The sequence below is a fragment of the Lactuca sativa genome, chromosome 2 (genome assembly GCF_002870075.4).
Source record: "Lactuca sativa cultivar Salinas chromosome 2, Lsat_Salinas_v11, whole genome shotgun sequence".
In the NCBI taxonomy this organism is placed as follows: domain Eukaryota; kingdom Viridiplantae; phylum Streptophyta; class Magnoliopsida; order Asterales; family Asteraceae; genus Lactuca; species Lactuca sativa.
This window is the reverse complement of record NC_056624.2, coordinates 219515345-219659523: the sequence shown is the minus strand read 5'-3', so window position 1 is coordinate 219659523 and position 144179 is coordinate 219515345. Positions and strand designations below refer to the sequence as shown.

The 144179-nt window shown below is 35.7% G+C and overlaps 8 protein-coding genes and 3 long non-coding RNA genes across 12 annotated transcripts; all 11 read right to left on the bottom strand.

The window, feature by feature from the left end:
* Window positions 1-12068: 12068 nt before the first annotated feature.
* On the bottom strand, window positions 12069-13446 carry LOC111901346 (receptor-like protein 33). The gene is made up of 2 exons (XM_052769072.1): window positions 12994-13446; window positions 12069-12926 (listed from the first exon to the last, which is right to left on the bottom strand). Exons 1-2 carry the CDS (start codon window positions 13444-13446, stop codon window positions 12165-12167), a joined length of 1215 nt encoding a protein of 404 aa, XP_052625032.1. The 3' UTR covers window positions 12069-12164.
* Window positions 13447-20395: 6949 nt separating this feature from the next.
* LOC111901283 (uncharacterized) lies at window positions 20396-21183 on the bottom strand. Its single transcript, XR_002853469.3, has 2 exons — window positions 20837-21183; window positions 20396-20615 (listed from the first exon to the last, which is right to left on the bottom strand). It is a non-coding gene; the product is annotated as an uncharacterized LOC111901283 (long non-coding RNA).
* A 2449-nt stretch (window positions 21184-23632) lies between these two features.
* Window positions 23633-28490, bottom strand: LOC111901284 (receptor-like protein Cf-9 homolog). The gene is made up of 2 exons (XM_023897137.3): window positions 23910-28490; window positions 23633-23824 (listed from the first exon to the last, which is right to left on the bottom strand). Exon 1 carries the CDS (start codon window positions 26785-26787, stop codon window positions 23926-23928), a length of 2862 nt encoding a protein of 953 aa, XP_023752905.1. The 5' UTR covers window positions 26788-28490; the 3' UTR covers window positions 23633-23824; window positions 23910-23925.
* Window positions 28491-53565: 25075 nt separating this feature from the next.
* LOC128132120 (uncharacterized) lies at window positions 53566-56218 on the bottom strand. The gene is made up of 6 exons (XR_008230047.1): window positions 56101-56218; window positions 55923-55998; window positions 54750-55641; window positions 54011-54389; window positions 53885-53932; window positions 53566-53707 (listed from the first exon to the last, which is right to left on the bottom strand). It is a non-coding gene; the product is annotated as an uncharacterized LOC128132120 (long non-coding RNA).
* A 7628-nt stretch (window positions 56219-63846) lies between these two features.
* Window positions 63847-67384, bottom strand: LOC111901285 (receptor-like protein 7). Its single transcript, XM_023897139.3, has 2 exons — window positions 64376-67384; window positions 63847-64231 (listed from the first exon to the last, which is right to left on the bottom strand). The coding sequence occupies exons 1-2, from the start codon at window positions 67276-67278 to the stop codon at window positions 64117-64119; spliced, it is 3018 nt and encodes a 1005-aa protein (XP_023752907.1). The 5' UTR covers window positions 67279-67384; the 3' UTR covers window positions 63847-64116.
* A 1355-nt stretch (window positions 67385-68739) lies between these two features.
* Window positions 68740-70429, bottom strand: LOC111901286 (uncharacterized). 2 transcript variants are annotated; one of them, XR_002853470.3, is made up of 3 exons: window positions 69746-70429; window positions 69339-69660; window positions 68740-69199 (listed from the first exon to the last, which is right to left on the bottom strand). It is a non-coding gene; the product is annotated as an uncharacterized LOC111901286 (long non-coding RNA). The 2 variants fall into 2 exon arrangements; XR_006188582.2 differs by having other exon boundaries at window positions 68741-69132.
* A 17049-nt stretch (window positions 70430-87478) lies between these two features.
* On the bottom strand, window positions 87479-90097 carry LOC111901349 (receptor-like protein Cf-9 homolog). Its single transcript, XM_023897206.2, has one exon. It carries the CDS (start codon window positions 90095-90097, stop codon window positions 87479-87481), a length of 2619 nt encoding a protein of 872 aa, XP_023752974.1.
* A 4057-nt stretch (window positions 90098-94154) lies between these two features.
* LOC111901350 (receptor-like protein 9DC3) lies at window positions 94155-96853 on the bottom strand. Its single transcript, XM_023897207.2, has 3 exons — window positions 96385-96853; window positions 95473-96226; window positions 94155-95199 (listed from the first exon to the last, which is right to left on the bottom strand). Exons 1-3 carry the CDS (start codon window positions 96851-96853, stop codon window positions 94155-94157), a joined length of 2268 nt encoding a protein of 755 aa, XP_023752975.2.
* A 1969-nt stretch (window positions 96854-98822) lies between these two features.
* LOC111901288 (receptor-like protein Cf-9 homolog) lies at window positions 98823-101606 on the bottom strand. Its single transcript, XM_023897141.3, has one exon. The coding sequence runs from the start codon at window positions 101604-101606 to the stop codon at window positions 98823-98825; it is 2784 nt and encodes a 927-aa protein (XP_023752909.3).
* Window positions 101607-116886: 15280 nt separating this feature from the next.
* On the bottom strand, window positions 116887-118477 carry LOC122196650 (receptor-like protein Cf-9). The gene is made up of 2 exons (XM_042899795.1): window positions 118063-118477; window positions 116887-117653 (listed from the first exon to the last, which is right to left on the bottom strand). Exons 1-2 carry the CDS (start codon window positions 118475-118477, stop codon window positions 116887-116889), a joined length of 1182 nt encoding a protein of 393 aa, XP_042755729.1.
* Window positions 118478-142311: 23834 nt separating this feature from the next.
* On the bottom strand, window positions 142312-142779 carry LOC111901351 (DELLA protein GAI1-like). Its single transcript, XM_023897208.1, has one exon. The coding sequence runs from the start codon at window positions 142777-142779 to the stop codon at window positions 142312-142314; it is 468 nt and encodes a 155-aa protein (XP_023752976.1).
* Window positions 142780-144179: the final 1400 nt, after the last annotated feature.

The window sequence follows — 144179 nt, the reverse complement described above, 5'->3', positions numbered from 1 at the left end:
ACAAAACGAAGTTTATTATATTTCTAGTTGTCTATAAAAGCTTACAAAATCCTTTTATCTATGTGAGTTAAAATTGACAGATATTGCCAAATTTCAAAAATTAAAATCGACAATATTTTTCCCTAATTAAACTCTTAACTAAAGAAGGGAAAAACATATATTATGCAAACTGATATTCTATCATACAAACAAAATACAAATTATGGAAAGTTGATATTCTATAATAAAAACATAATGAAACAAAATAAGGAAAATGGTTAAAATTGGGGAAAGTTGAAACTTAGGGTCTAAATGGGTGTTTTTCGCGACTGATGGACAATCCACCTTCTGACAATATAAAACGCACCTCCAAACTCTTAATGGATCAAAAGTTACGTCCATTTTAAGTTATAATGAAACAAAATAAGGAAAATGGTTGAAACTGGGGAAAGTTGAAACTTAGGGTCTAAAACGGGTGTTTTTTGCGACCGTTGGACAATCCGCCTTCTGACAATATAAAATGGACCTCCAAACTCTTAATGGATCAAAAGTTACGTTCATTTTAAGTTATGCCACTTTTGTACCCTTTTTTATTTCCTCCATTTTCCCATATAGGCTTATCGCCAAATCTTTTATGTGCTCCGCATCATCTCCTTGCGAGTAAGCGGGAAATTATCCCTCCCCTCCCCCCCCCCCCCCCCTCCCACCCCCCACACACACGCGCGCATATGAAATTATATATATTAGAAACAATTAGGAATTAATCTTAGCTTTTGATTTTTAATTTTTTTTTTATCAACGACTAAAAACAAACGGTGGCATACATGGCAAATAATGGAAAAAAAGAACCCACTTTCATAGCCACCTAAGATTTGATTCTCTTTTTTCTCAATAAGTTCCAAGACCGCCGCCACCATTGACAACCGCATCACCGTTGTGTCCTCCCTCTCATGTGTCACGTGTCTCTTTCTCTTTAGTGAAAGACTACCAGATCTGCATCATATCAATTCCATAACTATGTCTTTCCTCTCCCACCGCCACATCTACGTAAAATTTGTTCCACCATTGTCATGTCCTCCCTTCTCCTGGATCTGCTTCGCCATACTCTTTCTCTTTAATTAGTCGCATAGTTTAGACTATGAATCTCTCAATGAATATGCAATGTTTAAACTATGAATAATGTAAATTAAACTGTGAATGAGTGTATAAATTGATGTATTAAACTATGAATAGTGTTAATTACAATGTATTTTTATTTTATTTTATATATTATGAGTTGTGCATGTATTGTGAATGGTATCTTAAATTTCATGAATGTTGAGTATTAAACTGTGAATGAGTGTATGGATACAAGTATTAAACTGTGAAAAATAAGGATTTTCCCCTTACTAAAAAGGCAAAAAAGGATTTTAATACTTTTAATAGCAACATACTTATATTTTTAGCAATAATAGCAATATGTATATAACACATTATATCAACATACTAACATTTTCTTTAAATATAATAGCAATGCACTTATAGTTATTAACCCATAATAGCAACATGTACATGTAGATGTCTTTACAAATAATAGTGATACATAACAACTAAACTACAATGCATGTGTTTAGGGGTGCAAGCAAGCTGAAATGAAACTAATTGCCACCGACACAATGCGGTGGGCAGAGATTAGTTTCCTTTTGGGGATTAGATTAGGACCCAAATTCCATGTTAGCTCCTTCTCAATTAAATTCTTTAGTAGACTTCACTAAGATCTCTGATTTGATGCCTAGACTTCACTTAAATTCTTTGGTTTATTCCTTTTTTATTATTTTTGTCCTAATTCATGTGTATTTGTGTAAATGTTATAAATGGACATTTTGAATTGGCTCATATGATTTGGGTTTTAAAAAAATTATATAAACACATACATCCATATAATACATCTCCTTGCGATAGCTTTGGCTGCATCTAAAATCTCTCTCTCTCTCTCTCTCTCTCTCTCTCTCTCTTTTGTAGTATTGAAGAAAGAAGTTCCTATTTTTGTTATGTTCTTTTGGAGTTGGAAACTTCATAAAAATATAGTAAAAAAATGGAACTAAATCAAGGCCTGCTCTCAAGCCCTAAAAATTGGAGCTTATACATATGCAAAAGTATTCACTCAAATTATGGGTCATAACATAAATTCCCATGGATCAGAATCAATATAATACCATAATTTGACTATGTCCATCTGAACTATCTTCAATCAAGTGACAGCTACTTTTAGTAATCTTCCATATATTACTTCATAACAGAGGCCGGCAGATGTATTTCTATATGGAATTTTTCCACCTGTTTTGTAGTTATTTAAACTTATTTACTATATAATTGTTTTGTCAATAAAAATAAAAGTACTTTTAAAATTCGTCACTCGATCTACCCTTTGTTAAAATTTTCATTTTTCCATCCTTTTTGTGGATAACCATTGAATAAACCCTTACACCACTAGTCCACAAATGAACCCTCGTTTATTGGAATGTTCGGGAAGGAGCTTTTGGGAGATTTTTTTAGAGCTTTTAAGAAAAAAAATCAAATTAAAAAAAATTGTCTGATAAAACAGACTTTTAGTTTTACTTTTGAGTAACTTTTAAGAGTTATCAGTTATATGAGGTATTAACAAAAGCCTCACCATCGGCGAAACAATCCTTCACCATCTATCATTGTGTTTTCTGGTGTACATTAAATAAAAAAGTTCCGTTATATGTACAATATTGCATGATTATCGTGATAGTGTGCTTTAGGCTATGTTTAATACACAACAACTATCTTATAACTACATTTTCAGAAAACTACTTAGACTAGTGTTTCAACACGTTTATGAAGATTTTTTAAAATTCTTCCAAAATATGCTATTTATAGACAAACTCTATTTAAGATAATTGTATTTTCAACTGATTAATTTGTTTATGAAATGTAAGCCATCGTTTGTAAACATGTGTTTATACATAAATCCACAATCAAATGTATATATAGCCTTGGTACTTCACCAATAAAAAAACATCATTATCAATATCCATCAAATTTTATTTTCAATAACTATATCTCTATATAATCAAAATCTTATAATACTCCATGCATGCTTTGGGACTGATTGACGTAGGCCGTTCATATATATCATATGTTTACCATTTTTTCATAATCAATACTTAAAGTCAAAATGAAGAAACTATTTTTACTTAATGTATAATTTGCCCCACTTTAAAAATATGAATTTATTAATGTGTTCTTTGAGATTTTCATAGCTACAATAGTAACTTTTATTTAAGACAACATGACATATGCTATCACGAATCCAAGTAGGGTGCCACATCCATATCCCATCATCACTATTTTCATTGTACATCCGCTCTTCTCATCTGCATCAGCTTCAGGTGGTGGAGAAATTGGATGTTTGCAGCGCTCGGGCAGCGGAAGCCCACACAGTCCTAAATTCCCTCCAAAAGAGTTCCCTTGGAATGTGTTGAATTGTTTTCCTTGAGGCACAAGATGATTTTGTGACATGTTTAAGACTTCAAGATTAGTGATTTCTGCAAGACTTTGAGGGATTTCTCCTATGAGTTGATTCCAAGAGAGGTCCAACGATTCAATCTCCCAGAGACTCCCTAGAGCATGTGGGATTTGACCATTTAGATTGTTGTGGGATAAGTTGAGTACTATAAGCGAGTTAAGAGTGCCAACAATGTCTGGAATCTCTCCTACAAATTTGTTATTGGATAGATCGATTATCGTGTAGTCAACCAAAAGTTATAGAAATGGAAGTTGCTGACCTTTCATCACAATAATGACAGATTAATACACTCCAATGAGCTTATAATATTCAGGTTTCGACCCCGTCCTTACACTGCTCCTGGCATTGGAATCTTGAAAAGGGAGATGGCCTACAAACTGATTATTTGATAAGTCGAGAACTCGTAGAAGTGGAAATGGGAGTTTAATTGTTGAAGATGTTTCAATCGGACCATGAAAATTGTTTGATTTGAGAACAAGAACCTGCAGCCCTGGAAGATCTGATAACCATCCATGGAATGTGCCATACAAATGGTTGTTTCCCAAATCAAGTATAATCAAGTCTCTGCATTTGGACAAAGAAGTGGGCACCTCCCCTTCAAATTGATTTTCGTCAAAATAAACCACCTTAACAGTTCATAACACCCCCCCATGTATTTGGAATGGTACCATGAAAAAGATAAAAAGATTGGTCCCCAAATATATCACACGAAGAGAAGTGATATTTCCTCAGCATTGTGGAATCACTCCATTAAAGCTATTATTGGACATATCAAGAAATTGCAGACTGCTCATGTTGTAAATGGATGTAGGGAATGGTCCTTGAGTCATGTTGGATTGCAGGAACAGTTCATACAATCCATCCCATTGAAATTGTGGCAATCCTGTTATCGAGTTATTTGAGAGATCCAAAATAGTCGATTGGTTTTCTCCAATCTCCCCTGCCCAATCAGGAATGCTACCCCGTATTTCATTGCTATATATATATATATATATATATATATATATATATATATATATATATATATATATATATATATATATATATATATATATATATATATATATATAAGATTTTTCATAGATCATAACGACTTAGGAAACACATTTAGGTTGCAAAATGATAAATCTAAGTACCAAAAACCTGGGCTCACATAGCTGGTAGAATTGTCGGTGACAACAGATAAGCCACTATGAGAGAGATCGAGTAGTTGAAGATTTGGTAGGCTTGATAACAATGTTTCAAAATTCCATATCAAAATTCCATACACCTTTGAAATTATTTGGTTGAAGGTCAAGAAAAGTAAGGTTGATGAGTTGGATAAATAAGGATGGATTGGAGACTTGATTAATCTCACCATCTAATATATTATCATCAAGGACTAATATTTCTAGTGATCGACAAGCCAAATGGTAGGCTTCCAGTAAACAAGTTAGAACTACGATTTTTTTTTTTTATCAAGGTAATAGTAAAACAACAAAGAAGGCAATTTTCCACTAAGTATGTTACCCTCTAAATGAAGAGTAGTTAGGTGTGTAACGTGTTAGAAATTTGGGTATAGAAAGGCTTGGAAATTCTGAGAATTGTGATTATCACATTCAAATCGAAGTATTTGGGTGGTACTCCCAAATCCTCAATTGGATAAGACTCAGAGAGACAAGAACAAAGAATGTTTGATGATATTTTCGTATGTACCATAAATAAGACCAAAACCAACTTTTAGATATTTGTTTGAAAACTGTCATAAAACTATAAAAACTGTCATAAAAACGGATATACGGATAAGAATCAAACTAATGGTCAATTATCTGAAAAATCAATTTTCTGATGCATTTTTAATATAGTAACATACCCTTGGACCCCGCCAAGGGCTGTTGCCCCTTGGACCCCGCTCCCAGGGGCGCTACCCCCGGACCCCCGTTCGTTCAGGGGCTTCGCCCCTAAATGACAGTGTACTTTGAAACTTGATCAAACTTAAACTAGTGTGTACTCCACACCTTCCTTACTTGTTTAATATTATCAAGATCACTTTTGGTCAACAAAGTAATCCCATTACACTTAAATAACATTGATGATAACAAATCACCAACATAACTTTAACTAAGGATTTGGGAAACGGCCCATACAAACCACAATCAGAGAGACCCAAAGCATTCAAGGATGTGAGATGCCCAATTGAGTCAAATGTTTCTCTAGATAAATTGGTGGATGAGAGACTCAACCACTTGAGAGGGATATTAAGGCTCTTGTTAACTTTGGGCCATGGACTATTGAGGTAGTTATTTTCCGACAAGTCAAGTTATTCCAAATATGGAAGATTGAACATGCTACCGGGTAATTTCCCTTGCAAACTGGTGTTTTTAAGATCGATTTTTTTAGGGAAGAAGAGATATTAAGATAAGTGGGTAAAGCCCAACCTACATCAACACCACACATGACAAGCTCTATTAGATGAGTAGAATTTTGTAATAGATTGTTCAAAATATAAGGTTGAATTTGCAATTTGGCATTCTTAGAGAGATCAAGAGAAACCAATTTAGAAAGAAATGAGATTTTCCAAGGAATATCGCCCTTAATCCCACATGAAGCGATGTTGAGATGTGTGAGACTATTAGAAAAGTCACGTGGAAGTTGGGAATCAGTAAAAACATTGTAAGCAAGGTTGAGTTTTTGGAGATAAGGAAGATTAAAGAGGGAGGTGTTAGGGTGGATGGTACCTTGTAACATATATACCACAACTCAGGTCGATACTGATAACGTCACTGGTGAAATGGTTGCAGGTGATACCATCCCAGATGCAACAGTCAGTACTTGTGCTCCATTTCATCATAATTGGATGAAAATCAGAACCAAGCAGAATACATTCTAACTCAGATTGAGGATCATTATTTGGGAAATTGATGGAGGCAGTGTTGTAAAACTCGCTGAGTTTGCCGATTACTCACCCGAGTACTCGCTACTCGACCCCTTACCGAGGCGAGTTATAGAATCCGAGTACTCCCCGATCGGCCGCTTATTGAAACGAGTAGTGTTGTAAAATTCGGCCAACTCGGTGATTAGTATGTATAATATACTTAATGATTTGTTATTTAACGCACACACTTGTGATTATTACTACATATATATCTACAATTTCCAGGAATTATTCACGAAGTAAGACCATTGTGTGTTTCTTAGTTTTTGTGAACTCACATGTATCTAATTTTGGTATATATTTCAATAAAATTTTGTTTTTAACTTATAATTTTGACATAAATAATTTCCTTTAAAATATTTCTACATGAATTACCAAATCCGAGTACTCCCCGAGCACTCTACTCGCTACTCGGTAGTCGGCCGAATAGGTGCCGAGTAGCGAGTTCTACAACCATGAATGGAGGAAAGGTTTTGTATAAAGAAAAGCAATGCAAGGCTCTGTTGACGAGAGCATTTTTTAGTGGTATTGAAAGAAGAGGTGGAAGCAAAATACATGAAAGAAAAGAAAAGGGGAATGGAAAGGGAGAGAAACAACTTTGAATTACTCATTCTTTTGAATTGATATGAACATTTACACTTGCCACAAAGATGATATATTTCAAATAGATTGAACTCAAAAACATTTTATAATGTTATGCTTGCACCAGACTTGAATGTGAAGGCCTAAAATAATGGTCCCGTGATAGCAATTATTGTTGTCAACGCAATAAACAAAAAATTATGCAATGGAAGAAACTTCTAGAAAAAAGGTTTAACATAGATTGATTTCCTTGTGCCTTATCTGTGATTTTTGTGTTGTATGTTTTCTATGAAACTGCATTATGATAAACTGGTTTTAAACTGCTAAAGAGTAGAAATTAGGAAGAATAAACTTACATATAATGCACCATTACTAAAAAGTAACTAAGACCATGAGTCCAATATTAAATTGATATTTATTAATTTATTATTACTAATAATAAGTTTTTAGAAGTATGAGATCTTATAGAATGTTTGACTGTATTACACATAGTTTAGATTTGTATGTGTGATCCAATCATCCAATAACAAAGAGGAAGCAAAGACCAAGTCTTGGGGGATTAGGTTTAATATTTTTGTTAATACGTGTAAGTTACAAACTTTGAATTGATTAATGAGAATCAAGAATATTGACGAAGTTGACTGAAATTGTAAGCTTAATTTAAGGCCAAACCGGTTTAACGTCATCATCTCCAATTCTCCATTGCCATCAAAAACAAGAATAACTAGTTTCTATATACACAATACAAGTGTGGCCTAACAATAATTTCAAAGCAAGAGTACCTAACTTTGAAGCCATTTTCATCTGTCTTTTATTATTAGATAGAGAACGAATGGATTATGAAAATGTAAAGTTTGATGCAGAGGAACTATATATTCGTTTCTGATTTTCAAATTAATATTGGCAGATACGAAAAGTATCTATGATAGAAAACATATTCTTCTTATGTGGAAGATTGGTATGAGTTTCAGAATACCAAGAAGATCCAAAAAACTTACTTTTTTTTTGAAGTGGCAAACTGTAATAACTTAAAGTTAGAAGTTGTTTATCTCAACTTCTGCAGTATTTCAAACTTTGATGAGAAACAATCAAAGAATCTTTTTTAATAAAGTTGATTGGGATTTCAATTCTTTCTGATATGCCCTTAATTCGATGGGTAATATTTTTTTGTTTCAAAGTTTTCAATCGATTAATTAGATACAAGATCATCAATGAAGTGCCTTTAATGAGGATGTAACAAACTCTAGTGTATCGTTAACTGAAACACCACATAGCATGAACACAAATTGGAAAAGGCTATGAATGAATGGAATGCAGATCAGTACAAAGGAAAAATCAACATAAAACCTACAAACACAGAAGACAATAAAGATCTGATACATCTGACCAAAATACTAATCTCAAACAACAATAATTAGAAATAACAAAACTTGCAAATAACCAATGAGTTGCTAAAATCACGCACATGATGATCAAATCACAAAATGTTTCCTATACCAAATCTTAGAAACTTGTAAAGAACCGATGATAACTAATTAAGATAGTAAGATCCCATTACAACCATCTCAAATTATGACCACAGACTTGCACCTGACATCTCATCTTTTAGGGAGGAGGAAAAACTTCAATGGAAGAGCCATTGAAAGACTCAAGGTTCGTTAAGTCTCCATATTATGATTTTTTTTTTAGTTCTACAACAAATATTAGTATCTTGGGTATCATATATTAAAAATAAGCATAATTAAAAATGTTTATCCATAAATAACTTTGGACTGTGATTGAAACTAAGTTAGTTTAGGTTAACTGAAAGATATAATAGTGCTCTGTTATGTATGTTTGGGCTTCAGCATGACCTACTTTTGGAGGTCTTTATCATGAAAAGAGGGCGTATGTTGCAAATTGCAATGACCTTGTGGGCCAATCAGAATCTGACTTATCAAAATGATTGGGTTGTTTTTGCATATTTGTTTCATTTGTCTAAATTTATTTTATTTTATTTTATTTTTATTATTTTTTTTAATATTGTAAACATCTGAAAAATATTATTGTCTAAATTCTTTCTTTTTAATATTTTAAACATTTGAAAAAATGATTATAATGAATTTAAAATTATAAAAATAATTAGAATACCCATAAATCCATCTTCTTTTCTAAGAATGCATCTCTGAAACACAAATTGGAACCACAAACAACACAAGAGGGAACCACTAGTAACCGCCGCTGCTACCATAGTCTCTTCGTCGTAAGCGGTGATAGCAATTTTATCAGGTATTCCACCACTTGCTCTCTTTTCACCTGTTGGATATCATTATCAATTTCATGGTTGATGCTTGTTTCAAATTTTTACTTCATTGAAATTAGCTCTAAATCTAGGTTGTGTTTAGTTACGGAAAAACAATTTTCATTTTTTGTTTTTTTGTTTCCCTTTTCGATTTTCGTTTTCCGTTTTCATTTTTCACTGAAAAATTTAGAAAACGCGTTTAGTTAAACTTATTCATTTTTCATTTTCAGTTTTAGAAAATTAAAAAACGTGTTTAGATGTGTATTTTTCTATCGGTTTTCATCTTTAGAAAACGGTAGCGGTGATAGGGTGTGGGTGGGGGCGGTGGCGGTAACGGGTCGGCGGCGGTGGTGGTGATGACAGGCGATGGTGATGGCGGCGACAATTATGTCAGTGGTGGTGATGGTGGCGGCAACGGTGGTGGTGGTGCTAGTGACGGGTTAGTGGTGGTGGTGGTGGTGATGGTGATGGTAGGTCGGTGATTGTCGTGGTGGTGTTGGGGGTGGGGGTGTAAGTGTGTGTTTGTGAGGGTAGGTGTAGGTTTGTGTGTGTGTGTGTGCATGTCTGTGAGGGTGAGGGTGGGGGTAGGTGTGAGTTTGTGTGTGTGTGAGTTTGTGTTTTTGTGAGGGTGGGGGTAGGTGTGGGTTTATGTGTGTGTGAGTTTGTGTTTGTGGGGGTGTGGGTGGGTATGTGTGTGAGTGTGTTTGCGTGTGCGTGGGTGCGTTGGTGGGTATGTATGTGTGTGTGTTCGTGGGTGGGTGTGTGTGGGTGGGTATGTATATGTGTGTATGTGTGGGTTGGTGTGTGTATGTGGGTACATATGTGTGTGTGGGTGGGTGAATATGTATGTGTGTGGGTGGGTGGGTGGATATGTATGTGTGTGTGGGGGGGGGGGGGTATGTATTTTTGTGTGTGTGTGTGGAGGGGGGGGGGGGGGGGGGTTGGAGGGTGTTAATGTGGGGTAGGTAGAGGTGGATGAGGTTGGAATGGGTGTGTTTATATTTTAGAAAAATTTTGGAATTAGAAAAATGTGGAAAACAATAATTATCAGTTTTTCAAAAAATTTCAACTTCTTTGTAATTTTAGAAAACGGAAAATTTCATTTTCCGTGAAAATTTTAGAAAAATAGACGAACTAAACGCGTTTTCAAAATTCTCATTTTTATTGGAAATTTTTTCAGAAAACGACATATTTTTCCGCAACTAACCGCACCCTTATTAGCCCCAAATTAACATCGTGTATTTGTAACTACATTATAATCATATATATAAATCGTTTGGAAAATTAAGAAATAAATTGATCAAACGTCGGAATGAGAAGTTCAATTGTTAGATAATCAAAGTTTTATCTAACAATTACATAAATGTAAGAAGATTTTGATCATTGCTTTACTAATTTAAGATGACAATACGTGTAATCTAGTAACTACACATTTATCTTGCTATCTCTTCTGTGTCTTTAAATGAAGAATCAAGTTTGTTAGACAAACATTTGACGATTATCCCCTCTCATATCTCAAGGATGGCCCTTTTGACATATATCTCTGTCAGCATGTATATTAATCTGACTCAAAGCTTATGAAAGGTCATGTTAGCTGTATTAGTAGCTAAACAACCATTCTAAATGATTGTTTTATGACATAATTAAGTTCTTACATCTATTAATAATATTTTATTCTAAATAATCTAGTTAATAAACAAACTACCATTCAAAGGCCTGTTGACGAGAGCATATTTTAGTGGCACTAAAGGAAGAGGAAGAAGCAAAAGAAATGAAGAAAAAGAAAAAGGAAAGGGAAAAAGAGATAAACACGTTTAAATTACTCATCGTCTTTAATTGTTATATAAACATTTACACTTGCTCAAATATATACTCATGGTGCGTAATATGTCAAGTAGTTTGCTTAGGAGTTGCTTTCAGACACCATTCACACTTTGTTCCTCACCCACCTCATGGTCTCAACATCCAATAGTGTGTGGTCGAATTCTTCTTCTAAACGTAAGATATGGGTCGCACAAGTCAACATCAAATATATGTTATGATTGTTTACATTGTTTGATATATCAATGTTAGAGAAGTTTTTTGTGTGTTGTTTGGTCGTCCAATATGCGTTTTCCTTTACGTAATTGATCGATAAGGGTCATTATCCACATTGACATAAAAATACTAATGATATATTTTTGTATTAAAAACTTTTAGTACATCACTAGGAAATATATCTCAGGGAAAATGACTTAAAAGCACAACGAAGTTTCCAAATCATTAAAAAAATCTCAATCATGTTTTATCTGTTCAAAAAAATCTTATGAACGTAACTTTTTGTCAAAAAAGTTCAACAAAGTTCCAAACCGTTCAAAAAATCCCAATTTTATTTTGTTTAAGTTCGTTGGGTTTTTTTTTTTTTTTTTAACAGTCAAAACATGATTGGAGTTTTTTAAACGTTTTGGAAACTTCGTTGGTGTAACAAGTCATTTTTCCGATACGGTAATGAGCCACGTCATTTGTTTCTCTTATTTGACTTTCAGGAAAGTGTAACTTAGGTGGGCTTTTTAGACAAAATGTTAAGTTTGTTGGGTTTTTTTGAACAGACAAAACATGATTGGAGTTTTTTAAACAATTTGGAAACTTAGTTGGGCTTGTAAGTCATTTTCCCATATATCCCAACAGCAAAATCAAACATAAATCCAGACAAGCTTGATATACAACATGATTTAGAAACATACAAAGCAAGAATTGCATAATCCAAAAGTTCCCGGTGCTTCCATAGATTCTCAACCTGTATCAGAGAATTAGATAAAGAAAAAAGAGTTAAGTCATTTAGCACATTTTGGATGAACAAAAGAACATGTAAAATAAAGACCTGTCAGAATCTAAGTTCATTTTCCAATATATACATATCTTCTCCTGTTATGCCTTGTTTTGATCGTATGCTCTCCTGCATCAACAATTGCATTGAACCACTTTGGTCTTCCTGTGGACAGCATGACATAACCCATGACTAATCCAAGTATGGCCCACACCCATACCCCAATATCACCACTCTCCTCATCTCCATCACCATTGACTTGAAGTTGTGGTGCGAGTGGATGCTCACACTTGTTGGGTAATGGAATACCACAAAGTTCTGGATTCCCTCCAAATGAAGAAGCCGTAAATGCAGTGAATTGTGTTCCTGATGGAATATGTCCCCCAAGATGGTTGTGGGAGAGATTTAAGAATGCAAGAAATGTCAAGCCTGCAAGGCTTCGGGGGATCTCTCCTGTGAGTTGATTACAAGAGAGGTCTAAGGATTCAATCTCGGAGATATTCCCTAAAACAGATGGAATTTGGCCTGTGAGGCTGTTGTGGGATAGGTCAAGCACTATGAGAGAAGCAAGACAACCGATGACGCCCAAAATCTCCCCTTCAAAGCGGTTGTTTGATAGATCGACAATTACGTAGTCAACCGAAATTTTTAGAAAGTGTAGGTCCCTGCCTTTCACCATAATAGTGACCGAGTAATACTTTCCACCTGCGGATAAATATGTGGGTGTTGTTCTATTCTTTACCGCGTTCTTCATGGCATTGAAATTTTGCAAATACGTTCGTGGGAGATGGCCTTCAAACTCATTATGAGATAAGTCAGAGGACTCGCATACCTGGAAATGCGCTTTTATAAGTAGCAGGGGTTTCAATGGGACCATGGAACTTGTTTGATTTAAGGACAAGAGCCTGCAGTGCTGGAAGATCACCTAACCAATGAGGGAATGTGCCATTTAATTTGTTGTTTCCAAGATCTAATACCATCAAGGATTGACATTTGGACAAGGAACTTGGGATCTCTCCTTGTAATTGATTTCCATTCAATATAAGCCCTTGTAATTCTCCACACTCCTTGTACACATCTGGAATGATGCCATGAAAACTATTGTTCCCCATATCTACCATCACAAGAGAGGAGATGATATTTCTTAAGCATTTTGGAATCACTCCACTAAATCTATTATTGGATATATCCAACATCTCTAGTTTTCTCAGGTTGCAAAATGATGGAGGGAACTGTCCTTGAATCTGGTTGGACTGCAGATACAAATACCGTAGAGTGGAGCTGATATTTCTCAAGCATTGTGGAGGTATCACTCCACTATATAATGCTATTATTGGATATATCCAATCCATATAGATTTCTCAGGTTGCAAATTGATGGAGGAAACGGTCCTTGAATCTGGTTGGACTGCAGACTCAGATATTCCATTCCATCCCATTGAAACTGTGGCAAGCCTGTTATGGAGTTATGTGAGAGATCCAAGGAGTATAACCCATTTGCTCCTATCTCCCTTGCCCAATCTGGAATATGTCATTGTTTGATAGATCTAAATCAATGAGATTTTGCATGCCTCGTAAGAACTCCGGGAATAAAGCTAGTTTGCAAGCTGCCAAATCTAAGTAACGAAAATTAGGGTTGAGATAGCTGGAAGAACCGTTGTTAGTGACAACAGACAAGCCACTGTTACCGAGATCAAGTGTTTGAAGGCTTGGTAGGCTTGACAACAATCTATCCAAATCCCACAAACCTGTGAAGTTATTGAATGAAAGGCTTAGATAAGTGAGGTTGACGAGTTGTTTAAACGATGGTTGAGTGGAGCCTCCTTTAATCTCCCCATTAAATTGATTCTGCCGGAGGGATAATCTCTTTAATGATTGATGGCTGAAGAACTCTGATGGTAAGCCTCCACTAAACATGTTACCATCAAGAAAAATGTCTTCTAGCAAGGGAAAAGTAAACAAGAAAGATGGCAACATTCCAGTAAGCTTATAATTATATGATAAATCAAAACCGATAATGTCTCTCAGGTTAACTAGAGATTTGGGGAGGGACCCTACCAAACTACAGCGAGAGATATCCAACCACTTGAGAGGGATGTTAAGGCTCATGTTAACGTTTGGCAATGGACCGGTTATTAAGTAATTGAATGACAAGTCAAGTTTTTCCAAATATTGAAGATTGAAGATGTTTCAGGTAACTTCCCTTGCAAGCTAGTGCTACCAAGATCAAGTGATTTTAGAGAAGAAGAGATATTAAGATCAAAAGTGGGAAAAACCCAACCTATATGAACCTGAGGTATCAAGAGCTCTCTCAAACGACTTGAATTTTGCAGCAGATTCTTCAAAACATAAGGTTTCATCTGCAGTCCATCATTTGCAGAGAGATCAAGGGAAACCAATTTACAAAGATGTAATATTTCCCAAGAAATTTCACCAATAAACCCACAATAAGAGATGTTGAGATGTGTGAGACGATTAGAGAAGTCACGTGGAAGTTGGGAAGCAGTAAAATTATTGTATGCAAGGTTGAGCCCTTGTAGATGAGGAAGATCAAAGAGGGTGGTGTTAGGGTGGATGGTACCTTGTAGCATACCACAACTCAAGTCAATGCTTATAACATCACCCGTGAAGTGGTTACAAGTAACACCATTCCACTTGCAACAGTCAGTATTCTTGTTCCAGTTCATCATAATTGGATAATAATAATCAGAACCAAGCCAGTCTTGACAGCTGTAGCTGTAGCTGTATGTATGGTTGATGGAGGAAAGGTTTTGCTTAAAGAGAAGCAAATCAAGGGCCTGTTGAGGAGAGCATTAATTTGTGACTGGCATTGAAAGAAGAAGAAACAAAAGAAATGAAAAAAAATAAAGACAAGGGAAAAGGAGATAAGCATGTTTGAATTACTCATTGTCTTTAGCTGCTACAAACATTTACACATGCTCAAATATATATACTCATGCTAATATTACAAGTAGCTGGTTTAGGAGTTGCTTACTTTATGCTTTCCCCTCCTCATGATCTAGTCGACTTCCAATAGTGTGGTTCAATTCAGCAATTCTTCTTCTAAACGTAACATAAGACATGTGTACAACAGTCGTTTGATTTGTAGGTCCCCGATTTTAAATTTTCTCTTTCCAACTTGTAATTGACTTGATTAAAAGAATCGTTGGATGAAACTCCTTCCATGTTCCAAATAAAGTTAATTGGGATTTGAATCTTCATAGTCCATTATAATACTTCATAACAAAACACTTTTATAATAAGTTTTAGGCTTCCAACATCTTTGAATAGGTGAGATCTTTAGTTATACGTTCATATAAATCAACTCATGACAAACCTGCGTTTATTTCTGAACACAAGAGTTGGGTTATACAAGCTTTTCGATTGGTAGGACTTTGGTTTAAATTTTCTTGTCTAATTATGCAAAATTTCTAACCTGTTATTGTTGCAACGGTGACAAGAATCTTACCATAGTGATACTGGATTTGTTTATTTTCTGAATATGTGTGTTTAATTTTTTTTCCTATGTTTAACTAAACTTCAACAGAGTCCAAAGCAAATAACTAAAGATTAAAAGTTTACTGCAGAGCTCATGTTTTATCCCATATCGAAGACATCAAAATATTGATTCCTAACTGTGAAGTGACAAATATTGACACTGGAAGTTTAAGAAGTTGAATAGAGTTGAAGACAACATTGTTAAACAGAACTCGTATAGACAACAAGTATATGAATATATATATATATATATATATATATATATATATATATATATATATATATATATATATATATATATATATATATATATATATATATATATATGTTAAATAAGATATTTAGTTTGGTTTGGTCAGGGATTATCAAAACTGAAAACCATGTTTGGTTCCAAACTGATTTGACCCAAAACCAAAACTGAATTCAAATTATAAAATTCAATTTCCGTCCAGTTTCATAATCGGCTCGGGTCCAACCCAAAATATTTAACAAGCTCTTATCTATTTTTTGATTCATTGGTGCATGAGAATGGAAGACTTGAGTTGTCTATGTCTTGAAGTTTGATGGGTAGGCCCTTGATTGAATTTTAAGTTCTTGCCACTAGTGCAAAAGTTTCAAACTTCAGTTCTATGCGACATAAACAACACTACTGATGAAGCCTCTTTCAATCAAGTTGGTTCTAGTCCTTCAAAATAATGCATTATAACCAAATACTTGCAAAATATTTTTGGGGTTATCCAAGTCTTTGAACCGGAGATATGGTCTCTAGTGTTTATAGTCGTTATAGCCTTATTTCGACTTTTCAACACAAGATATACATACATAATTATATCTACATAAAGAAACCCTAAAATAAAAATAAAACATTAGGAAACCTCGGGAGGACATCTCACTATTCCCTTAGGTCAAAGCCCTATTGGTACAAACACCTTCTTGATTGACTTTTCAAAACGTTTGGTTCTAATGAAAAATATATACATCCCAATAACTTACCACTTTGTCCATACACAAAAATATTAAGCATTTTGTTAATGGCCATTGTGAAAAAAAGTAAACAATTTCTTGATTTGTAATTATGAATAATTTTACAACTATTATTAGGTATTACTTTGGATCAATGAGTTTGGTCCATATGTTTTTTTTTCTTTTACTTTTCATTAATAAGGAACATTTAGTGTTGAAGAGGGTCCTCGACTTTAATTATTTTGTCACTTTTTAACTTTTTCATTAATAAGGAACATCTAGTGTTTGATATGGTCATGGATTTCAATTATTTCGCTACATTGTGCAAAAATTCCAGTCGACTTGTGTAACAAAAAACTAGGGTGATGATTTTCCCAATGAAGTTGATTGGAATTTAAGTGGGGATTAGGATAATGATGTAATATGTTTTTCAACTTGTGTTCTTATTAAAGATAAAAAGTAAAAGAAAAAAATTTATTTGATAAGACAATAGAAGATAAAATAAAAAAATTGATTTGATACAATAATAGAAGATAGATATAGTAACATCCAAACAAGACATTGGGTCTCCATCAAGTGCAAATTATATTAGGGATATTCGCAAGAAAGCATTTAAATTTGTTGAGTTTTACAGTTTTACCCCATTATTTTTATGTAACCTTTTAATTTTTATATTTTTTTTGGTACCTTTTTCACATGTTAAAGTTAAACTTCAATAAAACCTTTAAGTCTGAAAAGTTTTTACGTTTTTTTTACCTTAAGTACATTTTCACATAATTTTAATAGAACTTTCTATTTTTTACTCATTTTACTTTTTTTTTTCTTGTTCACATTGACGTGACAATATTTGTTGACTTGTGACGCATCTTATAAAAGGAAATGGAAAGAATGGTGAGATGGGCTAATGCCCAGGGCAGCAAAGATTTGGGGCATCATTTGAGTTCAGTTATTAATAATTATTAGTTTGATTTCTATCGAGAGGGTGAAATGGGCGCGAAAAACTCAATAACCTGGAAAAACGAAACGTTAATTGACGCCTAGAAAAACGGCGATATGCTACCGATTAGAGAACTGCAGAATCTATTTCAAATGCTATTATTAATTATCATGTCAATGCTGATCTCTCAGATAAGAACCGATTACCTAGCTCTCTAATCTGATATTCTAATTTCAAAATTTCTCACTTATCAGTGGAGTACATAGCTCTAAGTCCTTTATTGGTCGATTTTTTATTTCTGAATCCTCCAATTTCAATAATTTCAAGATCCGATTTATCTGATTCCTTACTCTACACACGAAATATGTTGTCACGTGGTGCAGATGTTTGGGGTGGTAGTAATCATCTGGTCCGGTGGTTTATCTATGAGTGATACAATCTAATTCATGGTGGTTTACTGGACCCCAGATTCTGGAGTTAATGGATCTAAAGAGAGAAGACCGGAGGGTTTTGCTGATATTTGTGGATCCACATGGTCATAGTTGCAGCTGCTCTAAGGTCTATGGACCCAACAATTCTAAATTCGTATCATTACTCCCTACCGATAACCTAATCATGGTGATCGTTTGAAAACTCTACTGTTGTATGTCTTTTATCCGGAAATTATAGGAGATACCCATTCTTGCATCTAATAAATTTAATGGGGAATAACAGTAAAGATATGAAGATAATGGGTTTATGTGGGCAAGATAATGACTGTGGTTTTGTGGTAAAATGATTAAATCCAAAAGAAATTATGAAAAGTACTTAAAATACAAAGTACATTGTTATTTCTCAAGACCCCAGCCGTTACATGAAACAAGGTTGAAACATGGCTTACATGTGGTTGATGAAACAAGTTGGAAATTTTTACCCCTCCTAGCAATGTACTTATAACTTCTAACCCCTAATAGCATTTAACTTTTTACCCATAAAATCAATGTACTTCAATCTTTTTACCCCTAAAGTGACACACTTTGTTTTTACCTATAATAGCAATGTACATTTTTTTTACATATATAATTTTAGCTTAAAGTGTAATATAAAATCATTAAAATATTAGAACATTTTCCCAAATAAATTAAGCAAAGTTCTATCGACTAACTAAATAATGGAATTTTATAAATTAGCACCATGTAATACTTAATAAAAAAAATTAATGAACATTAAATAGTTTATATTTGAGTAAATTACACGAATTGTCCCTCGTGTGCCAAAATGCACGTTCAGTCCCTATTTTCAAAAATTAACTCGGACCGTCCCTCGTCTGGTTAAAAGTTGCACGGGTTAAAAGTTGCACATTTCATCCATTGTTAGTTTAAATGTACACGCTTAATCCCTCGCGAGACATGAAATGACTACAATGCCCTTTTCAATTTTATTTTTCATTTATTTTTAATATTTTTGATTATTTTTAATTATTGAAAAATATTTTAACTAAAATTGTGGGTTAAAAGTTGCACATTTCATCCATTGTTAGTTTAAATGTACATGCTTAATCCCTCGCGAGACATGAAATGACTACAATGCCCTTTTCAATTTTATTTTTCATTGATTTTTAACATTTTTGATAATTTTTAATTATTGAAAAATATTTTAACTAAAATTGTGGGTGTATCTAACCCTTTTAAATAAAAAATCCCAGCCACCACTCTTTTGGAAAGACATCAAACATCACTACCGCTAGATTGTATGTAAGAAGAAACAGATTCATTGCAATACGCTACAACCACCACCGAAAACACTATAAATATCTCTGGTATCGATCCCCAAACAATACACTGGCAATGAGTTGCCTGACCATAACCCTCCACCATCGATGGACCACAACTCTCTCTCTCTCTCTCTCTCTCTCTCTCCTTATTTTCTGATCTGTTAACTCCTTTTTGATCGCCAATGTGTACTCCATCGTCTCAGATGACGATACCTAAGGTCACCTTTGCCACAAGAACCACTAGACTGGAAGAAACTAATGTACAACCCTAAAAAATTAAAGAGGTCTGGTGGTGGTGAGCTAGGGTGGAGATGTCATTGACCGGTGGTTATCAGATCGATAGAGAAGAAGAAAGGGTGAGAAAGAAGATCGATGGAGGCTATGGTTGCGGTTGCTTCAGGTTTGCCATTTTCATTTCAGGAGTTCCACCATTTTTGATTCATGAGAGCCGGAGGGGATGAAAGTAATTTGCCAACATAGAAATCTACTCTGCCGGATCTATGTAGAGCTAATTGCAAAGGAGATTGGCGATTGGAAAAGAGAACAGGAGAAAGAGGATAAGCATTGTGATCTATGGTATTGGATCTGGTTAGTGATCCTGATGACGAGAAGATCGGTGGTGGTGCTTGGTTTTCGTTCGAGTCATGGAAGCTGGTGGGCGGCATCATGGTTTCGTCGGAGTCATTGAGGCAGGTAGATGGAGATAGGCTTGTGGGTTGTTATCAAGAGTGACTAAGAACATGGAGACAAAGTATAAGAAAATCGGGAAAAGGGAAGGAGGAAGGGTTGGGGTATTTATTTTATTTTCTATTTTTTTCAATTTAAACATGACAAACAAATAATAGAAAAAATAAAAAAGAAATTATTAAGGGCAAAATAGTCATTTTACGGTTGCAGGGACGACCCAAGTAAAAAAAATTATACAGGGATGGTCCGAGTTAATTTTCGAAAATAGGGACTGAACGCACATTTTGGCAGTTGGACGAGAGTCTATTCGTGTAATCTTAGTCTTTATATTTTAAACCAAAATAAAATATCAATAGTCCTTTTGAAAAAGATACTGTTTGTTTGCTTTTGTTTTTGTTTTTTTTTTTTTTTTTGGCAATTAACTGATTAACTTAAAGTTAACCTGTGGATGCTTTTTCCCAAGATTTAAAAGTAAGAAAAAAATAGATCATATGCAAATCTACCACACATAAAAAGTACTTAAAAAGGAAAATTACAATTGCTAGTAAACCTTAGAAGCACCAGGGGTTACAAAATGGCGAATAACAAGGGAACCAACTTAGCCAGGACCTCTAACAAACAGAGACAAGAACTCCAACTCCAGAAAACAGGAAGAAGGATCAGCAGCTCCACCTAGATACACCACTACCAGGATAAAATGGGAACTCAAACATTAGTATTCATAATTTTTGAACTTCTTGATAGCAAATTTTCAATTTATTTAGAATGTAATGAATTTATTTTAAGTTTTTATTCAACGGTTCCATTCAAAAAATAAATCACATTGATTTTGTTTAGAGACTAGGGTTCACAAAAACATAATATAATGACAGGCACTCACAATTGAAGCTAGACACGCATGTTACCTCAACTTTGATACTAGAGAAAGGGAAGGAAATCCTCCAACCATTGAATTTCTCAGGGTTAAGGGAAGGAAATCCTCGTTATCCTTCCGTCGATAGCAATGGCCGACCTGCCATTTCCCATCACAACGAAATCAAAGCACTTTGTCCTTCTTTTTCTTGTAATTCTCTTCCGGGGTTCCTTAAACGGAGTCGTAATTCCCGTTTCTCCCACCGACTTCGTCGTTATTTCTTCGCCAGTACAGAAGGTCACAATCGTTTGACTTCCTTAATCGGAGAAATCGATTTGAAGGCTGGATTGCGTCGTCGATTGGAGATTTTTACTGAAGATGACTTTGGTGAGACCCGGACTTAACCTGATCTATAAGTTTCTTGGACCTAAAACACTTGCCTCGGCCCGAGCCCATTTACAAAATAGCCCAACTCTCTCCACGAAGGTACTCCGGCCACTGATTGCACTGAAAATGGCCATTAGGGCTGTTCACTATTTGGATAAAGCCGAATTATTCAATTGGATAATTTGGATTGGACTATTTGGTTCGGATGTTCGGATTTTTAGATTGGTTTTCAACAAAACCGAATTATTATTTTGGATTTCGGATTGGTTTTGGTTTATAAAATAAGAACTGAATAATCCAAAAAAACCGAATAACAATTTATTATGTTTTTATTTTCAATATATTTATAATTATTTATTAATTTTATAATTTTTTTTAAATAAGTTCAAAAGGTTTTACTTAATAAAAGACATTAATATGTACTTTCTGTCAAAAGTTTTTTTTATCTATTTAATAATAAACTATAATATGCCTTCTTAGTGGTTGTTTATAAATTTTAAATCACAAGTAAATAATTTGTTTATGCTTATTCTGTAAAATTAGATTATATTATAATTCTATATCTTTTTAAAATGTTATGGTTTATGAAAACCGAATTATAAAAACCGATCCAACCGAATTATAATTGGATAGGATCGGATCGGATTTGAATTTATTTTGGACTATTTGGATCCATATTTTGAAAACTGAAATCCATTTGGATTTACTTAATTGGATTGGATCGAACCGATCCATCCAAACAAACACCCTTAATGGCCATTCCTCATAGTCATAGCGTGGCGCTGCCTATTATACGTTTATAACCGGAATTGGCTGAAAAACAATCAATTACAAAATTACTTCTCATTTGGATCCTGATTGTGATACACATAATAAAATACATCACATGTATAATCTTCTAAAATAATAAAATATTAAAATACATCACAAAAGTCGAATCCTAACTGGATACCGCCTCCTCCATTTTCATCTTCATCTACTAAAATAGATAAAGTGTTAGTTGTATCAATAGTTTATTTAAAAAAAAAAAAAAAGTAATGACTTGGGAGTTGTCTTGGCCTTGGAAAAGGGGTTAGGGTAGGCCCTCGTTGGTAGGCCTGGCGGGTCAAAATATGTTAACCCAAACACGACCCATTTAAATATACAGGTCACGGGTTGGCGGGTCACGGGTTGACGGGTTTGGAACATAAACCCATATATGACCCACCAACCCATTTATTTATACGGGTTCACAAGTTGGCGAGTTCGTGGGTCAGATTTGGGTTCGTGGGTCCGAATTTTAGATATTTAAGTCTTAAACATCCAAATGAAAATTAAAAACATTCATAGATACATGTTACAGACTTAGCCTTATAGGTTACAACTTATGACCTTAGACCATCCACCACGAGTTATAATGTCAAAACAGTCAAATGATGTATGAATAAATGGTATATATTATATAATACTTATTAAATATTAATATTTGATACATAAATACATTTAAAAATAAAATAATTTTTTTACTAAGAATATAAACGGGTTGGCGGGTCAACCCGTTTATTTTTTGAGAAACCCATATATGACCCGTTTAATAAACAGGTTGGCGGGTTGGCAGGTTAACGGGTTGGCGGGTTGAAAAACTCAACCTAAACCCATTTATTTCGTGTCGTGTCACGAGTCGTGTCGCGTGTCGTGTCGAGAATTGTCAGCCCTACTCGTTGGATTTAAATTTATGTCTATATGTGCAAAATTTTAATATATCCAACCCTAGATAGCTGTAACAAAAAAAACTAGACAAATACAACTTCTCTCAATAAAGTTAGTGAGGAGTCCCACCTTTTGGGGTAAACAAGAGTAGTCGAATTAAAAGTTGTTTTTTAGTCTTTAAAGGCTTAAGTTCGTAGTCTTATTCTTTGTGGGGGCGTCGGCGGTGGGCATCAACTTGCATACAATTTTGAACTAGTAATAAGACATGGAGAGAAGTAAATTAATTTATGCGTTTTTTTTCTTACTTAAAAAGAAATAGTCAGAATCAGTTTTGGAATCTTTCAGATGCTATAAACAGATTATATGTGTTTTGGAAATACAATAATCAAACAATGAGTTTCTAATGGCAATCCCAAATAACCCTGTATAATGGGTGGCAACATCATGATTAAATGTGCATTCTCAAAAATATTCTAGTATAAAAAGGGAATAGGCACGGGGATATAGTTAACCGTGCTAAACTATTTCTAAGGTTTAATGATACATCAACACAAAATTGAATCCTAAAAACATATCTGAAGCACAACATACTTTTAAACACAACGTAACTCAAAATGTCAAATTTTGAATACAAACAAGCAATCGCAAGATTCAATTAAAGGGTCCACCAAAAAGTTGTGAAACGCTAACCACTAAAAAATGATAATAATAAAAAGATAGTTGCCCATTTTGCAAGATAATTGTGAAATGATTTATTTATTATTATTTTGAATTTTGGCAAATGATTCGGCGGAAGTTTCACCATAATATTTCAACGGTGACTCCAAGTTTGAACTCCTTTACAATGCAAATTCAAACATAAATCCAAAAAAGCTTGATATCCATCATTATTCATGACACATACAAATCAACAACTGCCTAATCCAAAAGTTTTCAGTGATCCTATTAATTCTCTACCTGTAATCTGTAATCAGAGGATTAGATTACAGTAAACAGTGTAAGCCATTTAGCAGATTTTGGATGAACAAAAGAAAATGTAAAATAAATACCTGTTAGAATCTAAGTTCATTTTCCAATATACACATATCTTCTCTTCTTATGCCTTGTTCTGATCATGTGCTCTCCTGCATCAGCAATTGCATTGAACCATTTTGGTCGTCCGGTAGACAACATGACATACCCCATGACTAATCCAAGTAGGGTCCCACACCCATACCCCAATATCACCACTCTCCATGTAAATCCACTCTCCCCATCTCCATCTCCATCTCCATCAATTTCAAGTTGTGTCTCCTGTCGACGCTCACACTTGGTGGGTAACGGGAGACCACAAAGTTCTGGATTCCATCCAAATGAAGAAGCCTCAAATGTACTGAATTGTCTTCCTGATGGAATACGCCCCACAAGATGGTTTTGGGAGAGATTCAAGAATCCAATAAATGTTAAGTGTGCAAGGCTTTGAGGTATCTCTCCTGTGAGTTGGTTCCAAGAGAGGTCTAAGGATTCAATCTCCAAGAGATTCCCTAAAACAGATGGAATTTTTCCTGTGAGGCTGTTGTGGGATAGATCAAGCACTTTGAGTGAAACAAGACAACCGATGATTCCTGGAATTTCCCCTTCAAATCGGTTGTTTGATAGAACAACAATTACATAGTCAACCGAAATTTTTGGAAACTCTAGGTCCCTACCTTTCACCGCAGTAGTGACGGAGTAATACATTCCACCCATAGACAAATATGTTGGTGTTGTGCTATTCTTTACCACGTTCTTCATGGCATTGAAACTTTTCAAATATTTTTGCGGGAGATGGCCTGCAAACCAATTATGCGATAAGTCGAGGACTCTCATACTTGGAAATGTGTTTTCTTTTGAAGAAGGGGTTTCAATGGGACCATGGAACTTGTTTGATTTAAGAACAAGAGCCTGCAGCTTTGGAAGATCACCTAACCAATGAGGGAATGTGCCTTTTATGTTATTGTTTCCGAGATCTAATACCATCAAGGATTGACAATTGGATAAGGAACTTGGGACCTCTCCTTGTAATTGATTTCCATTCAAAATAAGCCCCTCTAATTCTCCACAATCCTCATACACATCTGGAATGATGCCATGGAAACTATTGTTCCCCATATCTATCATCCAAAGAGAGGAGATGATATTTCCCAAACATTGTGGAATCACTCCACTAATGCTATTATCGGATACATCTAGAGAAACTAGATTTCTCATATTGCAAACTGATGTGGGGAACTGTCCTTGAATCTGGTTGGACTGCAGATGCAAAAACTGTAGAAAGGAGTTGATATTTCCCAGACATTGTGGAATCACTCCCCTAAAGCTATTATTGGATATATCCAATAATAATAGACGGCTCATGTTGCAAATTGAAGGAGGGAATGACCCTTGAATCTGGTTGGACTGTAGATTAAGATATTCCATTCCATCCCATTGAAATTGTGGCAAGCCTGTTATGGAGTTATATGAGAGATCCAAGTAGTACAATCCATTTTCTCCTATCTTCCCTGCCCAATCAGGAATGCGACCATGTATGTCATTATTTGACAGATCTAAATATGTAAGATTTTTCATGGTTCGTAAGGACTCCGGGAATAAAGTTAGCTTGCAAAATGCCAAACCTAGTCTACGAAAATTAGGGTTGACATAGCTGGAAGAACCGTTGTTGGTGACAACAGATAAGCCGGTGTTACTAAGATGAAGTTCTTCAAGGTTTGGTAGGCTTGACAACAATGTATCCAAATCCCATAAACCTGTAAAATTATTCCATGAAAGGCTTAGATAAGTGAGGTTGACAAGTTGGATAAATGATGGTTGAGAGGAGCCTCCATTAATCTTGCCGTTAAATTGATTCCTCCCGAGGGATAATCTCTTTAATGATCGATGGTTGAACAGCGTTGATGGTAAGCCTCCACTAAACGTGTTACTACCAAGAATAATGTCTTCTAGAAAGGGAAGCGTAAACAAGAAAGAAGGCAAAATTCCAGTAAGATTGTTATATGATAAATCAAGACTTGTAAGGTGTCTCAGGTTAGCTAGGGATTTGGGGAGGGACCCTACCAAACCGCAGTTAGAGAGATCCAACCGCTTGAGAGGGATGTTAAGGCTCGTGTTAACGTTTGGCAATGGACCAGTGAGGTCGAAATTTGCTGACAAATCAAGTTTTTCCAAATATTGAAGATCGAAGATGTTATCAAGTAATTTCCCTTGCAAATCGGTGTAGCTAAGATCAAGTGATTTTAGAGATGAAGATAAATTAAGAAAAGTGGGTAAAACCCAACCTATATGAATCTGAGGCATCAAGAGCTCGCTCAAATGACTTGAATTTTGTAGCAGATTCTTCAAAACATCAGGTTGCATATGCAGTCCGTAATTCCAAGAGAGGTCAAGGGAAACCAATTTAGGAAGAAGTAAGATTTCCCAAGAATTGCTGCCAGTAAACCCACATTGAGAGATGTTGAGATGTGTGAGACGATTAGAAAAGTCACGTGGAAGTTGGGAATCAGTAAGATCATTGTAAGCAAGGTTGAGTGTTTGGAGATGAGGAAGGCGAAAGAGGGAGGTGTTACGATGGAGGGTACCTTGTAGCATTCCACAACTCAAGTCAATGCTTATAACATCACCTGTGTAGTGATTACAAGTGACACCACTCCACTTGCAACAATCTGTATTCTTATTCCAGTTCATCATAATTGGATAATAATCGGAACCAAGCCAATCTTGGCATGGAGAATAATATGGGGATTTATCGAATGAGAAATTGATGGACGAAAGGTTTTGTTTAAAGAGAAGCAAGTCAAGGGTCTGTCGAAGAGAGCATTTGTGAGTTGTGGCATTAAAAGAAGAGGAAGAAGCAACAGAGATGAGGAAAAAGAGAAAGGAAATCGAGATAAGCACGTTTGAATTACTCATTGTCTTTAATTACCTGCTACAAACATTTACAGATGCTCAAATATATATATTCTTGGTAATATTACAAGTAGTTTGCTTTCAGACACCATTGATATTTTATGCCTCCCCAAGCCTCATGCTCTAGTCAGATGTGTGGTCTAATTCTTCTTCTAAGTGGGTTAGACAAGTCATTTGATTGGTTGGTCCTCAATTTTGAATTTTCTTTCTAATCGTGCAAGATCTTCAACTTGTAGTTGACTTCATGATTAAAAGAATAGTTCCATGAAACTCCTTCCAAATAAGTCTTCATAATCCATTATAATGGTTCATGACAAAACACGTTCAAAAGTTTTGGTCCCATACTTTGTGGATTGTCGTGCTTGCATCCTACTTGAATGTAAAATTTAAATCTTGAGATAAACCATTTAGGCATGCATGTACTTGTGAAATCATCATCACAAACACCTTGTGGAGAAAAACTTTTGGGTCTAATGAACAAGCATATAAATCCCAAATTAACTTACCACTCCGTGGATCCACAAAAATATGAAGAATTTTATTATCGGTCACTATGAAAAAAGCAAAAAGTTCCTTGATATTTAATTTTATGAATCCTTTTGCAACTATCAGGCTAAAGGCTAAAGGGAGTGGTCGGCAAAAAGACATGACATTTATTTGGCATGTCTTACAAACACCTCCACCTCAAAGGTGGCATGGAAAAAAACATTGTCAAATGGCATTGTTGTGTCGAGGTGAGAGAAAGGAGAGAAGAGAGAGTGTTTGTCAGTGTAAATGGCTATTTCTTTTTCTTTTCTTTTTTTTTTTTTTTTTATTTTGATCCATCCCTTGAAAATGGGCATGTCATTTATGTTATGGGACAAAAATGCCATGGCAAACAACTTGTGGCTTCAAAGTTGATGTAACAGTATAACATGACATGCTTCACCTCCTCCAGCCTTGCTAGATATTACTTTGCAGTGATGGTCTTGGTCCACATGTTCCTTTTTTTTCGTAACTTTTTATAACATCGATCTAGTGTTGGATAGGTTAACTACTTTAATTCTTTTGTTACTTCATACAAACTTTCCAACTTTGACTTTTGTAACAAAAGTCAAAAGACAACGATTGATGGTTTTTCCAATGGATGTGATTGTTCTATAAAAAGCTTGTGGTGACTTGTGTAGACTTTTAAACAAAGACTTCTATAAGTCTCCACCGCCCATTCATCTTGCAACCCTTCTACGGTTTGGAGGAACTTGTACTAATCATGTATTATTTGCTTTTTATGATTAAAATAAAATCAAAAGTACTAAAAACTATATTAGGGTTATTCACAAGAAAACCCTCAAGTTTAAATTTTTTCGGTTTTATCCTTTTTGTAATTTTTCCCGGTTTTACCTCAAAATTTTCACAAAACTTTTTAACTTTCACCCTTTTTACCTTTTTTCATCGGTTTCTTGGTTTCCCTAAACTGCAATAAAACCTGTAAGTTTACAAAGTTTTATGTTTTACCCCATAATTTTCATGTAACTTGTTCACTTTACTTATTTTGCCTTCTTTCTATTGACGGGACGACTTTTGTTGACTCCTGAAAAATGCATTGTGGTTACTAATACACCTATGGTGATTCCTAATAAATGAGTGAAAATAAGAACAAGCATCCATATGATGACATAGACATCTTTTACAGATTACACTCCCATATACCTCTTTCAAGGATCATAAAAAATACCAGGTCAGCAAGTGAAAGGGACAAATGCAATCACATGGTTCACCTTGAATTACCTCCATAGAACATTATTATCTCAACCAAACCTAGCTACTAATGCAAGAGAAAGTAGATAAGATTAAAGGCTCATCTAAAAAACATGGAACAAAAAAGTATGATTCCAAGTGTACGTCTTATCAGCAATTGGATGCTTTACCAAAAATCCCACTTCTGTGAGTTAGAAAATATGTGAACTAGCAAGATAGAAACATGTGGATCATAGTGCACAAATACATGTTTGAAAATCTTTTCAGCAAATTTTGTAGTGGATTGTGTTGTGTAAAAAAAATAACAAAAATTCAACAACCAAGCAACATGAACCACAAATTGTATATTAGTTGCCAACAAGAAAATCAAAACAAAGCAATTGAAAGCATGAACAACGAGCTTAAAGAAATATCCCAATCCCAATGACCAGGTGGTGGTGGTGGAAAAGCAAAAAAGAACACAAATCATGCAAACAAAAGACTCAAATGCAGCTTAATTCATTATAACCTTAAAAGTCACTCCTGATCGAACAGGCATTGAATAACAGTTTAATTCATTATAACCTTACCAAAACAAAAGACTGGTGAATGTGTAGGGAGGGGAGATGGCTCATTCTATCCGACCTCCAAATGCAGAATTTTGAGCAAAGAAAGAATGCAACAAAGAGGGAAAGCATAAATTGGTTGTTTGTTATTAACTACAAAATATCAAATTAGGTCTCGATTATGTTAGGCCAAGAACTGAAGCAACATGATAGGAAATGAAAACTGAAGCGCGTGGTAAGATCAAACTAAATTGGACTTTCAAAAGTGATTCAAGGATATTTATATTTTACCATAGGGAAAGAAACATCACAAGTCAAAGTGCACATATAGAAACAACAACATAAGAAATATCATTTCAAGGATTTAATCGCACGCATTTGGAACAAATATTCAACCAGAAATTGATGTTAGTCAAGGGAACTTACCGAAGGCAATCGTTGCAGAGGAGAGGGAAAGGCGAAATAAAAGGACGGGGGAGAGCGATGTAAATCTTTAGAAAAGCGACAGGATCGTCGGATTGACCTATAGTCGCAGCACCAGCGCCGGCGCTCAAGGGCGTGGCAGCAAATGCGAACTTCGATTTACTGCCAGCATGTTTGTTCACCTCGTAGTTTTCCCGCATACTATTGGGGTGGCGGTGGTTGTAGGCAGTGGGACTCCATACCTGTTTGTTGAGTAGGCAAACAAATATTCAACCAAAAGCTACGGATAATTTTTAACAAAAATAGAAAATGGACCTTGGCATGGATTAATACCTGTTAATATATTTATAAATATAGTTGAAGGACTCTTTTTGTCATTTATGTATAATTGTCCAAGTATTTAGTCTTTGTATGGTCTCTCTTCTGTTATGACTTTTGGTTAAAATCAATTCAGATAGTTCTCATGGTATCAAAGCTTAGGGCTCCAAATCGCTAGGGCTTCCGGTGGCTACCAAGTTCGTCTCCTCTCACCATCTCCGGTCGACCGGTCGACTTTTGTGGTGTGTCTCATTACCACTACAACAATAGTCAATTCAATCTCTCATCGTCACCCCTGTAGCAGCTATCTCCCGTAATAACCTCGGAGCAGCCATTATCTCCCCTATTTTCTAAAATCGAACTCACTATTCTCTTCACGAGGTTTCCACAACATTCTTCAAGTTTCTCATTCCTTTCTTGTATTTCCTTCCTAAACAATGACAACTCCTCTTGTCACACCACGCCCAATCTCAATTACATTAGATGGATCTAATTATGTTATATGGGCTCGACATATGACGAGCTATCTTCAATCTCGCAAACTATGGAGGGCTGTTACACGTAGGGGTGTCAAAAAAACCCGAACCCGATTAACCCGACCCGAACCGAACCCGAATAAGGTAATTAGGGTCAGGTTTAATAGGGTGAGAACTCTTAATCGGGTTATTCGGGTTAACCCGACTAACCCGAATTATTATTAGGGTCGGGTTTAGGGTTGATTTTTTCAAAAAAAAATCGGGTTTCGGGTCAACCCGAATAACCTGATTAAGAATTTATTACCAAAACTTTTTTTACTGCCTTGAATGATATGAATTCAAGATCCCATGAGATTTTACAACTAATACATATTTCTTATTTAAACAAACCAGATTGTAAAATTACTATGTATAGAGATGTATAAAATGACATAACTTTCCTTTCTTCTTAGTGCAATAAGGTTGTGTTGTAACAGTTTTACGAATTTTATTCACTGTTTACATTACTAATATGGTAAAAGAAACTCCAAAATTCATGTCCTATACCAACTTTACATTTTAAGTCCCTATACATGTGTATTATATATTAAAATGGCACAACATAAATTCATCTTACATTTCAACTTCAACCCGACTAACCCGATTAACCCGACCCTACAAACCCGAAACCCGATTAACCCGAACCCGACTAACCCGTACCTTATTAGAGTCGGGTTTCGGGTGAATATTTTTTCTAAAAAAACCTGACTAACCCGACCCGTTTAACCCGAAACCCAATCGGGTTACCCGATTAACAGCCCTAGTTACACGTGCTATACCTAGACCAGTTCAAAAAGAAAGGGAAGATCAAGATGCCTTTGACATTAGAGAAGAAAATTGGTTGTGTAAGAATGGAGAAATTGTCACCATGCATTTTGTGTAATACTTCAACAACATAAATCAATCAACAATTTGGGCTTTTTGTCACTGGTAAAGAAATATGGGATTTTCTTAAAGATAGGTATACCACCACTGATATGGCTCATCAGTATCACCTTTTGTCTGGGCTTCTTAGCAAAAGTCAACAACCAGGTCAAACTATCAGTGCATTTCTATCTGAAGTACAAGTTATATGGGATCAACTGACTCTTGCGGGACCCACTTTCAAATGTCAAGAGGATGCTATCATTTCAACTACCCATCAAAAACAACAACATCTCATGATCTTTCTTATGGCGCTACAAGATCATTATGAACCTGTTCGATCTTCTCTCCTACATAGGTCTCCTCTTCCTACTCTTGAAGCTGCGATAGCTGAACTTATCTCAGAAGAAACTAGGTTGGGAGTTCCTGCTTCATCAACTAGTTTATCCACTGATGGAGTTCTTGCTGTACCTTTCCACAAAGGCGTTCGAAACTTCACATCCAACAAACCTCAATTTCCACACAACAGAAAATCATCTCAGTGCTCATATTGTCATGATAATGGTCATCAACTATTGGATTGTCCGAACCGTTCTTGTATTTTTTTGTCAAAAGAAACATCCTAGGCACTTTGCATCTAGCTGTTTTAAGAATCCAGATCGCATCAAAAATATCACTGCTATAGTTTGTGGTCCAGATTCTTCCAATGTGCCTTCGGGGTCCGCAACAGCTCAGAGCCTCAACACTTTTACCTCTGATGATGTAATCGAGCTCACGCAAACATCGCCATATCCTAGATACTGTTTGTACCTTACTTATCTCAGCTCAGTGCCCATAACGTTTTTGGGGTGAGGCCGCCCTTTCAGCAGTCTACACCATCAATCGCCATCCCATTACACTTCTCCAGAATCAGTCTCCGTATGAAGCTTTGTATGGACAACCTCCTAACTACAATCTACTCAAAGTATGGGGTTGTGCTTGCTTTGTCTTGCTACAACCACATGAACACACCAAACTTCAACCTCGATCCCGTCTTTGTTGTTTCCTGGGATACGGCATCGAACACAAAGGCTATCGGTGTTGGGATCCTATCTCCAAACGACTTCGTATATCTCGTCATGTTGTCTTCTGGGAACACAAAATGTTCTCCTCCATTTCAACATCTCAATTGGAATATGATCATTTCCCTCCTTTCTTTACTAATACATCTGTTCAACTATTTCCGGGACAACCATCATCTTCTGTCCCACCTTCGCAGACAATTGTCGATCCTTCGTCTCCATCTATGGACATGTCTTCTACCACACCATCTCATTCCTCACCATTGCATTTTCCCGACTCTTCTTCACCTGTTGATACTTCTCCTTCTATTACACCATCTGATCCTACATCATTGTCTACATGTGATTCTACTCCCGACTCTTCCTCTATGGACTCTCCTAAAATGTCTGTTTTGCCTGATGAACTTACTACCAACAATCGCTAATCCACCCGGGTAAGACATATACCTTCTCATCTTCGTGACTACAAGTGTTATTATACTCTATTCTCTATCCATACACCATCTTCGTATAAAGAAGCATCCTCTGACCCACTTTGGCAAAGAGCTATATTCGACGAATTACAGGCTCTTAATAAGGCTCATACATGGGACATCGTCCCTCTTCCATCAGGAAAGGGCATCATTGGCTCCAAATGGGTGTTCAAAGTCAAACAAACTCGAATGGAACTGTCCATCGGTACAAAGCCAAATTAGTTGCGAAAGGTTTTAATCAAGAATATGGAATTGACTATGAGGAGACTTTTGCACCCGTCACTAGGGTTACTTCGGTTCGTAGCCTTCTTGTTGTTGCTGCTGTACGCTGATGGCCTCTTTATCAGATGGATGTCAAAAATGCTTTTCTCCATGGTGATCTCACCAAGGAAGTTTATATGAAACCCCCTCCAGGTGTTCCTCACCCACATGATCATGTTTGTTGTCTCAAAAAGGCCTTTTATGGTCTTAAACAAGCACCAAGAGCTTGGTTTGAAAATTTCAGCACAATTATTCAGTCTTTGGGTTTCACCGCTAGCAACTATGACTCTGGACTGTTCAATGCTTCATAATTTGAGACTTTTCAAATACCAAAACTTGAGGACAATTTTGTAACTCTTGAAAAACACTTGAGTTCCAAACTTGATGACAAGATTTGTAACTCCATAAAAACTTTTGAGTTCCAAAACTTGATGTCAAGTTTTATAACTCCTAAAAACATTTAGGCCCTCTTTGATATGCATCTGATCGAGTCAGGTCAGACATTTTTGGTTGACTCAGTCAGACGAAAGGTGTTTGATAGACAAAATCTTGGCGTCTAACTCGGAAAGCAAGGTCTGACCTAGAAAGAAGTTGGGAGATAGCTGACCGAGAAAGAAAGCAGGGCTTTCCAATAGTTACCATGGCTTGGATAAAAATTCGCAGCTAATGAAGGTTACGGGAATAAAACTTGGGTCTCCCTTGTAGCAGGGATGGTGTTTACCAGCAAGTTGAAGGGCTTTTTGTGTTTTATCTCTAAAATAATATATTTAATGTCTATTATGCTGAAAGTTTTGTATACATTATTATTATTATTATTATTATTATTATTATTATTATTATTATTATTATTATTATTATTATTATTATTATGATCATCATAATCATCATCATCATCATATTGCATAGAAACATGTAGAGTATCGAGGTAAAATGGTCATTTTACACCAAGCAGCATATTCAGTCAGATTTTCAATCAAACAACATGATTTCTTACTCAGTTAGAATTTCTTACTCAGACAGACCTTTCTCAGTCAACACTTTCTCAGTCAGCAACTATCAAACGGGGCCTTAGATCAAATTTTAAAACCCATAAAATAATCATCATTTTATCTTTTACAAATTTGACTTAATGCAACTCTTATAGTACGATAACTTCAAATCAAATTTTACAAACAATTAGCTTATCATATAAACTAGTAATAATTTCAAGATTTGACAATTTATCTTTTAATTAGATGGGATAATAATTACCATATCAGAATAAAATAGATTTTATGACACAAAACAGTTTAAGGTAATAATCCAAATCCAATTCTGGCCAAAAAAACCTGAAAATCTGCCAACAGACTGTTGAACTCGTCGAGTCGAAAAATGGACTCGTCGAGTTCATGAGTGGACTCGCCGAGTTCACCCTAGCAGAGTACAGTATTTCATTTTTTCCAGCTTTGAATAATTAATCATACATCAAATATAACAGAAAACAACCCATGACTCTGATACCACTGTTGGGTTTTGTATACTACAACATCCTATAGTGCACATACAACCCTAAATGCTTTGGATCTAAGTTTTCTCTAGTTATACATGTAATAAAATTTCCAAAGCATGAAGCTTACAACTAGCATATAATTTGGCATATGAATCATAAAAAGAAGTTAGAAGATTACCTCTTGTTGTAGCTTATTGAATTTTGGCCTTTAAGAACTTATCACCCCAAGTGTGATGCCTCAAACGGTTCACAACACACCATGAACAAAGGAGAACTTGAGAGAGAGGTTACTAGGAATAAAATCGACTATATGAACTCCAAGAACACTAGTGTCACCAATTTTAGGCTAAGGGGTGTCACATATATATATATATATATATATATATATATATATATATATATATATATATATTGTAGGAATCCAAGAGTCATGGGTAAACCCTAATCCATACACTTAGGTTATGATCCATATCTCATGTGGGCTACCTCTTCATGGATACTTACATAAACTTAGCCCATCATGGATCAATAGCCGAAACAATATATATCACTGATTTACATAATCGGTCTTCGTTAATTTAATTAGTCTCTTTTGATCACCAAATTAATTCTTGATCAATACTAGTTAAATAATATGATTTCTCCATTAATATATTATACTTATAATATATTAGTAAATCATAAATAATCTCTTACTCAAATATCCATCCTATCAAATTGTCCTGGTGATATGCAACCCGAAATGGACCATGCTACTCTCGGGTCAAGTACATACCAATTATAGTTATGGGTTTAGACACCTAATCCAACAATCTCTCCAACTGCTCAAGCCTTCATCACTATTTCTCCCTCATTATGGCATCAACGTCTTGATCACCCGGGTCATTATATTTTCAAGTTTTTAGTCAATAATCATTCAATTTCAAGTTCTTCGTCAAAAGAGTCTACTTTATGTCATGCGTGTCAGTTAGGAAAACATGTTAAGTTGCCTTTTGGTTTATCTACTTCTGTTTCACATTTTCTTTTTGAATTGATACATTCGGATGTTTGGAAATCTTCTATTGAAAGTTTGAGTGGAATTAAATATTATGTCATATTCTAAGATGATTTTACTCATTATGTGTGGGTCTATCTAATCCATGAAAAATCTGATGTTTTTGCCAAATTTGTTCACTTTCGTGCCTTTGTCAACAAACAGTTTAACACGGATATCAAAACCTTTCAATGTGATAATGGAGGTGAATATGACAACAAAAAATGTCATTACCTCTTTGCTCACCATGGCATTCAAATTAGATTCTCATGCCCATACACCTCGTAACAAAATGGAAAATCCGAACGCATGCTCCGCACTCTCAACAATACAGTTCGAACCCTCTTATTGCATGCTAGATTTCCACCAACCTATTGGGCAGAAGCATTACACATGGCGGCCCACCTACTTAACATACTACCCTCTACCACCCTAGACAATGATACCCCGTATCACAAATTCTTCAACAAACCACCATCGTATGATCATCTTCGTGTTTTTGGATGCCTCTGTTTTCCTCACCTTAATGCTCCTCATAAACTCCCACGACAATCCACTCCTTGTATTTTCCTTGGTTACCCGACTAATCATAAAGGATATAGGTGCCTAGACCTTGATACAAATAAAATTATAATATCCTGACATGTTGTGTTCGATGAAACGGTGTTCCCCTTTGGCTCCATGACGTCTAACCATGCCCCATCATACTCCTTCCTTGACCATGATAAATCCAACATGAACCATCCGCTCTTTACCACCCCTATACCACATCATGATCCTCCAATGCAAGATGATCCTTCTGCTAAATCGTACGAATCTATCCCAACATCTATCATTTCCCTTACTACACCTACTAACGCAACTCAACAAACCCTTGGCCCAAAGCCCTCTCCAGTCCGTGAACAGAATTCATCCAGCCCACCTAACTTCGGTCCACTACACCACAACCCATCCTAGACATCATCCACAGATTCCTCTTCCCCTAACCGTGTACCTTACACATCCCATGGTCACACGAGGAAAAAAGGGTATCATTTCACTTAGGAGCAACCCTGGCCTCATTCTTCATGGTTTGAGCTTCTCCCCTCTCCTCTATCCTCTTTTAGTGCTTTTGGTGGTGTTTTGATGAAGCTTGGAGATCAAGAAAGTTCTTTTGTTTGCAAATAATGTTTTTTCAAGTTTGAATCCATCTAAGTCACTCCATTTCTAGACTATTGTGAGTATAAAGTTTCTATCTTGCTCTTTAGTTCTTTAGATCTTATCATTTGGGGGTTTTGATACTTTTAGCCCATTTTATGGGTGATCTTGTAGTTGAGTGGACTCGAACTTGTTTTAATCGGTTTGGAATGCTTCTTGGACCCCATTGAATAGGAAAGTTATGGTCTTTGCCTTCCCTTTAATCCATTCAAGTTATCTTGGTCCTTTAGGTCATTTTGGCGTATTAAAGTTTAGATCTTGAAAGTTTGTGGCATCATTATGGATAAAGTTGGAAACATTATCCATGTAATCATCATGTTGATTCAGACATGAAGGTTGGCTATAGAGATTTGGACTTAATGGAGTAAGTTGAGAAAGATGCATTTGTAACATCCCAAAACTCATAGAAAAATTTTCATTTTAAAATAATAAAAAATCTAATGTATTTTTTTTTCATAAAAGGTCATCATTGTCAAGAATGTTTCAAAAGAACATCAGACTATCAACAAATCATAAATGTGAATCTCTAGTGGATGTGATGCAAACATGACGAGCCCTTCTCTTTTGAACTACAAGTACCTGAAAATGTTAAACCACATAACCATAAGCACAAAGCTTAGCGAGTTTCCCAAAAATACCACATATCATATAAATGGGCCCAGTCCAACATCCATAAATAAGCCCAACCCAACATAATCATGGGCCCAACCCAACCTACATGATAATGGGCCCACTCCAACATGTATAATAATGGGCTCAACCCAGTATAAATTATAATGGGCCCATCATAGCATACAAATATGCCCAACCCAACATAAACATGCAAGAGTCACAAAGATAACTAGCACAATCCAATGGGTCGGAATTGGTGCCTTCGACCCATGAGTACAATAAGAAGACTCACCTCAATTTGATGCCAGACAAACTAGTTACACACCGAGCTGCCTAAACTAAAACTCCCCATAATGAATAACACATCATAAACCCTAATTAGAATTAGGTAACAACCCCAAACACAAGTCTTGGTTCTGATTGGCCTACTTGGGTAAAAGACCATTTTACTCTTCCATAACTAGGATCCACACCTAAAGACTTAACATCCAAAACGACCAAAAGTTGGACTTATGGGGTTACGCCATGCGTACCCGTCCTCTACGCACCGCATAGAGTCTTCTAATGGAAAACAGGGCCGAATCAAGCTACGTGTTGCGTAGCTAAGATTACGTCTTGCGTAATCTTGTTGTTTGCCAACTTTCTTATTAAGACCTTAATGCCTTAGGACCAAGCGTTCAACTCTCAGATATGAACCTCATAGACTTCTTAAATGATAAAGTCATAACCTTTATGCCTTTGCCTAGCTACAAGGAGTATAAAACCAAATCCTAATCTCAATCATGTGAAACGTCGCAAAGATATTGTCCAAAATTTTCATTTTTAATTTAAGTAAAAAACAATATTCCAACATCATCCATACATCCCAAGTAAAACTAGTGTATCAAATATCATAAAATTAGAGTGAAATATCAAGCGCATAATCCATGTGGTGTATGCAATGCAGTCATCCCAAACTCTTCCCCTTTGAACCGGAAGTACCTGAAACATACACTGAAAACCGTAAGCACACAACTTAGTGAGTTCCCCAAACAACCCTATATCATATATAGTAAATCACATACTGCCCCCCCCCCCCCCCCCCCCCCCCCCCCGGCATCGAGCCACGTCCGGTTTACAGATCTGTTATTCTCAGGCCTCGCCTGGGCCTCACACAACACACGCATACAATATATATCACATAATCATTGATAACACATATAATGATCATAAACACTAGCATATGTTCCAGTTATCGGGCCTCGCCCGACATTGAGCTCCGCCCGGTATATGTAACGACCTGAAAATTCTTACGTTAATGATACTAGTTTTCGTTACTCGAATATATATTTTCGTAAGGTTATTTCAAATCTAATTTATAAAACCAAATAAAAATGGGATTATTATATAGTTGATTTGTTTAAAAGCTAAAGAGTTTAAGCGGTTATTTTGGCAAACTAAAAGAATGTAAGTCTAACAATTAATAGTTGAGGGTTAGAAATAATTCAAATAAAAGTAAAAAGGTACGGTGTAAACAAGGATGAAATGACGAGGGGTAGATGTTGTAACTTTGCTTATTAACACCTCATAAATCAGGAGGAATTAATCATTTGTACGTTTCCTTTCGATCATTTGTACGTTTCCTTTCGATTGATTACTTTTTGACGGCTTGTATTCCGCTTCTTTATTATAAAAGAAACGATCATATTCATACCTTCTTAGGGCTGCTAAACCTTCGTTGAACAATATAAAAAAATAGAAAAAAACCTTCCATAGGTTCGTTTATGCTCACCACTTTTGTACAAACCTATATCGAGGAAGCGTTCCATTAGAGTATGTTGATCCGTTGCAATCTTCCAGTGAAAGGGTTGGTGATTGTTTTTTTGGGCGACTAGTGACGTTGAAAATGGCGACAAGGAACTTTAATGCGGGTTACAAGCTGGAACCGGAACAGGTAAGCATGAGCTTAAGATTTTGTTGGGCGCTAGTTAATGTACTCGTATGCTTGAGACACCTTGAAGCCGTACTTGTTCAACATGTGAGTTTAATTCGGTTAGGAAACATAAGCTGTAATAATGGTTATCTGTTGTTTAAACTATTTTAAGGATGCTTTTGTTGAGGAGCATGCATGTTCACGAAAATTGGGAGCCAACGGCAAGTAGATGATAGGTGTGTAGGAACATGAGGTAGTTCAAGCAATTTGCTCGAAGATAAAAGTACACCACTTAGATGTGAGGTAATGATTATTAACTTCTTATATATTATAGTAATTATTTTGATGGTGTACGTACAAATTAGATGATATTTATAAAATACGGTGCTTGTGTTATATATGTATAAATTAGATGACGCATGCAATAGTAGTGGAGGTTCATTATATGCTAAATTATATAATTGATAAAAGAATATAATATAATCAGTGGCAATTTAGTGGATGACAATATGAAATCATTATTATATGGAAAAGTGGTTTACGTTCAGGAAGTAAACAGAAAGCATATTCGTGGTTTTAACATACCACCTTTCATCTTACTTTAATTCATATACTGGATTATTAATTTTGAAGATGATTTTTATAGGTCTTAATCTCATTGTGGCATGCAACATATGTAGTGATTAAAAAAAAAAACAAGGTGGTACTATCATAATTTGTGAATGGCACTTATAGTCTCTTTAGCATATCAGTAAGCAACTACTATTAATTAAGAATTAAGGTAGTAACGTAAATTATGTCTAACAATCTAAAAATGAATGATCCTATTCTAATAAATGAATAAGTTTATTCTCCTATTATTCTCCTATTGACAAGTGTCATATTATTAGAATTTCTCATTAATAACTATATGTAACATATCATGCCACTTGTCAAATTATTAATTATCAATTTCAAAATTTAAAATTTTCACTCTAATTAAATTAAATTAATAATTGCTTCTCCATTTTAAATTTCACATTTTAAATTTTTTCATTCTAATTATATTAAATTAATAACATTAAGTTAAAAAATAAAATAAAATCAATACAGATTATAAGGTAATATACCTTCACATATTTGTTTAAATCAACAATTATAATTCTATATAACTAAAAAAATATCTCTTAAGTAATAATTTATTTAAAATAATTGATTAGTAATTTTGATTTTTTAATATAAAAGTTTAATTAATTTTATAACCGTGGTTCTCACGGGTTATAAACTAGCAAGTATTGTGTGCTAAAATGCATCAATGAGAATTTAAGAAATAATAAACAATTAAATAAATCATTTAAGAGTATTTTGGACCTTTTATACTTTTAATTAAGGAAATCATTTAATTGAATCTTAAAATTAAGGAAATAAAATAAGTATATTTGACCTAGCCTCTCTCTTAAATCCTGTTTAATAAAACCTCCAAAATCCTCAAACCCTTTTCACTCCAAGTTCACCAACCGGACCACCAGGTTCATGTCCACTCTACCGCCATGGAATGGAAACATCTCCTACAAGAAGCTCACAACCACAAAACCGCTTCCCCAAATGTTGAAATCCACCTCATCCCTCTTATGTTGCTCGTATTTTTCAATGGCGGAGACCGATGATAGAATTGCAATTGAAAATTCTTCAATGGCGGAAGATGCGAAGCAAAGCAGTCAACGGTTCTTCGTTCCTCTCCCGTCGTCGGCAGCAAAGAAGATCAAGGGCGGAGACCGATGATAGAATTGCAATTGAAAATTCTTCAATGACGGAAGATGTGAAGCAAAGCAGTCAATGGTTCTTCGTTCCTCTCCCCGTCGTGAGAAGCAAAGCAGTCAACCGGATCTAATCTGATCTGATCGATTAAGATCAAGAAAAATGGCGATGGCGAGGGCAAGCTCTGGCCTCGCATACCCAGATCGTTTCTTCGCCGCCGCTACTTACGCCGGCTTTGGTGGCTCCTCCAATTCATCTTCCAAAGGGGTCACCTCCAAAATCTCTAACGACGTCGCCCTTTTGCTTTACGCCTTGTATCAACAGGTATTTCTCCATAATTCTCAATTGCTTAATTTTCCCGAAATCATTTTAATTGATCTAACAATATTTGTCTTCTATTATTAAATTACTTGCTTTGAACTTCATTAGCTATGGGTTTAATTATTATTATTAGAAAAGGTAGGTATTAGATAAGGTTGCTAATTTGATGTGTGTTTTATGTAATTGGGAATTTTATTGTTTCGGATCGAAAAAAATGAAAATTTAAGTGTGCTTTGTGAATTTTTTTTGTTTCTTTTGCTATTGATGTGAAATGATAGATCCATCGTAATAGTACAATTGTGCTTGCGTTACCTACAACCTCCAATGTAATTTATATTGAATATTTGTATATGATAAACCCCTCTTTCAAGAGAAAGAGTTAGAATCTGATTTTGACCTCAAACCTAGTACTTTAAAATCAAAGCTTTGGTGTCAATTATTCACCTGCATCATTATATTTCTTGTATTTGGTTATAAACTTAATGCAATTGCTTTTTTTTTTTTTTGGCGAAACTCAAAATTCTTACCCATGAAGGAGCTTAAAGGTAACCCCACTTGAAAATGGAAACCACAATCTAGTTTTTTTTTCTTCCCTGATTCATTTGATGATAATTGGACTTGCATACTCTTAGCTTGATTCTAAATTCAAATATGTTTTCTGAAAGCTAATGATTATTTTGCAATTGATCACATTGTTTTCATGCTTTACTGATTTATCATCTCAGTTAAATTAATGGATCTAAATTTTGTTTCAAATCAGGCAACTGTTGGACCTTGTACTTTACCAAAACAAAGAGGTTGGAGTCCTGTAGAACAAAGCAAATGGACAAGGTTTGTTTATACTTTACCAAAAAATATATGTAATACTTTATTCTCAAAGAATGAAAAAAAAAACAACAATATTCTTTCAGAATTTCAGGATTCAACATCCAAAAACAGCAATATTCTTTCAGAATTCAAGAATTCAAGAAGAAAACATGGAGAACGAGAGTAAGACTTTTAGTCTGTAAGAATATGTATGAATTTGTATTTAAGTTCGGATGTATAAGAATATATTAGAATGTTTGTTATTTTTCAATATCTTATTTAAGAATTTTTTTTTTCTTCAATAATATTCTATTAGAATAAAATTCTGAAAAAGTATCATTCTAACAAAAAATATTCTGATAGAATAAAATCGGTAAAAATTGAAATTGAATTAATTAAAAAATTCAATTTTTTTTAAATTATGAGAATTAACCATCCCCAAAAAATCCAAAAATTTCCTTTTATAAATGTAGTTAATTGTCCAAAATACCCTTTTGCTAAAAATTGTATGATTATATGGTACATGTTACCCCATTGTAATATCATACACTCTCAAATCATGTCCATTGATTAATTTCATCCGTTGGTCCAGATCTCGTGCATTCTGACACACAATGTTTAGTAAAAGCAAAATAACCTAAGACTATATATATATATATATATATATATATATATATATATATATATATATATATATATATATTCGGTGAACTACAAGAATTACCAAATGAAGTGGAAAAAGATATTTTGGCAACAGTGACATGAGTTAACTTTGTGGTTTTTAAAAGTACATTGTTTGGAGTAGGGATAAAAGTGGGTCCAAACCCGGACCCAATGGACCCGGACCCGGAAAACCCGGAACCGGTTAACGGGATTTTATAGAACCGGAAACCGGACCGGTATATAGGAACCGGTTCCGGTTCGGTTTTGGGTATGGTTCCGGGTAAAGTGGGTCTAGAACCGGAAAACTCGAAAACATCAAAGTGGGTAGGTTGGAACCGGATAAAGTGGTTTTAGACCCGAAAAACCCGAAAAAACCGGAATTTTTTGGTAATTATTTACAACTTAGTGGGTTGAACTTTGAAAATTTTCATATTGATATCCCCACTTTGGGGGACTGTAACTTATTGAATACGAAACCACAATTAACAAAATTAGAGTCTAAAATCATGTACAAACTCTAAAATACACTTTGGAAAAACCCGCATGTCAATCCGAATTTAAACGAATGAGATATACTTATGTTAATATTTTCACATAATACAAAGTACAAAAACAAATAGCTGAAAAGTTGAAAATTTTCAGTTTTGATATCCCGACTTCGGAGGACTGTAAATCATTGAATGTTAAACCGAAAATGACAAAATTATAGTCTAAACTCATGTACAAACTGTAAACTAGAAGTTGAAAAAAACCACATGTCAATCCGACTTCAAACGAATTAGATATGCATGCTTTAAAACTTTCACCGAATACAAAAAAACTAAAAAACTAAAAACTTTCAGCTTTGGTATCTCAACTTTTGAGGACTGTAAGTCAATGAATATAAAAATAAAAATGAAAAATTTATAGTCTAGAATCATATACAAACTCTAAACTACGAAAAAACCGTATGTCAATTGGAGTTGAAATGAATAAGATATGCATCTTGTAAACGTTTCACAAAAAGTGGTTCCGGCCCTAAAAGTGGTTCCGGTTCCAAAAACCGGTTCCGGATTTTAGACCCGGTTTTCCCGGACCCAATGGACCCAAACCCGGATTACCCGGAACCCGGATAAAGCCAATTTTTAAACCCGGAACTGGACCCGGTTCTATATATTCCGGTTCTAACGGGTCCGGTTCCGGTTCGGTTCCGGTTCCGGTCCGATTTTCCGGTTCTAAATCTCATCCCTAGTTTGGAGTATCCCATATCTTAGATGGAATGAGATGAACCTCGTAATCTAAGATGTATCTACCCTTTTGATGAATGAGTGTTGTGACATTATTGTTGAAATATTTTATGTGTAATGCTATCTAGGATGTTGCATGCTAGATTCCTCTTTGTTCGATGCGAGATGTATGCTAGGGTCATGCTAGATAGGGCCGGTCCAGACGATGGGCAACCCGGGCGACCGCCCAGGGCCCACGTCTCCAGGGGGCCTAAAATGTCTGGGCTATGTAGTTTATATATATAAAAAAAATTATTACCTAATTGATTTATGGGGCCTAAAGTTGGTTCAAACTCAAACTAGCTTAAAAGATAAACAATTTGGCTTGCGTGTTATTGTTAATTGAACGCATTTATAGTGAAAAATAAATGATATTTTTTAAAATTTTTATTATATTTTTCTTTAAGGGGCCCTTTTTTTTTCTTTTCGTCCTAGTCCCATATATGTTTGGACCGGCCCTGATGCTAGATTGAGTGATGTGTATGAAATACTATGTTATGTGAGCATGTTAATACATGTTGAAAATATTTGTTTAAGATGTTCTAGGACAAACATGCTAGTGCTATATAATCATTTTTGAAGTGTTGTGAATGAAAGTGGTGTGTGATGTAAAACGTAATAATTTCATAGTTTTAACTTACCAATGTGCATAATTAAACATGCAATCCATAAATGGTGATTTGATTCACATTATGATGACTTTGTTATTATTTGTGCTTGATAATGGTATGATATTTGTGATGCAACCATATGCTTTGTGTTATTTCCATATTATGAGTTATTTTCTATGATGCTTTCACTCTAACGAATTTGATATGACAAGCTAGTTTTTGGCGTGAGTCGATAAATTTCTTGACTCTAGTGCATAAACTGTATCTCATAAGTGGGTTGTTGATGCAAATTAGGAATCATGCTAGAATTAAAAATGCTTGTGATAATTGTTCCTAAATATGTTGTTTGCATCTTGTGTATGGTTATGCCTTAGAATCGGTTGATATATGCATGTTATGTGTTAGTTGTAATTGTGTGCGATTATAGTGTTTAATGAATTGGTAGTCATATGCTTTAGTATGGTGATAATATGATGAATTTTAATTACATGTTTATGGCACGTTAAAGTCATATGAGTAACATGACTATTTTGGTGTATACTTGTTTTGTGGGGTATAATGGTCTTATTGGTAGAACCTTGCCAGTTTAATCGGTTGAAAGAGCTTAAGCCATAACGGTGATTAGTTGCACGGTCTTTCTAGACGGCCGTATGACACGTGGTTTGCGTGTCCCCCGGTGTACAAGAACTAGAGTGATGTTGGCTTTATGGTGTGGCCATATCAAGCATCATGTGGGAATCAAGAGGTGTATCGGTAGAATTGGCACTGTTTGTATCGATCCTGAACGACAACGCGAAGTACTTGTAGTTTGCAAAGTCGGAGTAGAGAAAGTGGAAGTCTTGGGGTTGGTGAACTCGGGTGGAAGTCATGAGCCACTTAGAGCATTAAACTGGCTAAGCACACGAGTAGTGAACGAGGTTAAGTTGTTAGGTAGGCTGTCACTAAGAAACCCCAAAGTAGATAATCGGTTGAAAGGTGATTATTTACAATAAATGGTTGAATTGAACTTGTATATGATAATCGATTGAAAGAAATTACGTGTAATAAATGGTAAATTGAATTCTATGAAATATTCAGTTGCATTAAGTTGATAACTATATTTGGTCGAACTGAAATTAAAATGGTATGGTGAAATGTTGGATTGTAAACAGTTGAAATGAATTACGATGCAAATGGTTGAATGTTGGCTTCTATTTGGTCTGTTATATGATGTTTTTTTTGACCCATTTGGGATACGTATGTTCTCTTAACACTGTACTATATTGACTCACTTAGCTTATGCTAACACTTGTTCTTTGCATGTTGATTTCTGTGTATTGGAACAGGTAGGTTGACATGATGCCTTGGTGAGGATGGGAACCTTTGGGTAGTTTAATTAATATTTTTAGTTAAGATACCATTTTGGACATGTTGGGTTATCATCATTATGTTTTTGTGACCTTTAAATTTAAATGAGTTTGTTTTGACATGAAAGTAACATTGGTGATGTTTTTGAAATAATCATGATAAGTCTTCCACAAGGCATTTTGTTAAATAAATGTTTTTAAAAGAAAATAAAAATTATTGTGAAAATCACGACGTTACAGTATACATAGCAGCACATAACACATGTAAGGGTTACGTAGACTCCTAACATCCTAGCATAATCAATAAGGGTCGGCATTGGTGCCTTAGACCCACTAAACCCAGTGAGCAAACTCACCTCAAATGTTGAATCTCACCGAAAAAAAGCCTTAGCCGCTACCCTGACGACTCCCCGAGCTATCAATCAAGTTGGTTCTAGTCCTTCAAAATAATGCATTATAACCAAATACTTGCAAAGTAATTTTGGGGTTATCCGGGTCTTTGAACCGGATATATGGTCTCTAGTCTTTGTAGTCGTTATAGCCTTATTTCGACTTTTCAACACAAGATATACATACATAATTATATCTACATAAAGAAACCCAAAAATAAAAATAAAAAATTAGGAAACCTCAGGAGGACATCTTACTATTCCTTTAGGTCAAAGCCCTATTGGTATAAAGACCTTGTTGATTGACTTTTCAAAACTTCTGGTTCTAATGAAAAATATATACATCCCAATAACTTACCACTTTGTCCATACACAAAAATATTAAGCATTTTGTTAATGGACATTATGAAGAAAGTAAACAATTTCTTGATTTGTATTTATGAATCATTTTACAACTATTATTAGGTATTATTTTGGATCAATGAGTTTGGTCCATATGTTTTTTTCTTTTTCTTTTCATTAATAAGGAACATTTAGTGTTGAAGAGGGTCCTCGACTTTAATTATTGTCACTTTTTAACTTTTTCATAAATAAGGAACATCTAGTGTTTGATATGGTCATCGACTTGAATTATTTTGCTACTTTGTGCAAAATTTCCAGTCGACCTGTGTAACAAAAAACTAATTATTTGATAAGACAATAGAAGATAAAATAAAAAATTGATTTGATACGATAATACAAGATACATATAGTAACATCCAAACAAGACATTGAGTCTCCATCAAGTGCAAATTATATTAGGGATATTCGCAAGAAAACATTTAAATTTTTTGAGTTTTATAGTTTTACCAAATAATCTTTATGTAACTTTTTAATTTTTACATTTTTGGGTACCTTTTTCACATGTTTCTTTGTCTCCCTAAAGTGAAACTTCAATAAAACTTTTAAGTCTGACAAGGTTTTATGGTTTTTACCTTAAGTACATTTCTTTTGTATTAACACATAATTTTAATAGAAAATTTTATTTTTTACTCATTTACTATTTTTCTTGTTCAATGACTTGACAATATTTGTTGATTTGTCAAGCATCCTATAAACTAAAATGGAAAGAATGGTGAGAGCAGGTTGCAATACTTAGGCGAGATGGGCTAATGCCTAGGGCAACAAAGATTTGGGGCATCATTTGAGTCCGGTTATTAATAACTAGTTGTGAGATCCATATATTACATGATGTAATTTAAAAAAAATTAAACATAAAGGTCAAAATATTTGAGAACTTTGAATTTATAAGAAAATAAGAAAAAATAATAAATTATTATGATGGAAATGTTTTTTATTTTTTAAATTTAAACAAATAATTTAAATAAAGAAAAAAAACTAATAAACTTTAATTTTGGGAATTTTGAAATTAAAAGGTAAGTTTATTAATGAAATTAATATCAATTTATTGCTACATTTATTGCAATTGTTACATTAAAATATTATATAAAATTTAATAAAAAAAAATCATAAAATGATGTGGAAAAAAATAAATGAAAATAATCATAAAATGACATTTTGCAAATTAAACGACGATATGATACCGATTGGAGAACTCCATAATCAATTTCGAATGCTATTATTAATTATCATGTCAATGCCGATCTCTCAGATAAGAACCGATTACCTAGCTCTCTAATCTGATATTTTGATTTCATAATTTCTCACTTATGAGTCGAGTACATAGCTCTATGACTTTATCGGTCAATTTTTTATTTCTGAATCCTCCAATTTCAATAAATTCAAGTTCTGATTTATCTAATTCTTTACTCTACACACGAAATATTTTGTCACGTGGTGCATATGTTTGGGGTGGTACGTAGTAGTCGTCTGGTCTGGTGGTTTATCTATGAGTGATACAATCTAACTCATGGTGGTTTATTGGACCCCAGATTCTAGACTTATACGATCTAAAGAGAGAAGACCAGAGGGTTTTGTTGATATGTGTGGATCCACATGGTCATAGTTGCAGCTGCTCTAAGGGAAACTTAATCTGAAGTCAAGGTGTGGTTTTAATCTTGGTTATTTCATTAAGACAGTAGGTACTTTTATGAGATTCACATTGTTGTTGTGCATAAAAGTAATATGGAATTTTCAAGATATTGTTAATAGATGAACTCTTGTTTTTTCTTAAAATGTGAGAACGTTTTAATCGGAGTATTGGTGATGGAAAAAAAAATCTCTGATTGAAGTATGGTTGTGCAATTTTTATAAATGATAACATCATTCCAGCTCAATCTCTAATAAGTGATAAGATGATTAATTGAGGAGGGAAACATCCATTTTTGTGGAAATCAAATAAGAGAAAGGGACATGGTAAATGGATATTGACTGAATGACTGGTCATTGGTATTGAGCTTTTTGTAATTGAGAAGCACATGATATTTTTTGTGTTTTAATAAGAAATTAGTTAACTATTTAATGGTTGTTTATTATTAAGCTAGACTTAATTTGTAGCATTTATTAGGAATTATAGTGTTGGTTTCAAACTAATCAATTGTGGTAGTTTGAATCAATTTGATTTTAATTGTTGCACTGGTTGGTGTATTAACTATAAAATGACACTTTAATTTTCTTATGAGTGTCAGTGTATATATTGCACAACCATCTTCTCGTGTAGAAATCTTCTTATAGTTTTTTAGTTGTATTAACATTCATTACACAAGAAGGTTTCTACAGATTTTGTTTTAAGTGTGATCCCAACAATGGTTTGTAGTAAGTTTCATTATTCGGTGTCAATTCTTCTGAATTGGTCTTACAATTAAAGTTTTTTAATCTTAGTTGTTTAATTGTTTCATGGTTTTGTTCTTTGTACTTAGTTTCTTAGTATGAATTATGCTTATTTTTATTAATGTGGGAAACATTTCCATTCCATAAATTATTCGATTGAAGCTTCTCTGCTTCAGGTCAAATGTTCATGTTAATTGTACTTGTAAAATATTTTTTATATTTATTTATTTATGTAGATGCAAGCACTAAAACTAATTACATTTGGAGATAGGGGCATTACTTTAGAATTTTGCCCTAGGCATTAAAAACTAATGGAACGGCCTGGGTAAGAGGAGACTTGAATTTGAGACCTCTCGGGCTTTAATTACGAAATGTATATAATTTTCGCTACTTTAATTACATTTTTGTAATTAATACAACTATATAATTAACGTTACTTAGGGTATTATTTATGCCTTACACCCTAGATAATGTTTATACTTATGTTTACTTTTGTTAACTCTTGTATACAGGAAACAAGATTCAATCTTTTATTGCAAATTTATCCATAAAAACATTGATAGTGGCTAGAACAATGTGATAAGAAAAATACGTTGTTGTTACTAGTACACTTATAGTGATCCCTAATGCATGAGTGAATATTTGAATAAGCATCTGTAATACCTATAACTTTCGGTAAATGAATTAGAAATATGTCTTGAAACTTGGCAAAACAAAAAGAGCTGACACCACGGGAGAAGCCATATGTCATGACCTTAACAAACGTGTTTTTGTGAAAATTAATTTAAATATGTGAACTATCATTTTCAAACGGGCTGGATTATTAGCAAAAAAGAAATTAGAAAAAGCATATACACTCATCTCCTTCAAAAACCCTTTAAAATTAAGAACTAAAGCATTCTTGATGGTAGCTGACATGCGATTCCCCTAAAATTATCACAAAAAATATAATTTTAAAAGTTATACCAAAGCAAACAAAACAATGACAACTTATCCATGACAAATACATATGTTCTCGTGTACTAATACCATAATATATATATATATATATATATATATATATATATATATATATATATATATATATATATATATATATATATATATATATATATATATATATATATACACTGTTCAATTCAGACGGCTTCAAATAAATATGTTGTTTGCATAAACGAACACCACATCCCTTAAACTGCAAACCATCGATATCAGAATTCAAATCACTAATCAACTGATATTATGAACCAATCTCAAACACTACAATAGTTCTAACACACAACAATTATACCTATAATTAACACACCCTATGCATCATTTATATGGACAACAAATATGAGTATCAACTCTTAAGCAACTGAACAATCCAACCGGTTACAATATAGTTTCCAAGCACAATAAGTTGAAAGACATGAAAAGCTCAAAACGGAACCCACAAGAAACCATAACCACCTCCCGTCAAATAGTCTTTTCCGTTCGTTTGACACGTCAGAAAATGACACCTTACCCAACTTTGTTTTTTTCGCAAATAGCGTCACATTAGACATGTCATGTGACATTGAAATGCAGAGTTTTCAACACTCAACAAAAATCTGCTTAAGTTATATAGGATAAAGATTTTACATGTTTTTATTAAATTTAGGTAACATTTTTATTAAGAAGCCCATTAAAATTAAAATAAATAGGAAGAACCAGAAAAAGGAAAAAAAAAAAAAAAACATGTACCCAAAATCGATTGTTTGGTACTTTTAAAGTTAAACATCAAAATTTTCAGTTTGATTTGGTTTTAGTAAAAAAAAAAAAAACTAATTCGTTCCATTGTTATAAACTAGGGAAGAGGCCGCGAGTTGCACGGGTCAGATTTTTTTTTTCGATATTTGGTAGGTTATTTTCACGAAAACGTACAACGTTGTGCAAGGAAAACACGGACAGTTTATTTTCCCCCTGAAGATTTTTCTTTATATTAGATAGTCAGACATCATCCACATGCTCTCCACTATTTGTCATAATCGAAAAAAATGGTAATATTAATGTAATATAACATGAAGAGGAAACAACCTTATCTTAACTAAAAAGTTGACTTAAGAAAAAGTTACAAAAAAGGTTACATCAAGTTCTAACACTCTTAAAAAGAATCCACATCAAGCTCCAAAACTCTTAAAAAGAATCCATACATATCGAGGTGTTTATGCAACAATATATCGAGGTGTTTATGCAACAAGAAATGGTAATCTGAAGCCTCTAATTTGGCCTTCCCAGTCCTTTCCTTCTTGTCGATTGTGTCACCAATCTCTATATCTAAGGAGCCTTGCTCATCTCGTTACATGTATGTATGAAATTCCCATTATGCCCCTCAATCAATGAATCAAATACGTGAGGAATATAACAGGAATGAAATATGTAATTGTGACTCACAAGTCACAACGGTTGTTTCATATATTTAGAAAAAAAAAATTATCATACCCACATTTTCCACTTTTCCTTACCAAACCTAACGGTTCTAAAAAAAGCCTCTATATATTTTTTTAATGTTAAAAAAGTGTGCAGGGGCAATATTGTCCTACAACTACATAAATTGTTTTTTATTAATATGAAAAACAGTGTTTAGGGGCAATATCGTCCAAAAACTGTCAGAATAAATTTTTTTTAATATAAAAACAGTGCAGCGGGTTTAAAAAATTAATTTTACTAATAAAAAAAGTGTGCAGGGGCAATATGGTCGTAAAACTTTAAAATTTGAATTTTATTAATATAAAAACAGTTTTCGGGTGTAATTTTTAAGTTTACCACCTTACCCTTAGGCAAAACCCAAGAAAAATCAGTACAATCATCAACTTGCAAACATCCAATGATCAAATTATAATTTTAGAATGATCAAGTCCTTGCTATCTGAAACATAACAGATGTCAAAGTAGAGTAAAATTACCTACATGCCCTTATTCAATCTATTAATTGTTACTTAAAATAATTGAAATTTTCTAAACACTTAACCTAACACTATCGGCACAACATGTAATTACAACTGATAATGAATATTATTTTAAGAAAATTATGTTTTACCCTTTCTAGTATTAGTACATCCCAAAGCCATTTATAATTTTAACTCCTTCTTTCACCAACTATATTTAACATTGTAATTTTTTTTGAAAGTGGTAAATTTTAAATGAAAAATCCAAGGTAAATCTAAACATAACTGAAGTTATTCGAAAATTTTAGTCTTTTTTGTTATCAACACATTTTAGTTAGCCAGTTTTGAAACGTAATAGACCCGTTATTTACCAACATCATTAGACAACCAAGTTGGTCATTAAAAATGTCTAGAATGGATGGTTCTACTTAAAAATGTAAAAAATTAAAAGGTAAAAAAAAAAGATAATCAAATACTTGTTTGAGTGTGGTTAAGTTGAATGAGAGTTTTACTCATTTGAATTTGGTTGAAAACAAAGCCTAAGAAAAATAACCTTTGACTTCAGTGTTTGTGCAAGATCATGATTTTCATCTGTAACTTCAATCGAGAGGTCTCCCTTTTAGCAAGAGAAGATACATTAAAACCCACATATGCTAATAAGATGAACTCAATAATCACTTCTCTTATAGCCAATTTATACTATAGTATCTAAATCTAACTATTTTTGGCCAAAATTATCATAATATGGCTTAAATCACAATCATCAGTTCAAATGCACACCAAAATACTCCTTATTGTCGGATACTAAAACACCTCAACTAATCTGCTTATTCCTCTATGCAAAATGATATAGGACTGTGACAAAGGAACACGAAATTACTTCAAAGCCGTTATAAAATCATAATTGTGGGGCCTACCGATGTTGGTGTTGGTGGGATGTTGGCACCGAGGCTCAAAACAAATAAATGAACAGGTCAATATACTCAAAAGGGTAGTAATCGCTCATAAGTAAGCTTTAAGTTGACAATTTTTTTTTCATGAAAATGGTATCATAATAAATAAGTGAGGTGCACTACTAGAAAAAAAGGCCTTTTACGACGCTCATTGCGCGTCGTAAAACGCTCAGACGACGCGCAAATGCGTGTCAAGGAAGGCCCTGTCATAAAGAGAGACGACGCGCATTTACGACGCGCGTTTACGACACGCAATGCGTATCAAGGAAGGCCCTGTCATAAAGGAAGACGACACGCATTCGCGTGTCGTAACCTTACGACGCGCGTGTTAATGACACGCAATGCGTATCAAGAAAGCCCCTATCAAGAAAGGCCATGTCATAAATGAAGATGACACACATTTTTGCGTATCGTAAATTTAAATGTTTAAAAAATATATATTTATATATTTATTAATTTTTAAGTGAAATTTGCATTTAATGTCTCATAATAGAAATAAAATACCATATACAAAAAATACAATCCATTGCATAAAATTTAATGTCATACAATTCTATTTCTTACAATATATAAATTTTCATTCATCTAATCTACTGTGTTTCATACTAACAATTTAAATGAAGAATGCAACACTTGCATTTGTAGCATCTTATCTCTTTTAGCTTGAGCTTTCTTTTCCTCTTCTAATTCCAGAGTTATTCGCTTTCATCAACCCTGTAAACACAACACAAAATCACTTGTCATTTTCATTCTACATTTAAAATTAATTCTTATTAGGACATTCTACTTTTAAACCTACCAATCTAGTAATTTTTTCAAAGAATATAATTTATAATTTTTTTGTGGAAAGTACATTGTTATTTCTTGAATACAAGATGTTACAAAACTTACCTTTGTAGCCATACATGAATCAATTATTTTCTTAGCTTCAGAAAGAACCTGAAACAAAAAGCTTATGTTCCATATTAATACTAAAAGAAAAAAAGGCTTTGATTATTTGAAGGGAAAAATGCATACATCAATGAGGATATCAAGTAGGAAGTATACTGATGAACAAAAGAGTGAATGTGATCAAAAGTCAATATGTACGACACCTGTGACTTGTGATCTCACTTAAACCATTCCCCTGTCAAATTTATTAAAAAATAATGCAAATTTGAGATAAATAAATTTGAAAAGGAAGGATATTATAATTATGTATAATAATCTAACTCTATGAAAGGTTTCTTATCTTTTCCAGCAGTTGAAGCAACCTCCAAAAACTCCTTATACTCCTGTGTCCACCTTCTAACTGGCAACTCAGTGATGTGGAGGGTACTTTCGTCCTCATCTTTAATTCCTCAACAATTCCAATGGTTGTGTATCCAGTGTCATTTGAATCAAAATATGTCCTAGCCTGTATAAAGAAAAGTAAATAAATTATCATTTACTAAATGGGGTAAATGCAAGAATAACTTCAAACAAACTGTAATAATACACAAAAAACTTCACAAGAAATGATTTTATTTTGAAATCTTTTGAAATTTTTTGCTCTGGCACTAGATTGAAGAATTGGGATCTCAACATTCTTCCTGATAATATTTGTCAAATTTTATTCATCTTTCATAAAAATCAACAATTTGGAGCTGAAATTAAGATTGAAACTTACATTTGATGTCCTGCCCTACAATAATGTGCTCTATTCCATGAAATCTTGACATTTATTCTTGAATTATTATTTTAATAAATAAAATCAAGATTATGGAAATAAACTTACTTAGGGGAGGAAGAAATTGAGTAGTATCTGGGTTGTAAGCGAGGGGCAACAGATGCAAAGAAAACACCAAATGGAGGTTTAGCTGAAGGGAAAGCCTCTATGACTTCAAGAAGGCTTATTTGGCTTGACACTATCCACTGAGCATATTCATCCTGAACAATATTTATCCAACAAATAAATAAATAAATAAATATATAACATCAATTTTCATATTAAGAAAAAGAAATCCCAAACGTTTGGGGGAAAGTTGTTGTGGATATGTTGGCTACTTCTGAGCCCTGTTAACATGAATAAGAAAAATATGAGAAGTTGACCAAATTTCATGTTGTTAATTTAAGAGAAAAACAAGTGATTCTAATCAGTTTGTCTTTATCCTGAAGATGTCCACAAAAAAATAAACTTTTAACTATCCAAGTTAATATACAACTCAAAGTGAAAAAGACACATCCTTATATAATTAGAAATAAGTTAAAAGAAAAAAAAAACATTCTACCTTGATTGGATATTTGCTGAATTTACGTGTAGATATCCACTCTTTTATAAGTTTGCAAGTATCTGGAAGCACTGCAAATATGAAAAACGAACCCATTGGCATAAACTGTACCTGGAACCCCACATCTCCAAGCAACTTGATGTGGCAGCTATCCAAGAACAGGAGGCTTACTTACATTGCTAAGATTCAAGCAATTATACTTTGGAAGAATGATAATACCTCAAAAATAGTACCTCATATAGTTTAAAAACAAATTGCTATTTCTTTAAAAGATTTGTACAACAGAAATTTATAAAAATATGAGTAAAAACTGAAATTATGGATTTACCGTCCATGTTGCGTATTGTACTGTGGGGTATTCCTTCTTGATTTTAGATTTCACTTGGATCCATGATCTTCCTGCATATATATACATGACCATAAATTATTATATGACTTTAAAGTTGAAAAATGATATCAACTTTAAAAAGGTTAAATGCAAGAAAACTTATTTACAGATTATATAGAAAAACTTATTTCTATCATTACTCATGATTTTGTTATTTTTCAAAACAAAATAATAACTTTCAAATCATACATCCAAACACCCCCATTAGCATTAAACCAATTCATAATCGTTTATCTACTAAAATAATTATAGTCAACATATTTATTCAAACAAGGAACCAAAAAGACCTTACCCTCGATAACAAGCCCATAGTAAAGCATAAAAATCAAGTTGTTCCATGGAGAAGATGTCACTTGTTCAAGCAACACCTACAAATATATAGATCAAATCGCGAATTAGGTGTCATATAATTCAGTTGTAAGATTGTAAATTTCCATTGTTATCCTTATTATCAAAGGTTCTTAGGATACCTTTTTGGCAACTGTTGTCGTGTCTTTTTTGCCCTTGAACAACTTATCCAACAATAAGTGGTAGAAATGCCCAAATGGTCCAAGATATGCACACCCAAAAAGCTACAAACACTCCCGCGTTAATATTCTATACTGATTCTTATATATATATATATATATATATATATATATATATATATATATATATATATATATATATTTGACTGGTGCTTTTTCATTTATTGCAGAGAGAATAAGTTATGTGACTTTCATATCCTGATATTTTATATGTGACACCCCGACCTTACGGATACTGTCATTTATTCTTAGTATTCTTTAATTCATTAGGATAAAACCTTTTATTTGGTTTAACAAAATTACATAAACGGAAATGCATTATTGTTTAAATCCTGAACAGCAGGAGAAAGAGTAGTCATAACATCACTAAGCCCTCCTATTCCCTTCTGATGATCTGAGCTTGCATTGAGATTACTGTGGAGAAGGAAATGATGAAAAATAGAAACAACAACAATTATTATTATTATTGTTATTTAAAATGCTAATACCTCAAAAATAGTACCTCATATAGTTTAACAATATTAAAATAACCTCTATTTTTGGTCGTTGTGTGTGAGTATGTCAAGTAATGGTAAAATGGTAAAAAACATTTTCAAATGATTCTGGTTCAGGTTCGCCAATGTATGAAGGGGTTGTAATATCAATAAGGGGCATTTTAGTCTTTTAAACAAATTAGGGAAAAAGTAAAGTTGAATAAATTCAAAACGTGGAAGGAATGGTGAAAAGTTTAACTAGTATGTGTAATTTTAAAGGAATGGTGAAAAGTTTAACAGCAGAACATGGTAACCTGCTATCTGGTAACACCAATGGTTCCTAAGTGCAAATCAAGAAAATAAGAGCAACAAATATCGCAGGTTTCTCTCCCTCCTTGAAATTGAGCACAAGTCTAAAACAAAAGAAATATGATGAAATTGAACACAGGGCCTAAATTCTTTGAGAAATTTTCAGAATTCAATGAAGAACCATACATGTTCAACAGAAAAATCATAAATCAAAACCTATATATTATCAAAAAATCGGACCTGATGAGAAGAGGAAAAAGGAAGAAGCGTACCTGATGAGAAGGGGAAGGAGACTTCAAAAAATTGGAACAGATGAGAAGAGGATCGTCGACGATTGGTTGTTGCGGGAGAAGAAAATTGGCGTTGAAGTAGGAGAAAAAACGATGGAGTCGCTGATTTCTTCCTTTGGTAGGGCAAGGGTATAATTGGAAACCCTTCTCCCTTTCTTCCTCCTTTCTCAGTCAGTCGATTTTTTCCATCTTACCCGATTAGATTAAGCTTTCCGAGTCAGATACACAAATTTAGTTCATCAAACGTCTTTATCTGACCGGGTCATCAAAAAAAGTCATTGATGTCTGAGATTCGATACCTTGAACCAAGAAATCCCTAAATCTCTATGAGATAGGAGCGCCGACACCTCGATCGATTTTGTTGAGAAGCATCGAGCATAACACTAAATCTTTTGGGAGTCGCAGTCGCATGCCAGGAGAAGTGAATGTGATGTTGCAGTGGTCTGTTAGAGATAGACAGAAAGGAGGGACATGGATGGAGGAAAAGGGTGGCCTGGTGGTTCTAGGGTTTTTATACAAATGGTGGTGTTAGTAACCAACGATGGTGATTGACCATGGAGTTTCGAGACCTTGACTTTAATGGAGCTATTGTTCTACTTGATATGGAAATCACTCTAAATTTGTAGTTGTAATACAACTCTTCTATTGATTGAGAGGCTAAGAAAGTACTTGAGGAACTGAAGATCGAGGGATGTAGATGAAGGGTTTTTGAACTGAAACCCTAGTTCCAACAATAGTCATGGTTCCAAAAACTGTACCCCTTTGATCAATTTCATGGCCTGGTGACCAAAAAACCTTCGATTTCACTAAGAACCGGAACCCTAGTTCCAACAATAGTCGATTTTTGGTATTTGATTGAGAGAGAGAGAGAGAGAAGAACGATTGAAAGAAGGTAGAGGAGAGCTTGGCGGGGTTTTTAATTTTTTCAGAATTTCATTTCCCCCTTTCCCCCACTATTAAAGGATGGAACGCGCGTTCCATTAAAAAATATAAAGCGACATCCTTAGACGACGCGCATTTTATTATAGGTGCCCTCCGTGTTTTTTTTAGACACTAATTTAAGGGCGCGCAATAATGTGTGTCTTCTATCCTAAATTTTTTTGAAGAGATGACATTTTTCTAATGTCACTCTCCTTTGCGTAACATAGATCAATGAGCGTCGTATTTTGCACGTCGTAAAAGGCCTTTTTTCTAGTAGTGGTGATTATACCTCTGGAGAAAGGTTTTAAAGAAACCTAGAGATGGTGTATGGAGGATTGAAGGGTCGGATTGGCAGCTGTCGACGAAGAGTTTGAGTTTTTTATCTTGGAATCATCCATGACAGTCGTCTGCTTCTCCGCTCAAATTTGGGATTTTTTGAGGAACAGTGTAAAGACCCCTCATATGCACCGTTCATTGGAGAAGAAATTTTGAGTAGCTATATGATGATAGAGGCAAAAGTGCAAACCAAACATGTGGTTCTCTTGACCTAGATGCGATTTTGCAAACTGAACATGGAATTGGAAGCAAGAATCCAAATCTTTGGGCAAAAGAGAAGATGAAAACCATTAGAGGGGACGACTTGAGGATTCTCTTAGTAGTATCTGATCTTGAGCAAACTTCAATCATCTAGAGGTAGGCCATTTAGGGTTCGATCGATAGCAATTCCATTATAGTCTTTTCTCTTTCATGTAGTTGCTCCTTTATACACCCACATTCTAAGACACCGACGATGAAGGGTGGAATCAGAAGAAGTTTAGAAAAGCAAAACCGACATAGGTGTGAAAAAGAAGAGACCTGAATGTTGGAGGAAGACGGTGTACAGTGAGGGTCGTTGCCTGATCGATCGATGCCTTTAGAGATAAATTTGTTTCCAGAAGTGATGGCGGTGGGTGGACAACCATCGGAAGATAAAGCAGGACAAGTTCCATCCAATCGATTTTAGGGTAAATACACGTGGTATTCGTTTGCGAAGTCGGTGGAAAAGTTATAGATTACCGTTCATAAGTTGGCCAATGTATATAAATTAAAAAATTAAAAAGAAAAAAAAATTCCAACCAATAACAACGAAGAACTGTTCAAGTAATTAGTATGTATATGAATTTGGTTGGATACTGATAAAAAAAAGTTGCTTTTTTCGGTATTTAGAGAAAAGGGTGATGAAAATTCAAATTATAATGGGTATACGATATATTCTCTTCTTTATTTTAAAAAATGGAAGCGAGAGATCAGAGTATCTGACTCAAAAGGGCAAAAGAATGTGGAAACTTGGGGAGATCAAATTGGAGCAAATTTCTTTTTGTTGTTTCTTGACTGATTTGTGAAAAAGATCATAGACATGATCATGGGTTTAGGGCTCAGTTCGTGTTGACAAGTTGAGATCCAAAAAGGTGAGGAATTTCGTCCATTTTGCAACAATTCGTTTCCCTCTCTTCGTTGTCTGTGAGATCCAGAATTTCTGTGGTTGGATAGACCTCAACAGAAATAACACTTCTTTTCTTAGTTTTGAAAAAGAAAAAGAAGAGGAGAGACAGGAGAAGGGGAAAACGTGTTCTTGAGGTTTCTTCTCCCCTTAGAATCATCCGTCTAATTTTGGGTTGATTGGGAGGGAAAACACAAAATTATTTTCCTTTCCTTCCAACTATAGAACAGAGATAATTAATTCTTTTGCCTTTCATTTTCATTCCCTTCCCTTAATTTTAAAAACCGAGGACATGGAGCAGGTTAGGAGAAAGGTTATAACCAACAAAAAATTATTTTCCATGCCTTTCACCACAGTAGTGACCGAAAAATTCTTCCCACCAATGTCCAAATATATTGGTATTGTGCTATTCATTACCATGTTCTTCATGACATTGAAATTTTGCAAATATTTTTGTGGGACAAGGCCTTCAAACTCATTATGAGATAAGTCGAGGACTCGCATACCTGGAAATGCGATTTTATTTGTAGAAGGGGTTTCAATGGGACCATGAAACTTGTTTGATTTAAGAACAAAAATTTGCAGCTCTGGAAGATCGCCTAACCAATGAGGGAATGTGCCATTTAATTGGTTGTTTGCGAGATCTAATACCGTCAAGGATTGACAATTAAACAAGGAACTTGGGACCTCTCCTTGAAATTGATTTCCATTCAATATAAGACCACGTAATTTTTCATACTTCTCGTACACTTCTGGAATGATGCCATTAAAACTAGTGTGCCCCATATATACGATCCAAAGAGAAGAGATGATATTTCTTCTTAAGCATTTTGGAATCACTCCACTAAATCCATTATTGGAAATATCAAAATCATATAGATTTCTCATGTTGAAAATTGCAGGAGGGAATTATCCTTGAATCTAGTTAGACTGCAGATACAAATATAATATTTCATCCCATTGAAATTGTGGCAAGCCTGTTATCGGGTTATGTGAGAGATCCAAGTAGTTCAACGTATTTGCTCTTATCTCCCCTGCCCTATCAGGAATACGACCATGTATGTCATTATTTGGTAGATCTAAATAAGTAAGTTTTTTCATTCCTCGTAAGGACTCCGAGAATAAAGTTAGCTTGCAACAACCATGTCACCGGTTGCAATCTTTCGAATATCATCCGCTAGAATTGACTTTCTAGTCTTATCTATCGTAAGACAGTCACCCACAAGCATCAATGTTTATACAAGAATCTCATAAGACTTTGGCAACGAAAGAAGTAGTAAAAGTGCTTGATCCTCATCTTCTACCTTCACATCAATGTCTTTTAAATCTGATATACACCTATCAAATTTATTGATGTGTTCCCGGATTGAAGAACCTTCATCCATTTTGCAAGTAAACAATTTGGACTTCAAATAGATCCTATTTGTTAGAGTTTTCGTCATGAAATTTGCCTCTAACTTTCCCCACACCACAACTGTCGATTCCTCATTACCAACCAAGAAGGCAACATCCCTTTCAAGGCATAAAATGATAGATGCTCGTGCTTCAAGATCTAACTCCTCCCAAACCTCATCAGACATATCTTTGTGCTTCTTTGTCTTACCCGCCAAAGCCTTATGTAACTTCTTTGAGATTAATATATATTTCATTTGCATCCTCCAATAAGAAAAATCATTCTTCCCATTGAACTTCTCTAATTCATACTTCCCAACTTTAACCGTTCCACTCGTAGATGCCATTTACCTGCTTGTTTCAGAATATGCCTTTCTCATGACTTTTATTGAACACCTTGTGTGCAAAACACAAAATACCACCTAAATATCTCAAATCTGAGCTCTACCACCTGGATTTGATATTAAGCTCTGATACCAATTGTTGCTTCAGCGAAACGATGCAACGAAACAATGCAGAAAAACAGAAACAAAATGCATAATATAGAACTTTGACAACAACTAACCTTTCTGTTTGTATTCCCATTTTCCCCTAGAACCAAGAATAAGCAATGAAAATAACTGAGATAAAGAAAGTAAATAGAGAATGAAGAACAACATATTTAACGCGGTTCAACAATAACTTGCTTACATCCACCAAAAGAGAGAAAACTTTGTATTAGGTTAAGAAGTAATTTACCTCACTTTTATTCCCTATTACAAGACTTACGTTTTATCTCTCTTTACAGCTGAAAATAGCATATAAAAAACATACAAGGGCCTACAAACATTTAGGCTATTAACTGGGTCATTTAACCCAAAACAGTTGGGCCGACCCAAGTCAACTCAAGCTGAGTTCTTGGGCTGACCACTTACAAAGTGTAAACCCCTAATGATAAATGATGACTTGTTCCTTAAGTTATTTTATCAATTTGATAAAAAAAACATCACATATTGACAAATTACTTTGGTCTTGTGGTTGATATATATCATCAAGTGTCAACAATCTAGCTAGGGTGCCAACTCCATATCCCAACATCACCACTTTCCATGTAAACCCACTAAAAAGAGAGTAATAAAAAAGAACCCGATACAAAAGGATTTTGTTATTGCATTTGACCTTTTTTCGATTTTGCTAAAGTTGTAACTGTAACATCCCGAGATAAGGTATGTATCGATGACCCTTACTTCTATTGAATTGTCAAAACTAGCCCTTAATTGAGAAAAAAGGTGGAAAATGAGTACGCAAGGCGTACGCATGTGTACGCTCGGCGTACTCATGTGGTATTATGGACGCGAAGGTCATCTAGTACGTTGGGCGTACCAGAGGGTACATTCGGCGTACTAGGCTCAGAGTGTAAACCCTAATTGTGTTGTGTGTCCCTATTTAAGGAACATGATTGCCTCATTTCCAGCCACCATTTCCATCCTTCAACTCCCCTCAAACCAAAAATCCCGTTTCCATAGATTGTGTGAGCATTTGAGACTTATTGAGTGATCTTGTGGGATTCTTTTGTGAAGAAGGAGCTTTGAAGGAAGAAGAGTTGGTGTCTAAGATTTTCTGTAGTTGGTGCATCATTCAGAGGTATCAAGCTCAAAGCTTTCTTATTGTTTTGATTAGTTCATGTTTTGGTCCATTTTTAGGGTTTTTATGTCCCAAGCTTGAAGCTTTATACGTTGGATGAACTCCAGAGCATAATATATGTCCATTTAGGTGTTCTAGTCATTTGGACTCATAAAAATGAGATCTTGGTCGTTAAGATCTCTCCATGCATGAGATATGAGGACCGTTGTGAGTAAAGGATTAGAGTTTATGAGTTTTAGACTTGTCCAGCCATGCTAAGGCTTAAAGTCACCAACTTTATGGAGTAATGGACCTTATTCAGCCCAGATCTGTAGTAGTAGCAATGGTCTTAACGGATTAAGACTAAAAGAGTGAAAAGAGGAAATCTGGGGGGTACGTCGTGCGTACTCCCAGCTACGCGCAACGTAGCGCTGAGCCACCCCGATGCATGCATGGTTGACTGTACTCCCAACGTAGAGGGACGTATGCCCAACGTACGTGCTGGGTGTTGACTTTCGTTAACTTTTAGGGTTTTCGTCAAGTTGTGGACTTTGGAGGCCATGGAGGGGTAAAATGGTCTTTTACCCTTCTGAGGTTTAGTAGAGAAACTTAGCCTAACATCTTTTGGGGGTTGTTAATATCAATTATTAACTAGAGGTATATGTGATATATATGTTAGGCGGAGTCTAGACCAACAGTATGGGTGTAGGATATACTTGCTTTACCTTACAAGGTGAGTCTTCTCACTATACTTACCTGGGTGGTAATTACTGTGCGACCGGAGGGTTTTATTTGTGTATTGACCGGAGGGTCTTATTTGCTTATACTAAGATATATGATATTATGCATTCTGTCTTTGTGATTATTGATGTATATTACTCTGTACATTTATTGAGCTATGACCAGAGGGTCCATAGTGAGACCGAAGGGTCTTCACTGAGAAACAGGACCGGAGGGTCCATACAGAGTCATGAGACCGGAGGGTCTTCACTAAGACAAGGGACCAGAGGGTCCTTATCGAGATATAGCCATGAGAGGTATTTTGGGGAACTCACTAAGTTTTGTTCTTATAGTGTTTGTGTAAAATGTGTTTCAGGTACATCTCAGGATCGCAGGAAGGCGTCGACATGATTGTACACACCAGCTTGTTGATTTGTGTTTTTGTGGATTCAGGGATATTTGACAACAAACTCTGATGTTTTGTGATTGGGAAAAATAATAAATTTGGCATGAGAATTGTTAAACTATGTTTTGTGTGAACTTTTAAAAATGAAAATTTTATTTGAAAATTTTGAGTGTTACATTAACTCCATAAAAAGGTAAAAAAAGAGAAACTAAAAACAGAAGAGTAAGCAGATAAGTAATAAATGAAGTATATTAAGATTCAACGGCATTAACCAATCAAAGTAACAAAAATATATACTCAACTGCGATCAAGATTCCTTAGTACTAACATGAGGTCACCGGCCTACCAAGTAATTTAAGTAATAATTCAACATATATATAAGAATAATCCAAATTTTAGAGGGACTGAAAACGCAACATAACTAAGAATCTGCATGATCAGACTGAATCTACAAGTGTACAATCCAAAAGTTCGTGTCCTGCTGTAAAAATTTTCCACTTGCATCAGACGATAATGAACAAGAAAAAAGAACAAAGTAAGGTGTTTTGCATGATTTGGTGAAATAGGAAAACATGTGAAACATGTATGGTTCTAAAACCAATTTCATTTCCCAATATATGTGTACCTTCTCTTGTTTTTGAAGGTTTGGATCATTATATGCTCTCCTGAATCGACAATTGCATTGAACCACTTTGGTCTTCTGGTTGACAACATTACATATCCTATCAACAATCCAGGTAGGGTGCCACATCCGTATCCCAACATCACCACTTTCCATGTAAACCCACTCTCATCTTCATCTTCATCTTCATCTTCATCAACTTCAAACTGTGGAGAACTTGGATGTTCACATTGCTTGGGCAGTGGAAACCCACAAAGCCCTAAATTCCCTCCAAAAGAGTTCCCTTCAAATGTGTTGAATTGTGTTCCTTGTGGAATACGTCCCACAAGATGGTTTTGTGAGACATTTAAGACTGCAAGAGTAGTTATGTCAGCAAGACTTCGAGGGATCTCTCCTATAAATTGGTTCCATGATAGGTCCAATGATTCAATCTTTGAGAGATATCCTAGAGCATGTGGGATCCGACCATTAAGGTTGTTGTGGGACAAGTTGAGAGCTATCAACGAGTTAAGAGTACCAATGATGTTTGGAATCTGTCCTTCAAATTTGTTTCCGGATAGGTTTACAATCGTGTAGTCAACCAGAATTTTTGGAAATGGGAGTTGTTGACCTTTCACCACAACAATGATCGAGTAATACATGCCACCAGTGTTCAAATATTCTGGTTTTGGGTCCTTCCTTACCACATCCTTCATGGCATTGAAGTATTGGAAATATTTCTGAGGGAGATGACCTACAAACCCGTTATGAGATAAGTCAAGAACTTGTAGAAGTGGAAATGACATATTGATCGTAGAAGAGGTTCTAATATGTCCATGAAAATTATTTGATTTGAGAACAAGAACCTGCAACCATGGAAGATATCCTAACCATTCAGGGAATGTGCCATTTAAGTGATTGTTTCCAATATCAAGTACTTTTAAATGTTGACATTTTGACAAAGAAGTGGGCACCTCTCCTTCAAATTGATTGCCCTTCAAAACAATTCCCTCTAATTCTCCATACTCCACACACACATTTGGAATGGTTCCATGAAAAAGATTGTTCCCCAAATCTATCATCCGAAGAGAGAAGACGATATTTTCAATGCATTGTGGAATCACTCCATCAAATCTATTATCCGAGATATCAAGATATTCTAGAGTGCTCATGTTGCAAATTGATGGAGGGAATGGTCCTTGAATCTTGTTAGACTGCAAATACAATTGCATTAGTCTATCCGAATGGAACTGTGGCAAGCCCGTTATGGAATTATTTGAGAGATCCAAATAAATCAACCCATTTCCTCCTATCTCTCCTGCCCAATCAGGAATGTCGCCCCCTATGTTGTTTCCAGATAGATCTAAACCTCGAAGATTTTTCATGGCTTGTAAGGACTTTGGAAACACATTTAGCTTGCTACATGCTAAATTTAATGTATGGAAATTAGGGTTGATATAGATGGTAGAATTATCGGTGACAACAGATAATCCACTATTAGAGAGATAGAGTGCTTGGAGGTTTGGTAGGCTTGATAACATTGTTTCCAATTCCCATAAACCTTTGAAATTATTCCATGAAAGGTCAAGGTGATTGAGGTTCATGAGCTCAATAAAAGATGGTAGAGTGGAGCCTTTATTCATCTCACCATCAAATTGATTACTCCAAAGGGATAATCTTTTTAATGATCGACACTTGAAGAACTCTGATGGCAAGCCTCCACTAAACATGTTATCACCAAGAAGAATGTTTTCTAGAAAGGGAAGAGTAAACAGGAAAGAGGGCAACGTTCCATTAAGCATGTTAGATGCTAAATAAAGAGTAACAAGTTGCCTAAGGTTTACTAGGGAATTGGGAAGTGATCCCACCAAACGACAATGGTAGAGTTGTAAGTATCTCAAGGACTTGAGATAGCCAATTGATTCGGGTATTTCTCCCGAAAAGTTGTTGTAGGAGAGATCCAAGTGTTTCAAAGACTTCAAACGACCAATTGAGTAGGGTATTTCTCCTATGAAGTTGTTGTATGAAAGATCCAAGTAGTTCAAAGACTTGAGATGGCCAATTGAGTTGGCTATCTCTCCAGATAAGTTTGTGTTTGAGAGATCTAACCACTTGAGAGGCATGTTAATGCTCGTGTTAACTTTGGGCAATGGACCAATGAGGTAATCATTCTGTGACAAGTCGAGTATTTCCAAATATTGAATACTGAAGATATCACAAGGTAAGTTTCCTCGCAAACCAGTGTTACGTAGATTTAGGGATTTTAGAGAAGAGGAGATGTTAAGATAAGCGGGTAATACCCAACCTGTATGAACATTGGTGATCAAGAGCTCTCTCAAATGAGTTGAATTTCGGAGGAGACTGTTTAAAACAGAAGGTCGAATTCGTAAGCCAGTGTTCCAATTTTGAGAAAGATCAAGAGAAACCAGTTTAGGAAGTAATAAGATTTCAGAAGAAATTTCACCAATAAACCCACATTGAGAGATGTTGAGATGTGTGAGACTGTTAGAAAATCTGCTAATTTCATGTGGAAGTTTGGAATCAGTAAAATCATTGTAAGCAAGGTTGAGTGTTTGGAGATGAGGTAGGTGAAAGAGGGTGGTGTCAGGATGGATATTACCTCTTAGCATGCCACAACTCAGGTCCATTCCGATAACATCACCAGTAATGTAGTTACAGGTGACACCATTCCACTTGCAACAATCTGTATTCTTAATCCAGTTCATGATAGGACTAAGCTGATTGTGACATTCCCAAGCATGAGATGAGTCATTGATGGAGGAAAGGTTTTCTTTAAATTGAAGCAAAGCAGAGGCCTGTTGAGTAGAGCATTTGTGAGTGTTATTGATAAAAGAAGAAGAGGAAGCAGCAAAAGAGATGAAAAACAAGAGAAGGGAAAAGTAGAGAAGCAACTTTGAACCAATCATTCTCTTAAATTGCTATAAACATTCATACTTGATACAAGTTTATATATATGATCATGGCGATATATGAGATTATTCTTAGAATTCCGTTCACACTTTTGAAGGAAGACTTGGGTTGTACTGGTATTGTGATTTGTGGGCCTTGTTTATTTATATTTTCCTGTCTTATTGTGTTAAATTTCCGTGTAGTTGACAAAACAATAAAATAGATTTTTTTTTATGGAACTTTTAGCAAACTATGTCGATTAGGTTTTAAGTCTTTGTGGTCCACTAATATTATATCACAACCCAAAACTCAATCACATATTGACTTTTGGACTTATGTAATTTGTTGAGTATCTATGAGTATTTAAATTTCGTAGGTAATTTCCATCCAATACATTGAACTTTTAAGAGTTCCAAGTGATCGCCATATTCTATTAAATTGTGTAGTTTATTGGATTGCTACAACATCCTATTTTTATTCATTTATTTTCTTTAACAAATCTATAATTTTATTAATAAGTAATATTGTATATGTATATCCTTCAATAACGTTAAAAATCTTACATGTGTATAATATACGATAAACGTGCAAAATAAAACACATGGATAGTTAAATTTGTGGTTTAACTATAAGGTTATCTCTAAAGCATGTTATATCAACTATTATACAACTAGTTGTGAGACCCGTATATTATACAGGTTGATTAAAACAAAATGTTAAGTACGAACGATTAAATAAAAAATTTATTTGAATTTGAAATTGAAATAAGTGAAAATTATCAGAAAAAAAAAACATTCAAAAAATAAATAAATTAAAATTATGTGTTTGGTGTGTACTAAACGGGTTAATTATAACAAAATGTTAAACATAAAGGTTTAAACTGTAAATTTATTTGAAATTGGATTTGAAATTTAAAATTTGAAATTAATAGTTATTATGGTAGATTTAATTTATGGAAACTAAATTAATGATATATTGAAAATGAAAATTAAAGTAATGACAAGTGGAAAATAAATATATCTCAAATGATGACAAAATGACATGTGACTAATTTTATGAGAGAATGACATGTGGCAAAGTCATTTTTATTTATTAGGGTAAAATATTCTTGGTTAAATTAAATTAAATTATAATTAATTAAATCCATGGTTTAATCAAATAAAAATAAACAACGATTAAATAACAAAATGTGGCTAATCAAATTTATGTTTTCATATAATTTTACATTAAATAAATAGAGGGTCCCACCGTTAATTTTGTTGAATACTTGAACCATTCAATGGGAATTAATCCCCCCATTCAACTCAATGCCAAATATGCAAATGAATTGAAACTCTTTATCAACAAAGTTCTTATAGCCATTATCATCATATCAAGAAGGGTAAGGCATAACACTCACGAAGGAGTGAAAAAGAAGGGAACTCTTTATCATTGTCACAAAGATTTAATCTATTTTGTCGAAAATGATAATTCGTAGGATAGATTATAGTCCAGCAATAAAATAAAATAAAAACAAGAAGATTCTAATTGTCAACTACTCTAAAGCAACATTCTGGAATGAAAAATTTTTTTTAAAAAAACTTATGGTCTTTTTCCAAGTAATTTAACTAGCTCTTATGAATATTGTGTGATCCAATGGTACATGTGAATGGAAGACTTTGAAATTTGGTGAGTAGGCCCTCAATTAGGTATTTGTGCAAAATTTTCAAATTTCATTTCAATAATGTTAACAACACTATGAAAGTATCAATGAAGCTTCTTTCAATGTAAGTATTTACAGAGAATTGTTTATTGAAATTCAAGGTTCCTCCTGTAAAGGGTTACAAAATCCAATTGTTAATTGACATTGTAAAAATGCACCAGCAATGTATCTACAAGCAGGAAATAAACATAAGACTTAAGAGATCAGTATGATTGGTGATTATGAGGATAATTAACCTGCAGTAACCATAACAAATAGAAATATCAAATAAGAACAATGAAATTTACAAAAAGGCCTAGTCATTTATCTCCCTTGAAACTAACTGTTAGCAAAATAACATAAATCCTTTTGTATACTACTAATTCATAAACGAACCTTTATTTCTCTTCCTTTTGTTGTTTATAACTTTTAAAAGTCTGATGGTTTTTTTAAACATCGATCAAACTATAGTGTTAGTGAAGTCGATTTTGTGTTTCACTCCTCCAACATGTGTTTTTTATGTGCCGTATCAATGGAGTTCATTATCTGCAATTGACATACACATACTTTCAATACTTAGTAATGTCAACAAGATTTAAGATTAGCACATGACTAAGAAATACATCATAACAACAAATTCTGCATAATTCCAAGCAGGATCGATCTACAACTTGATTCAGAGATCCAGGATCAAAAAATTCCGCGTGCACCCACAAACCTGTTTCAGAAAATTATGTAAAGAAATACAGAGCAAGCCATTCTGCACATAATGGAGAAATAAAAAAAACATGTGAAACACATACCAATCAGAAGCTAAGTTCATTTTCCTAAATATACATATCTTCTCCTGTTTCTCCTTGTTCTGATTATGTGTTCTCCTGCATCAACAATTGCGTTGAACCACTTTGGTCTTCCTGTGGACAACATGAGATACTCAATCACTAATCCAGGTAGGGTACAACAACCATACCTCAACATCATGACTTTCCATGTAAATCCGCTCTCTGTATCTCCATCTTCATCAACTTCAAGTTGTGGTTCCTGTGGATGGCCACACATTTTGGGTAACGAAGGCCCACAGAATTCCGGATTCCCTCCGAGTGAAGTCTCAAATATACTGAACTGTGTTCCTGATGGAATACGTCCAACAAGATGGTTTTGTGGGAGACGTTTAAGAATCCTAAAAATGTCAAGTCTGCAAGGCTTCGGGGGATTTCCCCTGTGAGTTGCTTCCAAGATAGGTCTAAGGATTCAATCTCTGAGAGATCCCCTAAAGCATATGGAATTTGACTAGTGAGGCTGTTGTGGGATAGGTTGAGCACTATCAGTGAAGTAAGACTACCGATCACGCTCGGAATCTCACCTTCAAATATGTTGTCTGATAGATCTACAATTGTATAGTTTACCAAAATTTGTGGAAACTCTAACCGTACTCCCTGTAGCATTGATAGATTATTACCTGTTATCCTATCCTGGTACAAATATGTTGGTTTCTTTTCTTTTCTTTTCTTTTTTTTTATTTAGAGTCAAGGAAAATAATAATAAAAAGAAGTCAATACATATATATGGAAGACAAATAGGCAACAAGTTGCGCCGCTAGCCCTTTCTGGATTGTAAAACTATTTCTTTTGAAAACAAAATCTGTGGATTTAGAAGATATAACATTACTATGCATGACCCGTTGGACTCTGTTGAGGAGCTCCACCTCTGATGCGAGAAAACCAAAGGTGTCAAATGCGAAAGATACAAAAACATGTGGATTTTCAATGTATGCATTCTCGTGTTTTGTCACTTTGCATGCGGCGGCTTTCAAAGCATCATGTCCCACTATGAAACTCCCACTCCTCAAACCCACGAAAGGGGAGACCCAGTAAAATCCACACAAGCGTGCTTCCCTCCTACCCATCCAAAGACCAAAATTTCAGTCAACCTGAGTACAGATCTTCCATGCAGCGTGTCAATCAAAAAGTTAACAACCGCTTCTTTCTTGAAGCCATGTAGCCCTCTATAATGAACTGCATGTTCCCCAAAGGTGTCCAAACATGCCTTGCGGAAAACTAGGCATATCTCGTCAATCGGGACTAGATGAATCATGAGGCGGTATCAAAGAATAGTACGGTATTCCACAAGAGACGTATCTTTGTCGAGGCCATCAATAGGAATAGTTAGCAAAAAAATTTGAGCATGAGGTGCTCGAAGACACTCAAAAACTATTTTCTATCTAACAGACATGTCCATGTCGATTTCCATATCTTTGACGATTTTGCTAAAAAGGGCTCACGCCAATGCTTTTTGGGATATAGGTGGGGGCAATATCCTTATTAGTGAAATCGATATAGTCAAATCCCGGAATCGTATCACGAAGACGAGTCAAAGCACAAAGGTAATTAGAGTCCATACCATATATGCCACTACCATGTAAGATATGATCTTGTAATGTCCAAGATTGGGCCCTTGAGGCAACAAATGTGTAGGACGAAACCTCGTATGCCGAGTACAAACCCAAACCACCGAACCAGATTGGTAAAGATAGTGGACGCTACTGGATGTCTCCAAAGAACGCGCCCCCACAAACCACCATATCCTCGATAGTCCCACGCACTCCTTTGTCAAAGAACAAAGCTACCTCTTGTATGTACATAGGTTGGAATGTCCTTAAACCAAAACAAAAGAAACGTTTCGCAATGCCCATACATGACCGAAGCAAAAGGAGCTCACTCTACGGGTCACATAGTTATGGAAGAAGACTCATCAAACCAACAACATTGACAACTCTCTTCATAGCCAACCCACTAATAAATCTCGCGTATCTGCTACCCCCCCCCCCCCCCCCTCTCTCTAGGGATGTCAACGGGACCAAACGGGAGCGGAAATAGTTGCCCCCGCTCCCGCCCCCGAAATCAGTTGTTGCCCCCGCTCCCGGTCCCGCCCCCGGCTCCCCCGTTTACATAGCCCCCGCTCCCGCCCCCGGTTACCTCCATCGCCCCCGGTCCCCCGGTTCCCCCGGTTTATAGGCTTAAAATTCGTTTTTTTTTCTAGACAACTACTTTGGTTTAGGCTAAAAAGCCTATTTTTAATAACTTTAAAAGTTTAAAACATAATCTTTTAGAAACTAAAAAATTAAGAATCCAACATTACGAATTCAACATTACAAAATGAAAATTCCAACAATCATAAAAATATAAAATATGACAAAGCCAATATTACAAATATAAAATACATACATATCCAAAAACATATGATCAATTCACTACCTCTTCAATATCTATTAATTGGAAACGGGAAAGTGAAACCTAACCTACACCTAAAATTATAAAATCTATTTTGTATATGTATTTTATATTAAATATATTTTTTTACATTAATGTACAACCGGGGCCCCCTCGGGAGTACGGGACGGAAATACCAACTCCCGACCCTGGTCCCAAAAATAAGCGGGGTTTAATTCTGCCCCCGCTCCCGCTCCCACTCCCGGTTTTTTTTAAAATTTAGTCCCGTACGGGATCGGGGTCCCACAGGGGTTTTTGACATCCCTACCCCCTCCCCCACCCCCACCCCCAAGGAGTTTCACCCTTAAAGACGGTCTCCTTATATCAATTGGTAATAAATTGGCATGAAGTTTCCTAGCATCACATGATGGCCAAAAAAATCTCCGTTTTCATTATTTAGCTCAAGACACAAGCCTGGACCATTCACCTGAATAATGTTCAACACTCTAGTCACATCCTCTGAAACTCCAATGATAGTCCCATCATCTAGATACCAAGTGTGGAGAAGGAGCTTGCAATTGTCTCTAATCTTATGCATTAGCGGGGGCAAAACAAAGGCAAAAAAGTAAAGGTCCTAAAGGGTCGCCTTGCAGCACCCCAATGGCAGACTATATATGCTTGTCTCCAATGTAAAGTCTCGTTGCTTGCCCATATAAGAAATGCACCTACAAATAAATAGATGGGTACATCCTCCTAACATCGTGAAGTAAGGGTGGTCTATTCACCAGGTTAAAGGCATTCGAGAAATCCATTGTAAGCATAGTAAGAGACTCATCATCCTGGTGTTCACTCAACACCCTATTGGCGTTGTGTAACATAACCTCAGCACCCCTGGATACACCAACCCCAAACTAAAAATATTTAGGTACTTGGCCATCTCTTTACCCACAACTTTCATGGCAACCTTGGAAACCAAACGTCTCCATATAATACCTACTACAATTGGTCGGATCGCGTTGTTTGGTCTAATGAGAGGCGTGAGAGGAGCAGATGCATCAAACTCTACCAAAATAGACGGACATTTCCCCCACTAACCATAAATTACCCATTGCGGTGATAGCAAATAGGAGATCTATGGCTATAGCCAACCCTTCTCCACAAAGAGAATCTAGAATATGTTGAGCCCTCAAGCCATCTCTCCTACATGAAATTCCGTTAGGGAAAGATTTAATGCAACTAAACACACTCAATCTCTGCTACAAGGGGAGGTTCAAAAAAATATGGGGCTCGGCATGGATGTGGTGACCTGAAAGGGTGTTTATCCTCCGAAGCTTTAATAGTATCACCATTGTATGTTGCAACACCAGAGGAGCATAACACTTTCATTGCTGTGGTAAAATGCCTATCTGCTACCTTACGAAGGCATTACATGATGTTGGCGTTACTCGATGTTGTATCCTTCTGAAAAATGCCTCCACCCAGTCCCATGAACCCCACCCCGAAACCATCTAAATTTTTTTTAACTAATGTGCTGATACCATCCTCTTTCCCACATGTAGCCAAGGACTTCAAGATAGAACTTTGTTGTAAGGATTTCCTATTCCCATACCTACATTCTTGTCTATTCTTTGGCATAAACACCTACAACATATAATGAGGAAGAAGTAACAAACTAATCCATGCATCAACAAAAGCGGGTTGGGCAATTACCTTGTAAAGAAATGTTCTCAAAGCCTAAGAGAAAGTGAGGCAACAACTGTAGGGGATACTTTTAACAGTAGTGATAGGTGCTTTAAGAACACGATCAAGGAGCCCAACATGCAAAACCAAACACTCAATAACGTTTGTATCAACCTCTTTGGTGGACAGCTTTGAAATACCGACAATGTAATTACTCAAGTCGCCAGCCCTTGTAATAAAGCGAACAAGACCATCCAGATGATGACAAGCATGACTAGCAGCGTGTAAAGTCATATACTACCTACACATCTATTGACCAAAAGCCTTCAATGTTTCCTCCACCACCATAAATAATCCTTCGTCAGTAGAAAGAGCTTCACGCAAAACACATTCACGATCTTTAGTTAAAAGATGATGCCTTTTGAGGTGCAAGATCAAATGGACAATCCCCTTACTTCCAACTTCACCATTTGGGCAACAATGGAAGCTTCCGAACAAGCACAGGCAAATATCATTCGAAATTATAGAAGAAGCCATAAAAGAAAGCAAGCCTCGAGATGAAGCTTAACCTATGATGCAGGAATTTAAAGGAGAAAAATGAAATGGCACACCAACATACTTTTGGTGTACACAAAAACAATTCAACATAAACAAACTACATTATCCTGAAGACAAGCTATCAACAGGTATAGATGTAGAAAAATAAAGCTGCAACAGGGGGAAAATTGAGAGAAAAAACGGCTTAGGCATTTTATCAAACACTTGAAGGGCAAAAATAGGGCTCATGGGAATTCCATCTTCCATTGAACCAACAAACCAAAAAACCTCCATGCAGAATCCTAATTCTAAGGAGCAGAGAGCAAGAAAAAATATGTTCAAATCGGGAAGGAGATAGCAGATAGATAAATCAAAATTGTAATTAAAAAATAGGTAAAAAAACAAGAATTTGTTTATGTTCATTCTTCTGCAAAACTGCAATTGCTAGCACAAACAAACCGGTTCGACGATTTCATTCTTGATTCCTTCCAAGCTAAGCACCATATCACCGGCCATCTTCGACATCAGTGAATGACAACAACGTACGTAAGGTAGTTTGACACTTGGATGATTCATTTCCGCTTATTCGTAAACTGCAAAAGGAAGTGGAGGCATTGAGAAGTAAAAAAGAAAGGGAAGATTGCTTAACCATCCAGGGAATGTACCATTTAGATTGCCTAACCTTCGAGTATTAACATTTTGACATTTAGACAAGGAACTTAGGACCTCTCCCAGTAATTGATTTTCATTCAGAACAAGACCTTCTAATATTCCACAGTGCTCATATACATTTGGGACGGTGCCATGAAAATGATTTTTCTCTATATTGATAACCTTAACATAAGAGATAATATTTGAAAAACATTGTGGCATTCCTCCATTAAGCCTATTATAAGACATATCCAGAGCGTATAGATTTCTCATATTGCGTATTGATGGAGGAAATAGTCCTTGAATCTGGTTGGACTTGACATTCAAATACATTAGAGAGGAGCTGATTTTTTCCAAACATTGTGAAATCTCTCAACCAAAGCTATTGTCAGACAACACAAGAACTTGTAGAATGCTCATGTTGCAAACTGATGGAGGAATTGGTCCTTTAATCATGTTAGATTGTAGATATAGGAGGCGAAATCTATCCTATTGAAAGTGTGGCAAGCCTGTTATGTAATTATTTGAAAGATCCAACCCGTCCAACCAGTTTGCCCCTATTTCCGCTGCCCAATCAGGAATGTGTTCGTGTATGTCGTTATTAGAAAGATCTAATATCTCAAGTTTCATTATTTTCTTTTAAGGCATGCGGAAACACAGTTACCCTTCAAGATGCCAAATCTAAGTACCAAAAAGCAGGGTTGACATAGCTGGTAGAATTGTTGTTGGTGATAACCGATAAGCCATTGTTACCAAGGCTGAATACTTGAAGGTTTGGTAGGCTTAATAAAAATGTATACAAATCCATAAACCTATGAAATTATTCAATGAAAGGACAAGGGGAGTGAGTTTTTTGAGTTGGATAAATGACGATGTATTGGAGTCTTGATTAATCGTGCCATCAAGGTGATTGTTAATAAGGAATCATCTCTTTTTATTTTTGAAAGAGCAAGGAATAATCTCTTTAATGATCCATAGTTGAACAATTCTTTCGGTAAGCCTCCACTAAGCATGTTATTACCAACATAATCATCTTCTAGCAAGGGAAGAGTAAATAAGGAAAAAAGCAATGTTCCGTTAAGTATGTTATCTGATAAGCGGATAGTAGTAAGGCGGCTAAGGTTAACTAGGGATTTGAGAAGAGACCTAGTGAAACCCACAGGAAGAGAGATCCAAGTAGTTCGATGAATTGAGATAGCCTATCAAATCAGGTATCTCTCCGGATAAGTTGGTGGATTAGAGATCCAACCACTTGAGATGGATGCTAATGCTTTGGTTAATCTTGGGTAGTAAACCAGTGAGGTTATTATTGTGTGACAAATCAAGTATTTCCGAATACTTAATATTGAAGATATTATTTGGTAACTTCCCTTGCAATCCATTGTTGCTAAGATCAAGTGATTTAAAACTACTTTGGTTTATTATAACTTGTGGCAATGGCCCAAGAATGTCATTGTTTGATAAGTAAAGTTTTTCGAAATACCGAAGACTGAAGATGTTACAAGGTAAGTTCCCATGCAAACTAGTGCGGCTAAGATCGAGCGATTTTAGGGAAGAAGATATATTAAGAAAAGTGGGTAAAGCCCAACCTATATCAACACCGGAAATCAGGTGCTCTCTCAAATGAGTAGAATTTTGTAGCAAGTTATTCAAAACATATGGTTGAATCTGCAATTTAGCATTCATAGAAAGGTCAAGCGAAACCAATTTACGAAGAAATTTCTCCAGTAAACCCAGATGCAGAGATGTTGAGATGTGTGAGAATACTAGAAAACTTGGTAAGATTATGTGTAAGTTGGGAAGAATATAAATCATTGTAAGTGAGGTTGAGTCTTTGGAGATAAGGGAGGTGAAAGAGGGTGGTGTTAGGGTGGATAATACCTTGTAGCATACCACAACTAAGGTCGATATCGATAGTATTACCAATAAAGTAATTGCAGATGACACCATCCCACTTACAGCAAATTGTATTCATGTTACAATTCATCATGATTGGATAATAGCAAGAACCAAGCTAATCTTACATTCTGAAGCATAATATGTGTCATTGATGGAGGAAAGGTTTTTCTTAAACTGAAGCAAAGCAAATGCGATCAGTAGAGTGTTATTGAAAAAAGAAGAGGAAGAAGCAAAAGCAAAGAAGAAAAGGGAAAGAAATAATGAGAGCAACAACTTTGAATCATCCATCGTTTTATTTATTGTAATCATTCACTTGCCTGAACTATATATACATTATCATGTCATTGTTATATACTAGAAATTTCTAGGAGTTACTTTCATGGACCATTGACATTTTCCACCTTCCCACCTCATGGAGTCATGGTGTAGCCAACATCTATTGTTTGGTCTAAATATATTTCATAATAATACCTTGCAACTAAGGACTTGAATTGTGATTTTGGAGTTCTTTAATTTGTTAAATATGTGATCATTTAATATTTTTTCTACGCTTACTTTAACTTCTTATTCGAATCATACCGAACCAACTAAGGAACTTAAACTAACAAACTTAACCCCTTTTCTTTAATCATCTTTAGCTAATTTAGAATTTGATAGACGGTGTTACATCAAGTTGAAGGTTGAAATTTCACATAAGAAAACTGCCCTGCTGTACACTCACTGTCCATGAAATTGTGGTCCAAAATTTACTGGTAAATGATTTGACTCAAAGAAACAAGATGTCTTGAAACTGGAGGGTGAGACTTTAGCTTTTAACTTCTTATGCATTTTTTCAAACTTGGAGATAATATAACAGAAGACATATAGTATTTGTAGATATTTTCCAAATGGACCTCTACTTTTATTTTCTTATTTTTTTATTGTATTAGTGAAACGTCTTCCAGCTATATATTAGAACTGACATCGTTACAATCCAACAGATTAATACTTGTCAACTAAAGATTTCACTTAAGGTATGTAGACTTTTCAAGTCAAGTAACTGTAACAACGTAAATTTTCAAAATAATTTTTCGTTTTTAAAACATTCATTCATTCATAAAATAATGTCAAACACATTAAATCAAATGTTATTGTCACAAAACATCTCCCAGAATCTCTACCAAAACTCCAATGCGTGTGTGTACGAATCATGCCGGCGCCTTCCCGCGCTCATCACTAGTACCTGAAACACATAGCATAACAACTGTAAGCATAAATGCTTAGTGAGTTCCCCAAAATACCACATACAGCACATACGCCACTCGAGGCTATAATACGACCCTCCGGTCGATGTGTCTCAGCGGGACCCTCCAGTCCCGTGGCTCGTTGGACCCTCTGGTCCGGTCATAGCTCGTTGGACCCTCCGGTCTGGTCTATATCATCATACAACATACAAATATCACATAACACATAATCTCATACATAACACATAAGACCCTCTGATCATCGCATAGTACCACTCTAGGTAACGTATAGTGAGAAGACTCACCTCAATGTCTCGGTAAATATCTGACTCGGAAGAAGTGTGGTCAAGCCTCCGCCTAATCACATAAAGTAATACTCTCATAAATACAACTGTACTCAACCCTAAAAGTCAACAAGGTCAACGGTCAAACTTTGACCCGACTCGTCGAGTGCACTAGGGCGACTCGGCGAGTCTACATGCGTCCACTGACTCTCTTAGATCCTCTCTTGGCACGTCGAGTACTACCCTTGACTCGACAAGTTCCATCTGGCATGAATCGTGGGGCCACTCCGACTCAACTCGACGAGTCTCAAGAAAAACTCGACGAGTTCCAACTTGAACTCAGACCCCTGACTCTCCCTGACTCACCGAGTCATTCCCCCAACTCGACAAGTCCACTCACTGAGTGATTAACGGACAACCTTCATACTACTCACCGAGTCTGTTCTTTGGACTCGGCGAGTTCATGCCATGCACAAACTCAAAACAACTTCTGAGGTCGGATCTGTTCCATACAATCATAGATCTGGCCTCCCCAAGCATGATAATCATGTAAAGTTGGGACCTTGACGTACATATAACATCTAAATGGTCCAAAATGGTGATTTAGCCCCAAAAATGACATTCCAAGCTCATGGCTCCCAAAATGACTCATAAAGCTCCAAGGGTTAAGGTCTTTGGACCTCTTTGGGTCCAGATCCGGAACACAAACTCGAGAAGGGACCAAATACACCACTTAATCAACCTCAAAAAGGGTTAGAAAACCCTAACACTAAGAATCAACACCAAAACTGAAGAAGGTCCGAGAATAATACCTCAATACAATCTCTATGAGCTCAAAAACCACCAAAATCACACCTCCTTCAGCCTCCTCTTGCCTTGAACACTTCCTTCTTGCAAAAACACCCACAAAAGTTTAAGATTGGTCTCTCCTTCCTCACAAACGCTCTAGATCTCTTTAGGGTTTCTCTCTGGGGGTTGGTGGCCGCAAATGACGGCCCTAAGACCTTTTAAATAGGTCTCAAACCCTGGAAATTAGGGTTTCATTAAACAGCATGGATTCGCCGAGTCCACTCATGAACTCGCCGAATCCAGCTGTGAACTCATGTATAAATCCGCGACCATACTCGGCGAGTTTAGACGCCAACTCATCGAGTCTCCCACCAACACCCAAAAATAAAAGAACAAAACGTCATACTTGGGAATCTGGGTGTTACAATTCTCCCCCACTAGAATCAGACTTCGCCCTCGAAGTCTCACTCTGCAAACAACTCCGGGTGCTGCTCCCGCATCTCACGCTCCAGTTCCCAAGTCAACTCTGACCCTTTCCGATGCTGCCACTGGACCTGCACCAGTGGCACTTCCTTGTTCCTCAAAACCTTGATCTTACGATCCCTGATCACCACCGGTCTCTCAGCATAATTCAGGCTCGCATCCACCTGAATATCTTTTAATGGAACCACTGTCGACTCGTCGGCTATACACTTTCGCAACTGCGACACGTGGAAAGTGTCATGAATCTGACCCAACTCTGCTGGCAACTCCAAACGATAGGCTACCCTGCCTACCCTCTCGATCACCCTAAAAGGACCAATATATCGAGACCCCAACTTGCCCCTCTTCCTGAATCGGATCACTCCTTTCCAAGGAGAGACCTTTAGGAGTATGAAGTTGCCGACCTGAAACTCGAGCTCGGACCAGCGTCTGTCCGCATAACTCTTCTGACGACTCTGAGCGGTCAACAACCTATGTCTGACCTGTTCGATCTCCTCTGTCTTCTGAAGCACAATCTCGGTGTTGCCCATCACACGCTGCCCTACTTCTCCCCAGCAAATAGGGGTTCGACACCTCCTCCCATACAACAGCTCAAAGGGCGGCATGCCAATGCTCGAATGTTGGCTGTTGTTATAAGAAAACTCCGCCAAGGGCAAATACGTGTCCCAACTCCAGCCAAAATCCAACACACTTGCCCGGAGCATGTCCTCGAGCGTCTGAATCGTCCGCTCACTCTGCCCATCAGTTTGTGGGTGATATGCGGTACTAAAATGCAGTTTCGGACCCAATTCCTCATGAAACTTCTTCCAGAATCTGGAAGTGAAACGTACATCTCGATCTGAGACGATCGAGATCGGCACTCTATGCCGCGATACCACCTCTCTCACTACATCTCTGCCAACTTCTCCGCAGAGGAGCTCTCACTGATGGCCAGGAAGTGAGCACTCTTCGTCAATCTGTCCACAATCACCCAAATTGCATCGACACCCCTCGCGTTCCTTGGAAATTTGGTGATGAAATCCATGGTAATTTGTTCCCATTTCCATTTGGGAATCTCTAATGGCTGCAGCTTACCATGTGGACGCTGGTGTTCGGCCTTCACCCTGCGACAGGTCAAGCACCTCTCTACAAACCATGCGACATCCCTCTTCATACAGGGCCACCAATAATCCTTTTTCAGGTCCAAATACATCTTAGTGGCTCCGGGATGGATCGAGAATTTCGATCGATGAGCCTCTTCCATCAAGATGGTACGCGTGCCGCCCACGGACGGTACCCAAATCCGACCCTGAAATGTCATAAGCCCCCGGCTATCAGTAACCAATTCTGATACTAACCCAACAACTCGCTCTCTCTTCTGGCTTTCTGGCTTCACAGCCTCAGCCTGGGCCCCACGAATAGCATCCAACACCGGGGTCATCACTGTCAACCTCAAACAGACGTCTCGAAATGGGGCGCCCTCCACCCTACGACTTAATGCATCGGCTACAACATTAGCCTTGCCCAGGTGGAACAGGATCTCACAAGCATAATCCTTGACCACGTCCAACCACCTCCTCTGGCACATATTCAGGTTGGGCTGGTCCATCAAATATTTCAAGCTCTTGTGGCCCGTGTATATCGTACACCGAACCCCATACAGATAATGTCGCCAGATCTTGAGAGCGAACACTACCACTCCCAACTCCAAATTATGAGTGGGATATCTCGACTCATGAGGCTTAAGCTGTCTCGATGCATATGCAATTACATGCCCCCTCTGCATAAGCACCGCTCCCAATCCGGATATCGATGCATCACAAAATACCACGAAATCTTCCATCTCTTCCAGAAGGGCTAACACTGGGGCTTCGCATATTATCTGGCGAAGTGTCTCGAACGAGGTCTGCTGCTCCGGACCCCAAGAAAAAGCAACACCCTTCCGGGTCAACTTGGTGAGTAGCACGGCGATCTTGGAGAAATCCTTAATAAATCTCCGATAATAGCCGGCCAAACCCAGAAAACTCCTGATCTCGGTAGGTGATCTCGACACCTCCCACCTCATAACCGTCTCGATCTTGGCCGAATCGACCAATATCCCATTCTGGTTAACGAGGTGTCCCAGAAACTGAACCTCTCGTAGCCAGAACTCACACTTGGAGAACTTGGCATAAAGCCTCTCCGGTCTCAGAACTCCAAGGATCTCCCTTAAATGTTCCTCATGCTGCTCTCGGGATCTCGAATACACCAATATGTCGTCGATGAACACGATCACTGAGCGATCCAACATCGGTCTGCACACCCTGTTCATGAGATCCATGAACACCGCCGGTGCGTTGGTGAGACCGAAAGGCATTACCACGAACTCGTAATGCCCATAACGAGTCCGGAATGCTGTCTTCTGGACATCCTCCTCCCGCACCCTCACCTGATGATAACCAGACCTCAAATCGATCTTAGAGAACCAAGATGCTCACTACAATTGATCGAACAAATCATCGATCCTCGGAAAAGGGTAACTGTTCTTAATCGTTAGCTTATTTAACTCACGATAATCAATACACATACGGTGTGAACCATCCTTCTTCTTGACAAAAAGAATAGGCACCCCCCATGGCGAACTACTCGGCCTGATAAATCCCTTTCCAGCAGCTCCTGGAGCTGCGAGGATAACTCCTGCATCTCTGGAGGCGCAAGGCGATAAGGCGCCTTGGTGATAGGCGTAGCTCCCGGAACCAATTCAATACCAAACTCTACCTGCCTCTCCGGAGGCACACCTGGCAACTCCTCTGGAAACACATCCGGGAACTCACGCACTATTGGAACCTCATCAACCGACTTCAGTCTCACTGAATCAACCCTCGCATCCATCACATATGCCACAAATCCCCTACAGACCTGCTGTAGACTCTGTCTCGCTCTGGCGGCCGAACAAAATGTTGACCCCGTACGTGTACCCTCGCCGTACACCGTAAGAACTCCCCCACTAGGGTCTCGAATCGTCACCAATTGACGCTCGCAGTCTATCAAAGCTCCATCTTGGCTCATCCAATCCATACCCACTATAACACAGACGTCCCCCCATCGCGATCGGAACCAGATCTATTAGGAACTCCACACCGAAGATCTCAAGGACACATCCGAAGCATACACTGCTCGCTCGTCAGCTATGGAAACTCGCAGAGGCCAATCCAACGCCTCTGGACGGACACTAATATGCTGACTAAATGCTACGGAAACAAACGACCGACTCACACCCGAGTCAAATAATACCAACGCAGGCACCGAACTCATAAGAAAAGTACCTACGCATAACATCATATAAGCATAAAAACTCAACTCGAATAAAAGGTGAAAAGAGAATACATACCAGCCACAACATCGGGCACCGCGCGGACCTCCTCCGCGGTCAACTGAAATGCTCTCCCACGAGCCTTTGGGGCCTCGGCCTTCACTGGCCAAACCTCAGTAGCCCTAGCAGCAGGCGCAGATCCCTGAAGAAGCTGCGGACACTCGGCCTTCCGATGGCCGGTCTGGTTGCAATGAAAGCAAACCGAAAATCCCTTGGGGGCAATCCCTCGCAATATGCCCCTCCTACCCACACTTGTAGCACACCCCGGCCCTGCACGACCCCTCGTGCCTCTTACCGCACTTCCCACAAGTGCGGCCCTTTCGCGCCCCCAGATCTCGAATCAGCGGGTCTAGCCCGCTTGGCTACTAGCTGAGACTGAGCCGACCGCCGATCCATCCTCTGAGACTCGGCCTCCTCCCTGGCCTGAGTCTCCAACTCGATCTCCCTCTTCCGGACATTTTCCAGGAGCTCAACAAATGTTCGGTAAGTCGAGTTCGCCACGAACTCCCGAATATCTCTCCTCAGCACACTCAGATAACGACTCATACGAGCCTACTCAGACGACACCTTCTCAGGGCAAAACATCGCCCTCTTATGAAACTTCCTGGTGATGACTGCCACAGAATCAGTACCCTGCTTGAGGGTCAAGAACTCCTGAATCAACTGTTCCCTCTCCACCGGGGGAACATACTCCTCTCTGAACATAGCAGTGAACCTCTCCCAGGTCACCTCGGAAATCTCAGCCAAAGTGAAGTTCGCCGTCCCGAACTTCCACCAATCCTTTGCTCCCAGGCAGAGCTGATTCAAGGCGAACCGAACCCTCAAGTGCTCTGGACAAGAACACGTATAGAAACATCCCTCGATGTTAGAGATCCACCTCATAGCGGCAATCGAGTCCTGCGTCCCGTCGAACTCTGGTGGCTTCGTGTTGCTGAACTCCCAGAACAACAACGAGTCACCTCCCTGAGGTCTGGCAGTAGCAGTAGCTGCAGCTGCAGCAGCCTCAGCCAATACTGCGTACCGCTCATCAAAAGTCTCAATCAACGTGGTCTTGATGTCCCCAAACATCTCGGGAATCTCAGCCCGGATGGCAGCAACAACCTCCTCATGAATCAATCGATGGATCTCCTCGTCGCTGACACCACTGCTCTCAGGTGTGTGTCGAGTCCCAACCATGATGCTTCTGAAATACAACAAAAAATATCAGAGACTCGATCGAGTATACACATACTCGATGACGCAATCCTACTTGTCCTCCGTCGTCCAAAAGATTCTTACTTGGAATGCCCACTGATCCGGTGTCTCCAGTAGTACGGGCCCAATACTACTGACCACACCGCATCAGTATTCACTCCAAGTCCTCCTCCTTGGATCTTGGATTACAAGTACTCTACTCTCAAAGCATCTCAGTAGCAGAGATCTCCTAGGCTAAGGCATCACAAATCAGGCCACTCTAGTCCTAATATGTATACCTAGCCTACTCTAGCATGCATAACATAAGATATCTCATAACACATAATGTAAGGGTACTTTTGGGGATTCACCGTTCGGGCGCTGACTGATCGTACACACGGCTCTGCTCTGTTTGTCTCAAAACTCTTTTTACTCTTTTCGAAAGATTTAATTCATTATCAAGATTTTTCCTCAAATCCTCAGTTTGAGTTCAGATACGCTCGAAGATGCATCCGAATCCCTCAAACCAAGGCTCTGATACCAACTTGTAACAACGTAAATTTTCAAAATAATTTTTCGTTTTAAAACATTCATTCATTCATAAAATAATGTCAAACACATTGTATCAAATATTATTGTCACAAAACATCTCCCAGAATCTCTACCAAAACTCCAATGTGTGTGTGCACGAATCATGCCGGCGCCTTCCCGCGCTCATCACTAGTACCTGAAACACATAACACAACAACTGTAAGCATAAATGCTTAGTGAGTTCCCCAAAATACCACATACAGCACATACGCCACTCGAGGCTATAATACGACCCTCCGGTCGATGTGTCTCAGCGGGACCCTCCAGTCCCGTGGCTCGTTGGACCCTCTGGTCCGGTCATAGCTCGTTGGACCCTCCGGTCCGGTCTATATCATCATACAACATACAAATATCACATAGCACATAATCTCATACATAACACATAAGACCCTCTGATCATCACATAGTACCACTCTAGGTAACGTATAGTGAGAAGACTCACCTCAATGTCTCGGTAAATATCTGACTCGGAAGAAGTGTGATCTAGCCTCTGCCTAATCACATAAAGTAATACTCTCATAAATACAACTGTACTCAACCCTAAAAGTCAGCAAGGTCAACGGTCAAATTTTGACCCGACTCATCGAGTGCACTAGGGCGACTCGGCGAGTCTACATGTGTCCACTAACTCTCTTAGATCCTCTCTTGGCACGTCGAGTACTAACCTTGACTCGACGAGTTCCACCTGGCATGAATCGCGGGGCCACCCCGACTCAACTCGGCGAGTTCCAACTTGAACTCAGACCCTCACTCTCCCTGACTCACCGAGTCATTCCCCCAACTCGACAAGTCCACTCACTGAGTGATTAACGAACAACCTTTATACTACTCGTCGTGTCTGTTCTTCGGACTCGGCGAGTTCATGCCATGCACAAACTCAAAACAACTTCTGAGGTCGGATCTGTTCCATACAATCATAGATCTGGCCTCCCCAAGCATGATAATCACGTAAAGTTCGGACCTTGACACACATATAATATCTAAATGGTCCAAAATGGTAATTTAGCCCCAAAAATGACATTCCAAGCTCATGGCTCCCAAAATGACTCATAAAGCTCCAAGGGTTAAGGTCTCTGGACCTCTTTGGGTCCAGATCCGGAACACAAACTCGAGAAGGGACCAAATACACCACTTAATCAACCTCAAAAAGGGTTAGAAAACCCTAACACTAAGAATCAACACCAAAACTGAAAAAGGTGCGAGAATAATACCTCAATACAATCTCTATGAGCTCAAAAACCACCAAAATCGCACCTCCTTCAGCCTCCTCTTGCCTTGAACACTTCCTTCTTGCAAAAACACCCACAAAAGTTCAAGATTGGCCTCTCCTTCCTCACAAACGCTCTAGATCTCTTTAGGGTTTCTCTCTGGGGGTTGGTGGCCGCAAATGACGGCCCTAAGACCCTTTCAATAGGTCTCAAACCCTGGAAATTAGGGTTTCATTAAACAGCGTGGACTCGCCGAGTCCACACGTGAACTCGCTGAGTCCAGCTGTGAACTCGCGTACAAATCTGCGACCATACTCGGCGAGTTTAGACGCCAACTCGCCGAGTCTCCCCCCCCCCCCCCCAACTCCCAAAAATAAAAGAACAAAACATCATACCTGGGAATCCAGGTGTTACAGTGACAAATAGATTATAGATTAACAAATAAGTTAAAATATGCAACCCAATATCATATTATATATGTTAATAATATGTTGTATACAAACTAATATCGAGGGTGGTGGGTGTGTGGGAGAGATGATGATATTTTGTTATGATTTTATAAATCATGTCTAAAATTAAAAAAAAAAAAAAAAAAAAAAAAAAAAAAAAAAAAAAGGTGGAGGGCATTTTTGTCTTTTTAATCAAACATATCCTTAACCAAAGAATCTCAGTAGAATGCAAAATTTAATGGAATTCATTTGATTTTGTCAACCAAACACAATTAGTTCTATCACATTAAGGAAGGTCATGAGGTGTGGAATGGATGATGACTAATACTGTTCCACATAAAAGACCAAAGATGGCATCATGGGCTATGACCTTTGATTCGCAAGTTCCGTACAACCAATCAAGAAAACAACATAAAACTTCCTTCACCAACCATAAAAAGAAGTAACAAACGGAATAAATGTCATCATTACATGCTCTAATTAGTAAATCTAAACCTACAAAAAGCATACTGCTAGATGACTGCATCAGGAAACAACGATGTTGAACAAAATAAGAAGACGACTGATAAGCAAAAAGTAACTGGGAGAGTGCAACAAAATAGAGCCTGATTGTACAACACCAAATCTCTAAATCACACACAAAGATTGTCGCCCTTTCAAATTAATTACGATCGATGGTTACTACAACTAATTTTCCAAATCAACACCTCACATGATAATACGATATACCTAGTCAATTCACCTTTAAGATATGATTACAACCTTAACGCTCCAAGAAATCCACAAACCAAGATTCCCTTAATACTAATGGCGTTGGAAAAAATTTGAACAAAGAAATTATAGAAAGAAAAAGGACAATAAAAAGTAAACCCAAAATTCAAACACCTACAAATCAACGGCTGCATAATCCAAAAGTTCCAAGTGCACCCACAAGTTCTCTACATGTATCGGGGAAATAAAACACAGTAAGCACATTTTAAAGAAACGAAAAAACATGTAAAATACATACATATTGTTCAAAAGCCAAGTTCATTTTCCAATATATACAAATCTTCTCGTGTTTTTCCTTGTGTGGATCATGTGCTCTCCTGCATCAACAATCGCATTGAACCATTTTGGTCGTCCGGTAGACAACATGACATAACCCATGACTAATCCAAGTGTGGTCCCACACCCGTACCCCATCATCACCACTCTCCATGTAAATCCGCTCTCCATATCTTCATCAGCTTCAAGTTGTGTTTCAAGTGGATGCACACACTTTTTGGCTAACGGAAGACCACACAGTTCAGGATTCCCACCGAATGAAGCCTCAAATGTACTAAGTTGTGTTCCTTCTGGTATACGTCCCTTAAGATGGTTTTCAGAGAGATTTAAGAATCCAAGAAAATACAAGTCTGCAAAGCTTTGGGGGATCTCTCCTGTGAGTTGGTTCCAAGATAGGTCCAAGGATTCAATCTGTGAAAGATTCCCTAAAACAGATGGAATCTGACCTATGAGACGGTTGTGGGATAGGTCAAGCACTATGAGTGAAGAAAGAGAACCAATGACTCCCGGGATCTCCCCTTCAAATTTGTTGTTTGATAGATCAACAATTACATAGTCAACCAAAATTTGTGGAAACTCTTGTTCCACGCCTTTCACCGTGGTAGTGACAGAGTAATATTTTCCATATGCAGATAAATATTTTGGTTTAGTGCTATTCTTTACCACGTTCTTCATGGCACTAAAATTTTGCAAATACTTTCGTGGGAGATGGCCTACAAACCTATTATGAGATAAATCGAGGACTCTCATACTTAGAAATACACTTCTATTTGTAGAAGAGGTTTCAATGACACCATGCAACTTGTTTGCTTTGAGGATGAGAACCTGCAGCTTTGGAAGATCGCCTAACCATCCAGGGAATTTGCCATTTAACCGGTTGTTTCCCAAATCTAGTACAATCAAGGACTGACAATTGGACAAGGAACTTGGGACCTTTCCCTGTAATTGATTTCCATTCAAATTCAGTCCCTCTAATTGTTCACAATCCTTGTACACATCAGGGATGCTGCCATGAAAATGATTGTTCCCAATATCTACCATCGAAAGAGAGGGGATAATATTTCCCAAGCATTGTGGGATCACTCCATCAAAACTATTATTCGACATATCCAGAAAATATAGATGTCTCAGGTTGCAAATTGATGAAGGGAATGGTCCTTCAATCTGGTTGGACTTTACATTCAAATACTCTAGAGAAGAGTTGATGTTTCCCAAGCATTGTGGAATCACTCCACTAAAGCTATTGTTGGATATATCCAAATCATATAGATTTCTCATGTTGCAAATTGATGGAGGGAATGCTCCTTGGATCTGGTTGGATTGCAAATACAAATCTTCCATTACATCCCATTGAAATTGTGGCAAGCCTGATATTGAGTTATGTGAGAGATTCAAGTAGTACAGCCTATTTGCTCCTATCTCCCCTGCCCAATCAGGAATGGGGCCATGTATATCGTTATTTGATAGATCTAAAAATGTAAGGATTTTCATGGCTTGTAAAGACTCCGGAAACATATTTAACTTGCAAGAGGCCAAACCTAAGCTCAAAAAATCAGGATTGGCATAGCTGAAGGAATTGTTGGAGACAACAGATAAGCCACTATAAGAGAGATCAAGTGATTGAAGGTTTGGTAGGTTTGATAACAATGCATCGAAATCCCATACACCTGTGAAATTATTCCATGAAAGGTCAAGGCGTGTGAGGTTAATGAATTGGACACATGATGCTGTGGTGGAGCCTTGATTAATCTCTCCATCAGATTGATTGCTCTCAGGGGATAATATCTTTAATGATCGACAACCGAAGAAATCTGATGGTAAGCCTCCACTAAACATGTTAAGTGATAGATCAAACGTTTTAAGGTGCCTAAATTTAACTAGGGGTTTGGGAAGGGACCCCACCAAACCACAAGAAGACAGATCCAAGTAGTTCAAGGAGGTGAGATGGACAATCGAGTCGAGTGTTTCTCCTGAGAAGTTGTTGAAGGAGAGATCTAAACACTTGAGAGGGATGTTAGTGCTCGTGTTAACTTTGGGCAATGGACCAATTAAGTAATTGCCAGACAATTCAAGTTCTTCTAAATATCGAAGATTAAATATGTTATTAGATAGTTTCCCTTTCAAACCAGTATAGCTAAGATGGAGTGATCGTAGAGAAGAGGAGATATTAAGATAAGTAGGTAAAACACAACGTATCTGAACTCCGGGAATCAAGAGCTCTCTCAAATGAGTAGAATTTCGCAGCAGACTCATCAAAACGTAAGGTTGCATTTGCAATCTATAATTATAAGAGACATCAAGAGAAACCAATCTAGAAAGAACTAAGATTTCCCTAGAAATTTGGCCAGCTAACCTACATCCAGAGATGTTGAGATGTGTGAAACTATTAGAAAAGTCATGTGGAAGTTGAGAATCAGTAAGATCATTGTAAGCAAGGTTGAGTGTTTGTAGATGAGGAAGGCGAAAGAGGGTGGAGTTAGGGTGGATGGCACCTCGTAGCATACCACAACTTAGGTCGATACCAATAACATCACCCGTGAAGTGGTTGCAAGTCACACCATTCCACTTACAACAGTCTGTATTCTTGTTCCAGTTCATCATAATTGGATAGTACTCAGAGCCAAGCCAATATTCACATTGGGTATAATCGTATGAAAATTTGATGGGTGAAAGGTTTTGTTTAAAGAGAAGTAAATCAAGGGCTTGTTGAGGAGAGCATTTGTGAGTGTCATTGAAAGAAGAGGAAGAAGAAATAGAGACGAGGAAAAAGAAGAAGGAAAAGAAGAGAAGCATCGTTGAATTACTCATCCTCTTTAATTTGTTATAAACTTTTACACATACCCACATATATATATATATATATATATATATATATATATATATATATATATATATATATATATATATATATATATATATATATATATATATATATATATATATATAAACTTATACTACAATTATTTGCTTGGAGTTGTTAATTAGAGAGCTTAAGGTCTAGTCAACATCCAATAGTTTGTAGTCTAATTCATTTTCTAAACATAAGGTATGAGTTGTTCAGGTCTTCTGAATGGGGTCCTCAATATTTATAATTCTCTCTAATTGTGAAAAATCTCCAACTTCTAATTAACTTATCGATAAAAAGATCAGTTGATGAAACTTCTTCCAGAAGAAGTTAATTAGGAATTAAGTCTTTACATATATATATAATAATACTTTCATGTTGATTTTAGGTTTCCCTAGGTTTTTATTTTTATAGGTGAGATCTTTAGTTATACATTCGTATAAACTTTTTCGGCGAACCGATCTGCACAAGCCACAAGTACATTTAATTCTGAATGGCCGATCGAATTGGGCTATACAAGTTATTTATGAATTGTAAAATTATACCTCTGTTTTTTCTTTTTTTGTTCGCAACTCCATAGGAGTAGCACTCCTTGATTACCATGTTTTAGTTCTTTATTTCTCCTAATATGTTTTTTAATTTTAGTTTTGAGATGTTTTAATAGCTTACTTGATCCCCTAAGTTGTTTGATTTGAGGCTTAATGGGTTTCTAGGTCATCAGTTTATAGCATGTTTTGAACTATATTTGGATTCGAAATGTGGACAAAAATTATGAAGAGACTAGATGGAGAGGAAAATCTGGAGCAAAATCTATAGATAATAAAAGGGAGAGGGATGATAGATTGAACATATTTTGGCTATTTGGCATTTAGCATTTGGCATGTGGTAGGCCTTCAAATAAGTTATGTTATCTAATTGTGTAAAATTTTCAACTCCTACTTGACTGAACAAAATCACATCATTATTACTTAATCAATACTAAACTTTAAAAAATGCACAACTTCCTATATATCAGAAGAGCATGCATAAATGCACACAGCCATGCACACAGGTAACATGAAAAAAAGTGATGCATAGTTCAAATGTAGAGGCACACATTTAATAAGGTGTAAAAACAATTTTTTATATTTTTTTAGGGCCAAAAATGTTTCAGATTTGGAGGAGAAGGTACCTACAGGGTTTCTGCAAAAAGTTCTCATCTGTTTTCTGATTCAATGGTGCATGTGAATGAATGATATTACTTTGTAGCAATGGTCTTGGTCCAAGAAAGTATAAACTTATGAACAAGAAAAATAAAATGTATATGCATCATGTTGATTGAAGTGGCATGACATATATACATAATACAATGATGGCACAAAATCAGAACTTCTTAAGCAGGACATGGACATGGGAAGTACAGAGTCAAAAACATGTGCAACATAATTGGTCTTAAACATGCTCATAAATTGTCTTCCATGATCAAGAATAGACAAGTAAGTAACACATAATGTATGCCCATAAAGTGATGATGATGGTTTAGGCCAAGAACTGAAGTAACCTGGTAGGAACTGAAATGTGAAGCACAAGGTAAGATCAAACTAAATTGAAGTTACAATTTTTGATCTTTTGAAGTCAAACCTATTGACACCGAATCACAATATGTTCAATAACAAAGTTCACACTGCGTGGATATAAACTTACAGGTTTAATCTGTCAATTTTCTAAGGTTGAGTCGTGGCTCAGGTGAGATCGATTGATCTACCGAGGAACCAACACTAGTTGGAGAAACACAATTTCAAAATTGATTCAAAGATTCTTATATTTGACCATAGGAAAAGGAACGTTTGACACAAGTCAAAGCGAACATAACAAGATAAGAAATATAATTTCAAGGATTTAGTCACGCATTTGGGAGAAAATCAACCAGAAATTGACGTTAATTAAGGGAACATACTGAAGGCAACGAACCCTGAGTGACACTCTGTTCCCGAGTCGAAATTAATGAGTGAAGCGGAGAGAAAGAAGAGAATTTGAGAGAAAGAATGAGTCAAAAGTGTTCGTGAGTTTATTTTTTGAAGTGATTTAGTAAGAAAGGAAAAGAAATCACAATATTCTTTTCTCTCCTAATCTTCCTCCCAAATCGAAGAGATTTGGAGAGAAGAGAATCACTGATAAAAAAAATCCCTATGATTACCAAACTACCCCCTATATTCACGTACAACATCACAGGAAAAAAATCGTTGCTTCTCTGACAAGAGTATAATTGTCCACTTTTAGTTTTCATTTCTTTTCCTTCCAACTCAGGAACACAAAGAAAAATAAATTTTCCTTTCCTTTGAACTCGGAAATAGAAAAACACGCTTTATTTTCTTTTCCTTTCCTTTCTTTTCTCTCCATATTTATCTTCTTTTCTTTTCTTTCTTTTAAATGAAACTCGGGAACAGGGTGTGAGAGGCAAAAGACAGGGGGGAAGCGGCAGCAAATGCGATCACAACATTTTAGGGGGCAGTGGCGGAGTCAGATCGCCGGTATATAATTAATATAATAAAAATAATTAAAAATAGATTATTTTCACTAACACAAATTACACAAATCATTTCCATTTCTCATATGAAAAAATCAACACCATTTCTCTGTGTTAGAATATTTTTCTAACACAGGAATCGGTTGAAAATTTTCACTAGCACAAAACTAATTAGAACTTAATAACAAATACTAGTATTATTTTAATATAGATAATGTAATAATATTATTAAAGGATATGTACTCTTTATTACCATGTGGAACTAACAATTCAACTCAATAATGGTTTGGTTATGTGCATGGGGTGTTAAGGGAGGGGCAAAGTGGACAACTGTATAGGACCTAATTTTTTTTTGGGACCCAATTTTTTTATTATATTATATATGTATGTATATTTATATAAAAATAAAAAATTTATAATAACGATAAAGACCATTTTTTCTCGCTCGTCCAGTGCATTTGAGGATATTTAAATCCCTAGGATCGGCCATGGTTATTTGTTCAATGTCCACCTATATAGATAGTTATACTTATCACTAAAGCCTTCCATTAAGTTCTTAATAAACTCAGCTCAACAACACATCTCTTAACTTAAATAACTAGGGAGATCATTAGAAGAACAATGTAATTGGTTTGAAGTCAAACAGATCAGCCAAGCATGAGTTATAGAAAAAACATGAAATCTTTGACTAATTAGTACACAAGCAGTGGTGGGAAGTACACGAGCAGTAGTAAGCCCACAATCTGCTTCTTTCAATTATTAAGGCAATATACTTTGTTCCAAATGCTCCCAAACTTTCCATAACTGATAACTCTTCCAAATGATATCAAATGGATGTAATAAGTCTTACAACTTATTTTATGCTTAATTACATCACACTGAACTATGACTTAATGATCACTAGAGGTCTTGATGTTTCACAAGTTGTATAACGCACTTTTTAATCTAAAATTTTGTGCCAATTGGCTGAGGGGCGCCTTACCAAAAGTCCTAATACGCTAGGCCATAGGCGCTTCGAATCAAATCCTATAAGTACTATTATTATCACTTAATGTATAAAACCTTTAATACATCTCTAAGAAATATAATCCTAATTGTAAATTCAACATAAAACCAAACAAACTTCATATACACCATGATCTTGGCACTTACAAATCAATAACTGCATAATATAAAAGTTCTATGTGCTCCGATGGGTTTCGTTGCCTATATATAGAAAATTGGATACATAAAACAAGTAAACCATTTGGTGCATTCTCAAGAAATAGAAAAACACGTAAACTAGATACCAATCACAAGATAATTTTTTATTCATTTGGATGCCCACACTTTTTGGGTAACGGAAGACCACAGAGTTCTGGATTCCCTCCAAATGAATTGGTAAATGTACCGAATTGTGTTCCTGATGGAATACGTCCCATAAGATGGTTTTGCGAGAGGTTTAAGAATCTAAGAAATTTCAATTCTGCAAGGCTTCTAGGGATCTCTCCGTTGAGTTTGTTCCAAGATAGATCTAAGTATTCAATCTCCGAGAGATTCCCTAAAACATATGGAATTCGACCCGTGAGGCTGTTGTGGGATAGGTCAAGCACCTTAAGTGAAGTAAGGTAACCGATTACGCTCGGAATCTCCCCATCAAATTTATTGTTCGATAGATCCAAAATTACATAATCAACCAAAATTTGTGGAATCACTTGCTCCAAGCCTTTCACCACACTGACGGAGTAATAATTTCCACCCACTGGAAAAGATTTTGGTTTTGTGCTATTCATTACCGTGTTCTTCATGGCATTGAAATTTCGTAAATACTCTCGTGGAGGATGGCCTGCAAATTCATTATGAGATAAGTCCAGAACTCTCATGCTTGGAAATGCACTTTTAATTGTAGATGGGGTTTCAATGAGACCATGTAACTTGTTTGATTTAAGGGCAAGAACTTGCAGCATTGGGAGATCGCCTAACCATTCGGGGAATGTGTCATTTAATTGGTTGTTCCCCAGATCTAAGACCTTCAAGTATTGGCATTTGGACAAGGAACGTGGGATTTCTCCTTGTAATTGATTTCCATTGAAAATAAGCCCCTCTAATTGTCCACACTCTTCATACACATTTGGAATAGTGCCATGGAAATGATTGTTCCCCATATCTACCATCAAAAGAGAGGAGATGACATTTCCCAAGCATTGTGGAATCACTCCACCAAAATTATTATCAGACATATCCAGAAATGTTAGAGCGCTGAGGTTGCAAATTAATGGAGGGAAGAATCCTTGAATCAGATTGGACTTGAGATTCAAATACTCTAGAGAGAAGCTGATATCTCCCAAGCATTGTGGAATCACACCACTAAAGCTATTATTGGATATATCCAGACAAAATTAGATTTATCAGGTTGCAAATTGATGGAGGGAATGGTCCTTGAATCTGGTTGGACTGCAGATACAGATAATTTATTCCATCTTGTTGAAATTGTGGCAAGCCTGTTATGGAGTTATATGAGAGATCCAACTAATCCAACAAATCGCCTCCGATCTCCCCTGCCCAATGAGGAATGTGGCATGTATGCTATTATTTGATAAATCTAAAAATGAAAGATTTTTCATGGCTCGTAAGGACTCTGGAAACAAATTTAATCTGCAAGATGCCAAACCTAAGAAGGAGAATTCAGGGTTGACATAGCTGGAAGAATTGTCGGAGACAACAGATAAGCCACTATCAGATAGCATAAGCAATTGAAGGTTTGGTAGGCTTGATAGCAATACTTCAAGCTCCCACAAACCTGTGAAATTATTTGATGAAAGGCCAAGGTGAGTGAGGTTGACGAGTTGGATAATTGATGGTGATGTGGAGCCTCCATTAATCTCCCCTTCCAACTGATTGTTGTCAAGGGATAATCTCTTTAATGATCGACAGTTGAACAACTCTGATGCCAATCCTCCAGTAAAGATGTTATTACCAAGATAAAGGTTTTCTAGCAATGGAAGAGTAAACAATAAAGAAGGCAACGTTCCTTTAAGCATGTTACCTTCTACATTAAGAGTAGTAAGATTCTTAAGGTTAACAAGAGATTTAGGAAGGGACCCCACTAAACCACATGAAGAGAGACCCAAGTGGCTCAAAGATTTGAGATGACCAATCGAGTCAGGTATCTCTCCTGATAAGTTGGTGAAGGAGAGATGTAACCACTTGAGAGGGACGTTAATGCTCATGTTGACTTTGGGTATTGGACCAGTGACAAACGAATTGCCTCTCAAGTGAAGTTTCTCTAAATATTGAAGATTCAAGATGTTATCAGGTAACTTCCCTTGCAAACCAGTGTAGCTAAGATCGAGTGATTTTAGAGAAGAACTGAGATCAAGATAAGTGGGTAAAACCCAACCTAAAATATTAAGTTCAGAAATCAAGAGCTCTCTCAAATGAGTAGAATTTCGCAGCATACTCTTCAAAACATAAGGTTGCATTTGCAATCCATTATTCCCAGAGAGATCAAATTAGGAGGAAATGAGATTTCCGAAGAGATTTCACCTATAAACCTACATCGAGAGATGTTGAGATGTGTGAGACTATTAGAAAAGTCATGTGGAAGTTGGGAATCAGTAAGATCATTGTAAGCAAGGTTAAGTGTTTGGAGATGAGGAAGGCGAAAGAGGGTGGTGTTAGGGTGGATGCTACCTTGTAGCATTCCACAACTCAAGTCAATGCTTATAACATCACCCGTGAAGTGGTTACAAGTGACACCATTCCACTTGCAACAATCTGTATTCTTGTTCCAGTTCATCATGATTGGATAATAATAATGAGAACCAAGCCAATCTTGGCATGGGGAATAATATGGGGGGTAACCGAATGAGAAATTGATGGAGGAAAGGTTTTGTTTAAAGAGAAGCAAATCAAGGGTCTGTTGAGGAGAGCATTTGTGAGTGGTGGCATTGAAAGAAGAGGAAGAAGCAACAAAGATGAAGAAAAAGAAAAGGGAGAAGAAGAGAAGCACCTTTGAATTACTCATCCTCTTTAATCTGCTATAAACATTTGAACATGCTCAAGTATATATACTCAATTCTAGTATAAAAAGTATATGTTTGGAGTTGCTATCCGACACCTTTGATAGCTATTATTGTCTTTATTGACGTTTGAACTTAGAGATAATTAATTTTTGGCGGTACATAGAGAATTACCAAAATATCCCTAACTTTAATTAAATGATTCTATGATAATACGATACCTCAGTCATACGTAAAAGCCCAACGAAGTTTGCAATATTTAGGGAAAATGACTTAAAAGCCCAACGAAGTTTTCAAACTGTTCAAAAAATCTCAATCATGTTTTGTTTGTTCAAAAAAACCCAACAAACTTAACATTTTACTAAGTTACACTTTCCTGAAAGTCAAATAAGAGAAACAGATGACGTGGCTTATTACCGTATCGGGAAAATGACGTGTTAGACCAATGAAATTTCCAAAACGTTTAAAAAACCCCAATCATGTTTTGACTGTTCAAAAAAACCCCAACAAACTTAAACAAAACAAAACTGGGATTTTTTTGAACGGTTTGGAACTTTGTTGGACTTTTTAGACAAAATGTTAAATTCATTGGGTTTTCTTGAACAGACAAAACATGATTGAGGTTTTTTGAATGGTTTCAAAACTTTGTTGGGTCTTTAAATCATTTTCCCGCAATATTTATTCATTTGGATTTTTGTATAACTATATATTTAGATATTTTATCAAACATATATATTTTATTTGTCACAAAACAGAACATAATGCTAAAATGGTCGTTTTCAGTAATCAACACAGCCAGTCAGATACGTAATCAAACAACATAATTTCAATGAGAGGCAGTTCGACTCGGATATGACTCAATCATTAACTATGATTTAATTGTTGACTACTTGTGTGGACTTTTCAACTACAATTTATAATTAAAGTACAATTTTTTGTCCCTGTGGTTTGTTGATTTTAATAGATATGGTCCAGGAAAAGAACTATTAACATTATACCTGAAATGTTAACTTTTGTCATGCTTTTAGCCAAACATTAAATATATACAAATCGTCATTTTGCCCCTATCTTCTTGATCTCCTACATCTTTATTCTCAATAAACCCTTAAATTCAATACTTAAACCCCAAAACACAATTGATTAAAATTTTAGGGTTTTTTCATTATTTTATATCAATAACCAAAAAATTAGGACTTTTCTGAACAGTACCTTTAAACTAATGTATATTATATGATCTAAGTTAATATGTATCATTCCCCGTCTTCTTTCTTGCGCTCTTTCTAGTCTCGCCGTGTGTTTTCGTTGTCGTCGTCGAACCCAACAACAAAAAGCTCACTCACAAGCATCATTAACTCCATCGATGGATGATTTTGGAAAATCGATGGAGTTAGCGATGCTTGTGAGTGAGCTTTTGTTGTTGAGTTCGACGACGGCGACAAAAACACACCGTGAACTTAGAAAGAGTGCAAGAAAGAAGATGGAGAATGGTACGTATTAACTTATATCATATAATGTACATTAGTTTAAATGTAATATTCAAAAAAAATCCAAATATTTTAGTTATTGGTAAAAAATAATGAAAAAAAAAACCCAAAATTTTGATCAATTAATGAAAAAGACGAGATACTAGCCCAAAAATTAATTTAGGATTAAACCGTAAATTGGCCCAAAATATTAGGACTTTTTTGGAGATTTCCCGAGTAAGATTTAATAACATTAAAGCAATCAAAATAACAAAAGTATATACTCTAACTGCTATTAATTAAGATTCTACATGCATTAAAACATGTTCACCCACCTACCAACTAACTTAAGTAATAAATATATACAAAATAATCCAAATTCGAAAAACACTAAAAACAAACATAACTAAGAATAAATAAATTTATCTTTGAAAAAAAAAAAAAAAGAAGAAGGTGTGTATCATATTCAGGTCAGGAAAACATGTGAAGCACATACCATACAGAAACTAGTTTACTTCCCAATAAATATGTATCTTCTTCTTATTTTGTTTTTCCTTGTCTGGATCATATGCTCTGCTGCATCGAATATTGCATTTAACCACTTTGCTTTTCCGGTTGACAACATTACATATGCTATAACAAATCCAGGTAGGGTGCCACATCCATATCCCAACATCACCACTTTCCATGTAAACCCACTCTCATCTTCATCTCCATCACCATCAGTAACTTCATGTTGTGGGGAACGTGGATGCTCACAATGCTTGGTCAACGGAAACCCACACAATCCCAAATTCCCTTCGAAAGACCTCCCTTCAAATGTGTTGAATTGTGTTCCTTGTGGAATACGTCCCACAAGATGATTTTGTGAGAGGTCTAACACTGCAAGATTATTGATGTCTGCAAGACTTTGAGGGATCTCTCCTGTAAGTTTGTTCCATGATAGGTCCAATGATTCAATCTCCAAGAGACTACCCAGAGTATGTGGGATTCCACCATTGAGGTTGTTATGGGATAAGTTGAGCACTATAAGTGAGTTAAGAGTGCCAATGATGTCAGGAATCTCTCCTTCAAATTTGTTACTGGATAGATCAAGAATTGTATAGTCAACCAAAAGCTGTGGAAATGGAAGTTGATGACCTTTCACCCCAACTACTATAGAGTAATACTTTCCATTGAATTCGAAATATTCTGGTGTCAAGCCCATCCGTACCGCATCCTTCATGGCATTGAAATATTGAAAATATTTCCCGGGAAGATGTCCTGCAAACTGGTTATGAGATATGTCGAGAACTCGTAGAAGTGAAAATGGGGGTTTAATTGTAGAAGATGTTTCAATAGGACCATGAAAATTGTTAGATTTAAGAACAAGAACCTGCAGCCCTGGAAGGTCTCCTAACCAGCCAGGAAATGTGCCATACAACTGGTTGTTTCCCAAATCAAGTATTTCCAAATCTCTACATTTGGATAAAAAAATGGGAACCTCTCCATCAAATTGATTTCCATTCAAAATAAGCCACTTTAATTGTCGATTATATGCGCACACATTTGGAATGGTTCCATTAAAAAGATTGGTCCCTAAATGTATCATCCCAAGAGAGCTCATATTTCCAAAGCATTGTGGAATCACTCCATCAAATCTATTATTGGACATATCAAGATATTCTAGATTTCTCATGTTGCAAATTGATGGAGGGAATGGTCCTTGAATCATGTTGGACTTGATGGACATTTGAGTTACTCCACCCCATTGAAACTGTGGCAAGTTTGTAATAGAGTTATTTGAGAGATCCACAGCAATCAACTGATTTCCTCCTATCTCCCCTACCCAATCAGGAATATGACCCCCTATGTTGTTGCCATATAATAATAAATATTGAAGATTTTTCATAGCTCGTAAGGACTCTGGAAACACATTTAGGTTGCAAGATGCTAAATTTAAAAACCAGAAATTAGGGTTGACATAGGTAGGGGAATCGTCGCTGAGAACAGTTAAGCCACTATAGGAGAGATCGAGTCCTGTAAGGTTTGGTAGGCTTGATAACAAGGTTTCGAAATTCCATACACCTTTGAAATTATTCGATTGAAGGTCAAGGAGACTGAGGTTGATGAGTTGGATGAATAACAAAGGAGTGGAGGCTTGATTAATCTCGCTATCTAATTGGTTCGCACGAAGGATTAACTGTTTTAATGACCGACACTTGAACAACTCTGATGGTAAGCCTCCACTAAACAAGTTAAAACCAAGAACAACGTCTTCTATTAAGGGAAGAGTAAACAACGAAGAAGGCAACGTTCCATTAAGCATGTTACCTTCTACATTAAGAGTGGTAAGATGTGTAAGGTTAAATATGGATTTGGGAAACGCCCCCAGCAAACTACAAGAAGAAAGATCCAAATATTTCAAGGACGTGAGATGTCCGATTGAGTCTAATGTATCTCCTGATAAATTGGTGGATGAGAGGCCCAAATACTTTAGAGGGATGTTAATGCTCTTGTTAACATTGGGCAATGGACCAGTAAGGTACCAATTGTTTGCCAAGTCAAGTTTTTCCAAATAGGGAAGATTGAAGATGTTATCAGGTAATTTCCCTTGCAAACCAGTCCAGCTAAGATCCAGCGATTTAAGAGAAGAAGAGATATTAAGAGAAGTGGGTAAAACCCAACCTATATCAACATGAGCCATGACAACCTCTCTCAAATGAGTGGAATTTCGCAAAAGATTCCTTAAAACATAAGGATTCATTTTCAATCCATTGTTTGAAGAGAGATCAAGAGAAACCAATTTAGGAAGGAACAAGATTTCCACAGGAATATCGCCGACAAGCCCACATGAAGAGATATTTAGATGTGTGAGACTATTGGAAAACCTACCAATTTCAGGTGGAAGTTGGGAAGCAGTAAAATCATTGTAAGCAAGGTTTAGTTTTTGGAGATGAGGAAGATCAAAGAGGGAGGTGTTAGGGTGGATGATACCTTGTAGCATCCCACAACTGAGGTCGATACCAATAACATCACCAGTGATGTGGTTGCATGTGATACCATCCCACATGCAACAATCAGTATTCATGCTCCACTTCATCATAATTGGATGATAATCAGAACCAAGCAAACGACGACATGCCAAATCATCCGGGGCATGCATTGAAGAAAGGTTTTGTTTAAAGAGAAGCAACGCAAGGGTCTGCTGAGGAGAGCATTTGGGGGTGGTATTGAAAGAAGAGGAAGAAGCAAAACAGATAAAGGGAAAGAAAAGAAAAAGGAAAAAGGAGAGAAGCAACTTTGAATTACTCATTTTTATTGAATTTTTAAGAACTTTTACACTTGCTACAAATAGATGTGGTATTTTGAATAGATTGAACTCAGAAAAAATAAATAAATAAAAATAGCATTTTATAATATTATGCTTGCATCTTACTTGAATGGAAAGCTGGCGCTTATAAAAATATTCGCATTATAAACCAATAATTTATGTCAATCAGTAGCAAAGAGGTTGGATGGGATTAAATAATTGTTTGTATTATCAAGTATGGGATTTTTTTTTTTTTTTCAAAATGGTTGACTATGCTGGACATAATTTATGTGTATCGATTGTGTCACGTAGTAGTCAAATAATTGTGTTGTAGCTTGTTTGTTATCCAGCAATAAATGTGATCCAGATTCTAGAAATAGGGGCGGATGTACAGTAGTATAGCTGAGGGGAGAGATGCCCCTAATTAATGTGGCCCCACGTATAGATTTTATCTTAAAAAAATAATATTTTGTCAACTTATCTGTCAGTATTGCCCTCGATGAATGAAGAAACAAGACACTGAACCTGATGTTTAAATTCATTGACCAACATGTTAATAATATAGGCTGCAGGCTGCAGTTGATCTTGTTTAAAATTTGTATAGATAGATTTATATTGTATATATGTATAAGTCATCTTAGAAAAACTGATGCTCATCCAGGGTGTTTTGCAGGTTCTTGATTGTGCTCTGTGTAGCTTGCTTCTCATTTGTCATCTTTGGCAGTTTTACTCTTGTACAAGTACATGTACTTTATTGCATTATTAGTTCATCCCATCAACAATATTAATTGTGTTGCTAATTCTGTCAAAACGCCATATCATTGTTGTAATTCCAAGTCGAAACAATGTTTAGTAGTTATGTGTTGTTTGTTGATATTAGACTATAATAATATAGGGTGTAGAGTGTAAATGTATCTATTATATATTTATGTCATATGTATGTGATCAATCCTTAATACAATTATCAAGTTTTACTTGGTATTAGAGTCGGCGTCTCGCACCCCCGTGACTTAGCACATCTGTGTCTTTCGTCATCGAGCCTCCGACTCTAAGGGGAGTGTTAGTGTATCTCACATCGGTGCAACACAATAATATATGTGGCTATATATGTTGGAGACCATATTCTCTCCACAAGGCTCTTTTGGAGAGACAATATTGGGCTCCACATATATTTATATGGTATTAGAGCCGCTTAATCACCCTAACCCTAAATCAAAATCCTTTGCCCACAAGAGAAGCCACACTTTCTAAAGTCGTCAATCCTGCTAGAGGCCACCACCTTCAGCCAACTATACTATATAGATCACACCTCCCAAGCGTCTACCTAATGGCTGACCTACACAGGATCTAGTCAACATGTTATACATGACTTACATAGCTTTGACAAAATCGAGCCCTATTATGGCGGAGACGATCTCCATGTTGACAATGGTAAGGGTCTACCCATCCTTCATGTTGGTTCCTCAAAACTTTACTCACCTAACAAATCTTTATCTTTAAAACAAATCCTTCATGTTCTTGATATAAAACACAATCTTCTTTCTGTTCAAAAAATTTGTCTTGACAACCATGTTTATTTTAAATTTCATGCTTCTTCTTTTGCTGTCAAGGACTCGACTACCCACATTATCCTCATCACTGGTCTAAGTAATGGTGGGACTTACTCGGTCTGTCTACTTCATATTCAACCACTTCCTAAGATTGTGTTTTCTGTTGTTCGTGCTTCCTCCCAGATTTGGCATCAGCGGCTTGGACATCAGCTTTTATAGTCTATGTTATCTAAATATCAGTTACCTTTGTCAAATAAATGTTCTCCTTCTGTTTGTGACTCGTGTTTGATTGGAAAATCGTCTAAGCTACACTTACCACCTTCTTACAAAAGTTTTCATATCTTAGATCTTGTATTTTGTGATGTGTGGGGTCCAGCACCCGTTACTTCCTTTTATGGCCATACTTTTTTTTTCTTTGTGTTGATCATTACTCTAGCTTTTGTGATTCTTTCCTCTCAAATTAAAATCTGATGTTTTCCCAACCTTTAAAAGCTTTCTTCTCATGGCTGAAAGACAATTTCAAACAAAACTCAAAATCGTTCAAACTGATTGGGGCGTTGAGTTCCGCAATCTCTCCCAATTCTTTTCTCCCCTCAGTATTATTCATAGACTTTCTTGTCTACATACAAGTGAATAAAACAATTTTGTAGAACTACGACATCGACACGTTGTCGAAACCAGTTTGACCGTACTTATTCAATCTAGCATCCCACAAAAGTTTTGCCACTTTGCCTTTGAAACTTTTGTCTATCTCATAAATCGACTGCCCTCACGAAATATAAACAATACATCACCCTTTGAATCTTCCACCATAAACCATGCTTCTCTTTCCTCCAAGTCTTCGGTTGTCAGTGTTATCCCCATCTTCATCCTTACAACAAACACAAGATGGACTTTCGTTCCACTCTGTGTGTCTTCTTGGGCTACAGCCCTTCACATCATGGTTATCGATGTTTCTGATAATATTTCCATATGATTTATGAAAGAGAGAAATTAGAAGGTTCTCAATGAAAAGAATAAAATGCTTCAAAGAATAAATGGGAGAATAAATACTAGCTAAGACCAAACCCTAATGGGCTAAAGCCTAAAGGGCCCATATACATGTGGGCTAACAACATAGGCTAACATCCCCTCTCAAACTCACAATATAGCAATAAGCATTAAGAGTTTGTCACACAAGAAACGAAATCGAGATGCCGATAGAGCTTTCGTAAAAATATTTGCAAGTTGCAAGGTTAATGAAACAAATGGAAGTGATATGGTTTCGAGTTGTAAGTGATGACAAGTGAAGTGACAATTATTATCAAAGTGTTTCGTCCACTCATGGAAAACAAAATTCTTCGCAATTTGTTTCGCACTTTTTTTTATCACAATGCAGGGGAATAGGTGAAGAAATGTGAACCCCATATTCACAAGAATACACAAATAGAAAATGTCAATCCCAACTTGTTCCTCTCACCATGAGGACGAAGAACAAAAATAAGTACATCCAAAGAATCATAGAGTAGAGTATTCTGGTATGTGATATAGTTTCTCAACAGGAGACATTCCTTAATTCAATATAGTAGGGATATGTCACATAAACAGCAGTTAAGATTGCTTTTCCCCAAAAGGCACTAGGAACTTGTGTAGACAAGAGAAATGAGTGTGCTGTCTCAATAATATGACAGTGTTTCCGTTCTTCCACACCATTTTACTAATGAGTATCAATGCACGATGATTGGTGTATGGTACCATCAGAAGCAAGTAACTAAGTAAAATCATTACAGGTGTATTTACCCCCTAAGTCACACTTTATCACAGCTAAATGTTGAGTTTTAACAAGAGCTCTAAAATTGTTGTAAATGCCAAGAAAATCGTATATGCGTTTCATAAGATAAATCCAGGTATATCGAGTATAATCATCTATAAAAGATACATAATATGTCGACCCATCCTTTGTGGATACTAGTGCAGGACCCCACACATCATAATGAATAATATCAAAAGGAGCAATAGAACAAGACATACATTTACTGAAAGGTAAAGCAGAGAATTTTTCCAGGTTGCAACCACTACAAGTGGAAATATCATAAGTGTTAAAATGACCCAAAACAACACTAAATGCTATAAAATTCAAACATGATACAAACACATGTCCCAAAAAGAATGCCAATGATAAAACTTAGACGACAAAGGAATCAAATGCAAAGAAGACAAATCAATGCTAGCGGCAACAACAACAACAGATACTTTGAGAACCTCCAAGATATAAATTTCTCCCACCTACGGCCAATCCCAATCACCTTCTGAGTGTGTTGGTCCTGTATAACACAAATGGAATCAGAAAAGAATACATAATTACCAAACTTTCACAACTAGATGACCAAAGCAAGATGCAAAGTGAGTTTGGGAATGTAATAAACATTAGGAAGATACATATGAGAATTAGAAATAGACCCAACACCCTCAACTATCATAGATGTATCACTAGCCGACATAACAGAGACAGATGACATGCGTGACAAAGAAGTAAACGATGACAAATAAGGATTCATATGATGGGTTGCACCAGAATCTAAAATCTACAAAGATGAACGTATACTTGAGGTACCAGATGAAGTAGGACCAAAATGAGACATAGATGTAAACATGGCAGTAAGATTAGAAGCCAAATACTGTCTGAAACTCCCAAAAACCTTGGGATCCAACGCAGAAGGTGGCATGTTGCAAACTGACTCGGTGTTAATTGATGGAGCAGCAGAAGCAGCAACAATAATGGAGGGCAAGGTGAACATGGCTGAAACTTCTACTGACCATAGCTAATCTGTTGTCCCGGCTAAAGTTGATTAGATTTACCCTTGTTGACTAACAATATACACTGAGCTTTCCAATGATTTTTCTGTTTGTAGAATGCACACTCATCATAAGCAACCCTTGGATTTTTTGTCGAGACTGATTAGAAGAAACAGCAAGCACAACATGAGTAGAAGTAGGAATGGAGGTTGCTTTAAACCTTTTATCTGCGTGAGACTTGATACGAGTCTCTTCGTAAATCAGCCCATGAATAACATAATCCACTGAGGGAAGTGGGAGCGATGAATAATCGTTCCACGTAGGCCTTCAAAATCAGAATGCAACGCCATCAAAAACTGGACCAAACATTGTTCTTCCCTCATACCAATATAAGTCTCAAAAACTTTTAACTCTTTAGATTCAGTAAGAGCCAATTAGCCAATTGATCCCATAAATCAGACATAACAACATAGAAATCTTGAATACTCAGGTTATTGTGTTGAAGGGAACAAATATCATATTCTAACTGATATTGTTTAGCAAAGTTGGATTGAGTATACAGTCTCTCCAAGTGATTCCAAACATCCTTTGTTGTGTCATATTTAGCCAACTGCATACCAATAGATTGTGTAATAGAATTGTTAATCCAAGTAATGACCTTGGAGTTATCAGTCTCCCAAGCATCAACCAACAAATCAAAATTCTCAGCTTGAGGCACTAAAGGTTTTACTTTAGTCCCAGTGGCATAGCCCCACATATTCTTCCCACAAAGGAATTTCTTCATAACGTAACTCCAATATGTATAATTCTTTCCATGTCATCGAGTATTGATTGATCGAAGGGAATCATCCTTTCGAGTCATGTTGGCAATGGATAAACAACCATAATAATAGATAAGAAATTAGAGAATCAGAAGAGCAACAAACTAGCAAAAGCAATCAATCAAACAACAAAAACAAACTAACGGCAACAACAAACAAATACCAACGAGTAAACAACATCAATAAGGAAGGAGCGTCAAACAGATTGGAAACAAAATGGCTACAGTAACCCTAGAAAGAGAGAAATTACAAGGTTCTCAATGAAAAGCTTCTAACAACGTATCAAACCTCCGCTCCGATACCATGATAATATTTCCATATGATTATTGAAAGAGAGAAATTACAAGGTTCTCAATGAAAAGAATAAAAGGCTACAAAGAAGAAATGGGAGAATAAATACAAGCTAAGAACAAACCCTAATGGGCTAAAGCCTAAAGGGCTCATAAACATGTGGGCTAACAACATATAGGCTAATAGTTTCGACCCATCATCACTACAAGAAAAAAGGCCTTTTACGACGCGCAAAATACGACGCTCATTGATCTATGTTACGCAAAGGAGAGTGACATTAGAAAAATGTCATCTCTTCAAAAAATTTAAGGATAGAAGACACGCATTATTGCGCGCCCTTAAATTAGTGTCTAAAAAAAACACGGAGGGCACCTATAATAAAATGCGCGTCGTCTAAGGATGTCGCTTTATAATTTTTAATGGAACGCGCGTTCCAAACTTTAACAGTAGGGGGAAATGAAATTCTGAAAAAAATTAAAAATCCCGCCTTCCTTTTTTTTCTCCTTTCCCTCTTGCCCTGGACGCTCCTTCCTTCCCCCTCCCGACATTGACTGCTGCTTACTTCTTCCCTCACTTCTACCTACTGGAACCACCATATCTCCCACTCGATGTTGAAATTGTTAGAAAAAGCCCTAATTATACTCTCAAGTCTAAATACAGAAAAAATAGAAGATGGTGAAGAAGTAGCAGTAGAAAAAGCCCTAATCGGAGGTGGTCCTGTTCTTCATTGTTTCTTCGATGTTGAAATTGTTAGAAAAAGCCCTAATCGGAGGTGGTCCTGTTCTTCCTCCCACCACGATTCCCAGCTTTTGTTCGCCGGAACACCGATTCCACCGTGGTTTCTGATCCACACTGACCAGTCGTCCCAGTCTTCAACGATTTTCTGCCATTCAAATCCGGATGGGTTGAAAAGAAAAGGGGCGAACAGCCACGACACGACTAGGAACCACATTGAGATGGTTAGGTGGCTCTGTATTTGGCGCCGCCGTGGAGAATTGTGCGACCGAAATAGTGAAGCTTGGTGCCAAGAGAGAAGGTGAAGAAGACAGCGGAGAGCTGGAGGTTCATGATTATTAGGTCACCGAGTGCAGTTCTGAAGCCTCTTTCGAGTCCGATCTCCATAATCATCGGTAACGCCATTAAAAGACCAAGTTGAACTACAGATTGAGAAGCCATGGTTGCTTTCAAAGCTTTATCTCCTTGCATCTTTGCTGATTTCATAATTGCTTTTTCTAATCCACTTAAACAGAGATATAATCTCCCGTATAAGAACGCATACACAGTAAGCATCACCATCTGAAACATAAGATAATTTGTCATTTTCTTTAGACTTTAAACTGTTAGACACACACACACACACACACACACACACACACACATATATATATATATATATATATATATACAGATATTAATTAATTTACCATTGAGCTAACGTCGTCCTACTTCCTAGATGGTGTTTGTGTGTGCATAGACACACACGAATGTGGAGTCTCCAAAGTTGTTGATATCATAGACAGCATCATAAAGGATCCTTCAAGGGCACAATTGCTAAAGTTTTTCATGTCTGATGGAGATCTTTCAAAAGAACTTGATGACAGATTTGGCTCTCAGTATGGGGATATTTTGGTCTTGATTGTTATTAGAACTTTTTAACTTTTAACTTTTATGATTTAATAATGATTTATTCCTATTTTTATTTTGTAACAGGCTTCGGTTCCCACGAACGAATCTGATAATGATTGACCAGGTTCAACAAAGTCAAACGTTCATATTTTGATGGAGGTAAATACCAGAATACAAAATGAAACTAAAAACAATAGTTTATAAAATGAAAATGATCCTGTATTTACAAAACCAATAACAATCGATACATCAATATGTACAACAACTTACATTACAATGAACCCGTATCGTTAACCATTCAAAATTGACATTGAAGAAACAATGAAAAGTTTTTACCTTTTGTTACTTTTCTAACTCGGTTTAAGCAAAAATTCACCTTTTTTTTTACTGGGATTGCAGCTGTGTACTTACAGTGGGCAGGAACATTTTACCAAAGAAAAGAAGGAAGAATGATTTCAAGAGGAATTGGAATTGTGATCATCTGCGACTAATGTGGGTATTTGACCTTGATTGACAAAGTCAATCTTGTTTAATCTCAAACAGCAAAGAATTTTCTCGGGTAATTCTTCTGGTTTTTGAGCCTGTATGTTTTTTTTAACAAGAAAAAATATTAGGGAGGGAAAAAGTTGTAATAGTTTGAAAGTACATCAACAATTCATGATTAGATTTAGATTACCTGAATTGTTAAGCCGAGATTCATAATCTCGTGTTTTAGACGTTCACGAAATGCATCCAATCCTTTTCTTGCTATTTAACTAAATCGATGAATATCAAGGTCAATTTCAAAGTAATTTGATCCCTTAAAGAAGTTGTGTTGGGGGCGTGAGAACATGGCTCCATATAATCAACAGAGTGAAGGGGACAAAAATATTAGTACTACTACTCCTCCTGTTGTTGCTGCACAAAGCAAACCAAATCTGAAAAAGATTCAAATGATGTCTAAAACAACAGGTGAAGATAATATTCAAAGCATAAAAACTTATGTTACTGAATTAAAAGAACGTATGTCAAAGTTACAATACCAAAAACAACTACTTGTCTGCCAGGTTAGTTACAATTTAGAAAGAAAGTAAGTTTTTACTAAAATTCCAAAAATGCCCTTTGTAAAATTATTGTTTTGGTTTGAACAGGCATTCGAGGTAGAGGAAGCAAATGATGGTGGTGGTGGTGGGGCCTCTGATGAGACGGATTTTGTGGAGGAAATGGAATATCCTATCATGCCACGTCACCTTGTGTTATGTCAGGTACCTATGGAACAAGCTTGTACTCCTCGAATAATAGTATTGCAATCACTCATATTACCATAAATTTCAATCCTATAGACTTACAATGCAATTTCGTTCTAGGTATAATTCCATCAATGATATACAACCAATAAAACTACTTTTGTCAAACACATATATGTACACTACACTAACGGCACACCTGTTGGATTAGGGTCTGATACGTGTTCTACAGGTGTATAATCGTACTGCCATCCCACTGGATTCATCCCCGTTGCTTTCTTTCTTTTTACATTTGGCAATGTCGGCTATCTACATGTCATTTCCTACAAAATATCCGTTTGTGATAATAATTTAAAAATAAAATAAAAATAAAAAAACTCTTTTGTAAAAATGTATGGGCCGAACAAGAAAGAGTGCATTTTAATTGATTCATCAATTAACTTTTTTTTATAAGGTGTAAGTTAATTATCGTTCGATATAATCGACTTTGATCGATAAAAGTTGAAATGCAATAAATATGATCAAGGTTTTCTAGAGATAATGCATAATTAAAAGGTTCCCTAAATAATGTACTGATGAAACGTGGCTTTCGCATGTCGGCATACTTTTTTGTTTGACTTGATGGGCTTTCTTGGTTAACCACTTAATCTGGACAGCTTAGTGTATCAAAACACCAACCCTTCCCCTACTTGCCCTTAATATTTTTTCCACCAACTTCTCTCATGTTAAAATTGATGATGATTATGAAATCTGTTTGTTGGGATGTAAGGGTAAAATGGTCATTTGGTCTTAGGGGCTGTTTTATAGTTGCTAACCATTCAGCCACTTTACCATACAAGACTTGAGGAATCTTCACGATCACATGCCATTCTTCGTTTATAAATCTTGCAGGAAATGAAAGAGGTGCAGATACAACTGATAATGATAAGAAAACAAGGTAAAGGTTGGAATATAGAATGGAATGGAATGGAATGAGTCATTCCTTCCATTTCTTCCCTCTCTATTTTTCTCTCTCTCTTTTATTCTAATGATCAAAGTTCTTGTTTTTAATATCAGTTTCCCTGTTCTCTTTTATACTTGATGCACCTTTTATTTGCAGGCTTGGCCTGTGCGTACTCCAAGGCCTGTTGCTTTCAAGCTTGTTGCTGATACCCCTCTTCTTACTGGACAAGTAAGTTTCAAATCTTTTTGTTGTGGATTTCTTATAGTTTCTTTTTGTTGTGGATTTCTTATAGTTTACTTAGCTTCTTAAATCAAAGAGTATAAAGCTTTCCTAATGTGTTCTAATAATTAAGAAAATGGTGTTTTTTTGAAAAATGCTTCTCAATTTATCTTATTATGAAGAATGGAGAACAGGCCTCAAATCATATGTTTTTTTTTTCCAGTAACTTCCACTTCCTTCATGGGTTTGTAACAATACTGATGGACTTTGCTATTTTGTTGTATGGTGTATTACCTTGGATATAATTTGTTTTTACAGTTTTCTCTTTTTATTTAATTTAAATTTGGATATAAGTTTGTAACACATGGGATTTATGATTGCAGCAAACAATCTTTCTTTTCTTTCCAGACATGATTAAAGGCATGTTTTTGGCTGTAGTTATTGGACCACCTGTTGTGGTTGCCATCATTTTAATAGTACAGGTATTATTCTATCTCTGAGAAATTTCATTTGCCATGTCATCAAAAGTTGCCAGATGGACTATTATCTTTCATGTTTGAGTTGGTTCTCAACTTGTAGAAGAATAACATAAAATATTTTGGCATCTGAGTGTAAAAAATAATATTTGAACTCATAAGCTCCTTAATAATACTTTATTGTGTTACATGTACTTTATTACTTACTCATAATATATAATTCAATCTGATTATTGATTATGTTTGGTGAGATCATGTTCTCTGTTCTTGATGCTGCATCTGATAGGGAACCAAAAGTGAGGACTTTTTTTCCCCCTGACACTTGAAATAACAAGGTAAGGAGAGCATTCTAAACATTCTGGAAACTTTAAAAGAAGAGGGAAATAGGGTCTTGTTCAATGCTTTAGCTGTGTTTGCTCTAAGGGAGATCAACTTATCAAAAGTAAGTTACTGTTTCACCCTTTTATTTAATATTTTTGTGATTGAATGAAAGTCTTAATGAAAGTAATTGACAACCCTTTCTCTGTAAATGATGTTGTGATTGTGGGAGAGGTGTTGTGTTTTTCTCTGTTGCTAGGTAACCTTCTCAACAACAACATTCTACTTAAGCAGGTGAGTAATCAAGATTAAGGGAGACTTGTAATCATGTTTGACATTCCTTTCCAGTAAGAAACAGAGTTGTATGATTATTTGTTAGTTTTATAGGAATGTATAACCCATGTTAGCAATGTATTATTTTCGTTTAACATTTGAATGATTCTTTGTATGACATTACAATTTGTGTAATCTATTTTATTTTTTGAGTATGAAATTTTATTTTATATTATGCAATGGATTGTATTTTTTGTATATGGTATTTTATTTCTATTATGAGAAATTAAATGCAAATTTAATTTAAAAATTAATAAATATATAAATTTATTTTTTTTAAACATTTAAATTTACGATACGCAAAAATGTGTGTCATCTTCATTTATGACATGGCCTTTCTTGACAGGGGCTTTCTTGATGCGCATTGCGTGTCATTAACACGCGCGTCGTAAGGTTACGACACGCGAATGCGTGTCATCTTTCTTTATGACAGGGCCTTCCTTGATACGCATTGCGTGTCGTAAAAGCGTGTCATAATTGCGCGTCGTAAATGAGCGTCGTAAATGCGCGTCGTCTCTCTTTATGACAGGGCCTTCCTTGACACGCATTTGCGCGTCGTCTGAGCCTTTTACGACGCGCAATGAGCGTCGTAAAAGGCCTTTTTTCTAGTAGTGCATCTGAATGCATTTACATTGCTCGCCATGTTCATTTTAATGAGACATCCTTTCCATTCTCTACTTCACCACCTGACCAGCCCCAACCCACTAACTCACAAAAACCGGAATCTGACCCATATGTGTCATCCTATCATATTCCTATATCACTCCAAAATTACCCACCTTCTACATCTACCCTAAATCAATCTACACCCTCAACTTCAATCTCTGACTCCACTATTCCCATACCAACCGAACACAATTTACCTCCTCTTATTCATACCTACTAGCGACACAACAAATCAATTCCCTCCACTACTACACAACAACAAGCCGACACTCCCTCCCAACCCTCAAAATCCCAGCCAGTCGCACAACCTACCAATACTACCCTTCCATGTCCGAGCCCTTCTCATCTTTGACCTCACCCCAAACAAACTAAATCAAACCAATCTTCTTCCCTTCATACTAGTACAAACTACTCTACTACTTTCAGACTGAACCTCCTGACTTTGTCATTGCTAACACTTTGCCATAATGATGCTCTGCTATGTTAGAAGAATAATCGGCCCTAATGAAGAATGGTACATGGTCTTTGGTACCACGTCAAAACAATATAAATGTTGTGGACTGTAAGTGGGTATATAAACTGAAAAAGGATACGCTAAAAATCATGGCAGGTTGCTAAGGGTTTCAAACAACAATCGAGGATTGATTATCAAGAGACGTTTAGTTTGGTTGTCAAGGTGACAACCATTCGTGTTGTGTTTTCCTTAGTTGTTGCCCAAAATTGGCTATTACGACAATTAGTTGTACAAAATGTGTTCTTACATGGGGATCTAAAAGAAACAATGTATCTACAGCAACCTCTAGGCTTCGTTGATCAAACAAATCCATATCATGTTTTCCTTCTCCATAAATCATTGTACGGCCTAAACTAGGCTCCACGGGCATGGTTTCATTGGCTATCCACAACCCTCTTGGTAATTGTCTTCAAGGGGTCTCGGACCCATCACTATTTGTTCACTCATCTCGAGGCATTCTACTATATATGTTAGTTTATGTTGATGATATTATTCTTACAGGTAATGATTCTCATGTGATTGATCAAATGGTATGCAACCTTAGCAACTCATTTGTTGTGCAAGATATGGGCGCTCTATCCTATTTTCTAGGTGTTGAAATACACTATAAAACAGACTCTATCATCTTGTCTCAACGGAAATTTATTATTGAATTGTTACAATGTGTCAACCTCTTTGCGTCCAACATGTTTCCTCTCCATTAACGAGTGCAAACTTAGCGATCGGTGATAGTAGTCATTTGACAATCCTAGTCGTTATCGACAAATTGTTGGTGTTCTCTGGTACGTCACACTCTCATGGCCAAACATCACTTACACAGTCAACAAAGTTTGTAAATTTATGCATTCCCCCACTGAGAATCATTGGTCAGTCATGAAGCGTATTTTGAGATATTTACAAGGGACTGCTTCTTACGGATTACGATTACAACGCAACTCAGATTTGAAACTTCATACTTATACTGATGCTACTGATCATTTGCTTACTACTTATTCTGATGTGGACTGGGCGGTAGCCAGATGACCGTCGATCCACCAGGGGCTTTGCTATATATCTAGGATCAAATCTTGTTTCTTGGGCTGCTCGCGAACAACAAACTGTCTCTCAATCATCAACAAAGTCAGAGTACAAGGCTCTATCAGGTACAATGGTAGAACTTACTTGGCTTCAAGCTCTTCTAAGAGAACTATGGGTTCATCTAAAGACTATTGCTACATTATGGTGTGATAACCTAGATGCTACCTATCTTTTGGCAAATCCAATATTTCATGCACACACCAAACATGTTGAAGTTGATTTCCATTTTGTTCATGAAAAGGTAGCACAAGGACAACTCTCAGTTCAACACATCCATACAAATGATCGGATAGCAGACGTCCTCACAAAGTCACTGTCATCACAACGTTTTCTCCTATTACGATATATCCATGTTGCGGCTTGCTCCCCGACTTAGCTTGTGGGGAATATTAGACTATAATAATATAAGTTAATAATATAGGGTGTAGAGTGTAAATGTATCTATTATATATTCCTGTCATGTGTATGTGATCAATACATAATACAATTACCAAGTTTTATTGTTGATATACTAACTCTTTAATATTTATCTGTTTCACAAAAATTATGCTTTCGAATTATTAAAAAAAAGTACTTTAACTTTGATCGGTCTGTGAAGTCATGTGTTTTGATGTGGCTCAAGGAAGGGTGGATGCGGGATTTCATAGTAGGGGTGTCATGGGAAATTCAAGGATTGCACGATAGTAGAAAATAAAATCGAAAAATCCTGCACTGCGTCCGGAAAAGTCAGGGTTTGCACATGCCACTACATGCCCTATACTAAAACTGCCCCTAGCTTAAGGACACAGTGGAGATTGTGGTGGCAGTGGTGATTCGTTATATCATGATTTCCAACATTCAAGAGGTTTGGATCTCCACTGAATTTTCTATTACAAATGAAAGATACCGACTCCAGTAGCTTAACTATGTATTAATACTCCTCTTCACCTGCATCTTTCTAACTGACTTCCCCCCCCCCCCCCCCCCCCCCCCCCCCCTAACTGACATGATGCTCCTGAAGTAACTAGCTTCTGTTGACGTTTCTAGTTAACTAACCAAACCACCTCCTTACTAATTAACTCGCCTTTGGCTTCTTATCTTGACTTTCTAGAATACATATATCTTAATGGTGGCTTAACATTGTGTTACCAGGCTTTGGCTTCAATTTTTAAATTAACGTTTTCTTTTTATGGGCAAGTTTATAGCTAAGAAATGATGAAGATCTGAGTCGATAGAAAAGCTTACTTTTGGGATCAAAAAAATTCATGAATTCACTCATTGTGAGTTGTGACATTACAATGATTGAGAATACATGTTTAAATAATTTAACAATAGGAAGGCTTGCTGTTGATTCTAGAAAACAATCAATATATGGTCAAGACAATGTACAAATTTCGAGGTACTAAAATTCACAAATAGAATAAGAGCAGGGGAACATGGACTTTTCCATTACGATTGTTGGCCATGTATGGCTTTGATTGCATGTTGTACAAGTTGTGTATCCTATTATTGATTTTAGTGTATTTGATACCAGGTCAATCCCATTGTTCTATAGGGCTTAAGTAATTTTGAAAAACTCGTTCTCTTTAATTTACTATACACATTCTCACTTGCTATATTGTAACTTTAATCATTTTGGGTATCTGAATTGCAGTATTTTCCTTTCAGAAGTTTTCTTGTAATAGTTTATTTGTATTACATGTTGAATCAACATTATCCATGTATTGTTGTTGCATTGAGCAACGATTGTGACAAAGGAAGAAATTTGTAACAGTTAAGTTGATTAGGATTTAACTGATTGTGGCTAGGCTTTTGGAATGACTTAAGGGTCTTCTAAGTATATATTGGAGACAGGGTGTTGAGTTTAGTATTGTTCTTTTTTTTGTATAGGCTTTAATTTATTTTATTTTTTTGGAACGACAAATACAAATATATACTAAACTACTCCTAAATTATTTCACCTATGTCCACAATGGGACTTGAACCCTCGACCTCAAGGAAGGAGGGCAACACCGGATACCGCTGGACTAGAAGACCTTTTTAAGTCTCCACCAGTCATTGCTTGTCTTGCGGTCTATTTGTACTTCTACATCAATGACTTGGGTTGTACAAATCATTCAGTCAAGTAAGTCATTAATTTAATTTTTGTGTCTAATTGTGTAAAATTGGTGTAATGATAAACAAGCCTCTGACGGTGAGACTTCTTCCAATGAAGTTGGTAAATGGTAATCTCCCACCCACCAAGTAATTTAAGTAATATATGTACAAATAAATAATCCAAATATAACTAAGAATCTGCATGACCAACGCCTAAATCTACAATAAACTTCAAGCCCTAACGCAATCTTCTCTACCTGCATCTGACAGTATTGAAAAGGAAAACAAAAATAGTAAGGTTGTGTTTAGTTACGGGAAAACAGTTTTCATTTTCCGTTTTTAGTTTTCATTGAAAAATTTAGAAACGCGTTTTTAGTTTTCAGTTGACATGAACCATGTCAACTGTCCATAATCTGTGCATGCATCTGGAATGGTGCCATTAAAAAGATTGGCCCCCAAATGTAGCATCCCGAGAGAATGGATGTTTCCGATGCATTGTGGAATCACTCCATCAATACTATTATTGGATAGATCGAGATATTGTAGATTGCTCATGTTGCAAATTGATGGAGGGAATGGTCCTTGAATCATGTTGGACTGGAAGGATAGTTGAGTTATTCCATCCCATTGAAACTGCGGCAAGCCTGTTATGGAGTTATTTGAGAGATCCACAGCAATCAACCGATTTCCTCCTATCTCTCCAGCCAAATCGGGGATGCGACCCTGTATGTTGTTGCCATATAATAATAAATATTGAAGATTTTTCATAGCTCGTAAGGACTTTGGAAACGCATTTAGGTTGCAAGATGCCAAATTTAAGAACCAAAAATTAGGGTTGACATAGGTGGTAGAATTGTGGCTGAGAACAGTTAAGCCACTATAGGAGAGATCGAGTCCTGTAAGGTTTGGTAGGCTTGATAACAAAGTTTCGAAATTCCATACACCTTTGAAACTATTCGATTGAAGGTCTAGGAAATTGAGGTTAACAAGTTGGATAAATAACGAAGAATTCAAGCCTTGATTAACCTCGCCATCAAATAGGTTCTGATCACGAAGGAGTAACACTTTTAATGAACGACACTTGAACAACTCTAATGGTAACCCTCCACTAAACAAGTTAAAGCCAAGATTAATTTCTTCTATAAAGGGAAGAGTAAACAACAAAGAAGGCAACGTTCCATTAAGCATGCATGTTACCTTCTAAAACAAGAGTAGTGAGATGTGTTAGGTTTAATAAGGATTTGGGAAACGGCCCAAACAAACTACAAGAAGAGAGATCCAAATGTTGCAAGGATGTGAGATGGCCAATTGAGCCGAATGTTTCTCCTGATAAATTAATTGGTGTTAATTTCCTAGAGTCAACAAGTTGAGTTGAGAGGGATGTTGATGCTCTTGTTAATTGTGGGCCATGGACCAGTGAGGAGCCAATTGGCTGACAAGTCAAGTTGTTCCAAATATGGAAGATTGAACATGTTATCAGGTAATTTCCCTTGCAAACCAGTCCAGCTAAGTTCGAGTGATTTTAGAGAAGAAGAGATAAAAACCAACCTATATCAACATGAGCCATGGCAACCTCTCTCAAATGAGTTGAATTTTGTAGCAGATTATTTAAAACATACGGATGCATTTGCAATCCATTATTTGAAGAGAGATCAAGAGAAACTAATTTAGGGAGAAATAAGATTTCCCAAGGAATATCACCGGTAAACCCACATGAAGAGATGTTGAGATGTGTGAGACTATTTGAAAACCTACCAATTTCACGTGGAAGTTGGGAAGCATTAAAATTATTATATGCAAGGTTGAGCCTTTGTAGATGAGGAAGATCGAAAAGGGTGGTGTTAGGATGGATGGTACCTTGTAGCATACCATAACTCAGGTCAATACCAATAACATCACCGGTGAAGTGGTTGCAGGTGATACCATCCCAGTTGCAACAATCAATACTTGTGCTCCAATTCATCATAATTGGATGATAATCAAAACTAAACAACATTTCACCAGCAGCGTTATATTGGGGATCATAATCCTTGAAATTGATTGAGGAGAGGCTTTGTTTAAAGAGAAGCAACGCAAGGGTCTCTTGAGGAGAGCATTTTTTTAGTGGTGTTGAAAAAAGAGGAAGAAGCAAAACAGATGAAGGAAAAGATAAGGGAAAAGGAGAGGAACAACTTTGAATTACTCATTCTTTTAAATTGCTATGAACGTTTACACTTTACACTTGCTACAAATAGATATAGTATTTGGAATAGATTGAACTCAAATCATTTTATAATGTCATGCTTCTGACTTAATGAAAAGTTTGGTGGCTTAAAAAGATCTTCACACTACAAACCAATTATTGTTGTCAACGCAATAAACAAAGAATTATGCAATGGAAGAAATTGATGGCAAGCTGGTCGGATGGGATTTAAATGTTTGTAGATAACATGTAGTGTGTGCCTTGAGGATTTTCCAAAGTCTGCAAATTGAAGAATGAGATTTTTTTTTAAATGGTTGACTATAATGGACAACATTTATATGTGTTGGTTGTGTCATGTAGTAGTCAAATTATTGTAATCTATCCATTTGTGATCCAATAATAAATGGGAACCAAAGACAAGTGTTTTGGGGATCAAGGGGCAATAATTAGTTAATGCGTTAAACATGCACTGTTACTCCAAAGTCTAAATATCGTTAAGGATAAGGGGCAACTACCAAAAAACAGGTATCCTTAAGTTATCAAAATTCATATGCAAATAGTAAGAAAATTAATCATCTAGGTGAATTTGATTTTAAAAAAGCTTATTTCTGAGACTTGATCCCAAGTATCCTAGATTGGACCCTACTATTATAATTGATGAGACTGCATGAGAGTAAAATACATTATTACAGTATTACCGTATGTTAAAATTTTTACATATAAATGACTTGCAAAACTAAATTAAGTTAAAATTCCAAAAAGATAATTGTCTTTGTTAAGGATTGAAAGTGTAACCTTAAAGTTAAAACTTAAATTATTTTATCAGTACAATTGCAACAAATTAAAGTTATATTAGTAAAGAAATTAAATATCCTCCTATCATTTGTTCCTACTTTTCTTTCTACCATATCAAATGTTGACATGTATCACATTTAATTAGACATTTAATGAAATTAATAATCATTTAATCCATTTGTCAACATTTGATATGGTAGGAGGAAAAGTAGGAACAAATGGTAGAAGAATATTTAATTTCTCATATTAGTAACTATGTTTATATAAAAATAAACAGTGAAATGCCTACGCTAGCTTTTAAAGAGTTACTCCAGGTAGGAAAAAAAAAGTTTAACTTATTCTGGGATTCGAGTAACATTTATTTTGGTTCACCACCTTACCAAGATGTACTGTAGCTTTATTCGTTTATATATATATATATATATATATATATATATATATATATATATATATATATATATATATATATATATATATATATATATATATATATATATATATATATATATATATATATATATATATAGGTTCAAGTGTTATAACTAATTATTGTGTGGATCTAGGAATGATTATGGACCACTCATTTCAATAACCTACAAAAAGGTAATTTTGTAATCTTAGCTTCTAATTATTAATGGTAAATTGTCAAATTAATTATATCCCGTAAAATAGGAAATCAGTTTTACTCTTGCCTCATGCATATTCATTTAACCCTACACGTCCAAAATCAAATAAGAAGACCAAAAGGTCCGATCAACACCATTAGTCACCACTTGTAACGTCCGTAGATCAGGGCTAGTCAATTTAGAGACGATAGGCGTCAAAAATGAATTTTTGATAAAAGATTATTTAGAATGAAAAATCTTAACTAAGTTGTAGTATATGTTACAAGGATTCCGTACATATAAAGAACGCCGAAATCCGAGTTATAACGAAGAAGTTATGACCTGTCGAAGTTTCGCGACAGAACCGGCACGACACAGCGCGAAGTAAAAAGTGAATTTACGTTAGAGCGATATTTAGCCTTGGCAATCTAAATGAAAGTCGTAGAATACGTTAAACCGTGAGCGTGCATAAAAAGAACGCCCAAATCTGACTTCGTATGAGGAAGTTATGATTTTTTGAAGTTTCGACTTAGCGGTATGCAGCCCGAATACTCGATTTGAGACCGAGCGGTTTTTAGTCGAAACAATCTAAATGAGAATCAAAGGTCTCGTTAATAGGAGTAAAACGATAAAAAGATAGGCGAAAACGGACGTCGGATGAAGAAGTTATGAATTTATAACAGAATTTTCCTGTCCCGGCCTACTAAAAATAAATAATAAAAATAAAGTCAAAATTAGCCAACGGAGTCTAAACGAAAGTTGTAGATCGTAGTCTCACCTACGTGTGGATATAAAGAACGTCGAAAACGGAGTTCGTATGAGGAAGATATGAATTTTTGAAGTTTATTAAATATTTTCGATATTTATATATATATATATATATATATATATATATATATATATATATATATATATATATATATATATATATATATATATATATATATATTCCGATATTATCCGAAAGGGGGGGGGGGGAGTCAGCGATCTTATCGTCGTTACGCCCAGCATAATTCGACCTTCCAGCCCCTATAAAAGGAGGTCAAGGGCAACCGAGTTATTTGCTCATTTCTTCCCTTTTCTCGCGTTTTTGCATCGTTTTTCGTGCAAGAATTATCCCGAAGCCCCGGTATCATTCCCGAGCCCCGAAGCAAGTCCCGAAGCCCCGAAGATCCCGAGAAGTGCAATTCCCGAGCCGAAGATCTGCCCGCGAGGAGTCCGGTTTTTGTGAAGATCTTCCAGATCTGCCAAAGAATACTACTTCTACAAGCCGTAGTGCTGTCCGATCATCTTCTAATCAAGTGAGTGTGTAGTTACTTTCTTCTAATGCATAAATATTAAGTATTTGCTATGAAATACGAGCTATGTGTATAATATAAAGTTGTTTATATGTGTGGGTGTATAGTCTCTTTCATAAACACGAGTATAATAAAAGTATTGTTTGAATGTATTAAGTATATGTTTGGGTGAGTGTATAGTCACTTTCATCTTACACATAGATATGAAGTATTTTATAAAATACGTGCTATGTGTATATATATTGTTGTTTATCTGTGTGAGTGTGTGGTTATTTTCTTCTAACATAAAGATATGAAATATTTGCTATGAGATACATGTTATGTGTTTATATATTGTTGTTTAGTAGAGATGAGTGTGGAATGGATGTTTTATATAGGTGTTAAATGAGTTAATCTGTATATGTATTTTATATCTACAAATATGTTGGGTAGAACATGGGTAGATGAATTAGATGATGTGTGATGATAATTAGGTGATGAGAAATAGGTGATGAGAAATAGGTGATGAGAAATAAGTGATGAGAGATAGATGATGAGAGATAGATGATGAGAGATAGGTGATGATAGAAAGGTGATGATAATTAGGTGATGAGAAATAGGTGATGATAATTAGGTGATGAGAAATAGGTGATGATAATTAGGTGATGAGAGATAGGTGATGATAGAAAGGTGATGATAATTAGGTGATGATAAATAGGTGATGTGAAATGAGAGGAGATACCATAACCTTGACCGGCGATGTAGTCATCTACCAGAGTATAGATGGCGACCATGGACTATTCTAGATGACCTCGTGGAAACACCAGCAAACTCATAACCTGTAGGTGATAAATTACGAGCCCAGGCGATGTTGTGGCTACGTATTCATGCGATGATACTCTAACCCTTACTACGAATTACGAGTACAGGCGATGTTGTGGCTACGTATTCATGCGATGATAGACTAACCCTTATTATGAATTACCAGTCCAGGCGATGTTGTGGCTGCGTATTCATGCGATGATAGTCTAACCCTTACTATGAATTACTAGTCCAGGCGATGTTGTGGCTACGTATTCATGCGATGATCCTTAGGAAAAGTTCTTAGGAACAAACATATAAGGAAATAAGATGTAAGGAGATGAGAGGTAAAAATGATATAGGAGATGACCATTAGGATAATATCTTTAGGTAAGATTAAAAGAAGATAATGGGGATGGGTAATTGGTTTGATTGTTTGATGATTGAATATAATAATTATATTATTGTGGGTTGAAAACCCTATATGCTCACCAGGCTCCCAAGCCTGACCCACTCAGTTTAATTGTATCACAGGTATCGATACGAAGCTGCTTTGCACTGAGAGATTAAAGGAGATGTAAATCATTAGTGTAATTGAATGTCAGTTCTGTTTATGCTTATATGTCTGTATCGGAACATGACATCTTGAGGTTTTATTATTAAATGAAAATACATTCTCTTTGAGAAATGTTTTGATAAGTTATTATCATATTTTGTTTTGGGAACAAATTCCGCAACCGTTTTCTTTAAAAGATTACTCTGATTTTATAAAACAAAGCATAAACAAATCGGTCTTTTCTGGCCGTGAAAATGGGGATGTCACACCACCGAGCAAGATTCATCGGTGATAATCCTTTTGCTCCTTTCTTTCATTCTAGCCTTCTGCTCCCGTTCCCAAATCAGTTGTTTTCTGGAACAATTTTTCATGATGATACAACCATATAGCACAATAGCGATATGAAGTGGAGGAGATCAGCAGCAGCAACACGTGGCTCGGCAGTGATGTTGTCATCAGTGGTGGCAATCAATTACAAAGAGCAAAACAAGAGGCTGATTATCAAACAACTATAAATGGGGGAAAAGGATCTTCGATCCTTAGTCTTCGTCTTCGTCTGATCATAAAGGAAAGACGAACAGAAGCAGGCAGCGATGTTGTCATCAGTGGTGGCTATTGTTAACAGCGGTGGAGGCGAGGGGTTGCTCCGGTGACTCCTCCGTGTTTCTTCTTTTCTAATCCGTTCGACAACCCCACACAAAAAAGGAAGAAGCAACTGTAGAGGGTGTTTAGAGTTATTTGTTTGACAGGAAAGAGGGGTGAACAAAATTAGTAACAGGTGGTGTGTTGGGCTTGCTGGGAAATCGATGAGAAGTAAGGAAAATGAGAGAGATTCATTACCCTCTTGACTGCCGAAAACCTCCACCTCCGGTGGAGGTTTTCTCGACTAAACTTGATGAACAAGGAGGTAAAGGAAAAGTCAAAATCATAACAGTTCTATCAAGGGGTATTTTATTGCCTTAATTGATAGGAAAAGAAGAAGGGATGAGAGGACGATGCCTCTTGTTATTCCCCAGAAAACTCCCTCATGTGGTGTTTGTTTTTGGCTAAACACAGAAGAGAAAGGGAGAGATGAGAGAGATTGAGCGAAAGAGGAATGCAAGGGAAAGTAAGAAGATTGATTGCATCTATTTATGATCTTATTCCAGATCAGCTCGCGTAGTTTTTCAGGTTCAATTCATCCAAATCTTGTGAAATAAGTTATTTATTTATATTTATTTTTTGTTTCTTTTTTGTTGTTGGTTGCTATTGTTGTATGTGGCAGATTATTCTTGTCTTCGAGTTTATGAAGGCAAAGGACCCAAGTTTGTTGCTATTTTAAGGTACTATCTCTTTTTTTCAATTGTAGTAAGTTTTATGGTTTTCTTTTCCTGTAATAGGCAATTGCAAGATCCATGTCTCAAGTTATGGATGTACACGTCTATTTTGTCAGTTGGTATGTAGTGTATTCTATCATAATGTCTGTTATAAATGTATTCCATCATAATGTGTTTATATGTATATAAATAAATCGTTAGTTCTAATATTCTAATTACAAACAAATTGGTTCACTTGTTGAGGATTCTTAAAGATGATCAAGTCATGTGGACTTTTTCTATTATGGTTGGAATCAAATGAGTTTGCAAAAATAATTTTTCTCAAGTGTATTTTGGATTCGAAAAGAAGATCAAACGTATTTTGGATTTTGAAAGAAGATCACATGTATTTTCAATTCCGGTAGAAGATGAAGTCCTTACAAGAAGGAGATGATGATTTTTACTACAATTTCAAGAATGCTATAGTGACAATCAACAACTTTAGAATAAATGTAATTTATATTCATAGTGGTATTCTTTAAGAATGAATGTAATAAATGATTTTGTTAGTATTGATAACATTAGAATAAAATGTTTTTTTCAAGATAACCATAATCACATTTTGTTAGAATGTCCAAATTAATAGAATTATTATCCTAAAAAAATCAGATTTTTAAGTTAAAAGAATTAGTTATTCCATAAAATCTTTAATTTTTCTTTTTAAATTTATGTTAGTTGACTAAAATACCTTTATTATGAAATTATATGTTATTTTTCAATTTTCTTAAATTTAATCTTATATATTAATCACTTTTTTTAAAATAACTAAAATGTGTGGACACACATTTTAGTTATTTTAAAAAAAGTGATTAATATATAAGATTAAATTTAATTAGGCCCTCAAACTTTTACAGGCCAGGGCTTGAATACGTGTAACGGTGTAAGTTACAAACTTTGACTTGATTAATGAGCAACAATATCATTGAGGATCTAAACAAATATTTTAATATGTTAAAGGGGTTTATTTTTAACTCTTTGATATCTGAAAGTGAAGTCGGATTTTTTCTAGTGCATTTCATTTGTCGTATGCCGTTTTCTTTGATTCTGATCCAAAAAGTCTATGTTCTACAAAAATTACCCTTTTGGCAAGATTTCATTGTGTTTAATTTTGGCCTGTTGAAGCTCTCATATATGATTTTAAATCCAATTCACAAATTGGCTATAGTCCTACATGAAAGTTGAAGTTCATTCTTCTCACGTAGTCATTATAGAAGGGATTTATATACACCAAGTGAGAAGTAAAGAGTATTGGACTTGGTAGATCTTTTTGTCTACGCTTTGACCTTGTCGAGTGGGTTTTGAGGGACATCCAACATGTTGGACAAGAACCTAAATAAATAATTCATCAAATCTCTGAAACAATATTTTTTCAGTTTAATTATTTGTATAACTGTATATAGTTTTGAGTTTCATCTCTAAATTCTTCAAGCTAATTCTTAAACACAGATATATCCTATGCACAAAGCCTTCATCGAGCCTGATCTACACAGTACTAGGGAAGGGAGATGGAGGGAACTAAGAATAAATTACAAACAAAATAATTGTAACTGATTATTTAGTATGATTTAAACAAAGAATAAGTTAAAAAAAAAAAAAAAATGGTCACTGTCGCCTTAAAAAAGTTGCAGATATAGTCTTTGAATCTTGATGATTCATTGACAGTCTCTGTCTCGGTTTTTGCACGTAGGGTCCTTTCAAGCTAATTCTTAAACACAGCCGTTAAATCTATTATTGTCATTTTGCATTCGTTGGGTTCGTCAACTACACGTCTACACGTATGAAACACAACTCAATTTTATGACTCAAAAAAACGACACAAAACTAAAGTAATACTAGATTATAATGATTTTGGTTTCTAATTAATTTCAAAAACCAAATCACATTGCAAAAATTCCAAACCACCAAAAACCGAACCATGCGCTTTCTAAACTTCAAAAACCAAAAATTTCTGCTTTCGACCAAAAACCACACCATGCTTACTACCAAAATCCCTCATTCTATTTCCCCTCTTACTTTAAGTATCAGTAGATACCTTAGGAGCAAACAACAATTACAGGTAAATCTGTTTTTATGACCAAATCAGAAAAAAAAAAAAAAAAAAAAAAAAAAAAAAAAAAAAAAAAAATGAAATATGCAAGTTCTTTTAAAAAACTTGATGTTTAATCCGAATAAAAATCCAAAATATAGGATTTTTTTTATGATAGTGGGGAAACATATTAAGTTATTAACTCTTCATTTAGTATATTTTAATATGTTATGTTCTGTCACTACATAATATTTTGGGACCTTCAATATCCTCTCTTGTACAAGTTTATAAAGCAACATATAATGATATAACCCCAAAAACCTTAACTATCACAATAATCTACATGTAATTTCATGTATTAGTCTCCGATGGCTCTTATATTTTTTGGGCAAGATGATTTGAATGCTCTATAAATATGAAAATCAATATATACTATCATCTTCATGCATTGTATGACCTAACATACATGATGCATTTTTATCCCAATGAATTTTGATCTTACATTCGTGCTTTTATTTAATTCTTTTCTTTTTTATGATGTTGTTTTTTAATGTTTTGTCATATGAGAAGATTACATCGAAAGAGAAAAAGTCATCTTTCGTTTTACTTCTACCAAAATATAAAATCATGTATCCAAGTAAATTAATTGATTCTAATCATTACTGGTTAAATATATCGGGCCAACAAGACATTGGTACCCAAATTTTGTCATTTGATTTAAATATAAGCCCGGCCCATCTCGCTATACGCAACATATTCCAATCACGATTTCCCAATTGAAAAAATGACGTATAAATCGTATATGCGTAAACATTTGGAAATCACTTTAAAAAAAACATCAAAGACATACATTTTAAATTAATTGTAACTTGTTATCTTACCCGTTTATAATAAGGACCAAATATCTAGTTATACCTTTGAAATTTATCTAATCAGGACAACAAACTTTGTAGATGAGTGACATAATCCAGTTTTAGTCCACCTTAAAAAATTATGATTTCGATTTATATTATTTTAACTCATCACTTAACCTATTTATTTTCTTTTGTACAATTCCTTATGCAGAGTCTTTTAATAAAGAGAAAAAGACAAAAATAACATAATCATATACATTCATATTTTCTAGAAATAGCCAGAAGTTCAAATAGTTACCCTGATAGCCATGAAATCGCAGTTGGCAAAGGCCATCTATAAATGGTCCTAGGTGGCTGTGATCGGGCCCAGGCCTTTCATCTCCTGTCCATAGCCCACACAATGCAAAAATGAGGTTGTCTTTTTGGCCTTTTGGGTATGTATACTTTGGGCTCATCGTCTTGGGCCAAGACGGAATCACAAATTACAGTTGGTTATTGGCAACTGCGGTTTTTGATGACTATTAACTTTTAAGATTATCTCATACTTTTTTGGCTTTTTTAAGTCTTATATATATATATATATATATATATATATATATATATATATATATATATATATATATATATATATATATATATATATAGCCTATTTTTATCATTTTTCCCTTTAACAAAATGATACCCAAGATTTTTTAAGAAAGGAAAGTGATAAGCTCATGAATACCGTCATGGGGGTGGGTATGTTACAATCCATGTGTCAGGATCTAAAAGATAGTTCCGGTCCCACTCTTTTATATAGTATTTTAGGCCGATGATCACATCATTGTTTAAGTGTGTAATCCGTGTTTCGACTTTTTTGTATTTCTTTTCTATTTCCTCTCAATCACTTCACTCACACTCAATAAAATATGATAATTAAAATTCTATTAATCTAGACAAATTACATTTCAATTTCACAATCATTCATGTTGCTCCAAATTTGCACAAAGTAATAACCAAATGTCTGGAAACCATCATGGTGATTTGCATCACTAACATTATTTAAGGATAATAAAATTAATTTATTAATCAATAAAATCATGATAAATATTGAATAAATATTTGTTTGAGTTTATTAAGAATTAAATTATCCTGCTATTTAGGAACGAATCTCATAAACCAAGGGATCCGAGGGCAACGCCCTTGGCAGCGGGTTCCAAAGTCAGCTTTGGAATTTTTTATTTGGATTAATATTAAAGACAGTTTTATGATGGTTACAAAAATGTCATATGATACTTTTGGGAGTTTTAAACATGTGGTTATTTCTTTCTTATTGGTCACATACAAATTTGATACAAGAATATCATAACTTCATTCGTTCTCTATTTTTGAAGGGTTACTAAGATTTATCAAATTGAGATTTCGAAAGTAACATCGAAATACTTTCATTTGATAGTGAAATCACGAGTCTTAGTTTTTCTAAGCATTTGATACCCCCAAATTCTAACAAAGAAGGCTAACCTGGATATAACTTTTGATTTTATAGTTTTGACTTTTGAAGGTCATCTTATATAACACAGAAAGCTTTCAACATGCATGAGCTCTTGAAACTAGTTTATAGAAACAAGGATTCTTCATTGACACATCACACATCTCATGTCCACTTAAATTCCCCCTTAAAGGTTTATATGTTTTCTTGATATATTGTTAATACGTATCAAACTTCTTTTCTTGACTACTTTTTGTACCACTGTTTTTATTTTATTTTTTTATTAGAAAAAAGTTATATATGTGGTTTGGTAAAATGACTCATCATTCAGTTTATTCAACTGAGTTCGTATTGATTGGATATACATATATATATTATTACATTGTTTGTTGTTGAATAACCAATTAAAAGTTCTGGATGACAAGGGCACAACGTATAATATTCAAAATTCCAAATTTTTCACAATATCTAAGAATATATATAATACATTATATTTTTCAAATTTTACTTTTCCAACGTTTTTTCAAGATTTATATTTCTTGTTCACATGTGGATGAAAGAACAAAGTCGTGCAAAATATGTTGTCCTTTTGAAACGACTAATTTTAGCCCTGGAACACTTAAAACATGTGATTTCACTTAAATGAGATAGCCATCAAATAATTTAACGAGTCACAACGTTAAACAGTTAGATAATTACAAAATATGTTAGATGCTTTTTTAAATGCTTAGTTTTGCTAACTGATTACCAATCGAACAGAAGAGCTGTTTAAATATTTAAATATGAAAATAATATTTTATTGCTATATATAATAATAATAATAATAATCAACCATTGTGAAACTATAAAAATATATTGGAATCATATATGTGTTGTTGGAAAAGTTGAGGGGGGATATGTTTCATGTTTCATGTGTTGACCCTTGACTGGTCTAATTACATGGTTTAGCCCCCGGCCGCAGGCGGCGGATCGTTCATAGCCATGTGGATGAATCATGCATTCATTCACCTACAAATGTCTTCAGCCACGCCAAAATATTTTTGTTTTTTTATTATTATTTATAGGTAGAAAATGATGGGTGTTTGATATTTTATGATCATAACAGAAGAAACATACGTGTTTTGAATTACTCGAGTCCATCCAAAACTATCATAGCTCAATGAAGAATCCCATGTTTATATTTTACTTTGTAGTTATTTTTATTAATTTGTTACTTTTTTTATTTGGAAAAAAAGATAGCTTAGTAAATAATATTTTGCTAATAATCTATTGTTTGAAAGCAATTTTGTTAAAATACCAACCTTTTTATATAATCACACCATCTTACAAACAAAAACGATCTTGGTCACACCAGAATTGATTTTGAACAAATATATATATATATATATATATATATATATATATATATATATATATATATATATATATATATATATATATATATATATATATATATATATTAGGCTTGTAAGATCTTACAAACTAAAATTGTAAGTTTCATATGTAACCCCTCCTTATTAAAAGTATTGCATTTTGGTCCTTGAGCTAGTACGTGGGGCGTACAAGGTGGTACACTTGGCGTACTAGCCCGGATTTTGGATCGCGACCTTAGACCACGTACGTTGGTCGTACGTGGAGTACGCACGGCGTACTCATGGATTTATGAAACCCTAATTTTAGGGTGTTGCACCCTATTTAAACTTTGTGATAGTCTCACTAGGTTATGTTTAGACAGTCTCCATCCCCTCTTGTCTAGAAAATCGAACCCTAAGTGAGATCTTGAGAGTTTGAGCCTTAAAATGAGATTTTTAGGGTGCTTGCGAAGGAGAAGAAGAAGTGAACCATTGGGAATTGTGTTTGGAGCTTGAAGATTTGAGATTTGTTCTTCATTTGCCTTCCTTGTGAGGTAAAAAGCTTCCATGTTGCTAGATCTAGTTTGGTGCCATTTTTGTACTTTTTGAGTCCATGGTTGGGTTGTTGAGCCTCTTGATTCACTCCAGAAGTGATTGATGGTAGATCTAGGGTCCTTTAGGTCCCTTTGTCCATAAAAATGCAAGTTTTATGGCATTTGTTGTCTCATGTATGAGTTAAGTCATTTGTTAAGCTCTTTTGAGCTCTAAAACCCTCATTAAGCCATGCATGCACGTAAAGTTGGAAACTTTACATGATAAACCACCTTAAGGAAGTCATATCTAAGTGTTGGAGTGAAGTCTTAATCGTTTAAGAGTTATTCACATACCTTAGTTAAGGGCTTTATAGCGAGATACTATATATTCATTAGCTAAGTGTAGCATCCCAATATCAGGTATTTTTATTATTGCTTTTGTCTTTATCAAAAGTGGCACAATTGGTCTGCTAAGGAAAAAAGGCTTGCATTGTGGTCGTACACAGGGCATACTTAAGAGTACGTGCAGCGTACACATGCAGCATGGAATCGCGGGTGATCAGCTAGTACGTTGTGCGCACGTGTCGTACGTCGGGCATACTAGCCCAGACTTCAAACCCTAATCTTAAGGGTAGCTCCATATTTAAACAACATTATGTCCCCATTTGATCATCCTTATCAACCACCATACCCTCCTAAACCCTAATTCTGGTTTTGAGTTGCTTGTGTAAGTTTTGCAAGCTTAGTGGGTGTTTTTGGTGCATCTAGTTGAAGAAGGAGACTAGAGAAGAAGGAGTGGGTGTTAGCAAGCTTGTAGATCCAGAAACCTTTCCTCTTTGTGCATCATTTTCAGGTATAAATTTTATACCTTGATAAGTTTTCCATAAGATCTACATGGTTGAAGTTTTATAAACTTTAGTCCCCAAGATTAGACCTTTATGAGTTTGGAGCACTCCAGGGGATTGTAGCTCTCCTTTCATTCATTATAAGACTTGTAGATTCATAAAAATGATTGCTTGATCAATTCCTATGGATCATGCATGAGCAAAGTAGCTTAGAATGTGTTGGAAGTTTAAGTTTGTTGCATTAAGACTTTTCTAGCCATGCAAAGGCTTAAAGTCGATGACTTTTAGGAATAAGACATCTTAGAATGGTCAGATATGTGGTTGGGTTGGTTGTATTAAGGGATTAAGACACAAGGTTGGTGAAAATGGAAGCAAACGGAGTACGTCGTGCGTACTCCTAAATACGCCCTGTGTAGCCGGTTCCGACGCCGACCATATGTTGTTCGAGTTGTACGCCCCGTGTAAAAAGGTACGCCCACCATACTTGTTGGGTAGTTGACTTTCGTTGACTGTTGACTTTTGGTCAAGATTTAGGGTTTTGGACCATGAGAAGGGAAAATAGTTTTTTTTTCCCTTAGAGGATTCAATTGTGGGATTTGGACTCGCGAATTGAGTTTTAGACCTTAATTATTATTTAGGATTAATTATCTTGTTGATTAGGCAGAGTCTAGTTCCGAAAGTTCGAGTGTGAGATTTACTTATTGTCAGTATCAGGTGGGTCTCCTCACTTATTCTTACATGTATGGTAGAATAGTTGTATCTGTGATGACCAGTTGGGTCTAGCTTTTATTATTATGTTATGTTGTTTATATGTAACTAAGACTGTTGATAATCTCCACGGTTGCAGATAACCCACCGGGCGTGCTGTAGCCACTGGGACTACTGATAGTCCTCATGGTTGTTGATAACCCATAACTGTTTATTTATGTTGTGTTATATGTGGTATCTTAGGGAACTCACTAAGCTTCGTGCTTACAGTTGCTGATTTACATGTGACAGGTACTTCTGAGGTCCGCAGGAAGGTGAAGGTCTAATTATACACACTCTCTGGGAGATTTACTATGGGGACAGTTTATGAATTATGATATTTTGTGATAATGGTTGTTTTGGATAATTATGTATTTGGTCTAAAATTTTGGTAAATTAAAGATTAAAAATTTGGTCTAAAATTTGAGGTATTACACTAAGTCTAAACACTTAGCACCCATACTACTGTAATTGTTAATCTTCTATTACAACCCGAAATTTTTTATCATGTAAAGTCCAGCCAATCAACCAAAAGTCAGACTTAATTCCATTGCCTTCTAGTCTTCTTAAGGGTCATTCTAATGAGTTCTAAGCCTAATACATCCATGGAATGAGTGTTAGGAAGTATCTGCTTGAGTTCATTGTACATCATTCAAGCCATAAACTCCATCTCAAGGAGTTTACGGCCGCAAACAAGGAGTTTGCGGCCGTAAACTCTTGCCAGTCGTGAACTCATGCCCTAAGTATCATATTCCTTCACTTTTCTTCATTTCTTACACTTTCACCTCAAGAACACTTGAACACTCTCTCAAGTATCATCAAGAACATTCCTTCTAATCTTCAAAAGTGGTAAGTAATTCATCCATCATCCTTTACATCCTCCTTAGTTTTGTAAACATCTTGTGATTCACCCATGAAAACAACTCTTCTTGTCTAGATCTTCATAATCACCATCTTTCACCAAGAACACCAAGAACACACACTTGTTCTTGGTAGTCGTGAACTCCCTCAAGACCCTCAAAAGAGTGAGTATTCCATCTATCATCTAGTTAGACATGTTAAACACTATATCATAGCCTTGAAACATCATTAATCTCATGATCATCAAAACGCGAAAACGGCTCTGAAACAAACAAAAAGGTGTGTGCCGCACTCACGAAGGACTGTAGTGATATACTGGTGGAAGGTGGGGATGACGTCGAGTTCGCATGGCCTTTATGACTGTGCCACACACGTGCTATAATGACAATTACAATGGGAAGCAAGGCTGTAAGGCGGGGCGAATCCAGAAAGATTTCCTCAGTTTAGATTGTTCTCTGCAACTCGGGAACATGGAGTTGGAATCACTAGTAATCGCGGATCAGCATGTCGCGGTGAATATGTACTCGTGCCCTGTACAAACCTCCCGTCACACCTTGGGAATAGGTTTCGCCCGCTCCAGCGTACCAGACCAACAGAGGATGAGTAATATTCATATATGAATATAAATATAAATGTATTCATATATAAATACATCACGTCCCTCCGCCACCAACCACCACCACCGCCGCCACCCCACCACCTCCACAACCAACCACCACCAATAACCGCCACCTCCGCCACTACCCATTACCTCCATATTTATATATGAATAATCACTTCTTTTATACTTATTCATATATGAATATACATATTCATCTATGAATACACTTATTCGTATATATTTATATATGAATATGATATGTTCCATCGGTTCGATACGCTGGAACGCTTAAACGGTAGATTCGAAATGAGTGACCCAGATTCATTCACTCGTTCTCAACAAATTTTTTTTCTCAATTGAATCTTCCTCTCTCTCTCTCTCTCTCTCTATATATATATATATATATATATATATATATATATATATATATATATATATATATATATATATATATATGCTTGTTTAGAAGATGAGACATGTAAGCAGGTGTTAGGTATAATATTAAGAGGGATGAGAAACAAAACAAGGGGTCTTATGTCATATTCTTCTTTTAGGTGTCAACTTTTTAGACTCTCACTCTTTGATCTTTATCTCTATAACAAAAACCATAATATTATACTAAAGTAATTATTTTAATAACATAACAAGGAAATATGATAAAATCAAGGTAACGAAGAGAGAATATGGAAAATAAGTGCTTAGATATTGGTGAGATTAGTTACTAATAAAATGCTCACTATGAACGAATTAAGGGGCATGTCATGCTCACTAAGATCATTCGTTATATTCACCACTAACTGTTATAGTGATGGGTGACACGTTATCACCACACTCCCTACTACTAACCATGAAATACCTACCACTAAACACATCAGTCCATTTCATTCTTTTAATTAAATTTAAATAAAATTACATAAAAATCATATTTTTTTTTTAAATACTAGTTCATTCATTTAAAATACCAAATTACATTAATTAAAATAAAAAAATAAAAATAATATTAAAAATAAAAATTATATTAATTAAAATAAAAAAAATATAAATAACAATAAAAATAAAAAACCTAAAATTACCAAGCTTAACTAAAAAAATATCCCGTATTCCTACGTCGGATTCAAACATATTCCTCCATCGCAAAAAATAGCTTCAAATCTTCTTCTTAGAGGCCGTCTGCTTTCATGTTCAAGCTTTCCATATCGGTTTTTGTTTGAATCATCGATTGTGTTTCTATCATTTTTTGTTCTACCTGATTCAACGTCTTTGTCTTCGTTTCTTGAACGTGCACATAACGATCAAATTTTTCTCCAAATTGATCCATAACAATAGATCCCCAAGCCGTTGAAACCGCTTTTTTTCTTTATTTCTTCTAACGGGTCGACGAAGAGGTTGCTCGTCTTCAAGATCGAGCGGATCATCGTTGATGTCGAAATGTGTTCTTCCGTCCGATTGTTGAGACGTTGTATCGGGATTTCTTGAACGCTTTCAACCGGAAGATTGTGAACATCCTTTCGTTTGCTCTTTCCATTTCGGAGCATCTTTCAACTTTAGCCAAGGTTTCACATACGGAAAAGCTTTGCGGGTTGGCATTATTTTTTCAAATTGTTTCAAAGCCACCTTGAAGTCATCAAAATCGTTTGACCTGCTTTTCCGTATGTTTAGGAGGTGGTTGTAATTTCCTCCAAATTTGATGCATTTTAGTCGAATATCGTGCCACTTTAAGCTAATTTGATAGGGATTTCGGCTTTCACTTCCCGATAGCTCATAAAACAATGCGCAGAATTTGTCCCAAAAACAACCGAACGTTTGACTATTGCCTTCGATGGGTCTTGGGAAGCCGAAATCCATGCATCGGCTCGCTTTTCTTCTTACTCTTTTGTCCATGGGACCCTTTCTTGGGTGGTGCTAGGTCGGACCAACTCTTTTTTTCTTTTTTTCTTTTTAGGTTGAGGTGATGGTGAAGGTTGTGTTTCCGAAACAAAATTCGGCGAATGAGGGGATTGTGATGGTTGTAGTTGTGATTGTTGTTGTTGGATTTGTTGGAAAGTTTGATATTGTTGAAGTTGTTTTTGATGGAATGCTGGGAAAGCTTGATATTGTTGTTGGAAAAGTGTTGTTTGTTGGATAGGGAACCGGTTTGAAGGAAATTGACAAAACCACCTTGAGGTGATTCAATGGTTGGGAATTGGCGAGGGATTGTGTCTAACGCAAAAACATTATCGGGTTTGCGAATTTTATAGTTTGGAGGGGTGTTTTGGTTGGGATCCATGGATTTGGTTGTGAAAATGTTGTGTGTATTTTGTGTATAGAGTAAAAAAATGATGGTGTGGGAAATAAGGTTTAGAATGGGGTATTTTATGGGTGAAAATGGTATGTAAAAATTTCTATTTAAAATAAAACAATTTTTAAAAAATTTTGGCCGTTCAACGACTAGTCAAATAGTCAAGCAAGCACTCAAGCCCTATTAGGCGTTTGGTTTCGTCGTCTGCAGAACGGTGCACAACGACAGACCACAACCGGCCGGGATAGTGTGCACGGCCGTAGTCATGGTCCAACTCAACCACGAGCCTTCTTGCGCCAAGTATACCGGTTGACCTAATTAGTAGGCAAGTTCATAGGTCGATTAGATAATCCGTTTATTTTGGTAAAAGACTAAAAGGATATATTATTTGTAGGTCAATTGACGAACCAATGACATTAACCAATAGATGATAAAAAAATTATTATTCATAAAAAATCTCCCCATAAAACGGTTTGAAGATTCACAAAAATAAATCGTTGATGTTTTTTCTTTCCAATCATTTTTTTCTAACTCAAATTATTTTTGTGTCATGATTCATTATTTATTTCGCCAACAAATATGTAAATGGTCTCATTTCTTACGTTTTCTCACAAAAGTTTTTATTTCTACCTGATCCTACATCTCTCTCTCTCTCTCTTTATATATATATATATATATATATATATATATATATATATATATATATATAGGAGTATGATCAAATGAAAACACCTAAAAGGTTGAAAATGCGAGAACATATCTTGACCTTTCGAATAGTAACATCTATGGTTATTAAAAATGTGTCATTTATATAAATTATGAAAGATATGTGATGAAATTAAAAATGCTAAAATAATCGTAAGGGCATTAGGGGAATTACAATTCATTTAACTTCCATAAAATCAGCCTATGTTTGGAGGACCCCGTCAATATCTCCCCCCTCTCTAATTAAATTAGGGCTCCTCATAATCGCCGCCATCAATTTAATCACCACTGGTCACCAAATCAGCCCCTCCACCGTCTTCCTTTCTTTTCCACCATTTTCTATGCTTGCTTCCATCCCTGTATCTTCTATCTCTTTCGTTCCCTCAAATCTTCTCTGCCTTCTAAATAAATCGTGTTGTCCTACTGTTCTCTTTCCTATGGCAATCGGACCCTCAAAAGAACATATATTATCGGCATTTCTGGTTCATCTAACACTGACATCAGGTTTATCTAATGACGGCTCCTCACGTCTACAACTCTTTCCCTCACATCGACTCTTGTGGTTCATCTGAGAATGACATTCAATCAATGTAGGGTTGATTATTAAAAAAATCAAGTAATAGGACTTGAAGAATAGAATAAGGAGTTATTCAACCTTCTCTATCAAGCTGGTATGAAAAAATGGTGATGAACAATGTTCGACTCTATGTTTCTTTCCATATGTCACACAAGTCAAGGTTCTAAATGGCGTGAGGCGTGGCGTGGCGGCAAGGCCAAGCCTCAAGCTTCACGAGCCATGGCGAGCCACGGCGTTTTTCAAGGCGTGATGTAAGGCGGCGATTTTGTATTAATTTAAAATTATATTACCACATAAATATAAATTTATATTAAATATAACTACTTATTAGAAGTGTTAGATCAATAACTAATAACAAAAAGCTAACAAAAACACAATACTTGTATCTCCGATTTGAAAAGACATAACGAAGCGAAAAAAACTGTGTCTCAAACGAAAAAACACGCGCCATAACATGCCATAACGCGCCATATCACGTCTTGCCACGCGTTACGCCTAACAACAACGTTATGAAGCTTTTCGTAACGGCGAAGCCACGTCCCACGCCATGGCGCGCCTTGGCGTGCGCCATGGCGCATCTTTTAGAACACTGACACAAGTAGATGAATAGAGCAAGAATATGGGTTGGGATCTGTGTAACTACTTTGAATTTTTCTGGATGTAATTAAGGATATACACAACAGTCATTGGAATTTTTATTGTGAATGCACTATATTAGAAGTTCGTTGTGAAGGAAACCTATATTATGTTTAATGTTTTTCATCATACGTATTCTTATTCATTTAGGATTAAAGGTGTATTGAAGTGAAATCATATGTTATATTTATTTTTGATTGAATTGTTTTCATTAGTGATTAAAAGGTGTTTGTCTCTTGAAGGCTAAGGGATGAGAACAAGTACATCAAGGATCTCCTTTGTTTTTTTACCTACACTCTTGTCCATCAAGAAAAATAAACATACACAAGAACAACAAATTGGGCAATTAAAATCTTCTTGTTGCGGATGGTGATAAGGTGAAAATAAATCCACCTAAATTACAATTGGCATCTTTCTTGTTGCCGATGGTTTTGGGGATTTTTTATTTTTTGAGTTTTAGTTATTAATGAATAAAAGAAGGAAAATTTCTCTTTTTGAGTTTATACAGTTTTAATCGGTAATGATTATAACACTTGCTCTAGGTTTTTGATGCACTATAGAAGATAAAAGCATTAACAAGATTAATCTATTTTATATTTGATTAGTTTGTTGCAGGTTTAAGGATGCTATAGAGGATAAAAGTAGAGAATGATTCAACATTATGATATAAGAGATTATCCGAAGAAGGAATTTGTGGTCAGTGTGCTATGGACATCATTGGAACCAACAGAGTTGCATACTTTAAGAGCCAATTGACATTGCACCAATAAGGATACATATATCACTCATTTACCATACAAGTATGTCATCAAAGATCTAGTTGTCATTCTTACCGATTTCTAGCACTAGTACAAGTAAGATCAAATCCATTTAAACATTTTCAAACTTCAGATATGATGATTCTTGATAAGAGGTTAAAACCGATAAATTAATCTAATGATTGTTCTGTTAGGTCCATGGAGAAGGAATAAGGAAACAAAAAGCGATTGGAGGAATATTTTGAAGAAACAAGAGCTTGATGTTTCAATTCTATATTCTTTTATGTTTATGGAAAAATAGATAATTTAAGCATTGTAATTTCGTTTCTGTTTTGTGTTATTAAATTATGATTACATGTATAAAATACTTATTTAAACAATATACTTTATTCAATATGAGATAATTTTTACACATTGTTATTATTCATTTACAATGTATTGACTTTTTTTTTATATTGTGCTTTAATTATAATTGTATTCATATAAAATAATATTTTATACATTTATGAATGAAAATGTACATTCATGTATGGATTTGTTTCAATATAAATATATAAATTCAATTAGAATATAATCATTCATTCATGATTTTTACTTTTTTTCATTGAATATGATTCATGTGATACAGGAGAAAAAGAACTCGTTTGTTAATTTTGAGTGAAAAATTGATAAAAAAGATTTTTATATCCACGTATATCCCACTCATTTTTTTATTAACAAATTTATGTATCATTATACACTTTCAAACCCTTATTCATTTATAATTCTATGTGTGTACATATCATTATTCACAATCACGTCTATCTGTATATACACTTTAAAGTTCTTATTTCCATCATATTTTAATTCATTTATGAACTACAAACTCCATACCAAAAAACTCATTTAATAGATACCAAAACACTATCATCTTACGTTTCAAACTAATAGTTACAAGTGTTTAATCATTTTTGGATAGAAGGATATGTAAATAATAATACAATTTCACACTAATGATTACAACAGTGTAATCATTTCTGAATAAACAATACTCAGACTTTATAAATACTATTAAGTTTGAATAATCATACAACAAATGGATACATGAATGTGAACTTTTTTCATATAACGAATACATTTCAATGACATCATCTAATGATTCGAAAGTTGAATCTTCATGTGCCATAAATTCCTTCCGGACAATAGGTTGCCACAACTTTGTTTTTCCCACCAAAGGAATCAACGACATTACTGTTAACCAAAAATTTGTACAGAGTAATGATTAATGATTACAACTATGTAATTGTTTCTGAATAAACAATACTCCCGCTGCTAGTTTGATATGTAAACAAGGCTTTCTTTTATAAATCTAAACAATAACTACTCTATTGTCTCCACACCATCAAAGTTAATATATTATGTATTTTTTTATTCAACAATGATTACTGACTTACAGTTACCTACACATCAATAACTAAATTAAAAAGATCTAATCTCATGTTTCATAAAAAGTAGAAAACGATAAAATCATAGCAGTTGCAGAATCGAACATATTACATTCCACTTTCATTTGTAATTAACGATTCAAAAAAATGATTATAGAAAAAAAAAAATATCAACTATATTTTACTCCAACGGAAAATTGGATAACATATCAATTATGGAAGACAACATATGATATCATTTATTCATTTGCGATAACCACGACAGTTTAGTCTCTGAGTAATGAATAAACTTATCTACTCACGTTATAAAAAACCTATCAAATTTCAATTTACCTTCACTATCAAATTCTCGGTATTCACTGCTACCATTTGAATGATTTTCTCATTTCTCACATTTTTTACCACAATTAACAAACGTGAATATTGTCTCGATCGTGAAGAATTTCACTCGGCAATTCTGCTTCGGTTGTTATGGCTTCTTGTAAATTCGTTACTGTTGGATAATTGCTTCAATCATACATTTTCAATCGTGAATAATTCTTCAATCGAGATTTCTTTTTTAATATGGATCGTTAAATATAACAGTGATATTTTCCTTGAACGTGATATCTATACTTATGGAAACTAGGTTTTACAATCCCATGATTATAGGAATAAAATAATCACCAAATGTATGTTTATTAATTATTAAAAATCCAAATTACCAATATACCCCTACAAAATGATTGGCTTAAAATTGTTCTCGTATTCTCAACATTTTAGATGTTCTCATTTGATCCTTACTATATATATATATATATATATATATATATATATATATATATACACACACACACACTAGGTGTCAGACCCGTGTATTACACAGGTTTATAATAAAAAGATTTAATGTATAAAATTATAAGCATTAACTATATTTAAAGTAATAATTTTACATAAATACAAAGAATATAATAAATAAAGTAAGTAATTTAATATATAATTTAAGATTTTGAAAGTTGTAGAGGATTTATTATGAAATTTAATAGAATAATCTATTTTACATATATAAATTTTATTAAAATGTGGATTTTAAATTTAGGAAAATAACAAGTGGAAAAAAAAAATAATTTAAAAATCTTAAAAAATGACATGTGTCAAATTTAATAAGAACTTGACATTTGGCAAATTTGATTTTCATTTATTATGTTATATATATATATATATATATATATATATATATATATATATATATATATATATATATATATATATATATATATATATATATATATATATATATATATAAAACAGGGATACATAGAAGAAGGAACTGCATGTGTGAAGAGTACGGGTCGGTTCCACTCTGCCCGCTTTTGCAACTGTTTAAGTTACATCCAAAGCTAAGCATTTGGCAATTGGCATGAAACAAGTGTTTCTTGTTTTTTGTTTTCAATTGGAAAGTAAAATTGTTTTATTCATTTAAAAAACCAATTGAATTCCAAAGAGTTGGTCAACCCTATTGCAACATGTGGATTTAACTTTTAAGAAGATAATATACGGTGATATTATTCTTGTTCTAACTTGGGTAATGTGAGTTTTGACGGGTTCAGTGTATGCATATAGGTAGATTCTTATTTTTGAAGGCATAGCACCGAGTTTCAAAGTGATCATTTTATATTATGGGAGTTGGGGATAATATAATTTGATCAATGGTCCGATTTTGAAATAAATTAAACACGTTCGTTATAGTGTAGAACCTTTTATTATTATTATTATTATTATTATTATTATTATTATTATTATTAGAAAAAACATCATACACGGTCCCTATGGTTTCCCCAATTCTAAAGTTTAATCATCGTGGTTTAAAAACGTCATATATGGTCTTTGTGCTTTTAAAACTTTTGATGTTTGGTCATTTTTGCTAACTCCGTTAGTTTTCCACCGTTAAATGAAGGATATTTTTGTCATTTAACTATCCAGGGACCTTTTATGAGGTTTTCTTTTCTTTTATTTTTTTAAATTAAATTTAATATCCAAGGTCTCTCTCTCTCTCTCTCTCTCTCTCTCTCTCTCTAAAACATGTATACACAAACATAAACATCTATCCACCTTGACCATCTGATCATCATCTTCGTTATTAAAGGGTCATTTCTGATCTCCATCCCCTTATCAATGACCTCGGAAGCATCCACGACCACCATCATCGCGCAAGAAACCATTGATCCCCTTTTCTCTATCATGTGTTTTAGTTTCTCTTAATAGCTAGGTTTTGATGATTTTGAAAAGTGATCTCTAATTCCATATTGTGAAGCTGTGGGGCGTGAACGAATTAAAGTCATTGAAGAATTTCCACAAACAGTTGGTGTGCAGCTTAAGAAGTTTACCATGGAATCGTTGTTTTTACTTCTAATTGAAATCCAAATTGTAGGTGGACTCAATACACAAAAATGTACAATAACGGAAAATGAAAATATATACATAAAAACGAATTTATGATTTCTTGAATCAATCGCTTATACCCATGTGTAAGGAATCAGTCATGGGTTAAAACAAAAAAAAAACAAAGAAACATACTGATCTTATTCCCTTTCAATTGCGTTTTTGAGGATCCTCTGTAGATTGTCAACGAAGACAGAAGATGAGTCCACAACCGACCGAGTTACAGAGGCGGTGTTGTTCACAAACGAATAATCGATAACAGGTGGTTGATTTGTGGGGTTCAACTCATAAATCATTGATTTAAGATCTGAATGGTTATAATGAATAGAAGTGGAAGCAAGCTGGGACAACCCATCATTGTTCCCCAAAACACCCTCCAGATGCTCGATCTTTTGTGCAATATCAGCTATATCACACGACTTAATTTTGTAACCAATCACCACCAACAGCTCATCAACGTTGGAATCTTGATCTTCAACCTTATCCCACAGCTTCGATTTCCCGATCACATCTGAAAAAACAGAAGCAGAGGCAGCAACGGTGGAGGCGAAAGTGGAACTATCGCCATCATAGAAGGTGTAATCTTGTTGTGGGTAATCTCGTTCCATTTTTTCATCTTCTTGGAAGAATTTGAGCATTTGTTGGGCGATGGTAGTGCTAATGATTATATAGGGAAAACGAGGGTGAAGAAAAGAGAAGTGGGCTGAGGTTTCTGTGCTCATGTCTCGAAGAGAGAGAGAGAGAGAGAGAGAGAGAGAGAGAGAGACCTTTTATATATTTAATTATGTTTAATTTTTTTCTTTTTTTTTAATACGAAAAAACATCATAAATGGTCCCTGTGGTGTTGAAAGGACTAAAATACCCTTCAGTTTACGGACAAACTTAACGGAGTTAGCAAAAAGGACCAAATATCAAAAGTTTTGAAAACACAGGGACCATCTATGAGGTTTTTAAACCACGGGGACTAAACTTCAGATTTTGGGTAACCACAAGGACCATTTATGATGTTTTTTCTTATTATTATTCGAAAAGGTGGATTTATATAAGAAATAAACAGAGCACTGCTAAAGAGGTCAAGGCAGGGCAAAAAACAACAAAAACAAAAAAATTACAAAATGTTAAAGGGGAAACAACACCAATCAACCCACTTACAAAAACCAAAATTGCCCCTAAATTTGATCCAACCAAACACCATAGTTATGATGAAATCTGCTTTTCTTGTGGGAGAAGTCTTGACCTAATTGAACATTTTTTCATTTCCAGCCTTACATAAACTCAAAAAACAACAATATATAATGGTGACGAAGATCTTTCGTTCCTTTGGACAATTACCCCATTTGGTCGCAAAACTGATGACTTCGATTATGGTGGTGAAGTTTTGAATGGGGATACGACACCAGTTGAAAATCCAGCTCAAAACCTCACGAGAGAAAGAACAACCCACAAGGATATGATTAGTAGTATCTGTATGTATCTATCTGTGTCACACAATTGGTAGATGGTAGAGGGGAGATTTTCTCATCTACATGAGAGGGCTAGGGAGGAAGGAATACGGTTCAAACAAGCCCTGCAAATAAAACCAACTACCTTAATTGGGGCCATATTAGTCCATACCGCCAGATTGATGACTACAGAGGTTAGTTTAGAGTCGATAATGTGTCTAAGATCATGAACATAAAATTTGCCTTCAACGACAAGATTAGAAATTCACTTGTCATCATCAACATTGGGGACAAAATTACTAATGAGCCCCTGAGGCATATTAAGTTTGTTAGCTTCAGTAGTGTTGTTGGAGAGTTTTTCCAGGATCACGTGATACCCGTGTGGGATATACACTATGATATAAAGCTCGACTTCTTTTTATCAAGGTTAGAGATATTAGGGAATCTATTGGCAAAAACCTTGTTACCATGCCAATTATATAGCCAAAAGAGTGTTTGATCACCAGAGCCAACGTTACAAGAGAAAATATCAGATAGTTCAATATCAAGCTCCACAAGAACATCTA

Excerpts from the sequence above, each read along its gene's own strand:
- LOC111901346 (XM_052769072.1), bottom strand. The coding sequence starts at position 13,446 with ATGGATTGGATATATCCAATAATAGCATTATATAGTGGAGTGATACCT. Across the intron at positions 12,927-12,993 it reads TTCCAGCACTGCAGGCTCTT|GTATGCGAGTCCTCTGACTT; the intron begins GTCCTTAAATCA and ends GCGCATTTCCAG.
- LOC111901284 (XM_023897137.3), bottom strand. The coding sequence starts at position 26,787 with ATGAGTAATTCAAACGTGCTTATCTCGATTTCCTTTCTCTTTTTCCTC.
- LOC111901285 (XM_023897139.3), bottom strand. The coding sequence starts at position 67,278 with ATGATTGGTTCAAAGTTGCTTCTCTACTTTTCCCTTCTCTTGTTTTTC. Across the intron at positions 64,232-64,375 it reads ACCTTCAAAAACAAGAGAAG|CAGGACACGAACTTTTGGAT; the intron begins GTACACATATAT and ends AAATTTTTACAG.
- LOC111901349 (XM_023897206.2), bottom strand. The coding sequence starts at position 90,097 with ATGATGAACTGGAACAAGAATACAGACTGTTGTAAGTGGAATGGTGTG.
- LOC111901350 (XM_023897207.2), bottom strand. The coding sequence starts at position 96,853 with ATGAGTAATTCAAAGGTGCTTCTCTTCTTCTCCCTTTTCTTTTTCTTC. Across the intron at positions 96,227-96,384 it reads ACATCTCAACATCTCTCGAT|GTTGGGTTTTACCCACTTAT; the intron begins GTAGGTTTATAG and ends TTAATATTTTAG. Across the intron at positions 95,200-95,472 it reads GCATCTTGCAGATTAAATTT|CTTTAGTGGTGTGATTCCAC; the intron begins GTTTCCAGAGTC and ends ATCCAATAATAG.
- LOC111901288 (XM_023897141.3), bottom strand. The coding sequence starts at position 101,606 with ATGAGTAATTCAAAGTTGCTTCTCTCCTTTTTCCTTTTTCTTTTCTTT.
- LOC122196650 (XM_042899795.1), bottom strand. The coding sequence starts at position 118,477 with ATGAATTGGAGCACAAGTATTGATTGTTGCAACTGGGATGGTATCACC. Across the intron at positions 117,654-118,062 it reads CATGGCTCATGTTGATATAG|AAGAAATTAATCTTGGCTTT; the intron begins GTTGGTTTTTAT and ends TTCCCTTTATAG.
- LOC111901351 (XM_023897208.1), bottom strand. The coding sequence starts at position 142,779 with ATGGAACGAGATTACCCACAACAAGATTACACCTTCTATGATGGCGAT.